At 37.8% G+C, this 121,772-nt stretch overlaps 1 protein-coding gene across 1 annotated transcript; it reads left to right on the forward strand.

Moving 5' to 3' along the window:
• Positions 1-48,715: 48,715 nt before the first annotated feature.
• LOC149196657 (uncharacterized) lies at positions 48,716-120,709 on the forward strand. The gene is made up of 9 exons (XM_089405607.1): positions 48,716-48,903; positions 48,999-49,150; positions 49,567-49,754; positions 53,135-53,419; positions 53,562-53,620; positions 53,781-53,817; positions 53,944-54,015; positions 119,502-119,826; positions 119,924-120,709. Exons 1-9 carry the CDS (start codon positions 48,717-48,719, stop codon positions 120,275-120,277), a joined length of 1,659 nt encoding a protein of 552 aa, XP_089261733.1. The 5' UTR covers position 48,716; the 3' UTR covers positions 120,278-120,709.
• Positions 120,710-121,772: the final 1,063 nt, after the last annotated feature.

Raw genomic sequence — 121,772 nt, forward strand, 5'->3', positions numbered from 1 at the left:
ATGTAAAACTCTGAAAATTTTTATTATTATTTTGAAATTTTATATTTAAAATTAAACAACGTATAAAATATTCAGAGATTTTTTTATTACAAATTTTATGTGCATGTAAAGTTTTAGTAAAAATTAATATTTGTTTGCCATCGTTAAGATGAACGTAATTAAATTTATTTAATTATTTATATTTTATAAATAAAAATTTATAATTATTTGTATTATTAAAAAGTTTTTTTGAAATTATATAATTTATTTCAAACTCTAAAATTTAATTTAAGCTTTATTATAGGGGAAATGATCTTCCCAACTCCTCTTCCTTCGATATATATTTACATCTTTTAAAACAATTACTAATTTTATTAATATTCCATTAAATCAGAAGTCAACCAACAATTTACTATAAAGCCACCATCCACTTACCAACTTACTCCTATTAACTACTTTTTATACCTTATCCAAAAATATCGCATTTCATAATTATTATGAAATTTTTAGATTTGATTTTACCTCTACTTACTCCACCACTAAGAACATCGTGGAGAAGGAAAAATATTGAAACGATGAAGACGCACAACCGGCAGCGTCATCGGGGACAAAGGAACGGTAACATTGAAGAGAATAGTTTCTATAGTCGGTCCCCGTAAAGATCGATTACTTTCCTTTGAAACAAACCAGTAAATCACTGATAGGTTAGCGAAATTACTACCGACATCACGACAGCTAGCAGTGTCAGATATTATCTGGCCGTATATTATATGCCACCTGGCACACTGTGAGCTGTATATTTCAAAACATACATTGTCATGTTTCAGAGATATGCCAACATTCTCTCTCCGAAAACCAAAACTAACGAAAATGGATTCTCTGCGGATATATTCCATGTGTATATCCTCGGCTTTCGTGTTGTCTTTGCACCTTTGCAGTACGCACTTAAAAACTTCGCTGGCTTCGTTTTAATCATAAAAAAATTAAATTTTTTTTGTATAAAGTATATATATATAAATTAGTTAATATAGATCTTTAAATAGTTTATTTAAATCTCTTGTTGAAATATTTTGAAAAGTATATGTTTAAACATGATTATATTTCTAATTACTTTATAATATATTCATTTTTTTTAATTATAGTCGATATTATTTTTCTATTTAGAACATAATTTTATTTTTTATTTTTATTTTAAAGGGGCACATACTAAAGGACAAACTTACACATTCTCTCATACTAGGTTGTAGAATGAGCCTCTCGGCTCAACAAGGGACCCACTTAGGACAATTATCCTTAAGAGTTCAAAAATTTCTCCATAATATTGTGAAAATAAGAACAATAATCTAATTCTAAGATCACCACTAGTATATGAGATCCCTTTGTTTATGAGACAATGGATCCACCTCATTTAATAATTTAGCTTCTAAAGTCTAAAAAAACATTACTCTATCATCATATAATTTTAAACCTCTAATATTTTAGAGAGAACACATACTCTTAACTATTATGTTTACTCTAACTCTATATCATTATTAAAATAAATCTATCTAATAATTATTATAAAATAATTAAATTAATATTCAAATAATAAAATTAAATAATATTTTCTTATCATTAAATAAAAAATAAATAAATAAATAATGGATGGCTCAATTAGATGGGCAAGTGTCTCTCCTTTAATTATCTCTCCTTTAATTACATGATGGATGTTCTCCCTCTCAAGTAACTTCTATGCCCATTTTGGTTGGATGCCTCAATTTCTTTAACGTTACGTTTTGGGTTTTCCAACAAAATACATTAGGGATGGAATGCAATTGATTTTGTTTTTTTCTTCTCTTCCTTGAGACATGTTACTTGGGCAATCTTAAATTGGAAACGTCCAAAAGGTTTTAAGAATTATACTTATGTTGGTTAGAGTGGGGTTGATACTTCGTGAGGTGTTATGTGATCTCATGTAATTAGAAAATCACATTTGGTTAATTATGCTAACTAAAAGAAATTTGATATTTTAGAATATGTTATATTAAATTTAAAATTAAATAATATAAATATATTAATAATAAATTTTAATTGATTGTGTGTTAGAATAAATTTTATGTCGAGGATTTTTAAGTATAATTATATAAAATATTTTGTTAATTACAAATAAGTTAGTATAATAATGAGGAGGTTATTTTGAAATTATAAAGTATAATTATATAATATGTATTAAGAAATGAACTTAAGTTAATTGTAGTAGTTGAAATAGGCTAATGTGGACATGTTGTTATGTGGATTTTTAGGGAGAGATGTACAAGTTAGATTGAGAATCAAACTTAGGGTGTTTATGTTTATTATAGGGAGGTCAATCTTCATTCTTAAAAAGAATTATACCAAATACATTGAGCATTGAACTCATGTTGGGTAGAGTGAGATCAATCTTCTATGAGATTTTACTACAGGAATGTTCAAGGCATTGAGATTAAATCTAGTGTACTTATGTTGGGTAGTTATGAATCTCTCGTAATGTATCATTTGAAGACTTTAAAGTAGATCCATACCCAAGAGAATCAAACACAAGCTAATTGTGTTAGCGAGTGTCAAGTCAATCTTCTAAGACATGTCAATCTGGGGATAATAAATTAAACACATAGACATTGTAGTGAAAAAATGAACCTAAGTTGGCTATGTTGGTAAAAGAATTGTAAATCCCCTGGATTGTGTTGCTTTGCAGACCCTCAAATAAAACCATAGAAAAATGCACTAAGAATTGAGCCTAAATTAAGTGTGTATGACAATGTGCATTCAATTTCACAAAACATGCCACTTTGAGGATTTCTAACCCATATGAAATGTGATGATAATTAAAACTATACAAGCTTTATTATTCAATCTCTTATGAATTGTAGTACCAAGGGTTTTCAAATAAAACCAATAAACCAAAAAAAAGACTCTCTATTTATTTTGTGGTTTATTGTACTAAAGATCGATATTAGTTACATCCACGGAAAACTCACTTGTGTCTAGGTGAGCCGGTTATCTTTCATGTAGAAATGACCCCCAATGAGCAAGCATGTCAATCTCAGTGGGAAGGGAACCCCTATGGAGAGGATAATAGTGACTTGTCCCTACCACTCGGCTACACTCACTTGACCCCCCCAAAAAAGACTTAAATAAACTGCAATTAACTTTCATTAATCTATTATTAAATCATAACCTAATTATCAATCTATTGCAAAACTGCAATCCGCTTACCGATTGATTGTTAAACCACACTACAACCAACTATTTCCTATACAATACACAATAACTACATGATATAGGGCACTCAAATCACCCTATTTCTTATGAGGGTGGTTTTTATGATGGGTCAAAGTTACATATTTTTTGTCTATTTTTTATTATTATAAAATGATCGGGGTCATCTTAAAATCGACCAATTTCTCCCAAGGCAAATTTCTCAACATAGGGGTGGAATTGTAACTTCCAACATAGTTCCTACTAGGTTTAGGAGCAAATTTTGTCAAATAAAAAAATAGTATGTGTCCCTTATGTGATGCACCAAAAAACATCACATATCATAGTTAATTCCTATACCTTACTTAAAAATGTCACATTCCATAATTATTATGAAAACATTATTTTTAACCCCATGAATAATTTTCCCCTACGTTTCAAGTCAACACCTCATCCACTACCAAGAATGTCATGGAGATCATAAGCATTCAAATGAGGAAGACGTATAACTAGAAGTGCCATTGCAGAGAAAAAGTTGTTCACATCGAAGTGCATGGTTTCCTTGGTTGATTTGAAAATCGATTACCTTCCTTTAAAACTAAGTTACTAGTAAATAATTGACATGTTATCGAAATTACCATTAACATAATGGAAATTGTTACTGTGAGATATTATCTGGTCATAATTATACTCCACGTGGCACTCTCAAAGTTGTACATTTTACTAAATATTGGGATTCAACTTCCACATGATATAAATATATGTGTTGTCATTATTTGGAGATATATAAACATTCTTGCTTTAAAAAAAAAGGGTTGTTTACAAAGATATTCAATGTGTATATCCTTAACTTCCTCATATCCCTACTCTTAATTTACAGTATGCACCTAACCATAACACCTCCAGAACCCCCTTGAAGCTAATCATACCTAATAAATCAAATCAAAATTACTAATTCATCCAAATAGTTAGAAACAAATAACACCATGTTTGAGCCACCATTAAAATTTGATGCAAACTCAAAGAGTGGAGCATCCACTAGATTAGAGATATGTAAAGAGTCTCATACCAATTACCAAAGAAAAATCTTTATTAGAAAAAAAAGAACAAACAAAATCAATTTAATATTCCCAAGAAAAAGTTGAAAACTTTGGTTTTCAAAAGCATGGTTGGTTTTCCAAACTATGCATAATGCAATGTTGGTTTATATTAATTTTTTTCACATCCATTTATATTAATGTTTTGATGCAGGAGCATCCAGCTAGGGCGCCATGACTGGGTGATGTCTCTGCCAGGTTGGAAAGTAAATTTAGCATTTGAATTGTCTTTTATGTTTAGTTTATCAGAGCATGAGGTAGTATTTTTTTTTTTTCCTTTTAATTGTTGTATTAGTCAAAAGTTAGTTTGTCGGTTAGGGTTGTTATGTGTCTGACCTTAATCAACAGCAGCTTAGTAATTGTTCTATCAACTTAAGGAGGAAAAGACAAAAATTTCTAAATGAAGATCTTGTCATGTAAACAGAAATGAGAATTAGTAGTTATACAATTATATTGCTTTTAATTGAAAGTAACTGCAGTTTCCTTCACTGTAAATGAAAATGTATAAATGTAGAAGTGGAAAACATGTAAAAGGTTCAACATTTTTCAGATTCGAGCAATAAAAAAAGACAGAAGCAAATTTTTCCTAATTGTCCATCTGTGTCATTGCCTACGTGTTGTACCATTTTGTTTTATTCATTGAACAATTGAATTCAGAGTTAGCAGACAAAGACCGACTACTGTAGGTCGTGTTTTTTTTTCCTCACTCAATAAAAGGAAATATCGAATACACATATACATCCACAACCAGAGCGAAGGATAATCGAATTGAATTCACAACCAGGAGAGTAATGCACAACGAGTCGACTGAAGGAACATTACAAAAATAGAGTGCCGGAGAAAATGAAATACAACAAAGGTAATTTCGGACAAATCTTCACATCTTTCATAAATAAACAGAGACAAATAATTTTATGTGTACATTGTTGTTGTTCCAAGTAAGTTAAGCATTACATTTGTTCAAAATAAAACAAGTGCCCAGCGTTCGACAGAACGGACAAACCCTAGTCTAGGGTTTGATATCAGGGAAAACCCTCAACCTCAACAGACGGCCAAACCAGAACCAGAATCGAAAACAGACTCAAGCATAATTTGTGAGGACGAACCAGTTTGTACACAGCTACAGGATAGCGAGAGACAAATCCTACAGAGACGAAAAGAAACCCTGGCTACAAACTGACAAGCTTTAGAAGACAGAGCCTACCGGCAGAGGGTTGTTTAATTTGGAGACTGAACTGTGTTAAGCCCTCACATCCAGGTCGAACCCTTGACCTGCACAAATAAAACGAGTCACAGTTAGCATACCTGCACAAATAAAACGAGTCACAATTAGCATACCTGCACAGTGTTACCAGAACCGAAGCATAACCAATAGTAAGGGAAAGCGTAGCATACCTGGGCACGACCGGACCAAGAACCTTAAGGAACAGAGTCACAGATAACCAGAAGAAGCCTGAGACCAGAGGAGCAGGCTTGGTCAGTGACTACACCAGAAGAAGGTAAGTATATAGCATGGAAGGACGAATTACCTGGTTTGTAGCCGAGAAAAACCATCGTGCTGTCACCTGTGCACATTGAAACCTGAAGTTAAACGACTTTCGCACCGTAGCAGAAGTAAAGGGTAATATCAACAACAGCAAAGGATAACCATTGGCTGAGAGACCATATTCCGAAATCAAACAGTAGAAGAATGATAAAACAAAACGAAGAACTCACTGTGTAAAAAGAACTCGAGCAAGCGCACCTCCAGAACCAGGGCGGATTCATTCTACAAGAACAATCCACTAACAACAGCACAGACAAGTTTGGAGGGCCGACGTTCACTTACAGCCACGCCCAAAAAAACCAGAGATTGCCATAAGCGCCGGAGTGAAACCATACATTTTGACAACAACCCTTGCAGAGTCCCCATAGCAGAACAGAACCCATGCAAATGACCGGGAAGCAGGAGCATTTTGTGTAAAAGACCAAACGGGAGGACAAAAACTGAGGCTGGGTACCGTAGGTGGATATTTACGAGCTCATTAATTGTTTCCAGACTCCAATAAAAATATCTGATATCCATATCTACAAACAACTGCCGAAACAACAAACCAATCTCACCAACATCATAAATCCTGAACAGGTGGATAACTGAGGCTACGTGAAAGCGTGGTCTGGGTCACATCATGTTTGAATGTTTGTTGTTCAAAGTTTACATCTTAACACAACCTTCATGATAATTCCATAGTCCCATGAGTTAGTGTATTTGTTCATGGTTTGGGGTTTACATGATGTAATTTGTTTTCTTTATGTTCATGTATCCTATGGCATAGATTGTGATTATTGATGTGCATCTTAGTTCCATGGATTATAAATGAATGTGAACAATATATTAATTAATTACGAATATTTGCTAGTTCCTATTTATAGAAATTTCATACAAATTGTTTTCCAATACTTATAACCTAATTGGACATAGACACATGAGTTACACTTGCAAAGGCCCACGATTTATTGTTAATACAAATTATGAGAAACATCAAAAATATGTTAGAGCACTTTGTTACATAAAACAATTCAATGACCTTGTAACCAATTTAGCAACTTTGTTCCTTCCTCCACTCACTATTAGTCCTTCATTTTCCATTTTCTCGTTTGTAACACAATTCAACTTGTTAATAACTTATCTAAAACCATAATAATCAACCATTTTTTGATAGAATTTATGTCATCATCAATATATTTGAAGAGATATTGGGAATCCAAGTAATCCTTTAGGGTATTTTTAACAAATTGATGGGTAAATAAGTGTGGTGTCCTAGGCTATGGTGATTGAAAATATTTCTCATTATGTCATAAGCCACTGAATAGGAATCCTTATTCTTGCAGTCTAAGATTCAATCAATTTTTTCACAATTGCTCTAAATTGAAGCCCATCACATCCTTCCCCTTTTAGGGATGGGTGTTGGTCAAAGGAAGAAGACTTGCGGGAATGGGGTAATGGCAATATAGTGGGTTGATGTAGGAATATTAAGAAGTTTCTATTAATAGGGACATGTGGATGGTAGTTTGTGGAACAAGACAAAAAAATTGTTATCATGTGGTCATATCATACATTGAAATGTGGTGTTCCTCCATATTTCCTCAACAGATGTTGAAAGATCCTATAGGAATTGTGTCCTTAAAAATGGCTTAAGCATAATACGCGACAAAGCAATGGTAGTTGTAATTGAGGCACCTAGAGAGGAAGGGGTTGAATGTTTCATGACAAGATGGTAATAAGTCCCACTACAACAAATGTTAAGGCAAATACTCCATAGGAACAACAAAGCCCATAATACTACTGGTATTATTACTTTCTTTTTCCAATTTTTTCTTAAATTTTTAAATAAATGAACATTAAAAATATATATATCTTATTTATAAGAATATCAGATAAAATTTTCTCTCTTCTTGTGCGTTGTATTATATTGATTATGAAGATTGCATAGAAGTCTCAAAATACCATGTTCCTTATTTAAAGGTAAATTGGTTGTGAGATGAGTATACATATTTGCTTGACCTCCCCATCCTCTTTTATAAGACGTGTTGTGTGGCCGCATATGTATCAAACAATAGTGAAATACACTTATCTTGTGTTATCTCGAAATAACTTTTATGACTCTAAAATCTTTTATTTTCTCGTGTTGTTGTAAGTTAACATATACTTGATATCTGAATTTAACGTTTTACGATTTCAATTTCATTTGGGGTTGAATAATCAATATTTACCTTTTATTTGATTTTAGAGAGATAATCATAAATTTTACTAATTAGAGTCTACATTGGCACTGTCTCTTTATATTATTTGCTAAAGGACCATGTATAGATCATTCGAAGTGAGGATTTTCAAGTATTTTTTTTAGTAAAGAAAACATTTCTATTTCATATTTCAGAGGACAACATTAAAGTAGTTGGAGGTTTGTCCTCGTTTACCACTTGGGAAACAATTTAGATCATTGACAAATCACAATTTTGGCAACATCCACACAGAGAATTTGATAGAGTTCGATAAGGCTGTTGAAAAGTGTGCAACAAGAAATGCTTGTTGAGAGTGCAACAAGATGATGGAGCTTAGTGAAAAGAGTCGCCTTCACTAAGTGGGCCCGCAGGCTATTTTTGGCGCAAGTCTATTTTTAGACTATGTCTATTTTTAGACATATGGATCATGTCTATGGATGATTGATCAAGTTGGGAAAAATAGATGGACTTCTATTTTTGATGAAAGTGTGAGTGATCACAGTGTGAGTGATTACAGTGTGAGTGATCACAGTGTGAGTGATCAAAGTCAAAAATAGAAAAGTCAAATATTATTATCTCACAATAATATTTGGACTATAAACTTAATCTTATTCTCTTGGAGCACTTCAGTTTGAGCTACGGAAGTGGCACATGCAGCTGTCAGAAGGAAATTCGTTTTTCTTATGAGTCAGTTGAGTTGTTGCATGCATGACTTCAGTTAGAACTCAAGTGAGTTGAGTTTAGTGGACTGGAGGTACAGTTGATGGAGTTGTGTTCAGTTTAGCTTTGTTAAACTGGTTGTATTTAGTCTAACTGATCAATAGACTAAAGATGAGTTGGGTGAATTAGTTATTAATTAATTCACAAGTTATTAACTCATAATGCAATTATAGAATACATCAGTTAACTCAGTTGCATGTCAGTGCATGTTCAGTTCAGCAGGGACAGGTGTTAGAGGATCAGATTGCTATCAGTTGTGACTATAGCTGTGCATGATGATTTGCACAATCAAAGGATTGAGTATGCCAATGAGTTTGCTCACGTATCTTCATGATATTATAGTTGTTGCTCACGTCCAACATAGTGTGGGTGACTATTTTGCAGTGTAAAATCGAGTTTGGGAAGCTATTCTCATCAGTTCTCGAGCAGGTTTGAGTAGTGGAGGCAGGCAAGCAGCGGGAGAGATTTGGAGATCAAATCTGAGCTGTATTGTGTGTAACAGGTGGAGATACTTGTGAGAAGTATTATGCTTTGTATTGTTACATGATTCAATCAATATAATATACAGATAGTGTGGGGTTTTTAGCGAGATGCTTTCCCCGGGATACATACTGTGTTTATGAGTTTGATTGATGCTTCTATGTGTGCCTATGGATGTTTCTGCTTCTGTAATTTGATGATCAACGTAGAGGAGATTATGTATTATACATGTTCCGCTTAAATTGTATGATCAGGATAATCTCTGTTGAATATGTGTCATATTATTCAAAATTTCTACAAAGGCAATAAAACTGACCCACCTAGGCTATGATCTAACTGGAAAAACAAAATTTCACATAAACAACTAAAAGCACTAGATTGATAAGAACTCGTCATTTGGACATGGAGGAATCAAAGATATCTATAGCCATAGGATCCTTGCTACTGCGAGGGGAGCAACCTGAGTCATGTGGAATGCCCAAATGAGCTTCAATTTGATTAAGCCACTAATCTAGGTTCCTCATTGTTAGCTGCAATTCATCCAACATTATAAGGATTTATTCCTTAGCCTCATTTTGGTTAAGATAAACCACACCAAGTAAGAGCTTAAAGTACTAATAGATATCAACAATGTACATATATTGATTGTAGCATCCTCAAGTGTGCACCATGTTGAGCACCCAACCAAAAATTTGTCCAAGCACCTTATTCTCCAATGGTTTCATGTATCTCCCTAGTAATTTCTTCTTGGATAATGTGAGAAGTATTTTCAAGCGGAATTATTGGCCCTCAGCTAGGTGTAAGAGCCTCCTTTTTCCTTGAAATATATTGCCCCCTTTTACTATGGGTGTGCTAATGCAACATGTTGAGTAGGGGCTAATAATATATCTTAAAACCCAATTCATAGAGAGCACCACTAAATGGAGAAGAGGAGAGGTTGACAAACCAGAGCACATTACGAATTTGAAAATTAGAGCGAGAGACTAAGAGTAATTTAAGACATGAATTTTTCGACTCAATGAAGGAATATGTGAGAGTAACCTCGATTGGAAAGCAAGCCTTTCAAGACCTGATGGTCTAAAGGAAAAATAAAAAAAGCAAAGAGAAGAGCCAGCATAAAGGAGGTGATGCAAGAGCAACAAGTCCTGGAGGACACACAAAAGAAAGAAGTAGGTTGTAAAGGAAAAATGCAAGAACACACATATTTAAAGAAGAATCCAAGAAGAGCACTTGTAGGAGAGTGAGCTGGATAGACTAGAATGTTTCCATGAAAAACAACAATACACCACCTTGCATTCCTTGGTTCTATGAAATAATCATTCCCTTGTATTGTAATCTTTCAGCTCATAAAAATGAATGACCATACCAAGTTACAAAAACAATAATGCATGTGAGGGTTGGCCAAGACTGGACACTTCGATGACTACAAACATCCAAACTCTATCATCATTGAAATGATAAACTCCACTAAAACCTGAACATTAAATCAATAACAAAACTAACATGAACCAACATCATGAATCCAATAAGTCACTCGATCTTTTGTGTAGGGGAGTTGAAATCTTGATAATGGCCTTGGGGGTGGCATATGGCCCCATCCTTGGCCAAGTATACATGGTAGGGCAATGACCATGTTAGGGTTCCACCCTAACCCCCTTATTTATGTAGTAGGATCAAGTCATAGTTATAGTTCAGTAAAGAGTCAATAAAGCCCATATTAATAATTGTAAGTGGTTAACCCACATTTAATGACAGGACCACAGTTAGTTGCAAATGGGCCATGGTATTAGATAGCTGGTATTAATAACAACCATGGTATGGCTCCATGGTATTGCATGTATGAATCATATATAAAGGATAGAGACTCCCTGCGAGGAGCATCGTGTCTTATTTTGTAATCGAGCTCTGCTCTATTGGAGGTTGCCCCCTCGAAGAGGCAAGTGAACATTGCTTTCTGAATAATAAAATACTTGCTGTTATTTCTCACTATTCTATGTTCTGGGTATATTCCTGTGCATATTTGGTATTCTTGTATCGTCTTGCAGGTTAAGATCATAACAAGTGGTATCAGAGCGCTTTCCAGGGCCGGTGGGATCTCCATTTTTTAGCAAATTGTTTTTGGCTAGAGACGTGTTCCGGTGTCTTTAAACCACGGGATCTGTCGTTGAGCGCATAAACTTGCGGATTTGGGGAGGCATGCATGCAGGAAATACAAGATGTGGTCACACTTGTTGGACTCCCTTGTAACCCTTGTGGGTACCCCTTCGAGTAGTAGCGCATTAGACAGAACCACGCACAGACTGTCTTCCAAGTACCCTCTGGGTATATCGGAAGCCCCCTAGCTCCTTTGAAACCTTGTCATAGATAAATCGTTGGCCATCTCGCTACTACAGTACATCGAGAACAACACTCGGAGAGATTACTCGCCCGTATGGTAGGGTAGTCGGGTTGTACGGCTAAGGGTACGGTTGATCCTCCTTATTTAGTGCCCTAAAAACATTGGGCCGAGTACTACTATCAAACCCTTATGTATATTGTGATCTGCAGCACCTGACGCTCCTCGAGACTATAGTTCCCTTCTCTATCTCTATATCACGCATAATCTCTGCCAGATCAGATCTCGCAAGTGGGGGTTTTACAATAGTAGCAGCAATCAGTCCCACCGTTCAGATTTATCATAAAATCCATTCAGATCTATTAGATCCATCAGATCCGTAGCAACAATCTATTCTGCCATTCAAGATCTCTCCGATCATCCATTCAGATCTCTCAAATCCATCAGATCTGCCATCCAGATCTGAGTAGTTGTGTGGGTTCCTATACATGGGCGTGATTTTCGCAGGACTTTTGGCAGCATTAACATTTCGGAGATTCAGCGACTGCAGTATTCCTAAGCAAGGAGTAAAACTCCGTTAGAAGTTTTCAGGGAAAAAAAGAAATGAGACCCCCCGGGGTGCTTATTGGTGACTTAGCCCATCAGAATCAGGACAACGAGCTAAACAAGGTGGTACCAATTCAATTGTTAGTGCCAAAAAAAAAATTCTGCCGGTCCCAAATTTCAAGTACATCGGATCGGTGCATGGTAGAAACTAGAGCTCAAGCTATGGCCAATGAGAAGATCGACAAACTTGAACAATCCTTGAAAGACATCCAAGACCAGCTGGCGAAAATAACTACAACACTCTCTACGGGCAAGGCGAAAGCCCGAGAGGAGGCGTTTATTGGCAAGGAACACAGTGAGGGTGAGTCTAGCCACTCTCTTCACCTCTGGGGCACCCACCAACAATCCCGTCCGCGACCACCCAAGCTGGATATGCATAAATTTGATGGCTCTCACCCAACAGCATGGATAGCACAAATGGAGCAATATTTCAATATGAATTACATCTTGGATAATGCCACTCAGCTTATGGTGGGGAGCATGTACTTGGACAATGAAAGAAGGAAATGGTGGCAATGGCATCAATATTGCAATGGAAGGCCCTTGACTTGGGACACATTCAAAAAAGCTCTTATGGAGCGCTTTGACCATGACTCTGCTTTTTTGGGTCGTCTCACTTAGCTCCGACAGACTGGCACAGTGGATGAATATATTACAGCCTTTGAAACCTTAGCTTTCCGCACTTTAGGTCTACAAGATGAGTTCTACACGGAATGTTTTATCAGTCGTCTTAAAGAGGCCATACAAGTTCATATCTGACTACACCACCCTCCCACATGGTCGAAGGCTTGCAAGGTAGCTCGTGAAGTTGAACATGCGTTAGCGACCCAGTCCAATTGCCCAAATTTCACCTCCAAGGGTCGCCCCCCACAGGCTCACAGCACTACCCAAACACTTAAGGTTCAAAAGGTGTCACCTGCAGAAATAGCAGAAAGAAGAAAGTAGGGATTATGTTACTACTGTGATGAAAAATACTCCCTAGGTCATAAATGCAAGGAGCCCAAATTCTTTCAAATTTATGCTACTGATCACAGCTCATTGGAGGAAGCCCCATCACTTGAGGAACCAGAGGAGGAAGAAGAGGACAACTATAAGGACCATGTCCTTGAAGAACCAGTTAGTTCGTTGCATGCTTTGGCTGGGATTTCTTCGCCTCAAACTCTCAAAATCAGAGGTTTTATTAAGCATCACCCAGTGGTAGTCTTGATTGATAGTGGAAGTACACATAATTTTATCCATCAAAGAGTCGCGGAAGCAATGTATTGTTTTGTACAAGCAGTTTCTAACTTCCAAGTCCAAATTGCAGATGGGGGAACAATGAAATGTGACAGCCGCTGTGAAAATGTCAAACTTCAAATGGGGGATTATCAGTTAAAGACCCACATGTTTACCATTCACATGGGAGGGTGCGACATTGTCCTTGGTGCTGAATGGCTTCGCACACTGGGCCCAATCACAATGGCTTTCCAGGAGTTATATATGAGCTTTAAGTAGAACAACCACACACATACCCTCCGCAAACTCTAGGCGGGAGCTCCCTCTATCATCAGCTCACATAGGATGGAAAAATTGTTAAAAAAGGGCCATCATGGAGTTATAGCTCAACTTAATGCCATCCAAGCCATCGAACCCAATTCTCTTCCGATTCATCCCGAGATGCAACAGATCTTAAATAACCATCTGCTAGTCTTTGACAAGCCTCATGAGCTTCCACCCTCGAGAGGGGAACATGATCATAGCATCACTTTGGTCCCAGGGGCCCAACCACCAAATGTGCGCCCATATAGATATCCGTTCACCCAAAAGAACGAAATAGAAAAAATAATCAAGGAACTTTTGGAAGCAGGCGTTATTCGTCCCAGAATTAGTCCTTATTCATCACCGGTGGTCATGATGCTCAAGAAAGATGGGGAATGGCGTATGTGTCCAGACTTTAGGGCCCTCAATAAGTTGACAGTCAAAGATGAATTTCCCATCCCGATTGTTGATGATTTGCTGGATGAACTAAATGGGGCTCAATTCTTCACTAATCTTGATCTCCGTTCAGGATACCACCAAATTCGCATGAAAGAAGTCGACATTCCAAAGACTGCTTTCCAAACTCATGAAGGCCATTATGAGTTTCTGGTCATGCCATTCGGTCTTTGTAATGCCCCATCTACTTTTCAAAGCCTTATGAACCACCTGCTCAAACCATATCTCAGAAAATTTGTCCTTGTTTTCTTCGATGACATCCTCATCTACAGTCGCACTTGGGCCGCACATCTTCAGCATGTAGATCAGCTCTTGCACCTACTCCGCGAGCATAAATTATTTGTTAAGATGTCCAAGTGTTCTTTTGGCATGGAAGAAGTTGAGTATTTGGGCCACATTGTGGGGCATGAAGGTGTCAGGGTGGACCCCAAAAAGATCCAGGCAATGCAAGATTGGCCTCAACCTAAGACCTTGATGAGCTTGAGAGGATTTTTGGGTCTCACGGGCTACTATCGCAAATTTGTCTGCAACTATGGTCGCATTGCGAGGCCTCTCACTCAACTCCTCAAGAAAAATTCATTCCTATGGAATGATGAAGCACAACAAGCCTTTACAGCTCTCAAAAATGCCATTTGTTCCACTCCAGTCTTAGCACTACCCGACTTCACCAAATCTTTTGTCATTGAATGTGATGCTTCGGGTACAGGTATTGGGGCAGTCTTAATACAGGAAGGTCGACCCTTGGCCTTTACAAGCCAACAACTAAGTGGGAAGAATCTGGGCCAATCTACCTATGAGAAGGAGATGATGGCCATCTTACATGCAGTAGATACCTGACGACCTTACTTGTTTGGGCGACGCTCCCAAATCCACACAAACCATCAAAGTCTTAAACATTTTTTGGAGCAACGTCTATCCTCACCACAACAAAATAAATGGCTCGCCAAAATGTTGGGATATGATTATGAGATAATTTACAAGAAAGGGCGCAAAAATATTGTATCAAATGCATTATCTCACCAATTTTAGGATGAAAGTACCCTGCTCGCAATTTCCCTTCCCATTCCAGAATGGATTGAAGAGGCTCGCAGGGAATGGTTTTCACATCCCTGGCTCTCCCAACTCATTACTCAATTGCAGGCAGATCCAAATTCCACCAAGGGCTACTCGTGGCAGGATGAGATTCTACGCTACAAGGACAGAGTCGTACTATCACCAACATCCACCCTCAAAAGCAGCATTTTGCCAGAGTTGCACTCATCCCCCACTGCAGGACATTCAGGCTTTTAGAAGACATATGCTCACACTCGAAGATCATTTTTTTGGACAGGAATGAAAAAGGACATTCTTACTTTTGTAGCAGAATGTGACATCTATCAGTGCCACAAAGGAGAGACTGTCAAAGCACCAGGCACATTACAACCATTGCCCATCTCGACATCAATATGGACGGAGGTTTCTATGGATTTCATTACAGGCCTTCTAAAGTGAAGAAACAAGTCTGTCATCATGGTGGTGGTGGATAGACTTTCTAAGTATGCTCATTTTTGCGCCCTACCCCAACCTTTTACACCAACTTTGGTCGCTCAATCTTTCATGGATAAGATCTTCAAATTGCATGGCATGCCCACTTCCATTGTGTTTGATCGTGACCCGGTCTTCAGCAGTAATTTTTGGCAGGAACTCTTCAGGCTACAAGGTACCCAACTAAAGCTCAGTACTTCCTATCATCCACAAAATTATGGTCAAACTGAAGCAGTCAACAAATGTCTGGAAACCTACCTTAGGTGTTTCACTTCAGAAAAGCAACATCTCTTGGTACAATGGTTACCTCTAGCTGAATGGTGGTATAACACAAACTATCATGCCACCACAAAAATGACTCCATATGAAGCAGTTTATGGTTAATTCCCTCCTTTCCCTACTTCTTATATCAAGGGGTGCTCAAAGGTACAAGCAGTGGATCAACTCCTACAGAACCGCACAACCATGCTCGCCCATCTCAAAGAGAATTTTCATAAAGCTCAAGACCGCATGAAGCAACAGGTAGATCAACATCGATCAGAACGCCAATTTCAAGAAGGAGATCAGGTATTTTTGAGGCTGCAACCATATAAGCAAACATCACTCAAAGACAAGGGGTGTCAGAAACTATCTCCAAAATTCTACGGACCGTATCAAGTACTTTAGCGCATTGGAGAAGTGGCCTACAAGCTAGCTTTGCCACCCACTGCAAAAATCCATCCAGTTTTCCATGTCTCTGCCTAAAGAAAGTGATTGGGAACAATTTCAGAATTCAAACTAGTCTACTTGAACTGGATGAAGAAGGGTCAATTTGGCTCCAACCTGAACAGGTCCTGGACACACACAACGGCACCTGCGTGGCCGCATGATCAAGGAAGTCCTCGTCAAGTGGAAAGACACGTCTCCGGAAGATGCAACCTGGGAATCAGCCACTATTCTTTAACAGTTTCTGCAGCTTCAGCCTTGAGCACAAGGCTATTCTTATGGGGGATGGCATGTTAGGGTCCCACCCTAACCCCCTTATTTATGTAGTAGGATCGAGTCATAGTTATAGTTAAGTAAAGAGACAATAAAGCCCATATTAATAATTGTAAGTGGTTAACCCGCATTTAATGACGGGACCATAGTTAGTTGCAAATGGGCCATGGTATTAGATAGCTGGTATTAATAAGAACCATGGTATTGCTCCATAGTATTGCATGTACGAATCATATATAAAGGATAGAAATTCCCTGCAAGGAGCATCATGTCTTATTTTGTAATCGAGCTTTGCTCTATTGGAGGTTGCCCCGTCGAAGAGGCAAGTGAACATTGCTTTCTGAATAATAAAATACTTGCTGTTATTTCTCACTGTTCTATGTTCTGGGTATATTTTTGCGCATATTTGGTATTCTTGTATCATCTTGCAGGTTAAAAGCATAACAGCCCCATCCTCGGCCAAGTATACATGATAAGACAATGACCATGTGCCCCCCCAACTTGTCATAATGATTTACGTGTTAATGAAATATTGTTTTCTATTTTTTTCTTTTAAATTTAGAGAGTAATTGGAAAAAAATGGTTTTTCTAATATTACTAATTATAAAGAATACATTTTAACTTTATTTAAAATATTGATTCCCTTTTTAACTCTAAGTTATTTGATTCATATATTTTCTTTATCTATATATATTTCAATAAAATTAAATTTGACTCAATAGAAATTAATTTCCTTTTCTTATTTAAATAAACATTTAAATAAGTTGAGAGTGATGGGGTCATGGTTGGAACAGAGGTCATCTAGATGCAAGGTTGTCTGCATCTTTTGCGACAATAGTCTAGGAAAGATATTGAGTTATCAGACCACTATAGTGGAGCTCAAATTTGAGGACCTAACCTAGGTCTTCTAATTAAACCAAATTTATTATTTAATTTAAACACAATAAGAAGGAAAATAGGTTAGTTATAACTCAACGTTTATTTGATGATAATATACAAGTAAAATTTATTTACAACATATTAAACAAGTAAGAATTTTCATTGTAGCAATTTACATAAATAATCAACAAATGGAAGAATACATGTATTAGTGGCTTGGTTGTGATGCTCTTGCTGGGCTACCCGACTATATTTACCTCCTAGCCAACTAGGAATGATTTCTTAATCCAGGGAACCTCCACAGGTTCCTTAGCCCTCCGAGCCCAAGTCCAACGAGTTGCAGTGTGTCGAAGTTAAAACCAACACTCTCCAATAGATCCAAATTTGAGTTCTTTCATTTTTCTCTCCATCCTCTTCCTTCTCCTTCTCCACATTCCTCCTCCAATCCAAAATAAAGAACAATGATCCCCCCTTCTCCTCTCATCCTCCTTCCCTTTGTGTCTCTTCCTCTCATCGACCTCAACCACCTACGTCTAATGCAATGCATACCTCCCCCCCCTCTCCCCATCCTTTTAATTTAATGACCTTGACTTTCCTTTCCATATCTTATCCAAAAGTGGATTTGAAAAGACACATTAGGAATTGAAATATGGATATTTAATTCAAAAATAAATTGGAGCATACCATATCTTATCCAAAAGTGAATTTGTGAAAACACATTGGGAATTGAAATATGCATAATTAATTCAGAAATAAATTGGAGAAGACCATATCTTATCCAAAAGTAAATTTGAGGAGACACCCTGGGAATTGAAATATGGATAATTAATTCATAAATAAATTGGAGAAGACCACATCTTATCCAAAAGTAAATTTGAGAAGACACATAGATTCATAAGTGTAGATATTACTTAATAATTATAATTCAATATATTTAGGTGAATTAAACACTAATAAAAATTAAAATGATAGGGTCAAGTAGGGCATTACACCAAAAACGAACTAGAAGTTGATGGTGCGAAGTAGGTTGAGGTTTTTACTCGAGATAGGGTAAATGATAGGACCTATGATCTAGAAAATGCAGAAGATATCTTGGACGACTCCCTGCATTTTGATTTAACACATGCCGGGCAAGAATTTCATTTAATTGAATTGACCCCAAGGTTATGACATCAAAGGTCTGTTGCTGTTGTCACTGCCGTTGTGGTTGGACCTGATCCCTTGACCTAACAAGTCAATAATCTTGCATGTAGTGGCATGATTTTGCGCTCCAACGACACCATTTTATCACATTCCAAGGTCACTGTCGCTCATGGCTATGAACACAAATTTTGTTTTGAGATCTAATATTAGGGTTTCAACTATGGCGGCGACCCCTTGCTAAGAGAATCCATTTGGAAAATATTTTTCCCTTAAGATTTTCTAAAATGAAATTGCACCTCCTACGCTCTTGCAATTTCTAGTATTTGTTAGGTATTTTTTGGGCATGACTCTCTGTATTTTGGTGAAAGTAATGGATTTTGTATCTACATTAGCTATCAAATTTCAAAAAAGCACAATAATCCCTATTGACTTTACATGGCTTCTTCATGAAGGATGACAAGTACAAGAGGGTTATTTTTTTAACCGTCATGGAATTACCAAGGGTGTTTCAATCTCTTTAGTTGCAAGCTTAAATGGTGGTGTCAGTGGCAGGGGTGCACCTTCTACTTCTAAGTACAAGTCTTTCAAGGATGCCATCAAGCTGGGATCTAGCCCTTTGACACATAAGAACTCTCAGGGCATGCTTTCATTGTGCACCAATCAGATGAAACCCAAGAGCAGTTTATCATCTATCAATCTAGTGAGGATTTTATGAGGCATGCTATTATTTGTAGGTTCAATGGGTTTTGGCCTTTGGCGGCTTCGCTTTCGAATGAGGTTCATCAAACATGGAAAGCGGATGAAAATTTATTCCTTTGCTCAAAAGGTTTCTTTGCGGTGAATTTAAGAATATCTAAGATTATGAGAGGGTTTTTTATGAAAGACCCTGGTTTTGGGGTCGAGGTAGGCTTTGCCTAAAGCCTTATTTTAATTACTTTCACCCTCTTTCCATGCCATCTTTGCCCACACTAGTTTGGATTAAGATTCCAAATATGCCCCTTCACATGCTTCATCTAGATATTTTAGCCGAAGTGGGCATTTCCATCTCCTGTTTCATTAAAGTAGATACAAAAAGGCTAGAGAAGGGCATTGCTACAATGGTCCACATATGCGCTGAAGTCGATCTTACTAGGTCGCTGCTAGATAAACTCCATCTCCGCTGGAACGACTTAGCTTTTACGTAGTTGTTGGATTATGAAAATGCGACTTTCTAGTTTAGATTTTGCCAATAGCCAGGGAACTTATAGAATGTCTGCCCTTTGTCCAATGGCTGCCCTTCTCCTTTAGTTTCCAGGAATAAACCTCGAGGATGGAAGGATCCCAATGTGTAAAAGGAAACTAAGAAATATTCAGCAAACTAGTCAGAAAACCCTAAGCCCCAAAAAAACTACTATAGATAAATTAAGTCCTTCAACTACAACTCAGATATATGCAACACCATCTCACCCTTTGGTTGTTGGGCTCCACCCCTCAAATGGAGCCATAGGAGACAAAACTATGGTTCTAGCTTCAACAATAAGCGGGCACAAGTGTTTTCATGAATCATATCACTCAGATAGCTATAAGGAGGCAACTAGATATGTAGAACTCCCAAAATTAGAATTGACTCATGAAAATTTAAGTATGGTACCATCTTCAGTTGATCTTGACAATTCAATAGGATGGATAAATGTATGCAATAGAAAATGAAACAACGATCTTAGGAGAGATTCATGATTATTCCTAGGTTCTTTACCCCATAAAGTAACTAAGATTGAGATAGATAGTTAGTCTAAAAAAATAATGAAAATATTGTGATATACTATATTTATAAATAATAAATTTTTTGATATAATCTATTATCTTGAAATATTTCAAATATATTTACAAAAAATATAAAATAAAATAATAATAATAATAATAATTTAATAAATTTATTTTAATAAAACAATTATTGTTTATAAATTCTATATTATTATTGAAACTTTTACCAACACAATTACTACAATCAAGCCTTATTTATCATTTGTATCAAGCCCTCTACGTGAAAAATCAACTCCATAACTTCCTTTATTAAAAAGGAAATCAAAACCTTTAGTATCACACTCTTATCATACCTGCCGCTCCACATAACGTTTTCATTGACTTGCTATTGGTTTTCCTTTGACTAAAAATAAAATAAAATTTATCCAAAGTTTAACATTATAAAATTAAATTTATATTTTTAAATAAAACTTATTTATATATATCTCAAATATGAGTGGTTGAAATGTCTCTCCTCTTATTGTGTAATGATGTAAGAATTGACTTTTGTGTACTCTATTATTAATTACTATGTACTATATCACTAATTACTATGTACAATAAATAAAAATAATTTGAAAAATAACTTTATATATTAATTACTATGTACCATAAACACAAATGGTTTGTAATTAAATTCAAAATTTCCATTTTCTCATTGGTGTAAAGTATTGAATAGACAATTTTGATGGGACCAGCCCAACACTTTATACATTCGTCGTAAAGGGAATGATTGATAATGTTTATTTGGTTGATTTAATCACACAGTAATGGCAACAAAGCAATTCAAATATTTTGGATTTCAGTTGATGTGCATTTAATTGTGTACTAATGTAAGGTACTTGGCTGGATGTTTGTGCTTCCCGCTCAACTCTTTGCTTGTTCCCTTCACTCGTTGGTATTCTCGGTCATTTGTTTTGGTCTGTGGAGGGTTTCCTCCTCAGAGTTCTGCAAGGTTCCGTGGGAAGCTATGCTATAGGTCCTGGTTATGCTTCTGGTGGCTCGTTGCTATGTTTGTATTGGTCCTTGTTCCTTGGTTCGTAGCTGGTTGTGATTCGTCCTGTAGTTTCCTGGGTAAGACCTCTATTGTGTTCAGTTTCTTTCTACCGTGGGCTTTCAGGCCACTGTATGTTAACTCATGCACTCATATTTCTCGTCCAATTTGGCAACTTAATGTCTATTTACTTTCAGGCTCGGCTCGATGGCTTTCTTCCATCTCTGACGCGCACAGGTAATCTATCCTTCTCTGTCTTCAACTTATGAGCCTCCTTCTGCGGTTCCTGGCCTAGATTGCTCCTTGTTCTCCTCAGTCCGTCGGCACTGTCACTGGAACGCTGGTCTCTGGCCTCATTACGAACCCTCAGGTATCTGTTGGCATTCTTAACGGTTTTGTTTTTCTTTCCAGCTCTATAATTCCACTTCTATTGCAAGATATCGCTAACACCTATGTATTCTCGGTTGTGCATGTGTTAGGGTTTGCTGTTGGAGGGTTTGGTGTCACACGCCTCAGTTTTTTCTGGTAGGCTCTGCCTCTTCTAAGTTCTGTTAGCTCTTCGTCTTGGTGTTTTTAACTCTATTCTTCGAGTGGGAAGGGTTTGTCAAATGCTCATTATGAGTGGTGCTATGTTTCGTCGGAACTCTGGTTTCCACCGTATATTGACTGAAATTCCTTGTTTGTAATTGCTGCTCCTTCCTAAACCCTCACCTAGGGTTTACTGTTCAGGGTCTGTGTATTTATGTCGTGTGTAAATATTATGTTTGAAACCCTCACCTAGGGTTTATGACTCAGGGTTTGAGCATACATGGTTTCGGTATTAAAGTTCTGTTGTGTAATCTTTATATGATGGACCTTGCAATACTTGGAAAGAAATTCTTCTGGGAAAATATAATAATATTGGATTTTGAATTACCTGATTTACATGTGCTGTTTGTTTTCTCGGAAGTCCGTGGCCGGAACTGTTGACACGCGCCTTCAGTTTGCTTGAAGTTTAATGTATAAATTTTTTTTTACACGAACCCTGTAAATTTGCTTGCAATGTTATTTGGTTTTTACTTGAAATGTAATGTGGAAACTGTCACTCGGCCTGTAGGTGTTTGGCCTGTGTGAAGTTCTGGTTTACTTCCGCTATCTGCTTCAACGAATTACAAACCCTTGTATCATGTCTGCTCTTTAGTCTTGTTGTACTCACTGGTTCTTTTCTCTCCGGAAATGTAAGGAATTCTTTGTTTTCAAGAATCTGTGAATGGTTAGTTGTGTATTCAAGCATTCATAAATCAAAAAAACATAATAACTCACACTAGGCATACAGATGGACAGAACTTTGATTTCTCTGCTATTATTTCTTAATTGAGTGCGAGAGGTATTGGATTGAACCCCTTACATGGTTTGTCCTGTTACATTTATAGGTCCCCTGTTCCAGTTAATGAAACTGTATAGTTGCTTTTTCAGTTACTTGTTATTAGCCATTCGTTTATCTTATGACAAGATTTTCTCTTCGATTACATTTGTCTTTTTCCCTTTAAAATAGAAGGATAATCATAGTTTGTTAACAACAGATCAACATATGACTATAACTGTTCAACTACCCTTAACTAACATAAAATAAAATAATAATAAAAGTCCTACCTACTTTCCTGTCAAACAACAAAAAGACCAGTAAAAGTAAATTCAACTTTTCTTTGACCTGGCAGAGACTTCACCCAGTCATGGTGAGTTGGATGCTCCTGCATCAGGCTCCCGCGGCAAAAAGAAATCATGGCTTTAGTCCATGAGCTTCTCGACTGAAGAACCTGTCTGTTCAATCTGCCTGGCGTCAAGCCACGAACTGTCCTCAATAGGACGGTTCTTCCACTTGACCAGGTATTGCAGATATTCCTTCCGCCGAGTTTGTTTAGCCACCTAAGTGTCGAGAATGCTCTCGATCTCGGGAGGTTGAACGTAAGGCATCTGTCTCTTCCAAGCTTCTCCTTCATCCTGGGTGTTCTGTGTGGGTCGCATGGTTCCATCTTCTTCCTTCTCTTCTGGGTCAGCCGTGTAGGGAAACAAGTCTCCTACATTAAAGATAGGCGAAATGCCTATTCCGGGTGGCAACTGGATCTCATAGGCATTTGCTGAAAATTTCCAAAAGACTTTGCAGGGTCCTATCTTCTTGTACTTCGATTTATTGTACGTACCTTTAGGGAAGCGTTCCTTGCGCAAATGTGTGAGGACTTCATCTCCTACATTAAACTATACTTCCATTCTCTTCAAATATGCTTGTTGTTTATACTTTAGATTGTTGTCCTGTAATTTGATTTTCACCTGTTCATGCAAATCCCTCATCGCATTAGCGAAATATTCTCCATCTGCGCTTCGCCTTTCTTGTAATCCAAGAACCCATAGTTCATGCACTCCATGATGATGCATGTCGTACAGGATTTGAAAAGGGCTGAAGCCTGTGCTGTGGTTGGGCGAATCGTTATAAGCAAATTCTGCCTGCGCCGGCACTCAATCCCACAGATGCGAATTCTCTCCAACCAGACTTTGTAGTAGATTCCCTAAACTCCTGTTTACAACTTCTATTTGTCCGTCTGTTTGCGGATGATAAGCAGAACTGCAACTCAGCTGTGTATCCATTTTCTTCCACAGGGTACACCAAAAGTGTCCTGTAAACTTCACATCCTTGTCCGACAGAATGGACTTAGCCAACCCATGTAACCTGACAATCTCTGTGAAAAACAAGTGGGCCACGTGGGTGGCATCACTGGTTTTCTTGCAAGGGATGAAATGCGCCATTTTCGAGAACCTGTCCACTACTACCATCACCGAGTCGTAACCTCTCTGTGTCTTAGGTAGACTTAGGACGAAATCCAAGCTAACTGAATCCCACGGTCTGCCTGGAATAGGTAATGGTGTGTACAGTCCCGTGTTTTGACTGTGACCCTTCGCCAACTGGCACACTTTACATCTGGCCACAAATCGCTGCACATCCCTCCTCATCTTTGGCCAAAAGTAGAAATGTCTGAGCTGCTCGAGTGTCTTGTCCACGCCGAAATGTCTGGCCAAACCTCCACTATGCTTCTCTCGAATAATATTCTCCCTCATCGAGCAGTCAGGTATGCACAATTGTCCTCTCTTAAACAACAGTTTCTCCTGTATGTTGTCGTCCAACCATGGACTGTTATCTCTCACCAAGGAATTTTGACACGCCTCATAGGCTTCCTTAAAATCTGTATCAGTCTGGTATAAGTCTTTTAAGTGCTCAAAACCCAGCACTTGCACAATACTTTCTTGCAGAAGTAAAGCTCTCCTACTAAGTGCATCCGCCACCTTGTTGGCTTCTCCGCTAATGTGTTTCAACACGAAGTTGAAACTCTGCAAATACTCCACTCATTTGGCGTGTTTGTGGTTCAACGTGTGCTGTTGCATTACATACTGTAGTGCAGAATTATCTGAGAACAACACAAATTCGTTTCCCAACAAATAATGCCTCCAGTGTTTTAATGCCTGTATAACTGCATAGAACTCCTTATCATACGATGAATATTTCTGTCGACTTTCATTTAGCTTTTCACTGAAAAACGCTACAGGCTTATCCTCCTAGCTAAGCACAGCTCCAAGTTGTCCCGCTAGCATCACAGCGAACCTGGAATAACTTCTTGAAATCTGGCAATCTCAGGATTAGCTTCTTAGTAATCTTCTTCTTTAACAACTGGAAACTCCTCTCCGTTGCATTTGTCCATCGAAAAGGTTGACTGACCTTTTTAATGGTGTCCAACATTGGTGCACAAATTTCGCTAAAATTCCTTATGAATTTCCTGTAAAAACTCGCTAGCCCATGAAAGCTACGTACCTCGAATAAATTTTTCGAAGATGGCCAATTAACTATCACTGCCACCTTCTCCGGATCCATCTTCAGTTCATTCTCTGCTATTACAAAGCCCAAATATACCAATTCCTTCTGCAGAAAAGTACATTTCTTCAAGTTTATTAGCAGTTTATTCTGCTGTAATTTTTCCAACACCTTACGCACATGTTGAAGGTGTTCTTCCCTTTTCCTACTGAAAATTAGTATGTCATCCAGGTATACGATCACAAATTTCCTAATGTACTCCTTCAGCATCTCATTCATCAACCTCATAAATGTATTGGGCGCATTGCTCAGTCCAAAAGGCATGACCAGCCATTCGTACAACCCCTCATTCGTCTTCAAAGCTGTCTTCCATTCGTCCCCCTCTCGTATCCGGATCTAATGGTAACTGCTCTTCAAGTCTATCTTAGAGAAATACGCTGCCCCGCTTAAACAGTCCATCATGTCATCCATTTGTGGTAGTGGAAACCTATACCAGATGGTGATCTTGTTGATGGCCCTTGAGTCGGTGCACATCCGCCACTCTCCTCCCTTCTTGGGGGCGAGAACCGTTGGGACTGCACAAGGGATCAAGATTTCCCTTATCAATCCCTTGTCTAACAACTCTTGCACCTGCTTCCTAATCTCTTCATTGTCCTTGGGGCTCATTCGGTATGCCGCTTTGTTCGGCAAGCTGGCTCCGGGTATGAAGACAATATGATGACTTATGCTCCTTTTGGGGGGTAATTTGTCTGGCAAGTCATCTACCACTATATCTGTAAACTCCTGCAACATCTCTTGGATTTCCATAGGTAAATCTGATACCTCCGTATGCAACAACACTGTCCTTGCTTTCTTTACTACTGCGTAACCTATCTCACTGTCCTCAACTTGTTTCAGAAACTGTTTTCCACTAACCAACAATGCTCTTGGTTCACTTGTCTCTGTTGCCCCTTCTTCCTTGATGGGCACAAGCATATGCTTGATTCCATCCTTAACAAATTTATAACAGTTTTTCAATCCATCGTGTACCACTTTCTTATCGTACTGCCAAGGCCTGCCTAGCAGTATGTGACATACATCCATTAGCATGATGTCACAAACAACTTTGTCCTTATATTTTCCTATTTGAAACTCCACCTCGCACTGTTCATCTACCAGCAACTGATGGCCTTTTTGCAGCCATGAAACTCTGTAAGGGTTGGGATGTTTCAAATGCTTCAACTCCAGCTTTTCTACCATCTCTGTGGACACTAAATTATCAGTACTACCGTTGTCAATAATTAATTTACAGCACTTACCTTGTGACTTACAAACTATTCTAAATAAAGCCTTTCGTTGTGTCTGTTCGGTGACCTCCTTGATTGGTTTCAATGATACCTTGTGCAGCACTAAGGCTTCCCCTGTCTCTGGAGCATTTTCTGCTTCTTGGGGAGGTGTCGCTACCTCTTCCGGTTGTGCAACATATGCTCCCCGCTGTCCAGCTTGATCTACTTCTGGACACTCAAATGATCTGTGTCCCCATTTATGACACCTATAACATTGGTAACTAGCCCCTCTTCCTCGGCCGTTACCTCTGCCCCGCTGGGATGACCTACCGCCTCTTGCATTATCACCTCTGTCCGCTGATCCAGAAGCTCTGGAACTGCTACCTTCCTCATTATTACTAGCAGTCTGCCCTCTGCCATATGACTGGCCTTTTCCCCTACTGGCTCCTCGTCCTCTCCGGGCATTCTGCCTTCTGGTAATTTTCTCTTCAGCCTTCATCGCACTCTAATACACTTCCTCAGTGTTTTTCGGAGACAAAATACTGATTTCATCTAAAATATCTAACCTTAACCCATTAACATACCTGGGTATTCTTTCCACAGTATCCTCTGTATATCCGGCTCGCAAATTCACTCGATAGAACTCCTCCGTATATTCCCTAACCGTCAATCCTTTCTGTTTCAGATTCTACACCTACCTGTGCAGTGCAATCTGATAGTCATTTGGCAGAAATCTACCCTTTAACTTGGCCACCATCCTTGAACAGGTCTTAATCGGCAGCTTGTTCAATATTTTCCTCTCGTTCTGGACACTATCCCACCATAGGGCTGCGTGTCCCTTCATTTTCGTCGCAACGAACCTAACTCTATAGTCTTCGTTGATTTCCTCGCACTCAAAATACTTATCCATCTCGTTGATCCAATCCAATAAAACCTCAATAGACAGACTGTCGTCATAGGTTGGGAGTTCTGGTTTGGGTTTACTGCTTGCTACTAAAACAGATCTCAACAATCTCACTTCTGGACTCTCACCTTCTGGTCCATCTATTGTTGCTTCAGGTTCCTCTTCGCTCTCATCACCTATCTCCGGGTCTCTTCTTCTCCCTGCCTCCACTGCCTCCAAACAGGCAGCAAGAATTCGAATCTCCTCTCTCAATCCTTCCTCTGCCAACCTTCGAGCACCTCTACCACGACCTCGCCTTCCTCTTTCCATATCTTCAATCAATTTATCCTGCTTTGATACCACTTTGATGGGACCAGCCCAACACTTTATACACTCGTCGTAAAGGGAATGATTGATAATGTTTATTTGGTCAATTTAATCACACGGTAATGGCAACAAAGCAATTCAGATATTTTGGATTTCGGTTGATGTGCATTTAATTGTGTAATAATGTAAGGTACTTGCCTGGATGTTTGCGCTTCCCGCTCAACTCTTTGCTTGTTCCCTTCACTCGTTGGTATTCTCGGTCATTTGTTTTTGTCTGTCGAGGGTTTCCTCCTCAGAGTTCTGCAAGGTTCCGTGGGCAGCTATGTTACAGGTCCTGGTTATGCTTCTGGTGGCTCGTTGCTATGACTGTATTGGTCCTTGTTCCTTGGTTCATAGCTGGTTGTGATTCGTCCTGTAGTTGCCTGGGTAAGACCTCTGTTGTGTTCGGTTTCTTTCTATCGTGGGCTTTCAGGCCACCGTATGTTAACTCATGCACTGATATTTCTCGTCTGGTTTGGCAACTTAACGTCTATTTACTTTCAGGCTCGGCTCAATGGCTTTCTTCCGTCTCCGGCGCACACAGGTAATCTATCCTTCTCTGTTTTCAACTTATGAGCCTCCTTCTGCGGTTCCTGACCTAGATTGCTCCTTGTTCTCCTCAGTCCGTCGGCACTGTCACTGGAACGCTGGTCTCTGGCCTCACTACGAACCCTCAGGTATCTGTTGGCATTCTTAACGGTTTAGTTTTTCTTTCCAGCTCTATAATTCCACTTCTATTGCAAGATATCGCTAACACATGTGTATTCTCGGCTGTGCAGGTGTTAGGGTTTTCTGTTGGAGGGTTTGGTGTCACACGCCTCGGTTTTGTCTGGTAGGCTCTCCCTCTTCTAACTTCTGTTAGTTCTTCGTCTTAGTCTTTTTAACTTTGTTCTTCAAGTGGGAAGGGTTTGTCAAATGCTCACTATGAGTGATGCTCTGTTTCGTCGGAACTCTGGTTTCCAACGTATATTGACTGAAATTCATCGTTTGTAATTACAACTCCTTCCTAAACCCTCACCTAGGGTTTACTGTTCAGGGTCTGTGTATTTATGTCGTGTGTAAATATTATGTTTGAAACCCTCACCTAGGGTTTATGACTCAGGGTTTGAGCATACATGGTTTCGGTATTAAAGTTTTGTTGTGTAATCTTAATATGCTGGACCTTGCAATACTTGGAAAGAAATTCTTCCGGGAAAATATAATAATATTGGATTTTGAATTACCTGATTTACATGTGTTGTTTGTTTTCTCAGAAGTCCGTGGCCGGAACTGTTGTCACGCGCCTTCAGTTTGCTTGAAGTTTAATGTATAAATTTTTTTTTACACGAACCCTGTAAATTTGCTTGCAATGTTATTTGGCTGTCACTTGAAATGTAATGTGGAAACTGTCACTCGGCCTGTAGGTGTTTGGCCTATGTGAAGTTCTGGTTTACTTCCGCTGTCTGCTTCAACGAATTACAAACCCTTGTATCGTGTCTTCTCTTTAGTCTTTTTGTACTCACTGGTTCTTTTCTCTCCGGAAACGTAAGGAATTATTTGTTTTGAAGAATCTGTGAATGGTTAGTTGTGTATTCAAGCATTCATAAATCGAAAAAACATAATAACTCACACTAGGCATACAGATGAACAGAACTTTGATTTCTCTGTTTTTATTTCTTAATTGAGTGTGAGAGGTATTGGACTGAACCCCTTACATGGTTTGTCCTGTTACATTTATAGGTCCCCTGTTCCAGTTAATGAAACTGTACAGTTGCTTTTTCAGTTACAGACTCTTACCGTTACTTGTTATTAGTCATTCGTTTATCTTATGACAAGATTTTCTCTTCGAATACATTTGTCTTTTTCCGTTTAAAATAAAAGGATTCCGTTTAAAATAAAAGGATAATCATAATTTGTTAACAACAGATCAACATATAACTATAATTGTTCAGCTACCCTTAACTAACATAAAATAATAATAATAATAAAAGTCCTACCTACATTCCTGTCAAACAACAAAAAGACCAGCAAAAGTAAATTCAACTTTTCTTTGACCTGGCAGAGGCTTCACCCGGTCATGGTGAGCTGGATGCTCTTGCATCAAATTTTTATGGGTTTTATTTTTTAATTTACAAAAAAATAATTTAAAAATATAAATTTGAAAAAAATATGTAAAAATAACATGTGTACAATTTGTACAACTCTCATTATATCAATCTATACTCTAATGACACGACATGTGTACTATAACATGAGCATTATGTAAAAAATTTATCATTATTCAATATTAAATAAATAATTATTAACTTGTTATCATTCTCTTCAATGTCAAAAATATATATATATATATAATCTTTATCTACCAAAAAAAAAGTTTAATTATATTGAAAAATTAACAGAAAAATATTCATATAATTCATTTTACAATTTTATTATTATTTGAAGTACATACAACACATCATAACATTAAAATATTTTATTAAATTAAACATGCAAAAATCAAATTCATAACTTCCTTTATTAAAAAATCAAAACCTTCCCTATCACTCTTATATATCAATATCAATGCTCGGACAAAGTCAAAAAGGCCTAAAAACCCCTATGGCATCACACTCCAATACCCTTGGCCAAAGTAAATCATTGTGATAAAAAAATTACATGTATATATAATATTTTATCAAAAACCTAATCTCGAGGATGACCTAAGATATTTAATGGGTTGCAATTTTAACTATGCCAACTAAACAACCCATCATCTCTTTTAGCCTTTTTCTGAAATTATCAATCAGACCGTCATGGAGTGGGCGTAATCCACGTACATCTCATGCATGCATGTGACCTCTCTTTAATTGTGAGAGAAGAAAAACATTATTATTATTATAAAACATTAGAATTTGACGTATAAAGTTTGAGATCTTTCTTTAAGAGGAAAAAATATATATAATATAGATTTAAATAATAAACACTTCTGGTGGAGTAATTGAACGAACAATCTAAAAGGCGAGAGTGGTTTCCCATTAAAATAATAATGGCTATCAATTAATAAAAGGAATGGATGATTTATTTATTTATTTATTTATTGCTTGCTGGCTTTTATATTATTTATTTATTTATTGCTGGCTTTATACTTTCCAATACTCATTTTGTAAATTTGTCTTTTGTTATAAGGTTGAGGTTGGTCAATGTTTGAATAATTAATTTGAATGTTAATTTCACATTATGGATACTTATCTTGTAATTTGTCCTTTGTTATAGGGTTGGGGTTGGGCAATGTTTGAATAATTAATTTGAATGTTAATCTCACGATTATCGATACTTATCTTGTAATTTGTCCTTTGTTATAGGGTTAGGGTTGGGTAATGTTTGACTAATTAATTTGAATGCTAATTTTACATTATCAATACTTATCTTGTAATTTGTCATTTGGTATAATGTTAATTTTACATTATCAATACTTATCTTGTAATTTGTCATTTGGTATAAAGTTAAGGTTGGGTAATGTTTGAATAATTAATTTGAATGTTAATTTTATATTATTTTATTTGTTATATAATAATTTATTTGATTTTGATAAGCAACTCAGTCTTCTTAAGGATTTCTGCTCTACCATGGGTATGACTGTTAACACTGACAAAACAAAAGTTATGATTATCAAATCCAAGAAGGACACTTACGCTAATTTTATGTATGACAATAATAACTTGGAGGAAGTGCATTCTTACAAGTACCTGGGAATTGATATTCATCACAAGCTCAACTGTAACCATAACATTGAGAAAAGGATTAATGGGGGGTGGAAAGCTTATTTTGATCTTGAAAATAATTGTAAAATAGCAAACCTCTAATGTGGGATAAAAAGAAGTTCCTCTTTGAAACTTTAGTCACTCCTGTTATCTTATATGGCTGTGAGGTTTGGGGTTGCATCATCTCCAGAGAATCGTGGAGAAAGATTGAGCAAATCCAGAAGTGTTTTATAACTTATAACCTGAAAAATTAAAAGTAATACACCCTATCCTATTCTCCTTATAGAAGCAGGTCTTTCCCCTATTAAGAGCCTAGCTATGCTTAGGTTTCTGTTGTACAAGCACAAAAGCAATAACATAGACGATTATAGACTTCCTAAGCTAGCTTTAAATTCTAGCCAAAACCACCTAAGGCTCAATTGAGGATGGCATAAAGACACGAGGGCCTAGTTAAACTATTGGGAGATCAACGAAAATGATGCATTGCAAAACATAAATAACATTAAAGATATTGTTACTTCTAAGTTCAAAGAAAAAATGTGGTGTGAGAAAGATTTAGCAGCTAAAAGAAAATTAAGTTATTATAAGAAGGTCATCAACCCCACCCTAGAAGATCAAAAGTATCTCTCTATTTTAACTAGCTCAAAGAAGAAAATTAATATAGCAAAGATTAGAACGAATTCTCATGAGCTCCATAGTGAAACAGGTTGTTGGGCAGTTCCTAAAACACCATGGATGGAAAGGATCTGCCATATATGTGAGAATAGGAACATCAAGGATGAAAACCACTTCCTCTTAGAGTGCCCCACGTACAACCACATTAGATCTCAGTTTCACAATCTTTGTTACAACACTGACCTTCCTAGCCTTTTACAATGTCAAAATTATAGTGAGCTCGGGAGGCTTCTCTCCAAGCTTTTTGAGCATAGGAATAAAATCTTAAATCAAAATAAATAATTTGTTTCTTTAGGTCCGATAGACCATTGTTTGGTCTCAGCGGACGTTAACCATCATCATCATGATCATCAATATTGATTTTTTAATTTCAATAATTATTAAAAGAAAGTTATATTTAAAATATTTTTTATTATATATATATAGAATATGTGTTTACATTAGTGAATAATAAATTGAGTAAATTCTCGGCTTTGATTTCAACAATTCAATATTTCAAAAAGGTCAAAGAACCAAAGATATAATTCTAAACCACTAATTCAATATTTCAAAGAAGTCAAAGAACCAAAGATATAATTCTAAACCACTTGAAATAACTTTAATTAGTTATATTAAATATATCTATGTTTATTAATATATAATTATTGATTGATATAATTAATTATATATTTGAAAAAATTTATATTTAAATTAAAAAATATATCCAAAATTATTATTACATTTTTATATGTAAAAAATAAATTTTATATATACTACAAAGTATATGTACAAAGTGGTTTAGATTCATTTTGATTTTATTTTTATCAAGCACTTTGTAACACTCTTAGTTAAAAATCCATGTAAAAATATATAAGGCCACGGTTGACGGGACACGTATTCCAAGCTAAATGGTGGGGAAACATCTTAATGCATGTTGATTCGATTTATTATGGCTAAGAAAATTGGCAAAGGCAATGACCAAGGCTTTGGAAAGGCATGAGAAATTTATTGGCATTTTATTTATGAAAATAATGGAAATTAGGAGAAAAGGAAGATGAAATGTCACAAGGTGCATGTGAGGAGGAAAATGAAGGAAAATAATGGAAAATGAAGAAAATAGAGGCATCATTAATAAAAAATCTTATGAGGATCAGTTCGCAAGCTCTTAGTTAATGTAAGCTCTTGGTTCAAACTAGGTCAGTGTAAGCTTTTGACAAGTTTTGTTGGAGCTCTCTTCTATTCTCTCTCTCATATTCTTGGAGACTTAGATTTTTCTTAGAGCACTCTTGGAGGGTGTGGAATACTTAAATTCTTGGAGCACTCTTGGAGGGTGTGGCATACTTGGATTCTTGAAGCAGGAAGGCAAAGGAAGAGCAGGAAAGCGCAAGAAGGCATTAGGTTCAACAACTACATCAAATTTGCTTGTACGTACCGAGTTACATGTATGTTTCCTTCACTAGTTTTGGCATGCATGGCATATGCATGTGGATTCTTGGTCATGATCTATCATTGGCATGGAGGATTGCCTAAATTGCCAGTGGATTGCCTAGCCTTGCCATTTCCTGGATAGTTATCGTGATTGTGGGTTTACTTTCATTGTTTGTTTTCGGTTGGTTCTCATGTTTCCTTAGCTTGGGTTGAGTTATTAGTTCCTAGAAGCCCTGGTTGGTCAAACGCTTTGAAAGCCCTATGACAACTTGGGTTGATTTACTAGTTCTGGAAGCCTTGGCTGGAAAAACGCTCTGGAAACCCTTGGTGGGTTGAGTTACTAGTCTTGAAAGCCCTGGTTGAACAAACGCTTTGGAAGCCTTGTATAAGTTGTGGGTTGTGTTACTAGTCCTGGAAACCTAGGTTGGAACAAACGCTTTAGAAGCCCTGGAAGGCTTGGATAGAGACCAATCCGATGATGCTTTTGTGATGTTCGACCATGAGGTGGAATCAATGTTTATTGGGTTGAGATGGATGACCTTTGGAAACCCTAGATGAGTTTTGATTGATGTGTTCTATGAGATCCCACATTCATGCTTGGAATATGGAACGAGGGTGAATGGATAAAGAGAGATTTTGCTCAACCATTCTACAGTCGGGTGAAACGTGGATGTCCAATCCCGGGTTTGGATTTTGCATCATTAATGAAATGTTATTTCTCCTTGTATTTCTATGAGTATTATATGAGATTATATGTGGTTTATATGTCTATGGTTTCATGGGTATTTTTGTCCCTAGTATGTTGGTTATGTATGTGTTTTAGGACGACAACTATGTATGGCTCTCATCATATGTTTACTTGTATATGAATGAAAAATGTATCTATGAACTAATGGATGGAATGGTAGTTAATGTGTTGAGGCATAAATGCTTCATGGCAAATCTTAGATAAGTATGAGACCCCTATGCTCAGATCTGTTATTTACACATGTACTTTACATATTTGTGATATGTTTGACGAAATGCCTGTCATGGCTAGTGGGGGTCCAATCAAGGTCTTAAACAAGTATTTGCTTTAGTACTTTCATTTCCATGTTATTTTACTTTTCTAAAGAGATGGTCCAATTCTGGGCACTGACCTGGGCTTTGGGCCTGAAAAAGTGGCTCAAATCCCAGGGACGCCAGCATAACACTGACTAAATGAGTCTCTAGAAGCTAGAAGGCAAGCCTGTGAGAGCGACTCTTAGTTTCTGGAAGTTGTCATTCCTATAACATGAGAGCGACTAAGGCTTAATTTGTCCAAAAGCTCAGTGGGACCCAAGGGAAAGTTGTCTAAAGTGTTGGATTGGTTCATGAGGGTCTTGAAGCTGATGTTGAATGTCTGTATGGCGTGTTTCTGTTGGTTCCACTCCCTTAACATGACTTAGGAGGTTGAATCATATCATAGTGGCCTCTCATCGCATGTTTACCCTCGTTGGCTAGCTGCTTGGGTAGATGTGGGAGGAGGGTGTTACATACCTAGAGGGATTATATCTCTTTTTAGTCTAAAACAAGTTTGCACTTCAAAACATTTGATCCCTCTCGACGCTTTGTAGATCCAAAGTTATCTAGGCTGATTTAATTACCAACCTATATCAATCTTAACTCCAAATCTACCAAGTGCCACCGAGAGGGATAAAATCTCTTTGCATCTTAAGATATTTCCATCTCAAGAGATTTGATCCTCTCAGCCCTTAATAGATCCAAAGTTAAGATGGAGCTAGGTTGGTTTAATTCCCCCCTTTAAATAGGATATATTCTACATGAATACCATAGATAGTACCATGAGTTCTCATAAACCTGGAGCTAAAATACCATCGGTAACTTGACCAAGTCAAGTTTACCTTAACTGCTTAACAAAAATTAGTAAAAAAATAATAACATAGGTTTTTTTTTAAAGGAACGAGTATATTTGGCATTATAATAATTTGGTTTGAAGGCCATGACCTTTTACAACATGTGCCATGATATTTTCAATTGTTGTCCAGAATTCCTACCCCATTACATCACATATTTCCTTAAGGATACATATCACTGTACTAAAAACATTCCTTCCATAAACTCTCCAAAAAACTCCATTAAACACTACATAACGACAAAACATATAACCATATTAAAATTTAAAAGACATTACAGGTCCTCCCTAGCTAGAGTGACCTAGACTCTGTCATTATCTGCGGTAGGCTACTCGTGGCTCTCTCCTGGATCATCGAAAATGGTGTTATCCTCCTCCATCTGCTCCACATTCACAACCAAGTTTTGGTTCTCATCGTTTTCCTGAAAGCACGACATACCATTTTCTTCCACCCTCCTCCCAAAATTTCAACCCTAAAATCCAACATTTTAACGACCGACTGCAAACATTCCAACTTTAACTCCAACAACCCCAACTGATGAGAGAGCAACTCATTGCTCACTCTAGATTTTGTCAATTGCATCTCCACATTGTGAGAAGTCAAAGTGATTAAGAAATCCATCGCCCATGTAATCCTGGCCATGTGAAAGTCGAGCTGCTCACTAACTTCACCCTCATCTCTTTCCATTTATGTTTGTATTCCCCATAATTGCCGACTCAACACGATGAGGAATTAAACTACCTTCTCATTGATGTCATAAGCTTATAAGCGCTTCATATATAGTGGTGAGTCTGCCATATTGACCACATTTTGGTAATCTATTGCATTGAAGGTTGATGCATTCACCAATGAAGGCTGATGCATTCACCAAAGCCACTTGCATCGGGTCCATTAAGAATTGAGCACAAAACCTCTGTGTTCCGAAGCCTTGTCCTCCACCAAACTAGGATGTTGGAGCAAAGATTATGGTTTTTCACATTTGAATTATCCCATTAATCAAACGTTGGTTGATCCATCTGTCCGGTGTTGGCTCTAAGCTTACATTGTTGCTTCAGATGGCCATGAAAGCATGATTCTCTAAGTTAATATGATGCCTCTCTTAGGTCTTAATTATTATGGAGCTTGATTTGAGAGGGTCCCATATTAAAAAGAAACTTGATCCCTGATTCCGAGCTTAATGTGCCTTGAAACCACAATTATTTCTGACAACTTGCTCAACATTAAGGGAGTGGTTATAGCACTCCACAATTTTCTACGAAGTCAACTTCCTCATTCAAATGCCTTTTAATATGATAAAAATCTATATTGTCAAATTTCTCAATTAATAGTTTGATCTGGTTCAAGATGGGGGGGGGCATGTGTCATCTTTCTTGCGACACTTGATCGCTTGTTGGATGACAATCTTAGATTCCCCAAAGACCTTCAATTGTTGAACTTTGTTGACTAAAATCAATTCCAATCCTTGTCATAATGCCGTGTATTCTGCCTGATTATTAGTCGACACCCCTAGGTCCCCGACGAATTTCAACACTCTATCTTCATCGAGGTGAAGAACAAACCCTCCCACTCTTGCCTCCCTTGATGTAAATTTTTTATTTTAACATAGAATTATTTCTATTTTATTTTGACAGAGTTAAAATATTTACATTACATTACATTAATCATCTTATTTATTTTTATTTTTATGTATTTTGACATAGTCAAAATGTTTACAGGAAAGGACATTACACCATCTAGTGCATACTGGGATGGAGAGCGACACAATTAATTATAATTATAATTTTTAATTTTATTTTATTTTTTATGTAATTTTTTTTTTGTAAGCTTGGAAAAGGCCTTCTTCATTCATTCATAAAAAGGGCAGAATACATCCATAATCAAGTGATAATGTGGCCTCAATTTGCCCAGTGGGAAACTAGATTTGTTGACCACCTTGCCACATTATAAGCCAACCAAAAGAAAAATAGTTTAAGATTGTATTTTAAAGCTATATATGTCTGAGTATCCTTATCCTGTCTAATATCTAAATATCTACAACATAATATCAAAGTCTGCATGTTCTGCATTTGTATTTAACAAAAATATAAAACCATACTAGCCTAGACATACTACTAAGCATCAAAAGAGTTTACATGAGCTGGATATTTCACACTCAAACATGTAATTCCGTTTGAGTGAGACACGTAATATGCTTTTCAATATGTCTGAGACGAGAATTTTGTTGGTGAATCTGAAACTGGATAAGCTGAAATTCTTTACGAATTTCTAAAAGAACAGGGCCTGTCTTGGCCGGAACAGTTGCAGGAGTGGACAAGGCTCTTGCTACTATGTTTTACATGAGCCAATACAAATAAACAATCTATTTATACTGGGAAGATCAACCTCTGGTATGACTAGGGTCTGGAGATAACTCCAACCATTCCTTAATATCCAAATTTTATTGAGTTGCCTATTAGCTCAAATCCTCTTCCTACCCAAAGATGAGCTGACAAACCTGTGGTTGAGTGTTTGTTTGGTATGCTTGGGTCACTTCATGAATGATTCCATAAGTGGTTATGCGACCTCAACCTCAATAATGACGTGGTTGGGGTTGACTGCCACCATGCCGAGTCCCCGCACGACAACTCCAGCCTCGTTCCTCACTCAACTTGGTGCTTCGACTGGAGGAAGGTCGGGCCATACTGTTATTACTCTTGCCACTATAAGGAAACTGTGAACAGAGATGACAACCCTCGAGCTTTCAAACCGAGTAGGTTCCAAGGAGGCGAACCTAGAAGATGTACCTGGAAATACCACCTGAAGGTATAACACATAAGAAATTCATGAAACTATGAGCTTCAAGCAAATAAAATAAGTATTTTCCACTGTTTATGATATGGGTGAACTGACAAATGTCGACAACATCAATCCATGTCTCCCCGAGCCTCCGTAGAAACAAACCCAAAATCCAATCAAACATAAAATTATTTAGAGAAGCTGCTCTCAAGCTAACCAACATACGAAGCAAAAAGCCATGAAAGAAAACCCACACTCCATGCATAAAATACATAATGGATGCTAAACCACAAACCCTTAGTACGTACCCATCTAAGAGAAAAGGATACCATATATAAGAGAGACAATCTGGGCGAATTGAAGTTTCCAAACAGAAAAATCGACATATTCCTTCCATAAATTTTGGAATGCATACATTCTACCCCAAAATATAGTTTCCAAGACCCTTTCCCCGTGAATAATCATATAGACATTAAACAAAGAAGGCAGAAGGGGAAGAATCGTAATCTAGACATACCCGTAGACGGTAATCTCTGTGAAATGGATAAGGGTTGCTGAATCTATCGACTTGCGACAGAAAGAACTATCCCAAGTGCACCAGAGACAACCTCAAGACCTATAACCACAATGCTATCAATGCCTCTTGCTCGAAACCAACACTCAATAGAGAAATCCATATGAACGACATCAAACCTATCACACAAATCACAATAAATGTCCTGCATGTGACTCGCCACCTTGCAAAGGTTTGCGAGCCTGTGAGGGTCAATGTTAATGTCCTCACCGTCCTTATGACTTGGTCTGTTAATCATATCCACGATCCTAAAGAAACCACTCTGCCACCCTCACTTCGATCGGGGGTATTTTTTTATGTAATTTGACAAAGTGAAAATGTTTACATTACATAACATGATAGGACATTACAACATCACTTCCGTACTGGGCTGAGAGTGCCTCTTCGCACAATAAATAAATTTATACATCAATTTGATGTCTAATTTTGTTGTGGTCTTAAAATTGCATTGATATTATAATAATAAAAAATGTTTAATAACTTAATTATATTTTTATCATACATATTATACTAAGATTGTAATTCATGAGGCTAGTTGGTTTGAGATGGGTTTAGTGTCTATCAAGTCTCAAGTTTAGAATCATTGGGAGGGATTGAGGATGAAATCTATTTATGGAGGAATTTAATTATCCCAAGGGACTTCCAAGCTTAATTGATCTTTGCACAATCCTAGTGATAACATCCTACTAATGGGTAGTTAGTTCTTCCATCTAATGAACTAACTAACCCCAACCTAAACTTAATACTATATCTTTAAACAATATCCTAAAAACTTTACTCTCTCTATATAAATAATTTGGTTAAATTTTATTTAAGATTTTCAAAACCTCAAATGTATTAATTATTTTAGATGGAGTTGTCTTTAGGGCAACTTTTTGGACTTTCCGGTGTTGGAATCTGGCGGAAAAATTTGAGGTGAAATCTTGATTTGTGTTATTTAAACTGGTTTTTTCACAGTATATATGGATTCAACACCTTGAAAAACTCCTACGACACTTCGATTGTGCAGGGGTTACCTATCAAGCTTATGATTTCAATAAATTCCTGCGGGATTTTAGAGAAATTAGACCAGGAAAACCCACTGGAAAAGCTTCCAAAAAGTCTCACTAAAGACAACTCGATTTTAAATAAATAGTCTAAGTTAATAATACATTTATTTAAAATCATTAATACATTTGTGATTTTGAAAATCTTAAATAAATAATATCTGTTTGGGGTAGTCTAACTTATAAAAGAAATAAAAAATTTCACTGAAATCTGACAAAACAATTTTTAAAAAGAATGTGATTTTTTGTTGTTTAAAACGAGTTTTTGAATGCATAAATGGATTTAACACCCTAAAAACCCCAAGACGCTCATACTTTATAGATTAAACAACTTAAACTCAATTTTTTAAAATTTTTGTAAAATTTTAATTAAAATTATTAACTTAAATTACATGATATATATATATAAAATTAATTTTAACTAAAATCTAAATATATTAAAATTATCTTTTCAACCACAATAAAGTTTGTAATATTGTTTATGGTTATGTAGCATAAGGTATATGGTTGTTAACACGGTCAGGGCATTGGGTCTGTTTATTAGTTATCTTATCGAATGACAATTAACATTGAGTTATTTTAAAAATCAATATATTGTAAAAGAGTACTACATTTAAAAATCTTTTCCATATTATAAAGATGACAAATGCTTATATAATCATATACCTCGTGTGACATATACTTTAAGACTAAGAAAGATGAAAGCTCTATTGAGTGATGATACTTATGCTTATTTATTGTATGCCGTGTTTAATACAGGGTATTATATTTATTTTTAAGATGCTTATCTTTAAAAGTCAATAGATATATTTTATTTAATGTTAAAATAAGTATATTAGGTGGCATTGCTTTATCATTTTTATAAAAATGTTTAAATAATTATTTTTATGTTATTTAGATAATTTTTTTCCTTTGCTGATGATGTAAAGTTGAGGTAAAGTTGTTTGAAATTTTATTTTATTATAAAGTGTGTGACAATTCATTGGGGTTAATAATGATTTTCATTTTCAACTTAATTAAATTTTTTTGTTAACTAAATTAATAATAATGAAGAAGTGTGTCACAATTCATTCTTGTTTAATAATGATGATTTTCATTTTAAAAATACTAAAAAATGCTTTTGATTATTAAAATTAAGATTAATGATTTCTTTACCATATTTTATTTTGTCTTTGTTTTTTTATTATTATTATAATTATATATATATATATATATATATATATATTTTCTTTTAATAAAATTAAACAATATATATTACTTTCAAAATATACACATAAACCATTATCATTAGCCGTGTGTTTGCTACTTGAGAAATCAGAAAGTATCATAAGTTCAAAATTTTATAATTACTAATGCCATATGCTATTTGATTGTCGGTTAAAATGAAAATAAAATTAGTCGAGAAACTAAACTAGAAATAGATAGACATGGCAATGGCATTGCCATTATGGAAACATTACTTAATATATTTGGCTCCATTGTTCATCATTCAACTGGAGAGTACACTTGGACTGTTGTGGCTCACTATCATTGTCTGAGATAGAGAAGTCAAGGTTTGCCAAATTCTTGGCTAGATTTGTAACCTTACTGTTAAAATTGCCAACTTTACCCATTAATTTTACCATGCAGACTATCATTTTCTTCTGGGTGTCAGCTCTCAATGATAACTTTTCCCATTAAAGTTTTGATATGCTAGTATAAATTGACGGTTTACATATATGAAAAAGTTCTAACTTTGAAAGAATTCCCCATATTTTAGATCCAATCCATGTTATCCCAGTCAACCTATTTGTAAAAAATATATTGTCTTGTTTTTTCAGAAGAAAAAGCAGAATAGTTTATATTAAGAGAATATAAAGATCATGGATCAGTACAAATGGGTGGCATTCAGACCCATCAAAACATCATTGGTGACATATAACAACAGATATAAGGACCACAGACAGTATAAAGATCATGGATCAGTACATATGGGTGGCATTGCAGGCCCATCAAAACATCATTGGTGTCCTATAACAACAGTTATGAGGTCCACAGACAAATAATAAGCAGATTAAATAGGCTGTTTTGAGAAAGTTCAGGCAAAAAACAAAATTTCAGGAGTTCGATACTGGATTCAGAACTAAATCCGTCAGACAGTAGTCGCATTTTCATGGACATACCGAAGCCAAAAAAATGAGCCTATTTTGTAGAAATGGAGTCGAATATGGAGCTGATATTGGGCAAAATGGACCGATAGGGAGCCTTGGAGTTGCCGAAGATCTTGTGATTCTGCCACATCCATGCACACCAGATCATAATGACAAGGATGGGGCGCCTGGATTCGCTTTGACTACACCACCATTGAAAGGCTGCATGGACAGAAACAAAGACAATATGAGGAAAATCGAAAAGAGTGGCAAGGTCATACCAGATTTCCTGAGAGGAGGGGCAGTGGAAGAACATGTGTAGATTGGTTTCCTCATCAGATTCGCACATCGTACACCTGCTTGGACCGTGCCAATTTCTCCTTCGCAAATTATCCCATGACAGGTTCTTATTATTGTACATCAGCCATGCAAAAAAGATCATTCTCGGCGGACAAGCAGATTTCCATAGAACCAATGGAAACTTTGAACCTGTGGTCGGCGCTCTAGAGGAGATGAGATCAGTATAAATGTCATTGACGCGGGCTGTCGCATCTGCACTTGGTATTGACCAGCATAGGTGATCCTGTAGCCCTCCACGTAGAATCCCGCAGGTTTGAAGAGATGATTTGACCAAATTCCATGAAGGGTAGAGGTGGGCAGGCAGACTAATTTCGTGAGCTTTCCTCTAAATAGGGATAGGGCCAGACCAGTCGGCGATGAGTTTGTCCCTGGAGAAGACGCCGATTCTGTGAAGGAAGAACAAGACGTATTCTGGAAAGAGGAAATTACGGTTGCAAGCAATAGGATCAAGACCGATTAAGAGCCTATTACCAGAATGAATCCGCCATCTCAATTTTGACAGAAAGTATTTCTCAACCTTCTTGAAACTTAGCCAAATGGCCGAACCGTTTCTGATTCCAATAGAGCCAGTTCTGTACCAAGATTCCAAGCATTTGCCTTTTAAATATTTTTGTTTTATGGTTCCGCTCCATGGACCATCCCCGAATAATCCTCTCTAGAGCGATTTACACAAGAGGGCCTTTCCAAAGATTCTCAGGTCCTTTAATCCCCATCCGCCCAAGTGCTTTGGCAATGAAATACTGTCCATCTTTGAAAGGTGGAACTTCCTCTGTTCAAAACAACCTCCCCAGATAAAGTTAGCTGTAATCTTGGTCATCATTTGGATAATGCTTGCTGGAAGAAAAAAAGATGAGCCCAATAGACAGCCATCTGCAGCAATACAACTTGTGAGAGAGTAACCCTGCTGGCCAAGGAGAGGCTCCTGTTTTCCCAAGCAGAATTTTTTTTATACAAACGCTCTAACTTACTCTTCAACATCTGAAATTACCCTTTAAACCACTACTAAAATGATAGCCATATATCTATCCATAACTATTTGAGCAACTACCAAAACTCTCATAAAATCTTAAATTAAAATAACTAAATTAAATTAGAAAAATATTATATTTAAATTCAAGGCAAAACACAAATATCTAATTAAATAATTTTATTTATTTAATATTTTATCTTTATCCATGGAAAAAAAACATTCAAAACTAATAAGGCATATTTTTAATAACTCCATCCAAAATTAAACTTAGCACCTAAAATACAAACCTTGTCGGTGGAATATGGTCGACAATTGTATGTGATGGGTCCTCAAGGCCCCACAACATAAAATTTTCACTTATTATGCACTAAATTCCATAGAATCAATAATAGTGGTATGATGGGAACAAAAGCCCATACTTTGTCTCTCGGTAATCATGTAAATAATTTGACTGTAATCTAAGTGGTAGTGTCGGTGAGTGTATCTAACACATCACTTTCAATGACATGATCATAGATACATATATTATTTTTAAAAAAGGTAACTTCCACTTTGTTATTCTTGTTAGAGTGGGGATTAATGGGAGATGTATATGAGGTTTTAGGGTGTGGATTGAAAATTAAATTGATTAATTATATTGTTTAGGGTAGAGTTAATGTTTGAATATATTAAAATTAGGGTGTTTTTAATTTTATTTTGATCATACAATTTTAAATAAGATTGCTAATGACATTTAAATTCTATAGATTAAAAACTTTAAATTTAAAATTTAGAAGTCTATAATATATATTGGTGATTAAAATTTAGATTTTGGACAGGATTGCGAGGATTCTGAAGAGGTATAATGTTCCCGCAACTTTCAGACCTCTCAATACTATCCGTGGCTCCCTCAGGTCTGTGAAAGACCCGATTGACCCTAAAGACATGAAGGGCGTCTATGTCATTCCTTGTTCCTGTGGGACCCCTTATATTGGTGAGACTGGTCGCTCTATCAATCAACGGATCAGCGAGCATTCGGCGGATTTAAGACATGGTAGGACCAAGTCCTCGGCCCTGGCTGAGCATGCTGGGAAGACTATGCATCATGTATGTATAGAGGAGGCTCAAGTCATTGCCAAAGTTGCGCAGTTTCACCATCGAAAATTCAGAGAGGCCCTGGAGATCGAGAAAAGGCCAATAAATCTTAATAGGGATGATGGATGGAAGATCAGCAGTTGCTGGGTCCCAGCCTTATCTTCCTAGCCTCCTCATTCCCCTGTCTTTTGGTTTTAGGTTTCTATTTTCCCCTTTCCTTGATTTTCTTTTAACAGTTTTGTCTGATTATTCTGGAGTTTTGATTAGTGTGGAATCAATCTCGGGCTTATAAGTGTATTAACCTTAACCTTTTTATGATACTATTAGGCATTTCTATTTTCTTAAATTTAGTAATTATACCTTGATAATTGATTCTTTGATTAATTGAGTTTCCCTTTAACTATTGTCTAATACGACCCCCCCCCCCTTTTTTAATCCTTATAAATTTGTTGACCTTATAGCCGAATTGACTTTAATATCTTTTAGATAAATAATATTTGAATAAATATCGACTATTAATAGAACCTTACCTTAGATTTTAAGGATAAGTTATGATTGACCAATGATTTTAGTTATATTCTTAAGAATAATCATTCAACCCTATAAGTAATAATTTACCTAAGGGCTAAGTTACCTCTAATATTTTTGAATAAAAAATATTGAACTGATATGGATTAGTTGACCATTAAAGGAATAATACTATTATGAATTAACTTGGACCTTACCCTTAATTATGGCATTTCCTAGGATAACAAAACTCTAGGAAGAATAATGTTTTAACAATTTGTTAATTTAGGAGTTATTGATTATTCGATAAGCATATATTATAAGTTTAATACTATTATATTTTGAATAATAAATAACTAACTTACCAATGGACCATTAAGAAATTATTACATAATTATCCAATGTAACTAAATTATATAAAAAATGGTAGTGAATTAATACACAATAATTAGATAGCAATTGAATAATAGTAAATCATTTAATATATACTATATAATGACCATGATAATTGAAATAATATTAAACTAACAAATGAATTCAATTATATATATATATTTTATTAGTATTATTAAATTATTAATAATAATTAGTTAGTAATATAATTAAATAATAATAAATCAATTAAAAACATATATATAAGGACCATTATAATTAATAGATCCTCTTAATATTCGAAATAATATTATTAATATATCGAATTTAATTAAATAATATTAAATCATTGAATATATATTAGATAATGACCATTATAATTAAAATATTAATATTATCCTTAAATTAACAAATAAACTCCTTATTTACCTATTTTATCTATTTCTTTAAACATTAATTAAATATTTGAGTAGTTTGACCAGGTTCATTAAGTCAAATTAGCCGTTACCTTATAGCTGTTGGAGTCTCTGCACACTCTATTTAATCGAGCTAAGCCTTTTTAGATCTTCAACTTGTCCTGACGATGAACCACACTGGTTGGTTCGAAACGCGTCGACAAAAGTCTGGTTATGTGATTTTGCCGAAGATTATCTTAACAGATTAAGAATCAGTTATACATGATGAATTGGGAAAATGTCATTTTATAATATTAATTTATGTTTGTATTAGTTAAAATGAGATCAATTTATAAGATATTTTTATATGAGGACTATAAAGAATATTTAACGGTTGTACTAAAAACTAAATTTAGATTATTTATGTTTATTAGAGTGAGGTCAGTGTGTCAGATTCTTTAAATTTGTATGATTCTTAGAAAGAACTATATCAAATATAATAAGAATTGAACTTATGATGGTTATGTTTGGTGGAGTGAAGTTAATTATGTATGACATTTTTTCTCTATGAATTTTAAAAAATGGTATTGAAATTGGATTTGGAGTAGTTATGTTGGGTAGAGGGTTGAATTTCTTGTAATGTATAGTTTTGAAGATTTTAAAGTAAAGCCGTACTAAAGAGAATCAAGTGCAAACTAATTGTGTTAGCCAACATTAAATGAAACTTCTAAAACATGTTGTTTTGAGGATTATGAATTCAACACATACAAATTGCATTAAAAATTTAGCCTAAGTTAGTTGTATTGACAAAAATGTGGTAAATGAAAGAAAACATATGTGCAAAACTTCCTACACTAATCAATGATAAACACACTTGCAGTAATAAGGAACACATAAACATACAACCCCTAAGCAACAATTTCTTGGGAGAAACCCATTTAGGATAAAAATAAGACACTATAAAGCAAGCTCTATATATTATATAATGATAAACAATGTTTACAATACACTTTTATAGCCATGCTTTAACATCCGTAATATGCAATGAGCTTCTCTAAACCAAATTAGGCCTACACTATGCACTCGAATATTACATTGGCCACACAAACATATTTAGATTAATAAACCAATTCTTGAAACCCATACCATGAAACATCTTACAATGTATTATTCCAAGCCATTGAACATACTTCATTAAATAAAATAACATAAACAAATGCTATGGGTTACCTAGTACAAAGGATGCATAAATCATGTATTGTAACACAACATTAAAAATCAAACTTAAATTATACAACATTAATTGTATAAAGGTCATCATAACAACTTATAACAAATCAAATTTAACCCAACAATAAAACTCTTTAATTATACCACTTTAAAAAATGCCCAAGAAAACCATATATATTACATTAAAAATTGAGTTCAAATTATTGCCAAAGGCTTCTTATTTCAACTTAAGGTGGATGAAGATCTGTTGATTTTTTATTTTTATTTTTTTAATTGAGGGCCTAGATTGATTCTCAAGGGAATATGATCAACATATGCTTAGTCTTAATGCTTATCAAGGACTATACGGTATTAAAGAGTTTGTTAGGTTGCATTGACTTTTAATAAATTTAATAAATTATATTTCTGTGGGCCCACCAATTACCTAGGAATTTGAGATTATTCCAATTCTAATAAGTTTTTCCATGATAAGTTCTTCATTATTATTTATAACATTCATTTATATAAGTAAATTTTATTTAACAAAATGGTCCATTACTTTTAATAAATTAAAAAAATTAGATTTGTGCCACTTTGCTCCCTACCCACCAATTCCTAGGGATTTGAGATTATTCTAATTCCAATAAGTTCCTCATTATTATTTATAACATTCATTTATAATTCTTTTTTTCTTAAGTTAAAGTTGACCCATAACATTTTTATACATGGTTAATTAGGTAAATGTGTGCATTAGTAAGACATTTTTTGTGTTGCAATAGTTTTTTGGTTATATTTATGAATCTTTCCACTATGTCAACCACATTAATATTTTTAATGTGGTTGTACTAGTATATATATTCCATTTCAAACATACACATAACTTTACAAATTTTCAAATAAAACCATATAAACTGAAGGGTAATTAAATCTAAACTGCCAAAAATAAAATCAATATTTTTTTATTTGTTTTCTAAGTTGTATGTTTTAAGATGACTTCACACTTAATCTTTGGTTTGAGAAATCATGACTCAAGGATATCTAAACCATCAAAATCACTCAGAGATCATGCTCGACTTAACCATCAAAATCACTAGGAGATCGTGCTCAGCGTATGCTACACCAACCCTTAACATGATTGGATTTTTTCCCACTAGGCCACACCAACCCTTAACATGATTGGATTTTTTCCCACTAATAACTTTCACATCATAAAATGCCTCACAATATATCCCATCAATATCTACACTATACCCTCTAAATAAAAATAAAATCAATATTATATAATAAATTTAAAATAAATATACAAATAAAATATAATTTTATTTAAATTACAAATAAACTGTCCATTTATTATAAAGCCACCATCCACTTACCAATACCTGCCAATTAACTACTTCTAATACCTTACCCAAAAATATCGCATTTCATGATTATTGTGAGAAATTTAAATTTGATTTTACCTCTACTTAGTCCACCGCCAAGAACATCATGGAGAAGGAAAAACAGTGAAATGATGAGGACGCACAACCGGCAGCGTCATCGCGGACAAAGAAACGGTCACATTGAAGAACAAAGTTTCAAGAGCCGGTCCGCGTAAAGATCGATTACTTTCCTTTGAAACAAACGAGTAAATCGCTGACACGTTAACGAAATTAATACCGACAATATGACAGCTATCAGTGTCAGATCTGGCCGTATATTATCTGCCACCTGGCACGCTGTGAGCTGTAGATTTCAATAGACGTTGGGATTCGGCTTCCACACGCTATAAATGTATACATTGTCATGTTTCAGAGATTTACTAACGTGCTCTCTGTGAAAAACCAGAACAAACCAACCCAAACCAAAATGGCTTCTCTGCGGATATATTCAATGTGTATATCCTCGGCCTTCCTGTTGTCTCTACTCCTTTGCAGTATGCATCTAACAACATCGTTTGCTTCGTTCTCACCAGAGGAAACGGTACCAGGCGGTGAGCAATGTGGACCCATCTTTGAGATTAAGTAAACAGACTGGGATTTTTGGCTTGTCATTTGTTATGTGATACCATGGATGGAATTTTGACAGGTATCGTGCATTTGGAGGCTTCTCCACCTGCTCCTTTGGCGGAGAATAGTTCCCTAATTCTAGCAGCAAGTCGAACGCACAGGCATGATCCATTAGACAACTTCAAGCGCTATGGTGGGGGATGGAATATCACCAATGAGCATTACTGGGCTGTAAGAGATTGAACCCTGTTAGAAATCAGTTCATCTCATGCCCATATATACAAACACCCAATTATAAATCCTCATCCCCATAAATATATATACACAGGGACACACGTATACATATACACACCCACCCATCTCTGTGTTTATTATTAGATGTGTGGGAATTCTATGTATATACACCCATCTGTGTATATATCGTTAGGTGTGTGGAAATGCTGATGTCTGTAATATATTGGTGGCACATATTGTGTGGTTATAGAAATGCTGACAATATAAACGTTGTGTATGCATTTGGTGTTTGATTATGCTGATATGTATGGACCCTTGTGCTGCTTGGCTTCTTCAGGCCAGTTGTTTTAGTGCATCTCTTTGATTCTGAGATAAATTATCGTGCTAATAAGTGTGTAAATATCTGTGTGCAGTCTGTTGGTTTCACTGGCGCGCCATATTTTGCCATTGGTGGCGTTTGGTTTATAGGGTTTGGATTGGTACTGTTAATGTTACTTTGCTATCACTGCTGCTGTAAACGGAGAGTGAAACTTGATGAACTCCACGAGAAGGCCTACACCATTTCGCTCATCCTCCTCGTATTTTTCACCTGTGGAGGAATGTAAGAAATTTATGCTCCTTCTCCTGGAATATCAGAATGTTTTCATTGTTTTGTTTTTATTTACATCTTTCTGTTTTGTAGAAATTGCTTGAAAAATATCCCCAAATAAGGGCAGGGTAGGACCTTAGTTTTGAAGGATAGACCTTGCACTAACCATTCCGTGGGAAGTTTGATCAGAGTCTTTTACTCGGCTGACTTTACAGGTAGATTAGGACCTTATTGGGTAGACAAAGGACCTTGCTGCCTTGACGGCTTACCCAAGAACTTTCTTGTCCTTTGAGGGCCAACCCTTCTATGGAGTAAGTGATAACCGGATTTGGGGACAACCTTTCAAGCAATGTTTGATCAGAGCTTTCTATTGGGTTGACATCACTGGACGATTATGACACTATTGACTCGACCAGGCCTTTTACTGCCTGAAAGGCTTACCGGAGACCTTTAATGCCCGTACTTTGGAAAGATTGACCTTGCAGGATCAACTAGTTAGACGGGTTGATCATGGCCTTTTACTGGGTTGGCCTTACAGGAAGATTAGAATCTTATGAGCAGGACCTTACTTCCTGAAAGTCTTACCTCGGGGCTTTCAGGACAAATTAGTTAGAAGGCTGATCAGGACCTTTCACTTTGTTGTTCTTACAGGAAAACCGGGACCGGACTGCTTGCTAAGACCTTTAACGACCTTATGTTCGAAGCATTGACCTTTCAGGGCCAACCAGTTAGAAGGGTAGACGAGGGCCTTTTGCTGGGTTGATCTTTCAGGAAGATTAGTGCCTTACTGAGTGGTTGAGGACCTTGCCAATTGAAAGGATTACCTGAGATCTTTCATGCCCTTGCTTAAAACCTGTCAGGACTAACTCTTCTTACTTGTAAGTGATAACTGACTGGCATAACCTTTTGAACACATGTACAACCTTTCAAACAAGCACTGATCAAATTTCAAAAGAATCAGTAGCGGAGCAACTGTAGCTTCCTTAGGCTTAGTTGCCATTTCGAGTGGTTAGCTATTCTGCCAAAATCTGCCGGGACTTGAACATGTCATCATACCTTTGAAACCCAATCCATTCGGGTGAGGCAGATCGCAGCTAGAATGGAACCTTGATGGACTGCTTAGTACTTCCATAGATTTACAATATCACATTCAGTTCGTGCTGCTCATCAGTCTTGACGTCAGTTCTGATGTTCATATTTTGACCCTTTTGATTGACAAAAACCATAATTTCCCCATACCGAGAGTCTGAGACATCATTATTCAAGGCATAATGCTTTGGCATAGCGGAGACATAATGTTCTTTCATGTCTGTACCAGATTTCCTTGAAAATCACTGTAAACTGGTCTGATATTTTGGCCCTTAATCAAAGGAGGACCGAGAAAACTTATAAGGAAATATATGATATTATGTTCTTGACAATTAGCAGTTGTTTTCCCAAAAAAGCTCGGCCTCATCTACACTTAGCTTTCTCCTAGGAGCCCAGTGCATGCATGCAGGCTGGGCACCCCATTCTAGATGCGTCAGGTTAAGGGCTTGTGTGGTTTTAACCCTGGCCTACTTCTCTATATAAGCAGGCAGGGTCTCTGTTAGGGGATGAAGAATGAGAGTTTGTAGTGATTGTTTTTGTGATGAGGATGTTCTGCAGCAGCATATCATCAGAAGCAGGTTCTGCGAGTCTTCAGACTTTCATGGTGCAGAGCAGTGAGGGCAGAACAGTGGTCATATAATAATGCAGCAATTATGGAGGAGTTAGAGAGCACATGTTTGTGTCAACCTCTCTCTTTTCCAGATTAGGTTGCTGTCCAGAATTAGTAGTGTAGCTTTAGTTCAGATTTGGAAGTTGCTTTTCTATTATGAGTTTGCTTTTCCAGTTTTAAAAAAAGTGCTCAAGTGTATTCCAGTTTTATGAGGGGGTGCTGATCCCAAAGATAGAACTGAGGTGCTTGGCATGGTTTGGCCTTCCCCAGTGTAGAAAATTCCTACGAGCCCACTGCATGTATGTATGCAGGCTGGGTGCTCCATTCTAGATGCCTATGGTTAAGTTCTTGTGCATTTTTAACCCTGGCCTACATCTTTATATAAGTAGGCAGAGTCTCCCATAAGGGCATGCAGAAGGATAGTCTGTAGTAATTGCTTTTGTACATTTTTCTTTTACTGTTTTCTGTTTGTGTTTTCAGTTAGCTATGTGTTTTTAGATCTAGCATATAAACTGGCAGTTTTGTGACACTGATGTTACAGGAATTTTCATGAGAGAATCACGATAGCTCCTCATTGTTGACTTCAGTTCCTGTCTCCTGCATAGATTTTCCTTTGCCTGCAAGTGTTCTAAGTTCTAACTTCCTTCTCACAAGAGTGATTGATTCTTTTCCTTCCTGTATTTTTCCTTCTAGCCTGGTGACCCTTGTAACTTGTTTTATCTATCCTCTTCCTGCCTTTGACAGATGACTCTGCTCTGCGGATTCCTTCCTGGTTGCTTCTTTCTGCATTTCCTTAGATGATGCCTGATGGGGTGATTGCAGCTTATTTCATTGTAGCAAACAGCATGATTAAACACAGATTCTGCCAATTCCTGGTAATAAAACCGATGCCACTTCACTTAGTCTAGATTGCCATCCTTTGCAATCATGGATTAGATTCTGCCAATTCCTGGTGGCTCAGATTCTGCCAATTCTTGGTAATAAAACCAATGTCACTTCTCTTAGTCTAGATTTCCATCCTTTGCGATGATGGCTCACGCTTATTTGGGCTCACCATTTCTCAAACTTGGTGTTACCTGCTTTAAAATGCCACGATTGACCCTGCATTTATCTTTCATGTCAACTTATTTGAGCTCCATCAAAATATGCTCTTGTCCTTTGATAGCTTCTGTCACAAACAGCATGATTAAAGTTTAAACACACCTTCTGCTAATTCCTGGCAATAATGTGAAGGTTCCTTCTGTTAATCCAGATTGCCATCCTCTGCAATGATGGTTGGCACTTATTGGGCTCATCATTTCTCAAACTTGGTGTTACCTGCGTTAAAATGCCATGATTGAGTCCTGTGTTATCTTTGGATGTCAACCTATCTGAGCTCCATCAAAGTAGCCTCAGTCCATTGATAGCCCATGTTGCTCTACATTGGATCTCAAGACCCAAAGACTCGATTTTTATAAGTTATTAAGGAAATTCTTTTCTAATTGTTCCTTTTTCATTGTGTAGTTATCATGAACTATGTTGAATGCCAGTGCTCTGATTCTTTTGTTGTGCTTGTTGTAAATGGAGCATCTGGATAATATATTTTTCTTGTCTTCCATTTCTTTGACCTTAATTTAATCTTTATTATGCCTTAAAGCTTTCCATGTCTCTTTGAGGGTTATTCATCTTGATATGTTCATCTTGATGTGTGCAGAGCCGGGAGCATCTTGCTTTATGTTGGACAGGATAAGTTTCATCGCAATATATCTCATACCTTGGATTATGTTGTTGATCAGTCCGAGTTCACAGTCCAAAGCCTAAGAAATGTGTCAGGGTATCTTGACCTTGCAAAAACTACGGGCGTAGACCAAGTGTTCCTTCCTGTAAGTGACCAACAAAACATTGATGATTTGAATAGAAAGTTGAATAGGGCAGCAAATGATCTGGAGTCCAGAACCAAAGACAATTCTCGGACAATAAGGGATGTACTGGAGAATGTGTAAGCATCTCTGGAACAACATCTTTAATTTGCATGTCAGAGTTACTCATCTGAGAAGTTGTGCTGCTGGATTAATTAATCCAGTTTTGTATTTGTTTTATTACTTGCATTAAGCTAATAAGCTGTGATTTTCCTGAGGCAGGCGATTTACCTTAATTGTGGTGGCTGCAGCAATGCTGGTTCTGGCATTTCTTGGACTTTGTATGATTTACTACCTGTTTCTAATACCCAAATGCACCTTAAGATTGGGATTTCAATTTTATGCCTGAGCATTTGCGCTTATTGAACTTCTGTTTTCCTTATTATTATTTTTTACTTAATTTTTTGAACTAATCTGATCCCTGTGATTGTTGGTTGGCAGTATTTTCTATTCTTGGACTCAAGACTCTGGTTTACTTGTAAGTTCTATATGTAGAAAAAACTTGTTTTTTCCATGAGGATAAAAAATGCATGAAGATATGGTTTGATAAATTAAACCTTTAAACATTGTCCTGTTGATTATCTGTTTCTGCTTTGTTTCTCAGTTTGGTACTTGGTGCATGGTTTCTTGTGGCGGGAACATTTATTCTTTGTGGAGTGTTCGTTTTATTAAACAGGTAAGTTGGTTTTATCTCTAAACCCTGCAGTATTCGTGTCCAAAATATAAGGTGGTCAGCACTTCCAGTAACACATTTGGATTGTGATTGTCAAATGCTTGGTTGATATTTTTCCCTTCAAAATAAAAGCCTGCAATGATGTTTTTTCTTGCAGAAAGAAAAACAACAATTAAATTAAAAAGGTTACATTTGATGGATTATTTTTTTGTTCTGCAAAGTTTACCACTATTAAATCTTTGCCTCTTGATATTTTGTTGACATCCAAATAGGCCTTCAGGGTAAAAAAAACCTCCCTTGAAATGTCAATTCTGCTGCTACAATGAATGGTCATTAATATTATTAATCAATTGAGAATACCATGAGTGAGATATTTACATTCATTAAGAACTAAATATATGAAAGGGTTCTACATTCATTCATTAGCAGCACTTGCTAATGAAGCCTTATCAATTAGTATTACCTGAAAGAAATTAGTTATAGACGCCAATGCGATTTGATCAGCCCTTATAATTGGGTTGGATCTCGTATGAAAGACTTATCCAAAAGGTAGGAAAGGCATATACAAAATACACATGTATTCTCCCATGAATCTTCCCTTATGTGCCAAAAGGGGAAATATGGAAGAAATCTCCTTTTTGTTCTCTTAGGTAACAATGTGAGATTCTTAGTCTAGGTTCCTCTCGATAGGTTCATTGAGCATGATTTTGATCTAGCTTCCAGTGTTTTAGGAAGTCTTCTAGTGGAGTTCCAATGGTTGGGAGTTAGTTGGGGTAAGTTTGATAAGCACTCACATCTGTGGGCAGGTTCAACAAGCATCAAAACACGTTTGCTTTGCAGCCCAAAATGATGAATTATCTAGAGATGATATGATTTTTGAGAGAATGTGAAATTAAGTTTCTATAAGAAACCTTTGTGGTGTCTCTCCTATTTTTCTAATTACTTATATTATCCCTAGTTTTAAAACCGGTCCGGTTGAATCGAAAATTGGTCAAACCGGCCTAACAAATTTGATTGGTTGGTTGTTCAAGATTGATTGGGTACAAAATCAGCTGGTTTTGGTACCAAATCAAACGGTTCGGCCGATTTGGTACTTGACCGACCAATTTTTGTAAAGAATCGACCGGTTAGGATGGACATTTTGATGGCACTCCCAGGTGGTTTTTGGAGGTGATTTTTAGCCAAACCATGGTAGCTTCCCTTCTAAATATGCCCCCCTAACCTTAGAAAAGAATGCCTAAGCTCCTGTTTGCCTCACACATTTGACTTTTAGTGTTTGTGTACATATGAAAGCTTGGACATATTTGCACCATCATTGAGTTTAGCCCCTATTTGCCTCACACATTTGACATTTAGTGTTTGTGTACATATGAAAGCTTGGACATATTTGCACCAACATTGAGTTTAGCTCCTATTTGCCTCACACATTTGACTTTTAGTGTTTGTGTACATATGAAAGCTTGGACATATTTGCACCAACATTGAGTTTTGGAGCAACAAGTTTGGAGGTTCTTTGTCATCTTGGAGCTAGTTTGGAGCTGTCTAGGGGTGTTGATCCCAATGCAAATCTGGTAGTCGAACGAAGAGTTGAAGGAAGTGAACTAACAAGACCAAGCATGGAACATGGTGACTTGTGAGGGAAGCAATAGTTGTGCAACTTGATGAATTCATGCCTCTAGTTTTGGTGATGAGGTTGCTCATGCTACTACTAGTACTGCTACTGAGGTTGGAGAGGAGTTTGAGGAGTCCTCAAACTCTGAGCTAGATGATGTTGATGTAGCTCCTAGTGATGATCCCATTTGTAGTAGTGGTGATGAGTTTAATGAGTGATCATGTCGATCAGTGATTGGCATAGTTACATGGGTATTTCTCCCAGGCATTGGAGAGCACGTACCCCGCGCTCCTGGGAGCTTGGGAGTTGGTAGAAAATGCTCCAAAACTGTTGGGAGCTTCAACTTGTACTTTGGAGCTTTTCGAGAGTTTCACTGCAACAAATTTTGACGTTTTGGGTACTTATTTTGAGCAGGGAAGGTACCATTTGTTTATTTTCTAAGTGATACATGCCAGGTGAGGGGGCTGGACTCCATGAACTTTGTAAAGTGACAAAGATGTGGAGATGTAGCAAAGGTTTCAACAAAATATAAACTATTGCCAATCATTTCTTGATAGTTTTGTTGCAAACCTTTAAGTTAAACAATTGCAAATAAAATAAGTCTACTCTCTTGAAGCCTATCTTGCAGCTTTAATGATAAGTTTCAACGAATTAAGTGATGGTCAGAAAGAGAGAGTAGTGTGTTAGTTTCATTTTATAAATTTCCAAACTTGAATTTCGAAGTTGAATATAATATAGCATTGCATGAAATCACATAATAATAGAGTAATAACAACCTTTTTCCGGTTTGGGAGTTCCGCATGTTTCTTTGTTGGGAAGGAATTTGATTCACAAATTGTTGATGGATTAATATTTTGATTTTTTTTGGCATTGTTTCAAAGTTCAATCTTTTACATACTTCTTTGCAAGATGGAATTTGATTGGCATGTTTTGGATGAAAATAAATAATTTATTTTTTATGTTTAATATATATTAAATTTTAATATATTATATTATTGCCGCTCCTAACTTGATGTTTCCTGTAAATTTAGGCAAAGCTTCTAGTCATGCCTGATACTTGTTCCCCTGTGCCCTTGTAGCATTGTTTTTTGACCCTAAAGGCCATTTAGAGCCTCATTGGTTATGTATTTTGTCAATGATATCCTTGATATGTATTAGACTTGGTGCCATTTTGATGTATACACCCTTACATGGTATATAGATGAGAAGAATTTTCATATTTTGTCTCTAACGTTTTGGAATCATGGTTTTTAATTTTAAAAATAAAATTTTTCATTAAAATTAATTAGTTTATTTATTTTTTCCAATTCCGGTTTATTGAATCCGGTTCGATCTGGTTCCGTTTCAAATCACGGTTAGATAGGTGACCGGTTCAATTTGGTTCCATTTCGAATCACGGTTAGATAGGTGACCGGTTCAATTCGGTTCCGTTTCGAATCACGGTTAGATAGGTGACCGGTTCAAAACCCGGTTCTAGTTTTTAAAACTAAAGTTATATCTATGTTACTACTTAAAAGAGATCAACATAGATGTACAATTCTCAATATTTTCCATATTTGAACAATTACCAATAAGGAAATTAATTGAACTATGGGGAAATTTTGTTTTATTTGCCTTCTTCGTAGCATCTAATGATTTGTTCATGAGTTTTTGTTCATGCCTTTTTGGAATTGATTATTCTTATTCATTGAACTTGCTATTTTTTTGGATTGGTCTAGAAACCTATGGCTTTGAAGTTTGTTTTGATCAAGGTTGCAGGGGAGCGCGCCCCTCCATCCCGCTCCCAATCTGCGCTCCCGACCCAAAAAAAACGCTCCCTATTTTTTTTGGGATCGACTTCAGGAGCGTTGCTTCCGTCACTTCGGGGGCGATTTTTCCAATCGGGGAGCGGTCAGGGAGTGATTGCTCCCCGACCGCTCCCCGATTGGAAAAATCGCTCCTAATCGGCGGAAAGTGACCCCTGCGGGGCCGAGAGAGAGGCGGCAACAGCTTGGACATACTCCTCCTTGTCCTCGAACCCACGTTTCCTGGCAACATAGAAAATAATAAAGCATGAAACCCATGCTAATAAATAATTTTTCTTTATAATAATTTTTTTCTTTCTTTTGACAAATATATTACATCATGACTCAAATACAATTATGAAGACCGATACTAGTTACGTTTTTCAACACTCCGTCTTAACTAGGGAGGTATTCATAATTACATATAGATAGGTACATGGACGAACACAAAATGATATGTTTCTATGAAGAGTTACAACACACTCAGTGTTACAAATTAGATATTGATCAGAGTATCTAATCGGGTGGGACTAAGGTGTGTTCCAAGCATCAACCACTATAGGGACCATCAGACTTCAACTCTAACACCAACCTAGGGATATAGCTATCGTATCCAAGGTTGGTGCTCCACAAGACCAATGATACCCTCCCTACTTTGTGCTCTAGACATCATCAGAGGTCGACTAGATGTCCTCCCAAGCATCTTGTTGCCCCAAGATGCTTCATCTCTATACACAAAATTAGATATATCCACCAGTCCAAGCATGCTTCAAACTGTTCAACCTTCTTATGGAGAGATGCACAAACACAACCCCAGTTAGTAATGAACTTTCAAAATAAACATGTTTAGCCTAAATATTTGGGGTCCTCAATCATTATGATGCTAATTATCATCAAATTATCCAAACACATCTCATAGGAAGTTTTCTTTAATTTCTACATCAACACCAAACTCAACCTTAGCACTTCTTCCAGAACATGCAAGTCTTTATAACTTTGCCACTCACGTGTATCTATCTGCAATGCTTCAACCAAGATCTTTATTTTTTCTTCAAGGTCTTTATTATGGTTGTCACATTATGCCCTTCCTCTGAACTAGGGAGATATACACTTTCCTTTCATCTAATCTCCCTCTCAACTTTTAGGAAGATAAACAATTTTATTCTTTCAGCGATACAGGTTCTTTCTTTTATTTGTATCATCATATCATCAAAGAAACTTCAACTTTTCAAAGCTTTATTCCTTTAGGAACATCATTTTTTCTATGGCAATAAGATTATCTATTCATCTTTAATCACATCATCATTCTTACAACTCCCACTTTCCATCATGCTTATCATTATTATCAAGTTATCTTCAATTATGAGGTATCTTCAATATCTTGAAGATCATGTACTTGCAAAACTTTCAACAAGTACCACCAAGTACAAATATACAGGAGCATGAAGTTAACTTTATCAAAATAGGGTTATCGTGTTATTACAATTGAAGCATCAAAACAATCAATCTTTAGATATATCCAAACATAAACCTAGCTAGGTTCACAATCAACAAAGGGTTACATCTTTTATATCCTAGACTTCGACAATTTTGCTAGGGTTTTGTCACAAACCCTAGATTCCATTATCGAGACTTAAAGCCTTAGATATCAACAACTAAATCCAGTTAGCAATCCAAATGTAGCATTTTGAATATTGTGCCCTAGAATTTCATGTTAAACTTTACTAGGGTTTTATTGTAAATGCTAGATACATACATGAAATTCCAAAATTAGATATACAGTGATTTTGACCAGACAAGGGTAATGTAGAAACTCATATACCTAGGGTTTCATCTTACTTTTACTATCACAATGGTTTTGTACATAAACCCTAATTTATCAAGCCCTAAAAATCTAGGGTTTTATTATATAACCTAGACATTAGTAACAAACCCTAAAAGGTTAGGGTTTTATAACATCAACAAACCATAATCATTAATAGAGAAGGATTTAATCATATGTTCTAGACTTTTTATTAACAAACCCTAGGTAGACTAGGGTTTTATTGCCATAGAGAACATACTCTAATCATCAGAAGGCTTAGGGTTTTATAGTGAACCCTAATGGTTAGGGTTTCACCAAAATGAACAAATGGCACAAGATAGTATGACAAGGGTAGATTCAATCGAGTGATACTCTTTGGTCTTGTTCTTCTTAGGCGGAGCTTCATTTGCAACTTTGGCATGTTCTCTTTATCTCTTCTTACTTTTAAAATATTCAGGACATCTATTCTTGTAGTGACCCATCTTATGACAATGAAAGCATTCTATTTTGGATAGGTCAATCTTCTTTTTTTGGTCCATAAGCTTCTTGTTTCCTCCCTTTTTCTTGTAGTGAGCAGAATATGCATTGGATGTGATGTTCTCTTCATCTTCCTTCTTATTGTTTGCTAATGAGATGCAAGCTTCTTCTTGACTGCATGCATTCCACATTTCTTCAAAAGATGGTGTTTCTTTCCAACTGCTAATACCTGATGCAAAGGCACTCCAAGATTTTGGTAGACCTAGTAGTGCAACAATCACAAGTTCTTTATCTGGTATAACTTCATCAATGGCTTGGAGCTCATCTCTTATTCGAGAGATCCTTACAAAATAAGAAGACACAGTGTCATCTTTTGTCATCTTTATTGTTCTTAGTTCATTTTTGAGACTAGCTATTTGTCCAATGTTCTTGATGGTGAATAGTTTGGAGAGAGCTTCATACATCCCTTTTGCAATATCTATATTGGATATGTAGGGAATTAAGTTATCCTTCACTCCATATACAATTAGATTCATGGCCAAGATTATTTACTTGTACTTTTCCTTTTCTGCATCATTTGAGAGTTGCTTAACTTTTCCTAATACAAAATCCAATACTTTGTGTTTTGCAAGGATGAGATCTAGCCTCTTCTTCCATGCTCTATAGTTGGTGGCTCCTCCTAGTTTGTTTTTTGTCTTCATTGATGTGGCCATAATAGTCCTTCTAGTTTGTTTTTTTTGTCTTCATTGATGTTCTTCTCCTTATGGTATACCTTGAAACCTTATCTTAACTCTTTCTTCAATAGATCTTCAAGATGCCTTTTTCCTCTTCTTTCATCTTAACTCTGATACCATGTTAGAAACTCAGAAAGGCAGAAAGTTTTTGTTATGTTGACAATTACTTGTGATATTCTTGTATTCTTATTAACTTTCTTTATGTTCTTCTCATCAAGCAATCATCAAATCAAAAACATGAAGATCAATGACACCAGTTATAGGCACTCAGCCAAGGCTAAATAGGGGCAAACCCAGTCAAATTCTTTGACTAGTAGATTCAAATCAAATTGAGACAATCCAAGACCTTAGAGTAGACCAAAAGGCCTTCCTCACTCCACCAAGTCAGCCTTACAGAATGATTATCCAGATTTCAGTGATATCTTCTAGTCAAATAGGTTCAACCCAACTACAACACAAAATTTCGATCTTTTAGCTTCCAGAATTTTAACTCTACTGCAGATCTGAAATTTCGACCCTCCTGTAGCAACCCAGAAACTCGCACGTGCGGCGAAAAAGAGAAAAAATTGACTTCTTCTTGCTCAACATACGTCTCCTCCTTCGCTAGGGTTTTCTTCTTCTCCTTAGGTATTTTGCTCTTCTTTTTATCCTCTAACAACTGCAGATCAAACTTTCTTGTCTTGTGCTCCAAATGAGGTCGAGCTGCAACCTATATATGATGGGTTTGAGGCTCTTGTTGAGGCTGATTTGTTGTTCTTAATATTGAGGCTGACTTGGAGGAGGAGGCTTATTTGACTCAATTTACATCACAATAATTTTTATTTATTGATATGCAAAGCCCGAGAAGGGTCTATTACATGATTACAAGTACACAGACTGTTGACATAAACCCTAGAAACCTACAATGGAGGCTTTGACCTAAAAATAAATAATAAAGCATTAAACCCATGCTAATAAATAATTTTTCTTTTATAATATTTGTTTTCTTTCTTGTGACAAATACATTACATCATGACTCAAATACAATTATGAAGACAGACACTAGATACATTCTTCAACAGGACAAGCTCATTAACATTTATGATGGAAATGCTAAAGTCAAGAAGGCAAAATCCAAACTCTTAGAAAACAATTTGAAAGTCTAAAAATGAATGAAGAATAAGACATTGTTGCTTATTTTCTCCGAGTAGATGAAGTTGTCAACTCACTCAAAGGTCTAGGTGAAGACATTGAGAAGAAAACAATTGTCCAAAAAGTTTTGAGATCACTTTTAGAACGGTTTCATTCCAAAGTCGGTGCTATAGAAGAGTTGAAAGACTTCATGGAATTCTCATTGCATATGGAATGAGAAAATGAATCTCAAATCCTAAAGAAGCTGCTTTCATGGCCTCAAAAGTGTTAGGCCAGGAGTAACTCCACAAATGAAATTGTTGCTTTTGCATTAAGATAGAGTATGACTATATACAAGGAGAACGAGACTATTGGGTTTCATCTCCCAATGTCTCTTCATCTTCCAACTTCTCTTCTTTAACTATTTATAATATTTACGTAAGATTCCTAATCCCAAAGATTAGGTGTTCAACATCCCCCCCCTTAATCTGAAGGGATGTTGGTGAGTCAAAGCAACATTCCAAAACTTTCAAATGTTTCCCTTCCAAGCGCTTTGATGAAGATGTCTGCGATCTGCTCATTTGTGGAACAATGTTGTAGGTGAATTGTTTTGGCCTTAACATGATGTTGAATCAGATGGTATTTTCTATTGATATGCTTCGTTCGATCATGGAACTTTGGGTTCTTGGCCAACTTTATTGTAGAAGTGTTGTCAATCAAAAGAGGAGTTGAATGTACTTGTTTCTCTTGCAAATCTTCCAGAATTTACCTGAACCACACAATTTCTTTGTTGCTTCAGTTGATGCCACATATTCTGCCTTAGTTGTGGAATCTGCTGGAACTGATTGTTTACGTGACCTCCAAGAGATAGCTCTTGATCCAAGACTCATAACATAACTTGAAGTAGATACCCTAGTTTTCATTATCTCCACCGAAGAATTAGAGTATCCATTCAAGCTGAAGTCACCCACCTGTGTATACTTGAGTCCAAATTCTTGAGTTCCCTTCTAGTACTTTAGAACTCTTTTTGCAACAGACCAATGACCTTCACTAGGCTTTTGCATAAACCTAGAGAGGATTCCAACAACAAATGAAATGTTTGGTCTGGCAGTAGTCAGGTAGTTGAGACTTCCTATGAGCTGTCTATACTTTGTTGCATTCTCAGTGGATGCGAGCTTTAAATTCTGTTCCATTGGAGTAGTCAAAGGATTGCACTCAACCATGCCAAACTTGTTCAATAGATCTCCAATGTACTTCTTCTGAGAAAGGAATATAAACTTCAGATGTTGAGATACTTCAATATCAAGATATTAGTGAACATACCCCAAGTCTGTCATGTCAAAACCTTTTCTCAATTCCTTCTTTATGGATGCAATATAGCTCTCATTGTTCCCTGTCATCAAAAGATCATCTACATACACCACAAGATATACCGTTGTTTTGCCAACTTTCTTGACAAACAAAGTTGCATCATCAAGATCATAATGTTTGATGTTGAGTTTCAAAAGACGCTCCGTTAACTTCTTGTACCAGGCTCGCGGTGCTTGCTTGAGGCCATACAAGGATTTTACAATCTTGCATACTTTATCTTCTTGACCCTTCACAACAAATCCTCTTGGTTGGAACATAAAAACACTCTTTTAGATCTCCATTTAAGAAAGCAATTTTTACATCCATTTGATGGAATTTCCAATGGGGGAAAAATTCTCCTCATAGTCGACACCTTCCTTCTATGCAAAACCCTTTTCCACAAGCCTGGCTTTGTGCTTGTCAAGTGAGCCATAAACTTTATACTTGTTCTTGTAGACCCACTTGTAGCCTATTGGTTTGGTTCCAAATTGAGGATCAACCAGCTTCCAAGTGCCATTCTTTATCAAGGCATCATACTCCTTTTGCATCGATTCTTTCCATTCATCATGAGAAGTGGCTTCTTTGAAGGAAGTTGATTCAAAATCTGAAGACATATTCAGTTCACAATCATAAGAATATAAACCTGTTTAGGTTCAGTTCAGCCATGCCAAATTTGTTCAACATATCTCCAATGTACTTATTCTAAGAGAGGAATATAAACTTTAGATGTTGAGTTACTTCAATACCAAGATAGTAGTGAACATAACCCATATCTGTCATTGTTCCCTGTTATCAAAACATCATCTACCACTGTTTTGCCAACATTCTTGAAAAACAAAGTTGCATCATCAAGATCATAATGTTTGAAATTGAGTTTCAAAAGATGCTCAATTAACTTCTCGTACCAGGCTCGTGGTGCTTGCTTAAGGCCATACAAGTATTTTACAAGCTTGCATACTTTGTGTTCCTGAGCCTTCGCAACAAATCCTTTTGGTTGGGACATAAAAACATTCTCTTTCAGATCTCCATTCAAGAAAGCAGTTTTTACATGAATTTCAGTATCCGGATGATAGCCCATTTTGCTGTGGGGGCAAAAGTCTCCTCATAGTTGACCCCCTTCCTTCTGTGCAAAACCTTTTGCCACAAGCCTACCTTTTTGCTTGTCAAGTGAGCCATCCGCTTTATACTTGTTCTTGAAGACCCACTTGCAGCCTATTGGTTTGGTTCCCAATGGAGGAACAACCAACTTCCAAGTGCCATTCTCTATCAAAGCATCATATTCTTTCTGCATCGCTTCTTTCCATTTGTCATGAGAAGCAACTTCTTTGAAGGAAGTTGGTTCAAATTCTGTAGACAAATTCAGTTCACAATCATAAGAAACATCCATATCAACAGGGTGATCACGATTGTCTACATCACCTCCATCCTGTGTGGTTGAGCTTCTTGTTTCTGTCTTTCCAACCTCATTAGGACAAACACTTTCAAGTGTCAATCACATCACTGAAAGTGTCATCAATGGCTGGAGCTTCATGCGGGGGAGAGAGTGCTCCAACAGAAGATTCCACAGATTGATCCAGTATAGGGATCCCCCCTTCAAGATGTGGAATCTCATTATCAAACTCTTGGAAAGACTTTGCATGTCCGAATCTATTCAAGCGATCAAGCTGCTACTCAACAACATTTTCAGTCTTTGAAAATTCAAGAAAGATCACATTTTTAGATATTATAAACTTCTTATTCACTTCATCATAGAGACGGTATGCTTTGGAGGTATTTGAGTACCCCAAGAAGATACATTTGCGACTCCTTGCACTGAGTTTGTTTCTTTGTTCCTTGGGTATCAAGGCATAATAGGTGGAACCAAAAATCTTGAGATGCCTCACTGAAGGAATGTGGCCATACCACATTTCATAGGGAGTCTTGTTTTTGATAGCATTAGATGGACACCTATTCTTTATATACATGACACATAGAATTGCATCAACCCAAAACATCAATTTAACATTCTTGAAAAACATCATGGAACGTACCATATTTAAGATTGTCCTGTTCATTCTTTCAACTACTCCGTTATGTTGGGGATTATAAGGCACGATTGTTTGATGTTTGATCCCATGTTGGCGAAGATAGTTTTCAAATTCATTTGATGTCTATTCTTTTCCATTATTAGTAAGAATAGATCCAATATGAGATTGTGCATCATTTTCAATCCATGCATGAAAGTTCTTGAATGTTTCAAAAGTTTCATATTTGTTCTTCAATAAATAAACCCAATACATTCTGGTGTAGTTATCAATAAATTTATTACCATTTGCAGAAGGAATAGGCATTGGGCCACATAAATCAAAATGAAAGAGTTAAAAGTTTTCTATGTGCTCGGGAATGAGAATCATGAAAAGACTATTTGCCGTGCTTTCTTAAGATACAAGCATCACATTGCTTAAGTTTCCTAGGAATTGTAGGCAAACTAGTAACACCATTTTTCTTCAACAAACGAAAGTTGTCATAGTTCAAGTATCCAAATCTAGCATGCCATAAAAGACTTGATGGAAATGTATCTTCATCATAGTGAGGATTGTATGAAAAGTTCTGCGCACGAGCAAAGGTTCCTTGCTAGTTAGAAGTCTTTCTTCTTCTCTCCGAGTCATGAGAAGTGAGTGATTTGATGCTTTTCTATCCTCAAGCTTGCCATCAAATATGTGAATGGAGTTCTCTTGTTGGCGGATGTGGGCCAAAGACAACAAGTTTCCGGAAGATCAGGTAGCTTGAGCCTGATGGTGCCAAGCCATGATGGCTTAAGTTTTGACTTGTCTGCAAAGTATATTGTTCCATCAACATTGTCAGTGAATTCTTCAAAGAAATCTCTTCTAAAAGTCATTTGGCAAGTTGCTCCTGAATCAAGCAACCAATCATCTTTACATTAAGCAAGTTAAGCATTGAATAAGCTTCAATTGCTCCAATGTTGCAATGTGCCACAACATAATGAGCGGGCGTAGTTGCTTTACCTTTTTCTTTATCAGGTGTTTTACCTTTTCCTTCATTTCTTTCCTACTCGATTCTGTCCCATGGTAACTTACATGTGGAAGCATCATGCCCATCTCTATTGCATCGTATGCAATGAATATCAGACCTTTCTCCTTGGAAATTTTTGCTCCCCTGCTTCTAAAATGATTCTTTCCTCTTCCTCTCCGGCCACCTCTTCCTCTAGAAGAATTTTGTGCATGATTCTTCTATTTTTGTGCAAGGCACACAAATTCTTCAGTAGACTGAGGAGTTTTCTTCCCAAAAGCCTTCTCTCTCAGCAAACTTCTTCTCAAGGGAGTCAAACGTAATCTCCTTAAGGTTGCCACTTGGTTGCAATGACTCACGATAATGTGAATAGGTGGGATATAGTGGCTTGACATAAGCTATGAGAGGAATATCTATTTCAACATCAATGGCTTTTATGTCATGCATAATGGATCTTACCTCTGATGCTAAGGCGAGAGGGTCATCATTTTTCAATTCAAGATTGAACAACTTAATCATCATGTGAACAACTTCAAGTTCAAAGTGTGAGTCATACAATTCCTGCAACTTCTTTAAGGCTTCAAAGGCATTTGAAAATGGCGAAATAGGTCGACTTGCCTCTTCATTTATTGACACTGCAATTAAGGTACAAAACTTGCTGTTCTTGTTTTCCCAAATGGCAAGCTCCTTATCTCAAGTAGGATTTTCTGGTGCATTGTTTCCTTCTCCTTCGCAAACTCCTTTCCACAACTCATTGAAAATCAAGGTGTGCTTTATCTTCTTGGACCACTCATGATAGTTCTCTTTGCTAGAGAGAACTACTCCCACAATGGAGATGAGTGAATGCATCATCAAAAAAGACTATGTGCTTTTGATTTTCAAAATAATGTAGCCTTTATCTTCTTGGGTAAAAGATTGATTTAATTATATAGATGGCAAAACTCCACTTTTCACTCTACCAAGTCAATATTTTAATTTTTCATACATAATATATCACCACTCCTAACATAATATACCACTCAACTTATGCACTTTCCATAAATCAATGTATGCACTTCATGCCATTCATAATGTATTATATAACATATGTAGCCTTTAAAAAATATTAATCAAACCATGCCATCGAATTAAGTGCCATACTACCACTCATGTATGCACTTTCCATATCATATATATGTCATACGTAGCCTTTTAAAAAGAAGACTATTCAAACCATATCATACGCTCCATGGAAACATATTTGACCCAACACAATGTTCAAAAAATGAATTCAAGTCACACAAGGGATATATGTACCAAACACTAAAGTGCACCTCATGATGTTCAATGCACACTTCAATCAAAAAAAATTTTCAACGCAAAAAGTCAACGACACACAAGGGAAATGCCAAACACAGTTACCATACCCAACACCATTGCTCGGTCATTTAAGCACATGTATCCATAGCATATCATTTGCAAACGCATGGAGTATACAACACCATGCATACACGGTTTCAAAGTATATTTGACATCATCACACAACCTCCAACAAAAAATACATACCATTTTCAATGAACAACCACCATGGTCACGGTTAGTGTTGGTTTTACTGTCCAATTTAAACAATCGAACGCACAGAGAACTTCCAATTGCATCACGACACATAGACTATTAGCCTTTATATCCCAATAGAGTTTTGTTCAACGCACAAAGCCATCAAGCAATGATGCATAGTTGCACAACCTTCAAAAGCATATACACACTCACCAAACACAGGAAAATGGACAGTCAAAGAGCTCACGAGCTTCACAACGCTCACCAAGGGACAAAACTTTTCATTATCGAATGGACAAAGGATACAAAGAATAAGGTAGAGAATTTGTAGGAGTTACGATGCAGAAAACTAATTTAGGAGCTGGCTCTGATACCATGTCAGGGCAGGATTAACTACATGAATGAAATTGTTGCTTTTGCATTAAGATAGAATATGACTATATACAAGGATAGGGAGACTATTGGGTTTCATCTCCCAATGTCTCTTCGTCTTCCAACTTCTCTTATTTAGCTATTTACAATATTTACATAGGATTCCTAATCCCAAAGATTAGGTGTTCAACAAAAAACATCAAGAAAAGGGAAAAGTTGTAATTACAACAATGATGATTCGGATATTGAGGAAAAATAGGCACAATTTGTGAAGAAACTAAGAAAATGATCCAAACTGAAAGGTAAGTACCCTCTCATTTGCTTTAAATGTTGCAAAATGTCCCTTGAAGGATGATAGTAATGATGAAGATGGATCTAAAGAAGAACGATTAAGAAGAAGGTGTTAGTTTTTGTAGCATCATATGTGTTCTAGCCACGAAATATTGTGGAGAGGCTAGAATACATGAGATCTCCAAAACCTAGAAATCGTTTCTGGAAATTCGACCCAGAGACGACTTAATTAGATTATTAGTCGTTTTTTTAAATATTTCCAAAATCTAAACTTAGGGAATATGACTAATTAATCAAACTTAATTCAGTTATGGTGTGAATCTTCTAGAAACTCACATGGACCAATTTCTAGTTAATCCTAGCCATCGATTAAGATTTAATCGTGGCCGTTGAAGTCTCAATGGAGGGTTATAAGAAGAAAGTCGATGGGGCTTGGAGAACACACTTGCAGAGTTTGATTTTGCTGAGAAATCGATTTCTAGAGTAGAAGTTGTGTTGCTGGAAGTGATTCAGTGAGGTCGAAGCAGTGAGAGGGGCAGAGATAGTGAGGTCGGAGGAAGCTTTTCCAGTTCCAGTGAGTACATTGCAGAGAGGCGATGATTGCCACAGAGAGGTAGAGCAGAGCCCCCTTGGAGAGATTTTTGTTTTGCTGGGAGAAGTCAAGATTCTGAGCCAGAAGTTGGGCAGAGGGTCAGAGGCAAAGAGTATTAGTTTCCCAGACAACAACTGACGAGACAGTGAGAGGAGACGTAGTTCCGAGCTTGTGGGACGCAGTAACTGCATAGGTTGATGCAGTGATTGCGCAGAGGGAGCAAGGAGAAGCTTAATTCAAGTTGAGGTCAGTGTGGGCCTATGGAGTGAGAAATTTTTCTCACTAGTTATTATTCCAGTTATTTCTCTGTTTGGATTGCTAGTTTAAACATCCATAGTTTGTACTCAGATTTTCACTACTGCATAATATTAAAACCCTCAGTTGCTGCACCGATTTTCTCGAGTTGGATTTTCCAGGGACTTAGTCCAAAAATAACAATGTATTTTGTGTGTGTGCATTTATTTCTTCCAACGTTTTTATTTCTTCCGTAGTATTTGTTTCGTGAAGGTTGTAGTGTATTTGTTTCGATATTTTCTGTAGCACACAACAAATAATTTGTTTAATTAAATTAACAAATAGAAGAAATAACATAAGTTGTTGCAATAAGATTTAGGGTGAGCCGAATTTTCACATGGTATCAGAGCACAGATTGTAAGCCGAAGAGCTCAGTAGCAGAATGGAAGAGGAATTTCGTAGCTCTGCATAAGTAGCAGTTCGAAATCCTCAGAGGCAACATTGTTTCTTGGCCAGGAATGCCGATTTCTTGAGGAAAAATTGATTTCTCTGAGAGAGCAACAGAGAAATTGGATTTCTCCAGTTCGAGGATTACCAGAGGCAGAGGGAGCAACCAATATTTTCCTTGCAAAGCAGATCTCTAGTTGGACGCAGTATTTTGCAGTAGTTGCTAGTGCAAAATAGCGTCAGGAGGAAGAAAGAGCACACACTGAGGGAAATTTTCCTTAGGGGACTTCTAGCTTCAGAAGTTCGATTTTCTCTTGCAGATCAGCAGTCGTTGTGAGCAGATTTACTCACTCCAGCAGGGAGTGCATAGTGCCTAGCAGCAGCTGCGCAGAAGAGAAGAGGAGGATTTCAACTTGTTTTGCTGAGATGGCCATTGTCAGACTATGAGATATTAGAACAGGTTGGATGGTGCTTCAAACTATGTCATTTGGAAGGCAAGGACGTCCTTCCTTCTGGATGAATATGGCCTGAAGCCATTCATAGATGCAGTGGTAGCTATCCCCACATATGCAGATCAACTGAAGGAATATCGAAAGGAGATGGTGAGGGCAAAGAGGTTGATTCTTGACGATGTTCGAGATCACATTGTATCACACATAGTGAGCCAGGGAACGACCAAAGAGATGTGGGATACACTTTCCATGCTGTACTAGGGCACTTCCGAGTAGCGAAAGATCTACTTGGCGGAGACGCTGACTATGAGGTTAGGACAGGTTGGACAATGCTTCCAACTATGTCATCTAGAAGGCAAGGATGTCCTTCCTTCTGGATGAATATGGCTTGAAGCCATTCATAGATGCAATTGCATCTATCCCCATAGATGCAGATACGCTGAAGGAATACCAAAAGGAGTGGCAAGGGAAATGAGGTTGTTTCTTGATGGTGTTCGAGATCACATTGTATCACACATGGTGAGCCAGGGAACGACCAAATAGATGTGGGATACACTTTCTACGCTGTACCAGGGCACTTTCGAGTAGCGGAAGATGTACTTGGTGGAGACGCTGAGATGCACTAGGATGCAGAAAGAGGAATGCATAGATCTCTACCTCACCAGGATGCAGAAAGGGGAACGCATAGACCCCTAACTCACCAAGGTGTAGAAAGGGAACACATACACCCCTACCTCACCAGGATTTATGAAATTCGGGAAACTGCTGGAGCGGCACCTCAAGCCACAGAGCTAGTACGATTGGCACTCAACAGTGTCTCGTAGGAGTGGTAGGTATTCATCCAAAGCATTTTGGGTAGAGAAACCTTGCTAAGGTGGGACATGATGTGGGCCGTTTTGCAACAGGAGTTGAGGCGAGACTTAGTGAAGAGCTCCATCAATGGCAGTGGTAGCAGATTAAAGCAGGTGAAGGAGGAGGAGAATTTGGCCCTTACATCGAAGGGTCCCAATCAAGGACAAGGGGCAGAGGGGAAAGAAGGACCAATCGAAGGTCAAGTGTTTTAGATGTGGTGAGCTTGGTTACTACATCACCCAGTATCCTCTCAAGAAGAAGAACAAGGAGGAGAAACAGGACCAGTAGGCAACATCACCAGAGATCGATAGGCTGTCCTCCAAGCTGGAGGAAGACTTTGCCATGTTTGCTGACATACCCCCAAGAGTAAAGTGTGGTGACTTGGTTTTGTAGCCTCAGAGTGCTATAGATGGGCAAGATTCTTGAGGAGGTCCACCTCTTGAATCAGAACCTTACTACGGGAGCCCACAATATTTCAGTAGCAGGATGGATCAGTGGTAGTACATTTAGTCAGATGCCAGAGTAATAGATGCAAAGTCTAGTTTCATGTCAAATGCTGGGGAGCATAGTGCAGAGTTGGCAACAGTGTAGTTGGCACAGTGCAGAGTTGGCAGTAGTGTAGTTGGCACAGTGAAGAATTGTTAGCGGCACAAATGCCTCAGTGACAACGCAGATACTAGCAATAGCCAGAGACTTAGGTGACAGATGTATCATTCTGATCACAGTTGATTCAGTATTTTGGATGCTTTTTAGTTGTAGATGCTGCAGTTGCAACAACAACAGAGAGAGAGGGAGTTACAAGTGCAGATGCAGTGTTGGCAGTAGTTCAGTAGAGTCAGCAGCAACACAGATGCAGTGTTGGCAACAGTTCAGCAGAGTCAGCAGCAGCACAGATGCAACACATATCAGAGTTGCTTAGTGGTTGGTGGGCAACAACAGCCAAACATCAGCAGCGTGACAGGGGATGATGCAAAGACATGGTGTTATTGTAGGGGGCAACAACTCTAGAACCCATTCCTCGCTAAGGAGTGTTAGTTTTTGTAGCATCAGATGTATTCTAGACACACAATTTTTTGGAGAGGCTAGAATACATGAGATCTCTAAAACATAGAAATCGTTTCTGGAAATTCCACCTAGAGACGACTTAATTAGATTACTAGTCATTTTTTTAAATATTTCCAAAGTCTAAACTTAGGGAATATGACTTATTAATCAGAAATAATTTAGTTATAGTGTGAATCTTTTAGAAACTCACACGGATCAATTTCTAGTTAATCCTAGCCATCGATTAAGATTTAATCATGGCCGTTGAAGTCTCAATGAGGATTATAAGAAGAAAGTCGATGGGGCTTGGAGAACACACTTGCAGAGTTTGATTTTGTTGAGAAATAAATTTCCAGAGTAGCAACTGTGTGTTGCTGGAAGTGATTCAGTGAGGTTGAAGCAGTGAGAGGGGCAGAGATAGTGAGGCTAGAGGAAGCTTTTCTAGTTCCAACGAGTACATTGCAGAGAGGTAGTGATTGCCACAGAGAAGTAGCTCAAAGGCAACGCAGAGCCCTCTTGGGGAGATTTTTGTTTTGCTGGGGAGAAGTATAGATTTTGAGCAAAAAGCTGGGCAAAGGGTATGGAGGCAAAGAGTATCAGTTTCCCAAACAGCAACTGACGAGACAGTGAGAGGAGATGCAATTTCCAGCTTGTGCGATGTAGTAACTGCGTACGCTGATGCAGTGATTGCGCAGAGGGAGCAAGGAGCAACTCAATTTGAGCTTGAGGTTACTGTGGGATCGCTTGTGGAGTGAGAAATTTTTCTCACTAGTTATTATTGCCTTTTATTTTTCTGTTTGGATTGCTAGTTTAAGCATCCATAGTTTGTACTGAGATTTTCACTATTCCATAATATTAAAACCCTCAGTTGCTGCACCAATTTTCCCAAGTTGGGTTTTGTCGAAGATTTAGTCCAAAAATAACGTTGTATTTTGTGTGTGTGCATCTATTTCTTCCAACGTTTTTATTTCTTCTGCAGTATTTGTTTTGTGAAGGTTGCAGTGTATTGGTTTTGATATTTGCCATATCACATAGCAAATAGGATTCAGGGTTAGCTGAATTTTCACAGAAGGGACCAAACAAAAAGAATTACTTCTCCAAACAAGAAGTTGATGATTCTGATGAAGATGATTCTAAGAAAATAATATTCAAGCAGAAAGGATCAAACAAGAGGAACTTTTTCTCGAAACGATATAGTGATGATTTTGATGAAGAAGATGACTATGCTGAAAGTAATGAAGTATTGTTCATGGCTTTCACAAATGATAATGAATCTGACAAAGAAGAAGAAGGAAGTGTGAATGATTTGTTGATTAGTGCGATTGAAGAAAATGAGAAATTGATAGTGAAGATATCTCCTTCAAAACTGAAAAAGAAGAAGCAAAAAGGATAGAAGAAATCTTGAACAACAAGCTAAAAGAGAAAGAAGATATTTGTAAAAAAATAGAAGCTGAAGTTGTCCCTTTAAAAGGGGAACTGAACCAGGTCAATAGAGGCTTGTAAAGCTCTCAAACTCTTGATATCATGATCAACACTCAAAGACCACAACATGATAAATCAAGGCTTGGCTACATAGGTGAATCATCAAACTCAAAGGAGAACACTAGCACTCATCATGAAGAAATGCCAAAAAGATATGCTGATGCTCTTTGTAATTATCCAAGAAGAGAGAAGTAGGTCCATCCAAATCAAAGATATCCTTACAATAATCCAGGAAATGAGAAGAAGTCTTTTCTAGAAAAGGGCACCACATCAAGCCAAGACCACCCTAACAAGTATTAAACCATTTTTCTTGGTCATTGTTTCTTTTGTAAAAATATTGGTCACCAAGCTATAAGCATTGCAAGGCTTATGGAAACAATAAGGATGATAATTCAAGAAGGTATAGGACCAATTTCCCAAATAAATTTGCCGATCCATGGAAACAAGATCAGATCAAGACTTATAACTCATTTGATCCTTTGTCAAAATATAGTCTAGAATGCTCCAAATGTAGTAATTTAGGCCATGAAGCACAAAATTGTCCTTTTGAGCCAAAAGGAAAGATTTGGAGAAGATAAAAATATACTACAAATAGATGTGGTCTAGCCTTGTGTGCACACAAAAATGAGGAAAACAAATGGTTTGTAGATGGTGGATGTTCTAAGCACATGATTGGTGACAAAAAGAAGTTTATCTCGTTTGACAAAAAGGATGGAAATGTATCATTTGGAGGTGGATCTACTAAGATTGCTGATAAAGCACAATGATTCTCGTCAATTGCAAGGGAAAAGCACAATATGCACTACTTGTTGAAGGAGTCAAACACAATCTTCTAAGTGTCATCCAAATTTGTGGCCAAGGACATGACATTAATTTTAGTGCTACATAAGAAAAAAATGCTACATAAGTCAAGCAAATGAAAATTGGTTATGGCACAAGTGATTGGGACATCTAAATTTTGACAATTTGGTAAAGATCAACAAAATACAAGCCATAAGAGACAATTCCCAAAATCCAAAACCTGAAAAAGTTATTTGTGCACCATGTCAACATGGAAAGCAGACAAGAACCAACTTCAAGGCCAAGGAATGCTCAACATCAAAGCCTTTGGAGATCATCCATGCAGATCTATGCGGACCCACCAAAAATCTAGCTTTACAAGGGGAAACATACTTTGTATTATTTGTAAATGATTATATTAGAATGATGTAGGTATTTTTCATAAGATTAAAATTTGAAGCACTAGAATGCTTTAAGAATTTCAAGGCTCTTGTCGAAAATCAAAGGGAATAAAATTCAAGTTCCTTAGAACAGATAGAGGTGGAGAATTTCCTATAAAGGAATTCAATGAATTTTGTCAAGCACATGGAATTAAAAGGGAACTATCTGTTGCTAGAAATCCACAACAAAATGGAGTAGTTGAAAGAAGGAACAAATTTGTATAAGAGATGGTAAGAACAATGTTACTTGCAGCTCATTTGCAGCGAAAATTTTGGAAAGAAGCAATTGGAGCAGCAGTATATACTATGAACAGGGCTCAAGTTCGAACAAATAGTGAGAAAACTCCTTATGAACTATGGAAAGGAAGACCTGCTTCAATAAAATATTTTAGAATTAAGAATTTCAAGGCTCTTGTCGAAAATCAAAGGGAATAAAAAATCAAGTTCCTTAGAACAGATAGAGGTGGAGAATTTCCTTAAAAGGAATTCAATGAATTTTGTCAAGCACATGGAATTAAAAGGGAATTATCTGTTGCTAGAACTCCACAACAAAATGGAGTAGTTGAAAGAAGGAACAAATCCGTACAAGAGATTGTAAGAACAATGTTACTTGCAGCTGATTTGCAACCAAAATTTTGGAAAGAAGTAATTGGAGTAGTAGTATATACTATGAACAGGGCTCAACTCCGAACAAATAGTGACAAAACTCCATATGAACTATGGAAAGGAAGACCTGCTTCAGTAAAATATTTCAGAATATTTGGAAGTAGATGCTTTATGAAGATCAATGATGATTCACCATGCAAGTTTGATTCTAGAGTTGAAGGAATATTTCTTGGATATTCTACAAGAAGCAAAGCTTACAAATGTTACAACAATCAGTTGTGAAAAGTGGTTGAAAGCATTGATGTAAAGATTGATGAGGTACTTCTTGAAAAAGAAGTCGAAACCATTGAAGAAGATCCTATTCTTGGAGAACTTGAAGATGATACTACAAAGGAAGAAAAGGAGCAAGAAAGTCAAAAGGAACCATCTCAAACTCCATCAAGGGTAAAGTTTGTTCAAAAGCATTATCTGAAAGATCAAATTATTGATGTAGATGACATAATACAAACTCGAAGGAATATGACTAATGTGAAAAATCTTTGAAATGCAACAATTGGAAATATTTCATAGTTGATAAAGTTAATTATGCAGTGTATTTTGTTTACGACAAAATAAGGAAATATTCACACTGCAATTTCTTCACCAAATAAACTATTGCGGAAGCATGAATAGAAATTGAGAAATACTAGCGCGCACACATAAAAATTGACACAACTATTTTTGGACAAATGTTCTCGAAAAAACCCAATGCGGGAAAATTGGTGCAACATTGAGCATTTTTTTTATTATGCAATACCAGAATTTCCGAGTAGAATTAAAATGACGCCAAACTGGCGTTTCTATCTTGAGAGAGATACTCACAAAAATATCTAAGGGTATTTACCCTCCTACTCAAGCAACCCTGCAACAATTTGAGCCTCAGGAATGGCTTTGGAACACTTATGCGTCAAGCTTTTGTGCTGCTTCTGTGCGGGCTCCACTCGTGCTATCCAAAAACTGTCTCTGATGTGACATCTAGCTTGTTGCTGCCACTGAAATTGATTCTTCCAGCCTCCTGGAAAATTTCTTGGCCATTGGAAGTTGAATCCACCGCTACTTTTGTTGAATCAGATTAAGACCATGCACAACCCCTGCGTAGTCGTAGTCTCTTGGAAAAATAATAAGGCCTCCTCTCACTGCTTCTCTGAAAATCCTCTATGCTGCCCCTCTGCCACCTGATACTCGATCTATTGGCTTGACTTCTCTTGCTGAATTCCCTGCATTGGAAAGTCAAACTGCCTAGATCACTGAGTATCTGCATTGGTGTATTTCACCATTTACCCATCGACCTCCTCTTATAATTTCGAGTTGGGACTCCAACGACCAAGATTAAAACATAATCGATGGCTGGGATCATTTTTGGATCGATTCGTGAGAGTTTCTAGATAATATTTAGACTAAGGAAATATTTAAAAATATCTAGATAACCACTTTTCTTAAGTTTAGATGAAGGAAATATTTAATTTCCAGAAACAATTTTTGGGTTATGTAGAACTCCTGTGTTTTAGCCTCTCCACAAAGTTTCTAGACTAGAACATAAGGAAATTATCTTAGAGATATGCTCAAGCGATTTGAGATGGAAGAATGTGCTATTGTGAGCACACCTATGACTATAGATTGCAAGCTAAGTAAAGATGATGAATCCTGTTGAAATTTTGATGCTCTATGCTATTACAATCACTTAAATCTAGAACTTCTTTATGCTGCAAAATAAGTTTAAGTAATTGTAGATAGAACATAAACCATATAAACCATATGCACAATGAAAGACAACCAAGAACTCAATGAGACACAAAGAAGTTAGGTCAATGACCAGGGCAAAACCCATCACTTAAATCCAAAACTTCTTTATGTTGCAAAATAAATTATGTAATTGTAGATAGAACATAAACCATGTAAACCATATGGACAATGAAAGACAACCAAGAACATAATGAGACACAGATAAATTAGGTCAAATGACCAGGGCAAAACCCACAAGGGGAAAACCCAACTAGATTCTTCTTCTATTAGAAATCAATTGTTCAACAGAGATACAAAGTACAATGAGAGAATGAAGAAGTTCACCCAAATCTAAAGAATATCTCTGATAATAGTAGCTGTTGCAAACACTGAATCACTTTGGCTCTCCAAGATTTGCTCTTACTGCCCAAGCCTCTCTCTCTCACAATCTCCTTCAGGTCTCTCCAACTCTCTCTCAAGTTCAAATTCACAATGCACAAGTAAGTGAGGTGAGATGATATGAGACACATATATATAGGAGGGGCAATGAATTATTGACATAAAGGAGGAGCAATACACATCCCTGGAGGACGAGTTACATATGCCAAAATAGGATTGTAACTTATGCCATAAAGGAGGAGTGTAATTTATGCATTAAGGAGGTGTAAGAGGAATCTATTTATGACGAGTCATTAAAGTGTGTAAGAGAGTGTAAGAGGTGTGTAAGAGCATTAAAGAGAGAGAGGAATGAATCCATTAAGAGAGAGAGAGTAACATAAGCATTAATTGAGGAGAGTTACATATGACATGATTGAGAGACTTGAATTTCTTTTTAATAATAATGATGATGATGATGATGATTAAGTTGAAATTGAACTATTAGGATTGATTGATGATCAAAAGGGGTTTTCCATCAACAATGCTTGATTACTAATTGATGCAATGTGATTTACTATTTTTGGAAAGTTATACTTGAGACTTTCTATTTTTAGAAATTCTATTTTATAAATTCATCCCTGAGCTGCTAATTTTCAACACTTCCTCTCAGTTAGGAGGAATTTCTTTCTACAAAAATGATCTTTGCTCTCTGCTCATCTTTGTTCATCTCTGCTCTGTATCATTTGGAACAATGATGTCTCACTCTATTGAAGAATAATCGTCATAGGTGAGATTCATCCATCACCTTATATTCACTTGGAGGCAATGCCACTTGCCAACATATGACAAGGGTCTCGCACAACCAAGTCTCATTTCTACTTGGGGGGATCCACTTGTCAACACATGACAAGGATCTCGCACATCCAAGGCTCATCACTGCTTGGGGGGTCCACTTGTCAACACATGACAAGGATCTCGCACATCCAATGCTCATCACTATTTGGGGGGGCCCACTTGGCAACAAATGACAAGGATCTCACTCTGCTTGGGGGAACCCACTTGTCAACACATGACAAGGACCTCGCACATCCAAGTCTTGTCACTGCTTGGGGGGACCCACTTTTCAACACACGACAAGGATCTCGCACATCCAAGGCTCATTACTGCTTGGGGGGACCCACTTGTCAACACATGACAAGGATCTTGCACATCCAAAGCTCATCACTGCTTTGAGGGACCCACTTGTCAACACATGACAAGGATCTTGCACATCCAAAGCTCATCACTGCTTGGGGGGATCCAATTTTCAACACATGAGAAAGATCCCACGCATCCAAGTCTAGTTAAATGTCAAGTGGTGAAACACTTGCATCACACGACAAGGATCTCGCACATCCAAGGCTCATTACTGCTTGGGGGGACCCACTTGTCAACACATGACAAGGATCTTGCACATCCAAAGCTCATCATTGCTTGGGGGGAGCCACTTGTCAACACATGACAAGGATCTTGCACATCCAAAGATCATCACTGCTTGGGGGGATCCAATTGTCAACACATGAGAAGGATCCCACGCATCCAAGTCTAGTTAAATGTCAAGTGGTGAAACACTTGCATCCTAGACAAGTCACATAAACAAGTCTTACAAACAAGTCTCACTACACCTATTGGCCAGATAGGTGGCTCTTCCCACGTACCAGACTGTGGGTCAGATGCATACTGAGGCCTACTCTTGTGGCACACACTACACAAGAGGTCCCTCATCCTCGAGAGCTTTCTGACATCATTCCCTAATCTTGTGAGCTCTGATAGGGGGAAAGGCAGCTCAGTGTTCTCGATCAGCTGCTACCGCTTCCTGGGAGGGTCATGTCCATAAGTCCAAGTTGCTCCCTAAAAAACAAGAACTTTCCTTTTGATAAAAGCTTGGTAATAATGTTGGCTATTTGTTCATCAATCACAATATGATGGAGCCTCACTGCTCTATGCACCATACCCCAGATATAATAATATTTGATCTCAATGTGCTTGAACTTGTCATGGAACATAAGACGAATCCCACTCTTATTGTCATAATATATAACTGTTGTGTCTGGAACTTGCTCAAATAGCTCTTGAAAGAGCTTCCTCATCCAATACAAACACTAGCATCCTAGACAAGTCACACACACAAGTCTCACAAACAAGTCTCACTACACTTATTGGCCAGATAGGTGGCTCTTCCCACGTACCAGACTGTGGGTCAGATGCATACTAAGGCCTACTCTTGTGGCACACACTACACAAGAGGTCCCTCATCCTCCGGAGCTTTTCGACATCATTCCCTAATCTTGTGAGCTCTGACAGGGGGAAAGACAGCGCAATGTTATCGATCAGTGGCGACCGCTTCCCGGAAGGGTCATAAGTCCAAGCTGTTCCCTAAAAAACAAGAACTTTCCTTTTGATAAAAGCTTGGTAATAATGTCAGCTATTTGATAAGCAATCACAATATGATGGAGCCTCACTGCTTTTCTATGCACCATACCCTAGATATAATGATATTTGATCTCAATGTGCTTGGACTTGTCATGGAACATAAGACGAATCCCACTCTTATTGTCATAATATATAGCTGTTGTGTTTGGAACTTGCTCAAATGGCTCTCAAAAGAGCTTCCTCATCCATATTGCCTCACAGCGAGCTATGCTAGCAGAGATGTACTCAGCTTCAACTATACTTCGTGCAATAGACTTCTACTTTTTGCTCATCCAAGAGATCTTGGGAGATCCCAAGCTAAAGCAACTCCTAGAAGTGCTCTTTCTATCAACAGAGCTACCAGCGCAATCAACATCATTTTATCCATGAAGTCTTACATTTTGAGCAGTATATCTCTATCCAAGATTGATGGTCCCATGCTGGAGGTATATCAACACATGCTTTGCAACAATCCAGTGTGCATGTGATTGCCTAATCATATATTGGCTCAAAGTATTGACCGCAAAACATATGTCCGGTTAGTGTTCACTAAGAACATCAGTGCCCCAATCTCAATGTGCTTGGGCTTGTCATGGAACATAAGATGAATCCCACTCTTATTGTCATAATATATAGCTGTTGTGTCTGGAACTTGCTCAAATAGCTCTTCAAAGAGCTTCCTCATCCATACTGCCTCCCAGCTAGCCATGCTAGCAGCAATATACTCAACTTCAGCTATATTCGGTGCAACAGACTTCTGCTTTCTGCTCATCCAGGAGATCTTGGCAGATCCCAAGCTAAAGCAGCGCTTAGAAGTGCTCTTTGTATCAATAGAGTTACCAACCCAATCAACATCACTATATCCATGAAGTCTTACATTTTTAGCAGTATATCTCAATCCAAGATTGATGTTCTGATCCAAAATGGATCTTGAATAGAACCTCTAAGTCTAAAGTCTTCATTTGATTTAATAGCGCAAGTGAAAGAATGGCTGAAAAACCCAAAGTCTAAAGGAAACGGAGAAGCGTAGCGTGAATTCCCCAGAGCCGTTGGATCCACGGGATCAACAGATGAGATCAAATTGCATCGGAGGAAGCTAGCGACATATCACCCTCAGCCTTAAGTGATTTGCGATCAACGATGACATATAAACTGTTGATCAAGCGCGCAGATCAATGGTGGAGCGAGATTGAATCGCATCGCAATATCACCGAAGGGAGGACTTACCGCAGGCCAGGGACTCTTGCGATATGCGATTATCGCATCGCAGATAACCAGAAGGGGAAAGGACCCAGAACATCGCGATGGGACGACATGCGATACGCGACATTAGCGATCGACAATCGGCGGAGTGGATTGGTGCAACAATGCAGAAGACTCGCGACCCCGCGATATGCGATAAGCTGATATCGATAGAGGAGGGGGATCGTAGCCATATGAAAGAGCTGCACCTTGTGACATGCGATAAAGGCCGGACCCGATAGGGATTATGGACGCGATTGGATATATTTGAAGTCCGATAGAAAGTGTTTTTGTCGAATTTCCTATGTTTTTTGTGTATTTTCCTTTGGAGACCAAAAATGCGTTGTTTTAAGGATTTTGCCGGGGAAAGGCCAAACAACTAGTTCCACTCGTGCCTGCCAGTATTTTGTCCTGTTAGCAGCCTTGTGCCCTTGAGCATTTCAACAATGAATGCATGAACGCTCGATCGTAGCCATATGAAAGAGCTGTGCCTTGTGACATGCGATAAAGGCCGGACCCGATAGGGATTATGGACGCGATTGGATATATTTGAAGTCCGATAGAAAGTGTTTTGTCGGATTTTCTATGTTTTTTGTGTATTTTCCTTTTGAGACCAAAAATGCATTGTTTTAAGGATTTTGCGGGGGAAGGCCAAACAGCCAGTTCCACCCGTGCCTGCCAGTATTTCGTCCTATTAGCAGCCCTGTGCCCTTGAGCGTTTCAACAATGAATTGATAAACGCTCGATGGGAGCCAGAGAGCTCGGAAAAGAAGAGGAACGGACGGAAGCCAGAGAGCCCGGAAAAGAAGAGGAACGGACGGAAGCCAGAGAGCCCGAAAAGGGAAATGAACAGACGATGCTGTTAGGCTTAAAAAGCCATCCAATGACAGAACAAAGACGGTCAGTGGGAAGTCAGTTGAAGACAGGCAGTCAGTCAGATTGAGGCAGATTGAATAGAGGAACAGATTGAGGCAGATTGAATAGAGGAACAGGACAGAGGGAGAGTTTGTGCACTCTTTTAGACTCAAGGTTTTCGAGCATATCCCTCTTTGATGTCACTGTTGGTTGAGACTCTGTTTTGAGCTCACTCTTGTAATAATCTTTCCTTAAAGACTTAATATAGAGGTCGACACTAAAAGCTGGACCACGGGACGTAGCTAGGAAGTCTAGTGAACTCCTTTATTATTTTGGCTGTGTTGATGTGTGCGTCTGTTATGTTTTCTGACTGTCTATATTATTCGCAATCTTTTCGATCCATTGCACTAAGTAATATAGGCATTTTCCTGCACATGAGTCTGTAATACCTTTTCTTCTTGATTTAGTATCCATTTCGGATCAAGTGGTATCAGAGCATTTGGTTTTGGTTTTATTAAGGTTAGACAAGCTTGTGCTGGGTTTTGAATGCTAACTAGACTAAAGCTCATATTAGGAGAAGGAGAACTTGTTGAGGTTAATCCAGAGATTGGAAGAGTCTATTCTTAGAGGAGAATGGCAGAAGAAGCTCCATTGGGATCAGAATCTCAATTTATAGAAAGTTTTAAGACACTCCAAGCCATGGTGGAAGAGATGTATTTGGAGTTTAAGAGGGGTCGAGGTGAAAGCACTGCAACGCCCAAACCAGACAAAGGAGCAGAGGAACCTTTTCTAGTTGTCTCTCCAGAAGGCAAAGGAAAAGGAGGAATGACTCCTCCACCATCTCCTCCATCATCATCCTCGTCATCATCATCTTCTAGCTCTTCTAAGAAGAAGAAGAAAACCTCCTTAATCAAATTAGATGTGAAGTTTGATTTGCCAATTTATGATGGAGAACTCCATGCAGAAAAGCTAGATAATTGGATAAGACAAATTGATGTATATTGCAGGGTACAGAACGTTGATTCAGAAAGGAAGAAGATTCAGCTGGCTAGCTTTCGACTTGGAGGAGTTGCACTAGTATGGTGGGAAGGCAAGACACAAGTTGATATGCAAAAACATGGTAAAATCATTTCTACCTAGAATGAATTTGTTTTTGTTATCAAAAAGCAATTCTATCCTTTAGCTTACATGCAGCAAGCAATGATGGGTTAGCAAACTCTTCGCCAGTGAAGGGTCAAAGTGTACAAAGCTATACTCAGGGATTCAGAAAGAGAGCTTTAACTCTAGGTATATCATTAGATTCACCTGAGACTTTATTGAAGTATATAGGTGGTCTTCATAGCTATTTAAAGCATACTATTCTCATGTTTAATCCCACTAGCTTAAATGATGTATCAGTTCAAGCCACACATCCAGAAGCTAGACGTGAGAATGTAAACCCAAAGGTTGGGGGATCATCTAAATATTCTGTAAACAAGAGCAAGGAAAAGAAGAAACTGAAATGGAAGGAGAGGGAAGCAAACATTGTAAAGAGGGGTAAACCTTCATGCACTCACTGCTGGTCTTTTGGATCCAGAACGGAAAACTAAGAAGCTCGGTGGTAAGAAGAAAAAGAATGCTGCTACTATTCAGCAGGACTTGGGATCAGATTCAGCTCATGAAACAACAATTACAGCCACAGGTATTAAAGGTAAAGATTTTGAAGCATCCACAAGTAATTCTGCACAATCTGTTGATAATGAAAGTAATGAGAGGGAAAGAAATGAGCTTTTTCGTATTAGAGTAATTTGCAAGCACAATAAAATTGATACTTTATTTGATAGTGGATCACAAGTTAATTTGATTTCGAAAACAATTGTAAAGAAGTTGGGATTGCAAACAAAACCTCATGAGAAGCCATATCCATTAGGTTGGGTGTGTGATAAATCAAAGCTACAAGTAACGAGACAATGTAAACTTAGGTTTGCTATTGGATCAACATTTATAGATGAGGTTGAGTTAGATATAGTTCCATTGGATATATGTGGTATTGTTTTGGGAAGTCCATACTTGTATGATAGGAAAGCTATTTTCTATAGAGCTGAGAATAAGTATCAACTCACTAAATATGGAATAGAATACATTGTAAGAGCTCATAAACTCAAAGGTAACTATTCTCTCATAAACTCAGGACAGATGAAAAGAATTGTGAATTCAAGTAAGCAATTTTTACTAATGGTTGTAAAGGCAAAGGATCCTGAAAAATCCAATGCATTTGAAGGCTGTGATTCTAAACAGAAAGCTGATTTAGTTAAAGTTGTTTCAGAGTATGGTGTTCTATTTCAAGAACCAAAAGGTCCACCCAAGCGAGAAATAGTACATGATATTTATTTGCAGCGAGATGCTCCATTACCTAACATTGAAATGTACAGGTTGTCAGCTTTAGAGAATGCAGAGATAAAGAAGTAGGTACAGGAGTTGCTCGATAAAGGGTTTATACGACCAAGCATATCACCATGTGGATCTCCAATCATGCTGGTGAGAAAGAAAGATGGTTCGTGGAGAATGTGCATTGATAATAGAGCGCTAAATAAAATAACGATAAAGAACCGTTATCCTCTTCCTTGTATTGATGATTTATTAGATCAATTGAAAGAAGCAGTTTACTTTTCTAAGTTAGACTTGCGAAGTGGTTATCATCAGGTCAGAGTTGCAGAACAGGGTGCATGGAACACTGCTTTCAAGACAAAGCAAGGACTGTATGAAGGGTTGATTATGCCTTTTGGCTTAACTAATGCTCCTTGCTACATTTATGAGAGTGATGAATGATGTACTCAGACCATTTATTGATGATTTTGTAATTGTTTATTTAGATGACATTTTTGTTTTTAGTAAGACATGGGAAGACCATGTAAAGCATGTGAAGCAGACTTTAGATGTTTTAAAAAGAGAAAATCTCTATGTAAAACTGTCAAAATGTGAATTTGGCAGAACATCTTTAAATTATTTGGGTTATATTATAGGGGGTGGTGAATTGAAGATAGATTCCTCTAAGGTTGAAGTCATTGTGAACTGGCTTAAACCCAAATCTGCTACAGAGGTTAGGAGTTTCCTAGGGGCAGCACAATACTGGAGAAAGTTTATTGCTAACTTTTCTTTGATTGCAGCTCCATTACATGCTTTAACAGGGTTGAAATAGGTTTTTAAGTGGGGAGGCAAACAACAGAAAACCTTCGACACCTTAAAAGAGAAAATCAGTACAACACCAGTACTAGCACTGCCAGATCTTCAACATCCATTTGAGATTGAGACAGATGCCAGTGACTATGCCATGGGAGTAGTGTTGATGCAACACGAAAAACCCATATGCTATCACTCTGAAACATTTACTTCTGCAGTAGTTAATTATCCCACATATGATAAAGAATTGTATGCATTAGTACAAAGTGTGAAAAAGTGGAAACTTTACCTAATGGGTAAAGAAACAATCATACATACAAATCATCAACCACTTCAATATTTGCACTCAAACTAAATTGCAACAATAAAGACATTATAGGTGGATGGGTTTTCTACAGCGATTTCATCTTGTCATCAGATATAAGAAGGGCATACACAATAAGGTTGCAGACATGTTATCAAGACCAATCATAAATGCATCCTACTATACTTGAGCATAACTCAGTAATGCATGAAAGTTACATTGAACAATATGCTCAAGATGTAGATTTTAAAGATGTATATGCAACTTTAAGTCATGGCAAGCAAGTAGAAGAATTGGATTATTGTGTAAAGGACCAACTCTTATATCATTTGGGAAAGTTATGCATTCAACAAACTGAAAGAGTTAACATAATCTGAGAAGCACATATTTCTCTATCAGGTCATTTTGGTGTAAGTAAAACAGTTGCACAATTGCAAAGGTTCTGTTATTGGGTAAGAATGCATGAGACAATTTCTAGATATATCACAGGGTGTACTATGTGTGCTCCAAGCAAGCCCAATAATCGGAAATTAGGCTTGTACACTCCACTTCCAATTTCTTTTCGTCCTTGGGAAAGTGTTTCCATGGATTTTGTTGGGGGATTGCCAAAATCTAGGAAAGGTCATGATTATTTGTATGTTGTTGTGGATAGGTTCAGTAAAATGTGTATTTTGATACCATGTAACAAGCAGGTTACAGCTGAACAAACAACAAAGTTGTTCTTTCAGAATGTATGGGTTCATTTTGGGTTACCCACTTCTATTGTATCTGATCGAGATTCTCGATTTGTTGGGAAGTTTTGGTCAAATCTATGGGAGTTGATGGACACCAGGTTGAAGAAGAGCACAACATTTCATCCACAAACAGATGGTTAGATAGAAGTGGTCAACAGGACAATGATCCAGTTGCTCAGAGGCTATTGCAGCAAGCATCCCAAGCTTTGGGATGAGCATTTGTGTTATGTGCAGCATGCTTACAACCGTGCCAAGCACTCTTCTACTTAGAGATCTCCTTTTGAGACTTGTTTTGGTTTTATACCAAAGTCTCCCTTGGATTTTGTCTTTGGTAAAGACATAGCAGTTGATGGACACAATGATGTGGACAAAGCAACCAAGTTCATTGAACAAATCCAGGGAATTCGCTAGGCAGTACAAGAATAGCTGGAAAGAAGTCAAGCCAAGTACAAGGCTAGACATAACAAACATCAAGTTGAGTATAGTTTTCAAGTTGGTGATCAAGTCTGGTTGTACATCAACAAAGACAGAATGCAGGGTGAAGGTAAGAAGCTAAGACCAATAAGGTATGGACCTTTCAAGATACTTGATAAAATTGGTGAAAATGTTTTTCGCCTTGATTTGCCCAACTTATATGCAGATCTATTCAGTCGTTAATGTAGAAAACTTGAGATTGTATGAACCTTCATTGATTGAAGATCCTGAAGAGCAAAGTTAGTTGCCTTCTATTGGGGATTTGTTGCCTGAGTATCTCAATGAGTTACAGGAGGACATAGTTCTGGATAAGGGGATGTTGAGTACCTGAGAGTGGGACTCAAAGGTTCAAATCCAAGCAAAGCACGATGGATAGAAGTTAGACAGGTGAAGGAGCAGTATCCTCACTTGCTTGAATGCTAAAACCAACTTTTGGTGGTCCAAAAGCTTTTCAGTGGGAAGGCGTGATCCAAAATGGATCTTGAATAGAACCTCTAAGTCTAAAGTCTTCATTTGATTTAATAGCGCAGGTGAAAGAATGGTGGAAAAACCCAAAGTCCAAAGGAAACAGAGAAAGCGCAACGTGAATTCCTCAGAGCTGTTGGATCCACGGGATTAACGGATGAGATCAAATCGCATCGGAGGAAGCCAGTGTCATATCACCCTTAGCCTCAAGCGATTTGCGATCAACGATGACATATAAACCGTTGATCAAGCGCGTAGATCAATGGCAGAGCGAGATTGAATCGCATCGCAATATCGCGAAGGGAGGACTTACTGCAGGCTAGGGACTCTTGCGATAATCGCAATTGCAATATCGCATCGCAGATAACCAGAAGGGGAAAGGACCTAGAACATCGCGATGGGTCGACATGCGATACGTCGACATCAGTGATCGGTGATCAGCCGAGTGGATTGGTGCAACAATGCAGAAGACCTGGGACCCCGTGATATGCGATACGCTGATATCGACGGAGGAGGGGGATCGTAACCATATGAAAGAGTCGCGCCTTGCGACATGCGATAAAGGCTGGACCTGATAGGGATTATGGACACGATTGGATATTATTTGAAGTCTGATAGAAAGTGTTTTTGTCGGATTTTCTATGTTTTCTGTGTATTTTCCTTTGGAGACCAAAAATGCATTGTTTTAAGGATTTTGCCGGGGGAAGGCCAAATGGCCAGTTCCACCCGTGCTCGCCAGTATTTCGTCCTGTTAGCAGCCTTGTGCCCCCGAGCGTTTCAACAATGAGTGCATGAATGCTCGACGGGAGCTAGAGAGCTCAGAAAAGAAGAGGAACGGACGGAAGCCAGAGAGCCCGAAAAGGGAAATGAACAGACAACGCTGTTAGGCTTAAAAAGCCATCCAATGACAGAACAGAGATGGTCAGTGGGAAGTCAGTTGAAGACAGTCACAGAAAGACAGTCAGTCAGTCAGATTGAGGCAGATTGAATAGAGGAACAGGATAGAGGGAGAGTCTGTGCACTCTTTTAGACTCAAGGTTTTCGAGCAGATCCCTCTTTGATGTCATTGTTGGTTGAGACTCTGTTTTGAGCTCACTCTTGTAATAATTTGTTCTTAAAGACTTAATATAGAGGTCGACACTGAAAGCTAGACCAGGAGATGTAGCCAGGAAGTCTAGTGAACTCCTTTATTATTTTGGCTGTGTTGATGTGTGTGTCTGTTATGTTTTCTCACTGTTAATTGTCTATATTATTTGCAATCTTTTCGATCCGTTGCACTAAGTAATATAGGCATTTTCCTGCACACGAGTCTGTAATACCTTTTCTTCTTGATTTAGTATCCATTTTGGGATCATGGTCCCATGCTGGAGGTATATCAACACATGCTTTGCAACAATCTAGTGTGCATGTGATCACCTAATTGTATATTGGCTCAGAGTATTGACCGCAAAACATATGTCTAGTTAGTGTTCACTAAGAATATCAGTGCTCCAATTAGTTGACAATACTCAAAAGGGTTTGCCAAATCAAGACCTACAACTTCACCACATAGCTTCTTGAAATTCATTTCCATTGGAGAATTCATGGACTTCCATTATGTCATACCAAATCCTTCTAGTAGCTTGACAACATGTTTTCCTTGAGAAAGGAAAATCTTGCCAGGTCTCTGCCATACTTCAAGACCCAGAAAGTAGTGCATCAAATGAATATTTTTCATTTCAAATTCGGAAACTAACTCCTAACTCCTTACACTGGAGGATAGGTCTCCAGCGGAATGTAATAGCAGGACGAGGGCTAACCGGCGGACTAACTATAAGAGGTGCATGGCGCACAAACCAGCTAGCGATACCCCTTTCCTTTCCTACCAAGCGAGACCTCAGGATGCTGCTCCTACTTAAACTGCTTACTGTGCTCCTGGTGGATATGCTGGTGGTTACTAGGCGAGCGAGGGTAGTGGCTGGTGGCTTGCTAGTTGCTGGGGCTTGCTCAGATGCTACCTTTGCATTTGTAGGATCCGAAACAACTGCTAGGGGTTATGGATATACTGGTACAAGGTCAACGGGTGCTGGGTCTAAGATAAGGTAAGACCTGGTTGCACCCACCTACGACACTAGTCGCCAGATAGAGGGACCCTTTACAAAGGCTTAATGGATTGAGGAAAAAGCCTTACTTAATGGATATTTAGTTGCTTCACAGGTTTTGAGTGATCACGTAGACTTTCACCAATCCTCATTTGAAGGGATGACGTTGACCTTTCTGTCACCAACATGTTTCATAGTCGAGGTGAGGAATATCTCTTTCTGAATTATTAATGAACTGACTTCGTGATAATCTATACCGAGTAGATTAGGTTGGAAGAACCCGTAAGGCAGAGGACCTTAGGGCGAGACCAAGTAGGGCGGACTACTCTGGTAAGGAAGACTCTAAGGCAGACATTTAGGTGAGGGAGGGCAGGACCTTTGAAGACAGACTTAGGTCAGGCAGGCTCTGATCAGGTTAGGTTAAGGTAAGGTAAGCTTAGGCGAGAGATATATTCGAGTGGGGACACCGGAACATAATAGAGAATATTGTCATGAACAGCTAGTATTGGCCTAACTGCTTTCGTCAAAGGTGAGTAGCTGGTACCGACCTAACAGTTTTCGTTCAAGGTGAGTAAGTGGTTCACCAACAGTCAGAAGTAAATCATAAACATATAATACCAAAATCAAAAGGCACACATTGGATTGTCTTGAAGTAAAGATTTGGATCAACATTACTTCTAGTAAAACCAAGCTTCATCAAGAAGCTACCAATGCGAGCATACCAAGCTCTTGGAGCTTGCTTCAAATCATAGAGGGCTTTCTTCAGTCTGAACACGAGTTATCCGGTCATGTACTTTAAATCCTTGTGGTTGCTCCACAAATACTTCTTCCTTCAGCAAGCCATGCAAAAAAGCAATCTTCTCATTCATTTGGTGAAGGGACCATCCTTGGCTAGCAGCTAGAGCCACAATAGATCAGATGGTTGTATAATGGACAACGGGTGCAAAGATTTCTTCGTAGTCTATTCCCTGTTTACGAGGGAACCATCTAGCCACAAATAAAGCTTTATATTTTTCAATACTGCCATCAACACAATGTTTTATTTTATACAACCATTTACCTTGGGCTCTTGGAACCACTTCCCATGCATCATTATGAATGATGTACTCATATTCTGCAGCCATTGCATCTTTCCACACTTGAGCCTTCACAACTTCTTCAAAAGTGCATGGTTCAACTTGAATAATGTTGCTCATGGTTACAACATATCCCTGGAATCGACATGGTTTCTTGCTTTCTCTGAAGGTTCCTTTGAAGTGTCACGAAACCATAATCATATTTTTCTAGCACATGGAGAAGGATCCAAGGAGTCCATGGGATCCATGGGTTCATATCAATATCAAGCTCAGGCTTGGGATCTTCTTGTGCATCCAAGGCATCATCTTATCTTTTAACATTAGCAGGAGGAGGAGTGTCTATGGCTTTTCAAAGAGATGCATCTTCATCAAATGTTATATCTTTGCTAAACTTTATATTTCTTTGTCCAGGTACATATATTCTATAAGCTTTAGAATTTTCACAATAACCAACAATCCTTCCTTTCTTATCTGAAGCTTCCAGCTTGGTACTCTTTTCCTTTGGCACATGAAAATAAACAGGGCAATCAAAGATCCTTAAGTGCTGTTTTTGTTTTGGGTTATATAGTACGGTGGTTTCTTTCTTGATTCCAACTTCTTTGCAGAAGTATTGAGTTTTTGTCCACTTCATGTCGACTCAAGTCATGGAATGGCTCGTCACCTTCCTCAATCTTGATACAAAGAGACTTGGTTCTCACATTCATCAAATGTACCTCTTGATCCTAGAACAAGAACAAGAGTAATAGTAACAAAGTAAATAAACATAATGAAAGTATATTTGGTGATGAGGCAAGTATTTTTTTCTTTTGTACGTGTGAGAGTGGCTCTTTCATTATCCTTGCACCAGCTTCCTCTTGGAATCAAAGATCCTTAAGTGCCGATTTTGTTTTGGGTTATTACTTACGATGGTTTCTTTCCTGATTCCAACTTCTTTGCAGAAGTCTTGAGTTTTTGTCCACTTCATGTCGACTCAAGTGTTAGGCCAGGCAGTAACTCCTCAACCAAAAATTGATTAGTGTGTCTATTCCTTCAGGGTGGCCTTATTATATACACGAGGGAGAGACTGTTCAGTTCATCTCCCGATGACCGTTCACATTACTTATTTATTTATTTATTTACATTATGTTCACCCAATCCTGATGATTAGGTGTCAACATTCCCCCCCTTAATCTAAAGGGATGTTGGTGAGTCCAAGCATCATTCTGAATCGTTCAAGCTTTTCTCTTCCAAGCGCTTTGGTGAAGATGTCTGCAATTTGCTCATTAGTGGAACAATGACAGAGATGGATTGTTTTGGCCTCAACATGATGTCGAATCAGATGATATTTAGTATTGATGTGCTTTGTTTGATCATGGAACTTTGGGTTCTTGGCCAACTTTATTGCAGAGGTATTGTCAATCATGAGTGGAGTTGATTGGACTTATTTTACCTGCAAATCTTCAAGAATTTTCCTGAGCCACACAATTTATTTTGTTGCTTAAGCTGCTGCCACGTACTCTGCTTCTGTTGTGGAATCTGTTGGAATTGATTGTTTGCGTGATCTCCAGGAGACAACTCCTAATCCAAGACTCATAGCATATCCTGAAGTAGATACCCCAGTTTCTTTGTCTCCATCAAAGTCTGAATTAGAGTATCCAATCAAGCTGAAGTCGTCCACCTATGTATACTTGGTTCCAAAGTCTTGAGTTCCCTTCAAGTACCTTAGAACTCTTTTTGCAGAAGACCAATGTCACTCACAACGCTTTTGCATAAACCTGGAGAGGATTCCAATAGCAAACGAAATGTCTAGTCTGGTAGTAGTTAGGTAGTTGAGACTTCCTACAAGCTGTCTATACTTTGTTGCATCCTCAAATTCTTTTCCTTCAATAGATGTTAGCTTTAAGTTTTGTTCCATTGGAGTAGTAAGAGGATTGCATTTTGTCATGCCAAACCTGTTCAACAGATCTCCAATGTATTCAATGCCAAGATAGTAATGAACATAGCCAAATCAGTGATTTCAAAACTTTTCCCCAATTCCTTCTTTATGGATGCAATGTGGCTTTCATTATTCCCTGTCATCAAAAGATCATCTACATATACCACAAGATATACCACTATTTTGCCAACTTTCTTGACAAATAAAGTTGCATCATCAAGATCATAATGTTTGAAATTGAGTTTCAGAAGATGCTCAGTTAGTTTTTCATACCAGGCTTGCGGTGCTTGTTTGAGGCCATACAAGGACTTAACCAGTTTGCATACCTTATGTTCATGTCCTTTCACAGTAAATCCTTCAGGCTGGGACATAAAAACATTCTCTTTTAGATCTCCATTCAAGAAAGCAGTTTTTACATCCATTTGATGGACTTTCCAACTGTTCTGAGCTGTTAGGGCAAAGAGTGTCTGGATGGTAGCCCATTTTGCTGTGGGGGCAAAAGTCTCCTCGTAATCGACCCCTTCTTTCGTGCAAAACCTTTTGCGACAAGCCTAGCTTTGTGCTTGTCAAGTGAGCCATTAGCTTTATACTTGTTCTTGTAGACCCACTTGCAGCCAATTGGTTTGGTTCCTAATGGTGGGTCAACCAGCTTCCAAGTGCCGTTCTTTATGAGGGCATCATACTCCTTTTGCATCGCTTGTTTCCATTCATCATGAGAAGCAACTTCTTTGAAGGAAGTTGGTTCAAAATCTGTAGACAAGTTCAATTCACAATCATAAGAAACATCCATATCAACAGGTGAATTAGAGTCATCCACATCAACTCCATTTTGTTGGTTTGAATTTCTAGTTCCCGTCTTTCCAACCTCATCAGGATGAACACTTTCAAGTGTCTTTGTCAGCCACTTTGGGGGACCTTTCTTAGATGGTCCAGGCTGCTCCGTTGATTGAGTTGGGACTGAATCATCTGTTGTTGGAATTTCATGCGGGGGAGAGTGTTCCTTAGAAGAAGATTCCACATGTTGATCTAGTATAGGAATATCCCCCCTTCAAGATGTGGAATTTGATTATCAAATTCTTGAAATGATTTTGCTTTTGCGAATCTATCCAAGCGATCAAGTTGCCGCTCAACAACATTGTCAGTTTTGGATGATTCAAGAAAAATTACATCTCTAGATACAACAAACTTTTGATTTATTTCATCATAGAGATGGTATGCTTTGGAGGTGTTTGAATACCCCAGGAAGATACACTTACGACTTCTAGCACCAAGTTTGTTTCTATGCACCTTTGGTATCAAAGCATATGGAGTCTTGTTTCTAATAGCATTAGATGGACATCTATTCTTTATATATGCAGCGCATAGAACAACATCAGCCCAAAACATTGTCTTTACATTTTTGAAGAAGAGCATGGATCGTACCATATTTAAGATTGTCCTATTCATTCTTTCAGCTACACTATTATGTTGGGGATTATAAGGTACAATTGTTTGATATTTGATCCCATGTTGGCGAAGGTAGTTTTCAAATTCATTTGATATGTATTCTTTTCCATTGTCAGTGCGAATAGACCCAATATGAGATTGTGCATCATTTTCAATCCATTTATGAAAATTATTGAATGTTTGAAAAGCATCAGATTTGTTCTTCAATAAATAAACCCAACACATTCTAGTGTAGTCATCAATAAATGTCATCATATCTTTATTTCCATTTGCAGAAGGGATAGGCATTGGCCCACATAAATCTAAATGAATGAGTTCAAGTTTTCTAAGTGCTCTTGAATGTGAATCATGAAAAGACTCTTTGCTATGCTTTCCTAGGATGCAAGCATCACATTGCTTAAGTTTCCTAGGAATTGTAGGCAAACCAGCAACACCATTTTTCTTCAACAAGCAGAGACTGTCATAGTTCAAATGTCCAAATCTAGCATGACATGATAAACTTGATGGAAGTGTACCTTCTTCATGATGAGAATTGTATGAGAAATGTTGTGCACGAGCAGAGGTTCAATTCAAAAGGGCATTCTTTAATGAAAATATAAAACATAGATCAGCTATGCATTCTCAAAAGATTTAAAATCTCTTCCTCATATACCAATATGGAAGCCAATACCATGTAGTCAGCGTACCAAAAAAGGGGCTCAATACAATTCCATGTGTTAAACAGCGTTAAGAGTACATTCAACAACGTTCAAAGTACATTCAACGCGTGGCTTTTAACACATTTTACATGCCAAAAAGTCTTCAACGTATATACCAAAAACTTCAAAGTATATGCCAACGTTATGTGAAAAACTTCAACGTATATACCAGCATCATTCATGCAGCAGACTCGGGCGCCTTTTCCATGTCAGCCCAGCTTTAAAAAAAAACCAGGAGCAGCGTATATGTGACATATATGAAACAACGTTTATATGGAGGGAGCAACGTAAATCATATTACAGGCAGCGTTCAACATATGGGTGGACAAAACTGTGGTAAACAGTGGTAATGGCGGTTTTACATATTACAACCCAGCAATATAAACAGTGGTAATGGCGGTTTTACATATTACAACCCAACAATATAAACAAAACACTGTTTCCTCCTGCGCAGAGCGTATTCATACCAGATACCAAAGCTTGGATAAGTCAGCAACGGCGCCACAACTTTGCAACGTATTGCTTGAACAGTTCGCCAAGCGTGGTATGAAACAAGTGTTCCTCCAGGCAGCCGCACATATGGTGGTCTTATTGGAGCAGCGCCCTCACGTTTCACGCACCATTCACTCAGGCAACGTTCTGCCCACGCAGGTATGCCATTCACTCAGCAGCACACTCTTCGCATTTGCATTCCTCCACGCTCATACCTAGACTATGGCACGAGTTTGAAAATTCAAGGGTGGTAGACTGTACAGAGATGGGCGCAGGATTTCAGCCAAGGACGTTCAATCATGTGGAGAACGCCTTTTTTTTCAAAAACGCCCTCTGCACTGGAACGCTGTTTCCAGGTCAGAGGTGGCAGTTCTGAAATATGGACAGAACAGGAAAATAGGCAGAAAATGGAGTTACAAGGGCAGGAGTACTAAAATTAAGACTGGCTCTGATACCATGTCAGGCCAGGCAGTAACTCCTCAACCAAAAATTGATTCGTGTGTCTATTCCTTCAGGGTGGCCTTATTATAATAAAATTAAGACTGGCTCTGATACCATGTCAGGCCAGGCAGTAACTCCTCAACCAAAAATTGATTCGTGTGTCTATTCCTTCAGGGTGGCCTTATTATATACATGAGGGAGAGACTGTTCAGTTCATCTCCCGATGATTGTTCACATTACTTATTTATTTATTTACATTATGTTCACCTAATCCTGATGATTAGGTGTCAACATCAAGTCATGGAATGGCTCGTCACCTTCCTGAATCTTGATACAAAGGACTTGGTTCTCACATTCATCAAATGTACCTCTTGATCCTAGAACAAGAACAAGAGTAATAGTAACAAAGTAAATAAACATAATGAAAGTATATTTGGTGATGAGGTAGGTATTTCTTTCTTTTGTACATGTGTGAGAGTGGCACTTACATTATCCTTGCACCAACTTCCTATTGGAGTTTACTCTTGCACTATTTTGCACCTTGATCATATTGAAGATATGTTTTTCTTGATCACATTCTCATCAAGAAGTTAGTGAAAGAATCATTCAGATACTCATGCAGGAAAAATAACCAATGATCTATAAAGATAAATCTAAATAAGAACAGTGACACAAAGAGACAACATAAGACTTGAAAATACTTTGGGATTGAAGGATGTTCTTAGCTCCCTCTTGATCCGGCCTTTATAGGTTACCATTGTCCATAAGTCATATGTCATTAGCAGAAGAAATGCATCTTTTTGATCACCACTTGGAAAACTCCATCATGATCCACTCTAATCTCATGCATTTTAGAAACCATTGTTCTCACATGAGGTAATGATTTATAATGAAGATGAGTGAACTTTTGGATATGTCTTCCATTGATTTTATATAGATATTCAAATCTTGATCATAGAGTGAAGACATGTAATAATAATTTACCTATTGACTTCATTCTCTGCAATGATAGTTATAATCCATCTTTGATTGCTGCAAAAGAGGTTAATTTAGAAAACTATCATTCCATCTTTTGCAAAAGTCATGATTCTTACCTACAACCACTATTGTTAGTAAACTTTAATGTCAAAATTACCAAAACCCATAAGATTATGATCATTCTCATATGGATGTGAGAGACTCAAAGTCCCCCTATCTTCAACATTTAATTTCTATCAATTATTCTTTCATAACCTTCTATGCATTATATTTATTTTCAAGACAACACTCTTTTGCACATGCATAAATAGAAATAAAACTATTTACTTTTGCATGCATTAACAAGTACCAAAACCACAACTATTAAACACATGCAACACCTTAATTACTATTTGCAAAATTACTATCATATCTTGGTTCCTTGTAGCAGTAAAATTTCAGCGACAAAATTTCAGCAGTAAAATTTCAGAATTAAAATTGCAATAGTAAATTTCAGCAGTAGAATTTCAGCTATAAAATTCAACATTAAAATTTTAGTTGTAAAATTGCAGTAGAAAATGAGTAGCAAGTAGAAGGAACAACAAGAGATATTTCAGCAAAAAAGCGCTGCAAATGTAGCAAACAACAAGAGATATTTCAGCAGAAAAAAAGCTGCCAATGGAGCGGAGAACAAGAGATATTTCAGAGAGATGCAAATGGAGTTTTTGAGCTTTTCTTCACAAAAAATCTGATATCAGCTTGGAATTTTGATGTTCTATGCTGTTGCAATCACTTAAATCCAGAACTTCTTTATGCTGCAACATAAGTTAAGTAATTGTAGATAAAACATAAACCATATAAACCATATGTACAATGAAAGACAACCAAGAACTCAATGAGACACAGAGAAGGTAGGTCAATGACCTGCCCAAAAACCCACAAGGGGAAAACCCAACGAGATTCCTCTTTCCGAGAGGTGTAAGATTGATCTAAAGATCATCCGATTCTGATATGTACAAATGAAGTTATGAATTTATTTTGATTATGGTCAAATTGTCAAGGTTGGCCAACAAACTTATGTAGGCTCAAAAGCCCAACAGTCACATCTATTCATCCTCAATGGTGCATATAAATAGAAGGTGACTTAGTCTCATTTGGACACACTCATCTTCACACTTCTCTCTCTTTCTCCTCATTGATTGGGTACAGATTTTTGGGCCTCTTTCTCTCCACACGTCTGAAATTTCAAGAGGCCGAAATTTTGGACAGTTTGACCAAGTGTTGACCAACATTGACTGCAGCTAGGGCTAACTGCAGGAGGTCTGTTTGACCAGAGTTTGACTATGCTGAATTTGATTGTTTTGAGGGCTGTTTTATCTTGCTGTTTGGAGGCTGTAGTTGACCGATTTGTTGAGGGTCAAATCTGCCATGTTGACCAGTGTTGACTTTTCTAGTTAGGGCTCTTTTGTTGTTGTTATAAATTATCAGATTTGTAAATTGTACTATGTCTCTTTGTTGAACTATTGAAGACTAAAAGAAGATTTGATCAAGGGTTTCCCCACATTGGCGTTTGTCCCTGGCTGGTGCGAAATCTTGTGTCCTTGTCTTGGCTTGTCTTCTACTGTTTATGTTTATGTTCTATTTGCATTTTACTATCATGTTGATGTGATTGCTAATTTGAATATTGATATTGGGCTAATAAAGAAATTGAAGTAAAATTTCTCTAAAGCATAGAACATACCATTGTTGCCTAAAGTTAACAAAAGTTCAGCCAAATTTGAAGAATATCTCTAATAGAAGTCACTGATGCAAACACTGAATCACTTTAGCTCTCCAAGATTTGCTTTTACTCTCCAAGTCTCTCTCTCTCTTTCTCTCACAATCTCCTTCACGTCTCACCAACTCTCTCTCAAGTTCAATTTCACAATGCACAAGTGACGTGAGATGATATGAGACACATATATAATAGGCGCAAATAATTATTGACATAAATCTTTTCACTAAGTATTCACTTCTTTCTTCTAGTTTCAAGTCCTACAGGAAGAAGTTGATCGACAGGTTGGTACAAGTTTCTCATGCACATTTTGAGGTCAGGTTCCATCTTTGGATCTCATCCCAAAGAAGGAATGGGTGAATATGTTTAGAGCAACTGCCCATCATCACTTCCCAAACTCCATTGAAAACTTTCATTTAGTTTCAATCTTCTTGGACATGATCTTCGGCAAAGGGTCACGGATCTATTCTCTCCACACAGAACGGCGAACGGTAATGCATATATTCTCTCCACCAATAACGCAGATTTGACCCTAACGAGAAATAAGACATTAGAGGAGAAATACACATGCCTTGAGGACGAGTTACATATGCCAAAATAGGATTGTAACTTATGCCATAAAGGAGATGAGTTTAACTTATGCATTTATGAGAGAAGTGTAACTTATGCATTGAAGAGGTGTAAGAGGAATTTTTTTGTAAGAGGAATTTTTTTTACGAGTTATTAAAGTGTGCAAGAGAGTGTAAGAGGTGCGTAAGAGCATTAAAGAGAGAGAAATGAATCCATCAAGAGAGAGAGAGTAACATTTGTATTAATTGAGGGGAGTTACATTTGACATGATTGAGTCTCATGATTGAGAGACTTGAATTTATTTTTAATAATAATAATAATAATGATGAAGTTGGAATTGAACTTATTAGGATTGATTGATGATCAGAAGGGATTTTCCATCAACAATGCTTGATTACCAATTGATGCAAGGTGATTTACTATTTTTGGAGAGTCATACTTGAGACTTCATATTTTTAGAAATTCTATTTTTAGATTTTCTATTTTTAGAAATTCTATTTTTATAAATTCATACCTGAGCTGCCAATTTTCAACAAATCCCCTACAATAGATTCTACTCTTTACAGATCAATGATTGGAGCCCTCCTATATCTGACAACTTCACAACCATATATTATGCAACCAGTAGGAATGGTGGCAAGATTCCAATCAACCCCCAAAGAATCCCATTTGATGGCTGTAAAAGGAATCCTTAGATGAGAGAGTGTATATTTCCACAGTTATTCATATTGAGAGAAATTTTGCAGGAAAACTGTGTGAAGGATTTTTAATCCCGTCCAAGATTTTGGGTGGAGTGTCCACCCCAAAACGTTGGACGGGATTGAAAATCCTTCACACAGTTTTGCCCGCAAAATTTCTCTTAGAATCCTCAGATATCTGAAAGGTACTCTTGATTTTGGACTATGGTATCCCAAGAGCACAACACTTGCTTTGATGACATACACTTGATGCAGATTGGGCAGGATGTGTGGACGTTAAAATTGATCAGATTGATCAGTCAGATTTGAAGAAGAGACTTTTCTTTTATATACGCTATTTTGAAGATTAGAACCTGCGTGTATACGCGCTTTTGTAGAGATGAACCAACGTATAGATCTGCAAATATTAACTCATAACTTCGCTGCACTTCCAGATTTCAGACAAACCTGGATCACGACATTTAAAGAATAAGACAGGTGTACATAATCAAATCTAGCCCAACCAATATCCGATCATTCAATAATAAGTCATTTTATGTTTCATGAACTTGATCCAACGCTTGCCTTGATGACATACATTTGATGCAAATTGGGCAGGATGCATGGACGTTAAAAAAAGTACTACTTGGAATGCATTCTTTTTAGGAGATTGTCTTGTATCTTGGCTTAGCAAAAAGTAATCATTTATATCTCTTTCCACCGCTAAAGCCGAATACGTAGCTACTGTAGACTGTTGTACTTAAATCCTATGGATGAAGGAAGCTCTGAAAGATGTCAACATAGAAACTAATTAACCAATCACCGTCTATTGTGATAAAACTAGTATAAGTCTTTCAAAGAATCCCTGTGATGCATTCAAAGGCTAAACATATCCCAATCAAGTATAATTTTCTCGTAGAACAGGTTACAAAACAAAATGTCAGATTGGAGCATATCAACACAAAGGAGCAAATTGCAGATATCTTCACAAAACCCTTACCCTGAGAAGCATTTGAATATCTTCCCCAAAAGATGGGGGTTGTCTCTCTTATATCCCATCAGAGCATCACAATGATAAGGGAAGTAGCACCATGACAGGGGGGAGCAACACCATGACAAGGGGAGCACCATATGAAGAGGTTGCCATTGATGTCAAAGGGGGAGAGAACGCTGAAAGTAGAAGTATATTGCCATCAATGACAAATGGGGAGATTGTTGGATAAGGTTGTCATTGATGTCAATATGGTATTGTGACCTAACCTTAATTGGAGATGATGAAGACCTAACCCTAAATCCTTGCTTGTAATGATGCCCTAACCCTAATCCTAAATATTTATCTCTAATATATGATGAAACCATAACCCTAGATAATACCCTAATCATTTGAATGCCCTAATCATGTAAACCTTAAATTCCAATAAGCTATCACAAATTCTAGGAACTGTCATAAAATAAATTTTTTCTTGGACATTAGATACATCATTTTGAAGTGAGAGTCTTATACCAGCTTGTAGAGGACTTTCACCTCTTTCCTAACTCCTTGTCATTATGGAGATACTAATTTTGAAAACATTGTATGTTAATATTGATCAAGTCTACTAGCTGACTTATGTAGGTTCACTAGGACATGATGTTGGGAAAATACTAAGAGGGCGGGGGCGGGAGGGGGCGAATCAATATTTTTAAACTCACTTCAACTTTTCTTTTTGTTATTCTGAGTTATGTATGCTATTGTTCTTTATACAACCAACATATGTACGCAACCTGTTGAACTAGGTTGTCATTGATGTCAATATGGCAATATTCTGGATACTAGAGGATGACATGAAACCAAGGGGATGTAGAGCAGATTCATGAAGAGACAGGAGCAAAGGCCATCAGGATAGCCGAGCCATATATATATATATATATATATATGCGGAAACAGACATATATGCAAGGAGGTGGTCTTTGAAAGACACTGCCAAGCCAAGAGGAGTAGATGGAGATGAGAGGAGCAGACAGAGCCACCAAGCCATCGGAGAGCCATGTCAAAGCAAGAGGAACGCTGCCTGTAAAATAGGCATATCGGAGCAAATGGAGCAAATGGACCGAGAGGAGCAGATGGAGCAAGAGGAGCCAAGAGGAGCAATATATATAGAGCCATCGGTATATGCCAAAGAGGAGGTGCACACAGAGCCATCGGAGGAGCTACAGGAGCAAGAGGAGCCATCGGAGGAGCTATCGGAGCCATACTTATAGACCATACATATATGCCAAAGAAGAGGAGCAATGGAGCAGACAGAGTTAGCGGAGCTACAGGAGCAAATGGAACAGAGCATATATATATGCCATATCGAAGGAGTGTCAGAGCAGAGGAGCCATATTGAAGACAATACTTCATATATATATAGTTGTGTTTAAAGCCAAACTTTCATCAAAGCGGGAGAATACATAGGAGCCGTTTGATCTGCCAGATCAACGGTCCAGAAGAAATCGCAGAGGAGCAGAGAATCCTTATCGCATCGGCGAAAGTCCCTTGGAGTCGTCGGAACTGTTCAAGGTGCAAGCTCCGAAATCCGGAGCCGAAACTCTTATCAAGCAAAATAGAAAGCATATCGGGTCCGCGGAGGACTTGTATCATTTTGGAGGTAGCGATCAGCGAAATCGCCGAAGAACCCGGAGCCGAAATTAAGTTAGGAAGGAGTATAAGGAGGTGTCGGGTCCGCGTTCCTTGTCGGAGAACGGAGCAACAGTGCAGTGGACGCGATATGCGAACTAGCGCTGACCGTCCGATCTGAAGGAATAATGGACGACGGAGATCTAAACGGCAATCGACATATCGGAGTGATCGCGTCGGAAGGATCGGGGGAAGCGATATGTGACATCGCCGATAATTGGAGCCGAAATATTATAAAACAGAGCCTAAAGGTGCGTCGGGTCTGCAGACCCTTTGTATTACAAAACTGCCGATGCGAACCTGTCGAAAAGCCGGACCCGAAATCATTAAGAAGCAGAGTATAGAGGGCCGTCGGGTCCGCAGAACTATCACATCGCAAGAGGCTGCGATAACCCCGACATCCTGGACCCGAAGTCATTTTAGGAAGGGATGTAATCGGCATATCGGGTCCGCAAGGGCGTCGGAGGTCGGAGTTAAGGGATTAATTGGGATCGCCGAAATCCGGACCCGCCGATAATTATAAAGGCGGGCGGATAAGATTTGAAATCCGCGAATGTTCATATTGAGAAGAATTACATGGGTTCCCGTGTATTAAAATATATGTGACCGCGGGGTTTTATAGTGTTGGCCATATATTTGTATATGTGCATTTCCGTGGGGCTTTAAAGCTTAGCCCGATAGTTAACACGCGGTTGGGCGGTGGCTTCCGTTGGGTGATTAAAAGCGCCGATAAAAAGGTGGCTCTGATTCTAAGTAAGTCCAAGGTTTATAGAAGGCACATAGCCTAAGGAAAGCTTTCGATAGACATAAATGCGGTGATAAAAGGGTGGCTCCGATTCTTAAGTGGAGGCGAAAATACTGTGAGGAACAGTCCCTATAGTGCGGGAGACCAAATCATGGTGATTATGATTATGATAAGGACGTGGCTGTTCGTTAAAAAATGCCATCCCTGTGTATGCCCACAATCATTGGCAAAGCAGCACTGTTACAAGTTTTTGAACTTGTGTTCTCTACGGATGACTCGATCCTTGCTCATTGATTCAACGTGTCCTGTGAAAACGAATGGACAGAGGAAGCTACGGTGACAAACAAGCGAACAAGTGAGGAAGCTGAAGCAGGCGAGAAGGAAGCCGAAGAGCCAGCAAGAAAGAGGAAACGAATGGACAAAGACAGGTATGCATAAAACAGTAAACAGAGGACTAGATGGGGTGATGGTTGTTGCAAACAAACCAGAATATGAGGTAGCAGAAGCAGCAGAGGTGGTGGAGCATTGTTTGAATTTGCTAGTGAACACTGCTGCGGCTGTTGAACACTGTTGGAGCTGTTGTGGGGGTGAAGAACCAGAGTGTGAGGTAGTAAAAGCAGCGGAGGCTGCAGAAGCAGCGGAGGTTATAGAGGCAGCAACAGTAGAAAAGGCTATTGGAGACTATGCGTGGGCAGTGTGCAGAGCTGTGAAGACTCATCCATAAGAAGACATGGTTGTCATTGATACTGTAGTTTGGAGACTATAGTGAAGCTGTAAATAGACAGAACTCAGCAGAGAAGAGTTATGAGAGCAGAAGGATTGGAGTCCTTGGGGTTGGAGCCTTAAAAGTGAGAAGGATGGGAGTCCTTGAGGCTGGTGTCTCAGAAGTGAGATTGGATTGGAGTCCTTGGGGTTAGTGCCTCAAAAGCAGGAAGGATTGAAGTCCTTGGGAGTTGGTGCTCTTAAGTCCAAGATTGGTGTCTTGGGAAAATAGAGTTGGTGCTCTGGAGGTTGGAGCCTCACCAAAGTCCAAGTTGGAGCTTGGCAACCGATTGTGACCATCTATATATTGTATTTATTTTACTGCACAGTTATATTAATAAAAGCATTTATTCTTGCTATTCATATTGTGTTCTGAATATATATGTTTTAACTGGTAAAACAATAGTGGGAAAAAGAAACACTGATTCACCCCCCCTCTCAGTATTTCCAACAATTGGTATCAGAGCAGGTTCCTTCATTCAAAGCTTAACAGCTTGAAGGTTGACTCTTAGAACACAAATGGCGAGATCAAGGAAGAAAGTCTCCAATCCTCCTAAGGATGTGTCTCCCTCTACTACTAAAATAGAAGACAATGAATTTGAGGAGGCTCCAAGGCTCAATGGGAACTTTAATATACGGGAAGTAAGAATGAGGAATTTCTTACAGACTCAAGGCTTTGAAATCTGGAAATCTGGAAATCTGTGATTGATGATAGCAGTATGGATGAAAAATCCAAGGAGTACAATGCAAAAGCAGTAAAGGCAATCTTGAATGGGCTACCTGATTCTGTAAAGAACAACTAGGAAAATGTTCATTAGCAAAGGGTATATCGGACAAACTTCATGACCTTCACTCAAAAGGAGCATTGACCATGAACATCAATCAAGAAGACAATGGAAATCTAGAAGAAAATCCAGAACCCATCATAGAAGCTGAAAATAAGAATGATGACATCAAGACTGTAGCAGACCAAAAAGATGAAGAGAATGAAAAAGAATTCGTAGAAGAACTCCTTGCTCGACTTATGACTGTCATGGAAGAGAATAATAATTTGAAAAAAGAAAATGAGGCACTTAAGAAGATAGCTCCAGTTGGTGACCAAGATCAAACAAGGAAGAAAGTTGATCTCATCAAGCTTCAAGTACAAGAAAGGGATGAAGAGCTTGCCAAGCTTAAGAAGGAATATCATAAAGCAAAGAAGCAGGAAGATATCTTGTCAAGTCAACTTGAACAAAGGCACAAGAGTGTGAACAAACTTGAAGAAGAGATTGGTCAGTACAAGGTAGAGGTCTCCTCCCTTAAGTCTCAATTACAAGAAGCCAGGAAACAGGCACAAGGAGCTGAGAAGAGAATGGAGAGCAGTCAAGCAAAGAATGAAGAAATCTTCAAAATGAAGTCAGATATCATCTCCCTTAAAATAGTAGCAGCTGAAGCTACTCGTAGCAAGGAAGAAACTGAGGAACAACTTGCAAATAAGAATAATGAGTGTGAAAGATTGGAAGAAGAGATTGTCCTCCTCAGGAAAAAGGTTGAAGGGATGAACAAAATCATGAAGAGCTCTCAGGCCTTGGATGACATGCTCAGCTATCACAGATGTCCATCTGATAAATCAGGTCTCGGATATGTAGGTGAATCCTCAAACAAGAATGAAAATGCTTCAAACAAAAGAGATGTGAAGAAGCTAGAAAGAAATAGTGATGCTCCCAGTTCCAGCAAAGGCAAGGAGAAAAATCAAGGCTACAATAGAACAAATCCTGCTCCAAGAAGAAATCCTGCTCCAAGAAGAAAACCCGCTCCAAGAAGAAATATAGATGATGACAAAGATGCGAGAGGCAATGGTTATCATCAAAGGATCTCAAGGCAGCAAGGCTTCAGAAGTACATCAAAGAAACCTCCATCTCCCAGGTACCAAAGTTCATTTTTTGGTTATTGTTATTCCTGTTCAAACTTTGGTCATATGGCAAAAGACTGTAAAGTATATCATAAAGATAGATGTTATGGTCCCCAACCATCTCACAGAAATAGATGCTATAGTCTCTGACAACCTCCAAGAAATAAGTTTATAGGAAGAAATCATGAGTTCTTATTCATGAACAATGTAGAATGCTTCAAGTGTCATAACATTGGTCACATGGCACGTGATTGTAAATTAACATGGGCTCTTACACAAGCTAGAACCATGCAAAAGAAGAAAGTTACACAAGTATGGAGAAGGAAGGAAATACAGTCCGAAAGTCCCTTAAGCTCTCTAGCCAATCTAAGCATTTTATGAGAAGACTCTGTCCAAAAGAGGTGATGCATACAGTTAGGGGGAGCATGTAATTCTTGTTCATTATTGCTGAAGCTATTAGTGAAAGGGTCCCTATGAAATCCTTATTGAGCTATATTAACAGTCATTCTTTGATGAAGATCATGTCTCAGGAGCATTCCATTGAAGCATATGATCCTGTAACCATTCTTTGGACTGTTGTTAAAGAAATAGGGCAAACAACCATGGTGCTATTATCACGGAAGTTTATGTCTTAACTCAAGAATTTAATGTGAGAACAGATAAATTCTGGACACTGATAGAGGCAGTCTTCAAACAAATAGATACATCTGGAATGGAGTTTGAAGTAAGAGCAGCTAGCAGCATATAACAAACTGAAGCACTGTAAAAGGATGCAGATCAACAATTGTATTCAAAAGGCAGTCACAGATTGGATAGTTGAATCTGCAGAGATATGTACAAGAACGCAAGGAAAAGATGGCTCATAGGAAGGAGAATGTTGTGTAGTCAAGCATAACTGAAACTGATACAGATCACTTAAGGAATATAGCAACAGCAAGGCACAACTCCTCACATTTTTGTCTAAATGCAATGATGATTGAATACTAGATGGCAGTAACTTAAGGGGAAGCACAAAGACACAAATAAACTCAGATCTGAAGAAAGACAATCTCAGTAGCAGTTTCTCTCTTGATTCGAACTATGAAGGTCTCTCAATTCTGCCTATGGAGACATCAACATGGATTGAGCATGAAACCCTGGACTTGGACACCTGTGTATGGCCATTTGCAATCTGAATGAAAGCATTAAATTAGAGCATCTTGAAGCATTGTTGAAGCCATGATAAAGCAGTTCTGAGACATGAAGATGATAAAGCATCAATCCTTCTATCTTGAAGAAGAAGAGCACTATGACAGGGGGAGTCACAGACCCATGAAGATCTACCATTCATGAAGAACAGAAGCAGTTTGATAGGGGGAGTCCCAGAGCACTCCTTTGCCATTGATGTCAAAGGGGGAGAGAAGAAGAATATTGCCATCAATAACAAAGGGGGAGATTGTTGAACTAGGTTGTCATTGATGTCAATATGGCAATATTCTGGATACTAGAGGATGACATGAAGCCAAGGGGATGCAGAGCAGATTCATGAAGAGACAGGAGCAAAGGCCATCAGGATAGCCGAGCCATATATATATGCGGAAACAGACATATATGCAAGGAGGTGGTCTTTGAAAGACACTGCCAAGCCAAGAGGAGTAGATGGAGACGAGAGGAGCAGACAGAGCCACCAAGCCATCGGAGAGCCATGTCAGAGCAAGAGGAACGCTGCCTGTAAAATAGGCATATTGGAGCAAATGGACCGAGAGGAGCAGATGGAGCAAGAGGAGCTAAGAGGAGCAATATATATAGAGCCATTGGTATATGCCAAAGAGGAGGTGCACACAGAGCCATCGGAAGAGCTACAGGAGCAAGAGGAGCCATCGGAGGAGCTATCGGAGCCATACTTATAGACCATACATATATGCCAAAGAAGAGGAGCAATGGAGCAGACAGAGTTAGCAGAGCTACAGGAGCAAACAGAGCAAATGGAACAGAGCATATATATATGCCATATCGAAGGAGTGTCAGAGTAGAGGAGCCATATTGAAGACAATACTTCATATATATATAGTTGTGTTTAAAGCCAAACTTTCATCAAAGCGGGAGAATACATAGGAGCCGTTTGATCTGCGAGATCAACGGTCCAGAAGAAATCGCAGAGGAGCAGAGAATCCTCATCGCATCGGCGAAAGGTCCCTTGGAGTCATCGGAACTGTTCAAGGTGCAAGCTCCGAAATCCGGAGCCGAAACTCTTATCAAGCAAAATAGAAAGCATATCGGGTCCGCGGAGGACTTGTATCATTTCGGAGGTAGCGATCAGCGAAATCGCCGAAGAACCCGGAGCCGAAATTAAGTTAGGAAGGAGTATAAGGAGGTGCTGGGTCCGCATTCCTTGTCGGAGAATGGAGCAACAGTGTAGTGGACGCGATATGCGACTTAGCGCTGACCGTCCGATCTGAAGGAATAATGGACGACGGAGATCTAATCGGCAATCGGCATATCGGAGCGATCGCGTCGGAAGGATCGGGGGAAGCGATATGTGACATCGCCGATAATTGGAGCCGAAATATTATAAAACAGAGCCTAAAGGTGCGTCGGGTCCGCAGACCCTTTGTATTACAAAACTGCCGATGCGAACCTGCCGAAAAGCCGGACCCGAAATCATTAAGAAGCAGAGTATAGAGGGCCGTCGGGTCCGCAGAACTATCGCATCGCAAGAGGCCGCGATAACCCCGACATCCCGGACCCGAAGTCATTTTAGGAAGGGATGTAATCGGCATATCGGGTCTGCAAGGGCGTTGGAGGTTGGAGTTAAGGGATTAATTGGGATCGCTGAAATCCGGACCCGCCGATAATTATAAAGGCGGGCGGATAAGATTTGAAATCCGCGAATGTTCATATTGAGCAGAATTACATGGGTTCCCGTGTATTAAAATATATGTGACCGCGGGGTTTTATAGTGTTGGCCATATATTTGTATATGTGCATTTCCGTGGGGCTTTAAAGCTTAGCCCGATAGTTAACACGCGGTTGGGCGGTGGCTTCCGATGGGTGATTAAAAGCGCCGATAAAAAGGTGGCTCTGATTCTAAGTAAGTCCAAGGTTTATAGAAGGCACATAGCCTAAGGAAAGCTTTCGATAGACATAAAAGCGGTGATAAAAGGGTGGCTCCGATTCTTAAGTGTGGAGGCGAAAATACTGTGAGGAACAGTCCCGATAGTGCGGGTGACCAAATCATGGCGATTATGATTATGATAAGGACGTGGTTGTCCGTTAAAAAGTGCCATCCCCGTGTATGCCCACAATCATTGGCAAAGCAGCGCTGTTACAAGTTTTTGAACTTGTGTTCTCTACGGATGACTCGATCCTTGCTCATTGATTCAACGTGTCCTGTGAAAACGAATGGACAGAGGAAGCTACAGCGACAAACAAGCCAACAAGTGAGGAAGCTGAAGCAGGCGAGAAGGAAGTCGAAGAGCCAGCAAGAAAGAGGAAACGAATGGACAAAGACAGGTATGCATAAAACAGTAAATAGAGGACTATATGGGGTGATGGTTGTTGCAAACAAACCAGAATATGAGGTAGCAGAAGCAGCAGAGGTGGTGGAGCATTGTTTGAATTTGCTAGTGAACACTGCTGCGGCTGTTGAACACTGTTGGAGCTGTTGTGGGGGTGAAGAACCAGAGTGTGAGGTAGTAAAAGCAGCGGAGGCTGCAGAAGCAATGGAGGTTATAGAGGCAGCAGCAGCAGAAAAGGCTATTGGAGACTATGCGTGGGCAGTGTGCAGAGCTGTGAAGACTCATCCATAAGAAGACATGGTTGTCATTGATACTGTAGTTTGGAGACTATAGTGAAGCTGTAAATAGACAGAACTCAGCAGAGAAGAGTTCTGAGAGCAGAAGGATTGGAGTCCTTGGGGTTGGAGCCTTAAAAGTGAGAAGGATGGGAGTCCTTGAGGCTGGTGCCTCAGAAGTGAGATTGGATTGGAGTCCTTGGGTTTAGTGACTCAAAAGCAGGAAGGATTGAAGTCCTTGGGAGTTCGTGCTCTTAAGTCCAAGATTGGTGTCTTGGGAAAATAGAGTTGGTGCTCTGGAGGTTGGAGCCTCACCAAAGTCCAAGTTGGAGCTTGGCAATCGATTGTGACCATCTATATATATTGTATTTATTTTACTGCACAGTTATATCAATAAAAGCATTTATTCTTGCTATTCATATTGTGTTCTGAATATATATGTTTTAACTGGTAAAACAATAGTGGGAAAAAGAAATACTGATTCACCCCCCCTCTCAGTATTTCCAACACAACCTCAGTGAAAACAAACAATGTCTATCCATTTAGCCAATTCTTCATAAGTTCCGTCAGATCTTTATCTTTAACTAGTGCATTATTAATTTCATTAGACATATAGTATGCAGTAAAGAGTAGATAGATCATCATCACACAAGAAACATATCAACACATGTGAACACCAGGGTTTTAGGTGGAAACCCAATACAGGAGAAAACCACAACTGCTGTCATCTCTGTTTTCTTTCTTATTATATAAAGAAAATCTTTGTACAATCTTGTACTAGCGCAAACTCTTACCAGGCTGCAATCACCCACCTACAGAGGGCAACAAACTTCTCTCGTTCTCCAACACACTAGAAGGGAGCTCCAACCCCCTAATCTCGTTTACCGGCTCCTATCAGAAGGGAGCTCCTACCCCCTGAGCAAATTTATCAGTTATCATTGGAGGAAAGCTTCGACTCCCTTACTAAAGGCTCCAACCCTTAGCACCTCATGGACCACGTTTCATAATATTTCATACTGGATCCACCTGACTCGAAACATCAAACTTGTATGCCACCTTTCATCATATTTTCAGATTGGACCCACACCCATCATTAAGCTCAATACCAAACTGAATACTGAATCTGAAAGTTAATCACCAAACCAACTGAATCATTGTAACATCAGCAAACCAATCACTAAATCTCAATCAACCAATCGATAACAGATATAAACCATCATACCCAAATCATATCAACACATAAGCAGTGATAACTATATCAAGCCATACACTGCTAATCATCACAAAAACAAAAATGTCTTCTTTAGAATGTATACGCTACTATTATGAAGCACACTTGCATATGTACGCGCTTCCTATGTACCATACTTGTGTACATATCTAAGAATACTGAATGTTGAATCATCAATCACTGAACCATACATAGACCATTCATAAATTACTAAACCAATCATAGATCCCCTCATTGTAGCATCATTACCAATCAATCAACTCAATCATCACTGTCAGAGATAGATCATTAAGATAGGGACATCATTGGCAGACAGTGGAAAATAGAGCATAACTCATCAAGTTTCTTCATCAAAGCGCACTGCAAACCCTAACATAAATACATGACTTCCATAGAACAAATTAGCGTATATACGTGACTACCATGCACAACCTTGCGTACAGAGCTCAACATACTAAAGAAATTCATCTTAGAATATATACGTGACCCTTTAGAGATGAATCTGCGTATGTACGCGACTATTCCCAAACACTCCTGCGTATAGATCTGAAAGCTTTCGTTGCAAACACTGTTTCACTCTCCACAACCTTTACTATCAATATTATAGACTTTTGAATAATTCATTTAGATCACAACATCATTGTAATTACAGATTAATCATTATTAGCTATTTTGACATTTGCAACAAGTAAATCAATCAAGCATATTTGTCAACATACTTTTAGATCTTTTAGATCTGAGTCTTTTCTTTACTCCCTGGTATTCTTTGACGCGATCAAATAACCGCTGTTGCTTCCATTACTATGGGCTAATACCATGGTAAAGACCCTTGGTATTCAAATTACCATGGTTCGGATTTTGTACGCAATTTTCCCTTAAAGGACTTGTGTATGTACGCGACCCTTCTGCATGCGACCCTTCTGCATAGGATTTGTGTTTATTTTCTCAAATCATCACCTTTAACTTCCATTTGTCTTTGAATTGTCATTTCTTTTTACCATCTGTAGCATCTGTACCAATCTGCATTGGTTCCATAATCATCATGTTATCATAATAGTATCATAATGGTGACATCTTTATTAAGTAAGTTGCCATCAATGAACGCCAACAATCTCCCCCTTTGGGGTTGATGCCAACAATCTCCCCCTTTGGGGTTGATGCGAACCATTTGGTGTTTGGTTACCACCCGTAAACGCCTGCAAATACCAAGACTTCTTACCAAGCTTTTCTCCAAACACCAAGCTACTCTCCCACTTTGACATCAAGAGAAAAGGGTTGATCAATGTTGAATTAAGGCTTCTTTCCCCCTTTGTAGATAGGATCACTGTAGGTCTGATCTGTTGAATATGAACACTGCATACTGACTATGTGCCCACTGTGCATATGATGAACCTTTTGAAGACATTCGATAGAGTACAAGACTTTATGACTGAACCATATATGACCTTTTCTATGACTAATGACTCTGCTCCCATGATTACATCAATTACCAACGTATTGGGTTTACATATCGGATCGAAATTTTACATCAATGTCCCAACATAATGGGATTACATACATGACATGACTTGATCCTAATAGCCCATACATGATTGAATTTTACAATGATTTACAACATGGAGCTTTTCACGACCTTTACATCAAGAGATATATATGACATTTATAACCAAAATCAGAGACTTCAATAGTGAGGTAGCAAGATCATGATAGTCATCAACCACAACCATGTACCATATAAGAATAAAATATCTGATAGAAAAACAACATAGATGTTATGATGATAACAACATGAACATCCTCATCATCAAGGAGCTATGTAAGATAATTCAATGTATCAACGATCTCTTCAACATCATCACTAAGCAATTGTAGTAGAGGCATAAGGTAGTGCAATAAGGCTCTGTCATCAACCCATCCCCTTATGTCATCATGGTCAACATGATGTCTCCTCATATAGGAAGAGTTATAATCAATGAGCATAAAAAAGCATGTTAATCTCTTGCAACATATACATATTATTTCCATGCATCAATCAAAAGCCAAAAGTACCTCCAACATTACAAGCCATAGAGCTTATCAACAACATCACATCTTCAGTATACATATCTTCAAGCTTTAACAACAACTTTACCAAACTTAAGCAATATATACACATAATCCATATCTTTACCACATGCAGCCCATGCATCAATGATGACATAGTGACAACAACATATCAATGTCAACAAACAATGAGTGAATCATAAACTCATCATCATCAACCAATGACAACCATAACATACACATCTTCCTCATCAAGTGTATCAAGTAGGATTAACAACTTCACTAAGTGCAACTCAAGTAACATATAAATATCCTCCTTATGCAATCCATGCAATCCATGCATATAGAACTGATTGGCAACATCATCAACATATTTAAATCAAGCAACATATATCTTCTCATCAATGCCAACAAGCAGTGAGTAAACCATGAATTCATCACAAACACCATCATTTAGCAAGCAGTGCTCAAGAAACCATAATGCCAACAATGTACTATTAGAAGCATAGCAGATGCTCCCCCTGAACCTGTGCCAACTTATCATCATCAAATCTGATCATATCCAACTCATCAATCAACAAGTGCATCAAAGAACCATTTCATTAGCAACAAAAGCATAAGACTTGCAACAACTCATAACCTCATCATTCCTAAGCATCATATAGGCATCACCAACAGTCTGCAACAAATCACTTTCAGAACCAGAAAGCCAATAATAAATTGATGAGAGAATAAGAGAAGCTCCACCTGAATCTGTGCCAGTTCTCTTTCATTACTGAGAGGTATGCACGACTCTCTAGATCAAAACTTGTGTATATACGCCACTGTCATTCATGAGACCTACGTACAGAAAGTAAACTGTTGATTCTTTTTAGTCACAACTCCCCTTGAACCTGTATTGTCTGTTCTTGTTCACTGTTACTTCACCAGATGCAATGGCAATACAATAAATATCACCAACAAATTATCAAACCAACATAGAGAATTATTATAAAGATATTCATGCATAGCTCCCCCTAAGATCATACATCACTGATCCTGGGGACTTGATAATCATCGCTTTACTCCATGAGGTTATATACCTCACATTCACTTCTGTAGTCACTGTTAGAAATATTCTTTTAAGAGCAATCAATAGTTTAAGACAATCTTTTCTATGTCTTTGACTGTTGTTTGTGCTTCTTCCAAATCTGCTTGCAATTTCTAATCATGTGCTCAAACTTATCCCATCTTCTGTTTCCATTCCAAATGCTTGACCTACAATTAGTGACCTTATGCCCAAACTTGTTACAAGAGAAACAATATCCATGAAACCAACCTTTATGCCTAGGAATTGATCTAGACTTTGGTTTAGGAGATTTTCTTTCATATATGTGACTTGATTCATTTTCCTTTTGAAAAACGTCATGCTGGCTGTTCTTGTTATTACATTGTGAATCTGAAGGCATGTGGTTGTATCCAATGCTTCTCCTAATTAGAGGAGAACATTGTTTATTGATAATCTTTTCTAGTGATTTAGATGCCTTTACCCATTTGTTGATTTTCTCATAATCTTCCCTTAGAGTCACAACTTCACATTCTAATTTTTCACAATGCTTTTCCTTTTCTTGGAGTTGCTTTGCTAAGACTTATGTTCTTCTATTGGTTGGTTCCAATTGCATTCTTAACATGTTTATTTCCTTCACCATACTAGTTTCTTTTATTTCTAGTTCTTTGTTTTCATTCCCGAGTCTATCAATTTCATTTAATGTTTCCAATGCATCATCTTCTTTACAACTATCTGATTCACTAATTGATTGATCTTCAAGAGCCATAAGTAACAGATAATCCTGATTTGATTCATCATCCTCATTATTGAAAGAATATTCATTATCACTTTCTTCTAGAGCATCCATAAAGACATCATCCGATTCATCTACACATTGTTCTTCAAATGCCATAAGTATTTGATAACAACTGTTAGAATTTGTGAATCTGAATTTTCTTGATCATCAGATGTGCTTTGACTATTATCATTAAAATAAAAACTCTTCTTGGTAGAAAACTTCCTTTTGAAATTTTTGTCAACATCCTTTCCCTTCGCTTCATGATTTTCTTTATATGGACATTTGGATGCATAGTGACCTACTCTTCCACAAGCAAAACATTTAAAGGGAAGCTTACCTTTGAATTACCAATTCCCACTTGCAATTTTTTCACGAAATTCGCTTCTTCCTCATTTGAAATGTAGCTTATATCTCTAAGTTTTTTTTTTTTGGTTGTTGTTTTGTTTACTTTTATCCATTTTGTTGGTTTTTTCATTTTATCTTTATTTGTTTTTTGTTTTCTTTTTGTCCCTTTATGAGAGGTTTTGAAGGTTGCTTCTTTGAGATGTGATGGACCCCCTTTTCTCATCTCAAAAGTTGTCAAGATCTCATGGAGTTGTTCAAGAGTAAGACTCTTCAAATCTTGCATTTCTTCAATGGCAGAGACTTTGGAATCGAACTTTGGAGTTAGTGATCTCAAAATCTTTTCAATAACAGTAGCATCTTTTATTTCGTGACCAAGGTTTTTCATAGAGTTGACAACTTCGTCCACTCTAAGGAAAAAGCTTGTAGTACTTTCATCATCATGCATTCTAAGAGTCCCATACTGAATTCTAAACGTTTGAAGTTTAACACTTTTTACCTTGGTGTCACCTTCATAACTTTGGATAAGCTTATCCCACATTGCCTTTGCGCTGTTCAACTACATGACTTTCATGAACTTAGAGTCTGCCAGACTTCCCAGGATGGTATTTACAGTCTTTGCATTGGTTTCATACTGTTTCTTCCTTGCAGTATCCTATGGGAATGGAGGTTGGATATTGATATCCATCTTCAACGATTGCCCATACATCAGCTCCAAGTGCCTGCAAATATGCTCTCATTTTGACTTTCCAAAATACAAAGTTAGTTCCATTAAACAAAGGTGGTTTAATAGAAAATGCTCCTTCTTGACTACTCATCTTGATGGATCTCCCTGTAAGCGATCAAGCTTCTTCTAGGTGAATCAATATTTTTAAACTCACTTTAACTTTTCATTTTCATATTCTGAGTTATGTTTGCCATTGTTCTTTATGCAACCAACGTATGTACGCAACTTTAGTGAAAACAAACAATGTATATATAGGTAGCCAATTCTTCATAAGTTCCATTAGATCTTTATCTTTAACCAGTGCATTATTAATTTCATTAGACATATAGTATATAGTAAAGAGCAGATAGATCATCATCACACAAGAAACATATCAACACATATGAATACTAGGATTTTAGGTGGAAATCTAATATGGGAGAAAACCACCGTTGCCGTCGTCTCTGTCTTATTTTTTATTATATAAAAAAAATCTTCTTACAATGTTGCACTGACTACGCAGACACCCATCTTGCACTGAAGGCTACAACTTTCTCTTGTTCTTCAACACCCACTAGAAGGGAGCTCCAACCCCCTAATCTCATTCACCGGCTCCTACTGGAAGGGAGCTCATACCCCCTGAGAAAATTTACTAGCTACTACTCGAAGGAAGCTTCTACTCCCTTACTAAAGGCTCCAACCCTCAGCGCCTTGGACCATGTTTCATAATACTTCATACCTTTCATCACATTTTTACACTGGACCCACACCCATCATTAAGCTCAATACCAAATTGAATACTGAATCTGAAAGATAATCATTGAACCAACTGAATCACTGTAACATCAACAAAACAATCATCTCAATCAACCATTGTAACTAGACCAAACCAATCCATAACAGATATAAACCATCATACCTAGATCATATCAATGCACAACTAGCATAATTATATCAAGCCATACATAGTTAATCATCACAAAAACAAAGTGTTGTGACTGCAAATCTTGATCAGATTACTTCAGAATGTATAGGATACTGTTCTAAAGCACACCCATGTATGTATGCGTTTACTTTGTATCATACTTGCGAACAGATCTCAGAATATTGAATGCTGAATCATCAATCACTGAACCATACATAGATCATTCACAGATTACTGAACCAATCACAGAGCCATTTACTTTAGCATCATTATCAATCAATCGACCCAATCATCATTGTCAGACACAGATCGTTAAGATAGAGACATCATTGGCAGGCAGGAGAAAACACAACATAACTAATCAAGTGTCATCATCAAAGCACACTGTAAACCCTAACATAAATACGCGACTTCCATAGAATAGATTAGCTTATGTATGCGACTACCATGCACAACAACCGCGAACAAATCTCAACATACTAAATAAATTCATCTCAGAATATATACACGACTCTACAAAGATGAATCTGTGTATGTACTCGACTATTGCGAAACACTTTTGCGTACAGATTTGAAAACTTTCACTGCAAACACAATTTCACTCTCTGGACACAGATCATTAAGATAGAGACATCATTGGCAGACAGGAGAAAACACAACATAACTCATCAAGTGTCATCATCAAAGCGCACTGTAAACCCTAACATAAATACGCGACTTCCATAGAATAGATTACTATAAACCCTAACATAAATACGCGACTTCCATAGAATAGATTAGCTTATGTATGCGACTACCATGCACAACACCCACGAACAGATCTCAACATACTAAATAAATTCATCTCAGAATACATAAACGACTCTACAAAGATGAATCCGTGTATATACTCGACTATTCCGAAACACTTTTGCGTACAGATTTGAAAACTTTCACTGCAAACACAATTTCACTCTCCGCAACCTTTATTGCCAATACTACAGACTTCTGAATAATTCATTTAGATCACAACGTCATTGTAATTACAGATTCATCATTATTAGCTTTTTTGACATTTGCAACAAGTAAATCAATCAAACATATTTGTCAACATACTTTCATATGTGAGTCTTCTCCTTGCTCCCTGGTGCACACCTGTTCCAAATCAGATCACATATGTATAACCCATTACTTGCATACCTAATACCTTGATCTCCATCTCTTTATATCACTTTAGCCTTGACCAATACCTTAGGTAAATTCCTTGGTAATGTCGTTAGTATTCTTTCACGGGATCAATTAACTGTTGTCACTCCCATTACTATGGGGGGCTAATACCATGGTAAAGACCCTTGGTATTCAAATTACCATGGTTTGGATTCTATATGCGACTTTCTCTTATAGGATCTGCGTATATACACGACCCTTCTGCATAGGATCCACGTATACTTTCTCATATCTTCATCTTTAACCTCCATCTGTCTCTGAACTGTAATTTCTCTGTTCATACCATCTGTAACATCTGTACCAATCTGCGTTAGTTCTATAATCATCATGTTATCGTAATGATGACATCTTTATCAAGTAGGTTGCCATCAAGGACAACACATTTGCCATAATGCCAACACATGATGGCTCCTCCAATTGTTGTGTCCCTTCACCATAGGTTGAAAAACATTTATTAAAAAGTGATGACTAGTTCAGTTAGCATCTCATCGGAGTATAAAGCATTCAAAGAAGATTTATAAGTAGTTCATGATTCATGAACTAGCAGGAATACAAAGAATAGGATTGGTTCTTTAAGACTTGTAATGAAACACTCTTCCGGACATGTGGAAAATTCTTGTTGCAGACTCCTTTTGCAGACTTGTGGACTATTCTTGTTTCAGACTTTTGCGGACCTGTGATTTGTTGTTGAAGACTTGTTGCAAGACTTCTCTTGAACAGCGAAGACTCCTTCAGAACTGTGATTCTCTTATTGCAGATTACTCATATGAACCCGTGAAGACATGTGATGACATGCTGTGGACTCATTTTGAGACTATTCGGACCTGGTTTATCCCTTGCAATTGAAGATTACAATTTGGATCTGTATACCTGTGATATATCTCTTACAGCACAGACTTTTGCACCTGTACAGTTCGGATCTGAGCACCCTTGTTATCCCACTTACAGTTTGGGCCTGTGATAACTATACCTCAGAGATATGGAGAAATGTGGATCTGTGGAAAAGTAATTATTTGGACTTGTTGTTGTTGAGAATTCTGTGACTTGAAGCATCATTTATTTGCAGAACTATTGGAGGCACTATTTGTAGATATGTGGAAGTTTTTGAGCAGATCTATAGTAATACTACTTTCTCTTGTGGACCTGTGAACAACAGAGTAACCTGAGCTTAATCACTATGGATAATCTGTGTTTGTACTTGTGAAGCTTTGAAGCAGACTTTAGGCCACGTCTTTCAGACAGTATTGGTTTGGAAAACTTATTTTGATTTGAATAATTATCAAGGCTTGATAAGATTGGTGTTCTGGTCAAGCTGAATATCTTTGAAGGATTTGAGTCCCCGAAACTTATTTTGATTTGAATAATTATCAAGGCTTGATAAGATTGGTGTTCCAGTCAAGTTGAATATCTTTGAAGGATTGGAGTGTCAAGGTTGTAGCCTTGAAATATTTTTTTGTACAAGTTGGAGCTTGTTCTTCTTGTAAAAGAGGATCGGTGTCCTCAACATTTGTTGATAAAATTATTTTATTTGTGTCTTATCTTCTGGTTTGTTTTTGTGAAATTTTTTAACTGGTATAAATAACAATTGAAAAAAACACTGATTCACCCCGTACACCTTCCCCCAGTATTTCCAACAAACTCTTTTTAACTCTCCTAGTATATAAGGTAGGAGAGACAGGGCTCTCCATTGGCATAGTACGTGAAATAGAGTCCAAGCCAAGGTGGTGTTTTCCTTCCCCCTCTACCCAGTATTTCCAACAAACTCTTTTAACTCTCCAAGTATAGAAGGTAGGAAAGACACGGCTCTCCATTGGCATAGTAAGTGAAATAGAGTCGAAGCCAAGGTGGTGTTTTTTTTCTTTGCTTTAATATAAGAGAGATGTGATTGAGTGTTGCAGATTTGTACTTGCTGTTCCTATTTTGAGAGTGCTGTGTCTGGGCATGCTCTTCTAGGCAGCGATTAGGGTTTAGGTTGGTTTGCCTAAGCGGGGTACTGTGCATGGGATGGTTCTATTTTTTTTTTTTCTTTTTTTTTTTTTTTAGTAAGTCCTATTGTTTCTAGTTTATGAAGGAGAGGTAGGGCACTCCACTGAGCTTGAGTGCTGCAAATTAACTTTTTATTAGAGGCTCCATTTGATAGAGATAGGCCTTAAAATTGAGCTTTTTGAAACCATTTATGAATTCACCTATGAAATAGTTTTCCAAAATTTTGAAGTTGCTCGAAGGCATTTCCTCCCAGCTTGTTGACAGCCTTGATATTGCTTGTAACAATAGCTAACAAGTGGGTTTTTAGTGTAGCTAGGCATTGCATTAATATTAACCACAACATTATGATCATGAGTATCATAAGTTCTTGAGATTTATGGTTGTCTAGTCATTGAGATGTTACTAAGCTATTTGCACATTTCCTTTGTTCCTGCCAGTGCGGTTGGAGATGCCTGCGTCGCCATGAAAGAGTGGGTTGCACATCCTTATGAAGATACCGCCCTTGACCACATTCTGCCTTGTGTAGATGTGGTAACAGCTGAACAATCTTTAAATCAGAGCAAAACAGTAACCAGTAAAGTGGTAACAGTTGTGAACAAGGTGCTAGGTACTGTTGCTAATAGTAACTTTCCGCCAAATGCTGGCCCTCTTTATTATAATCAATCTGGTCCTCTAGTGCCTACACTTTGCAATCCTTACACTGGTCGGCTGGATGATCGGCAATGCAATGCTGGAGAAGTTAACCTCACAAATGCACCACAGGTGATTCGCTATGTTGCGAAGTGCTTAGAAGTTTCAAGAAACTGATAAAAACATGTGATGTAGTTGAGCTAATATTCATTCTGCTCGTCATTTGCAGGTCTGGAAAAACTATACATGCACAGTTTCATCATCTGGAATATGTGCAACAACTGGTCGGATAACCCCGGATATTTACAAACAGTTAGTACTAGCAGTTAATATCAGCTATGGTTTGTATCACTACACTCCTTTCCTCGTGAATTTGCAGGACTGTACATTTGTGAGGGAAACTTTTGGTACCATAACTGAGGATTATTGCCCTGGCCTTCGACAACATCTTCGCTGGGTCTACATTGGCTTAGCACTCGTCTCAACTGGTATAATGCTTTCAATTATCTTTTGGGTTGTGTACAGTAAGCAACGCCGACGCAGAGATGAATACTATAAGCAACATGCTGATGGTCAGAGATGAATACTATAAGCAACATGCTGATGGTCAATTCATGGCTAGAGACAACAACAAATCTTTATTTGAATTATGGTGAGTTATCTGTCAGTGGGGGACGGTTTCAATGGAAATATCAGTTTCCTGGTCTACTCTTAAATTATGGCAGCTACATAATGTTTCCATTTTGTTATGATTGAAAATGCTTCTGCCTGGATGGGGATGTAGAGAATATTGAATTGAGTGGTAGGAGTGTTAAGGGGCTACAGAAGAAATCAAACCTAGATAGAGGCAGATGGTTCCGAGACCTAGAGGCAGATGGGCCGCCTCGAAGAAATTCAGTTGCTGTATAGGTTTATACATTATTTAGAAGCCTGTATTACACCAATATGTTGGTTTATACATTATTTAGAAGCTTGTATTACACTATCATGTAAAGTAATTCCAAGTTTTCTGATCTGACCATGCCTCTTTGGACATAGATTAATTATGTTTTTACTGAAAAGGGTCTCTTCCCAATCCTTTGAGAAGGCCTTCGAGTGCCCTGGCCCTTGTATTTTTCTTTAATACAACAAATCTGACATATTAGGGATTTTTATTGTGATTTTCCTTAGTGAACAGGGCTTACCCATGAAGTCTGAAACATTATACTGAAAAGGGCCCTGATATATTTTTCTTTAATGCTAAAAATCTGACATACTGGGGATTTTATTGTGATTGCAGGGTGCTTTATTTTGCAGTATGTAAATTTTAAAAATACGACATTTTGGGATAATATTGTTATTTCTGTGTCCTGCATTTTGCTAATTGATTTTCAGAATGGTAAAGTTCCGGAAAACAATTGCAATATGTCAATTGCTAATTGATCTTCAAATTAGCAAATTATTTCAAATTGCTTCAGTATCTCGAAAAGAATGGTAGTGTGTCAATTTTAAGAGTTTTTCATGGGTGATACATTTATTTTTATCATTTTCTTGTTGATATTCCATCACATGGAAATTTTTGTATAGAATGGAGATATCAAAATCTCCAGGAAGGGAGATATCTCCATTTAGGCTTGAAGAGTAGGTGACTCTTTGGGGTAGATCTCATTCTAGTGGGGCTGAGATGTTTTGGCTTTTGTTAAGGTAAAGTTTTGGTATTTTTGGTTTGCAGGTTAAGATTTAAGTTTTGGTATTTTTGGTTTGCAGGCTACTGGATCAAGGAATGTGTTTGGTCTATTGTGACAAGGCTTAAAGAGTAGGCAAATCTTGAGATAGATCTCACTCTAGTGGGATTGGGTTGTCTTGATTTTTGCTGAGTATTTTTGGCTGGTGGATTTCTCGATCAGTTTATCTCACTGTAGTGGGATTGGGTTGTCTTGATTTTTGCTGAGTATTTTTGGCTGAGTATTTTTGGCTGGTGGATTTCTTGATCAGTTTGGCCCATTGTGATAGGCTTTGAAGAGTAGGTGACTCTTGGGATAGGTCCCACTAGAGTGAGGTTGGAATGCTTTAGTGGGATTGGGTTGTCTTGATTTTTG

The sequence above is a fragment of the Pinus tabuliformis genome, chromosome 2_2 (genome assembly GCF_031772625.1).
Source record: "Pinus tabuliformis cultivar Carrire ecotype Pingquan chromosome 2_2, CPIR1, whole genome shotgun sequence".
NCBI lineage: Eukaryota > Viridiplantae > Streptophyta > Pinopsida > Pinales > Pinaceae > Pinus > Pinus tabuliformis.

What these genes read in the sequence shown, in the direction of transcription:
- LOC149196657 (XM_089405607.1), top strand. Translation starts at nt 48,717, where the DNA reads ATGTTTCAGAGATTTACTAACGTGCTCTCTGTGAAAAACCAGAACAAA. An exon ending in CCAATGAGCATTACTGGGCT is followed by an intron (nt 49,151 to 49,566) that starts GTAAGAGATTGA and finishes ATCTGTGTGCAG; the next exon opens with TCTGTTGGTTTCACTGGCGC. An exon ending in AGGGATGTACTGGAGAATGT is followed by an intron (nt 53,420 to 53,561) that starts GTAAGCATCTCT and finishes TTCCTGAGGCAG; the next exon opens with GCGATTTACCTTAATTGTGG.